We start from the raw sequence: 144,179 nt of genomic DNA on the forward strand, positions 1-144,179 counted from the left end.
GCTGAAAATAGCCCTTCCATGAAAGAGCAGGAAAGGGCTGCTTTAAGTCTCCAGCAGCTTCATAAAGAAAGATAAGGTGGCAGTTTTTAAAATGGACCATTCTTGATAGCAGAATGGTTCCCAGCATCTTCCTGAGCAGGTGCTGAGAGCACAGCCACCCTGTTTTACAACTAAGCTGAACAATAAACTGCAGTTTTTCCTCTGTCTGAAATCAGGAACTTTTAATTCACACCAAAGTCAGGATTGCAAGGTTGTACCTGTGGGACATCAGTGTCCCCTGAGCAGACAAGAAGTGCAGTGCCATGGAGGGACCTGCTGCTCCAGAACCACAACTAAACTCTGCAGTTTGTGCTCAGATGGCACTTTTTAAGTTGGGAAAAGAGGAGAACGCTTCATTGTTTGCAGGGGACCACCCTGAAGGAGGCACAGAGACAAGGAGACAATCTGGATTTGGCAAAAACAAATCAAAAACACAAGAACAAAAAGAACAAATTTTTCCTTCCCATTTTAGGCTATCCTCATTTCACCTTCCGGGCTCTAGATCTGTTTTGCAGCCCCAGAAATGCTTTCCAAAGAGCCCCCCTTCCCAGGGGGGCCAGGGCAGAGCACTGAACCTGATCCACCTGAACTCTTTGCTGCTAGACTCCTTGGTGCTCCAGTGCCAAGCACTTTGGCAGGAGCTGCTCGGTGCCAAGCACTTGGAAATCCACTCTGCTAAAACCATCCCCAACAGCTCCAGCCATCATATTCACCAAGGCACCTCAGGCACTGACAACAGCTTATCCCAACCCTCAGCTCTTTGCCTTGGTGTGTAAACACATGTCCCAGCACAGGGCTTGTCATGGGAGGCAGGCAGCAGCTTAGGGATGGAGTGGGTGCTTGAGGAAGCAGCCAGAGAGGGGATGCTGCTGCTCATGGCATGAACCAGGGACCTAAACTCTGACTGAACTTCAGGGGAATGCAAGGAAAATGTACACTACCTGATGCATTTTCTACAGGTTCTATTGCTAGAAAATAAGTTGAAAAGCTGAATCTCCCCAGTGCCCCATTAGGGAGAGAAATTATTTCTAAAACAAGCATGGCAATCCATCAGAAATTAGTCACAGGCAAAGCTCTCTTGACATTGCAAGCCTCCACCATCCCACCATTCCTTTCTCCTGGGACTGTCCCACTCCCTCCAGTCCAGGTTCCTGCAAACCCATCTCCTGTGCTGAGCCTCTCCCCTCTCCTTGACAAAGCCACCCTCTGCTCCTTGCTGCCAAGCCACAGAGCCTGCAGGCACCCTCTCCATGGGGAAGGTGGGGACCCAGGACTAGGGCATCACTCTGTGTCCCTGCTGTCACACCGCTCTCCCAGAGCTCCCCACCCCACACAGGGAGTTTACCTGAAGGGTTATTCATGTTCCTTCTTGTCCCCTGGCCTCAGAGGGTGCTGTGGCTGGTTTGCTGCCTCTGCAGAGCAGGAGGTTGGTGCTCGGGTGCCCGGTGAGGGGACAAAGTCTCCTCCCTCAATCACCAGGGCAGAGCTCCAGCCCTGGGGAGAGGCTGCACGGGGAGGATGGCTCCGGGCTGGGGCTGCACCCTCCTGACCCACCCAGAGCACAGGCAGCAGGTGAGATCCAACAGCATCTGACATGAGAAAGGCACAACAAAAGAGCCGACTTTCAGTGCCTCTGCTTTACATAAGAGTAAGTTCACATCCTGACCTCGGGAAGCTGCTGGCTCTCAAGAAAGTAATTGGCAGTTTCATAACCTTCCAGTTACATATCACAGACATGCCCCGGCTAAACCACCAGGTATGGGGCCAAAAATGTCCCAGGACTCTGAACCCCAGATTGTCTACAAGTGGTCCTTAGCCACAAGGTCACCACAGTACAGCCACACGTTGGAGTAGCCCCTGCTCCGGGAGCCAGGTTTCTGCACAGGCTGGGGCTGGTACCAGTTGATCTGTGCCCCAAGAGAGGGTCCCAGGAGTGGACTGGCTGAGGGAGGCATCAGGAGCAAGCAGTGGGGACATCCCAGCTATCCAAAAGGCTGAGGTGGCCTGCAGCAGAGCTGGGCAGAAAGGGCTGGTGAGGAATTAAAGCAAAGTCCTTAAAGAGCGTGATGGAGCCGAGGTGGGCTGGCAATCCCCTCTTCATTCAGATGAAACACAACTGAAGGTAATGAGGAAATATGGACTGCCCCATAACCAAACCAGCACCTCTGGGGTGTATCACCCTGAGCTCATTCACTCAAGGACAGACTCAATGTACCTGCAAAGTGTGCTGAGAGAGCCCAGGGCTGGGCAGGGGAGGTGAACAGGCTGGGGGAGCTCACATTCCCCCTCACACTCTTGGCAGCCCCTCTGCAGGATGGAAGGTACGGAGACATGGCAGTCCTTGGTGCTGGCAAGCAGCTGGACTGTGGAAAGTTAATTTGTCAATTTCTCAAATGTAACAGAAGATATTTCAGTGTCCTCAGAATAGAATAGGGAAGTATAAATAGAAAATAAGTAAATACACACTATGAAAGAGTAAAAGAAAAGCAAATAAAAGAAGTCTCGAAGCTGACTGTATTGTTATTAATTAAAACAAATAAACAAGATTTAAAAACCAGACCGCCTGGCATACCTAAGATTGTTCTATTTTATGATTTAGTAAACAACAAACTGCATTAGAATTGCAGTTCCTGCAGAAAGCAATAAAAATTGTGTTTAGATTGGGAGTGAAAATTTCAGACGAGTATTTGGTAAACAGGCTACGAGCTTTAGTGTGACATCTAATTCACACACACTAGCTTTAAGGTGACTTTGGGAAAGTTGTTTCACTTCTGAGACTATTTTCTTCTTCTACAAAATGGGGTTAACAGCCTGTCCTCTTTAAAAAGCACTTTGCCATCTGGAGATAAAGCCAGCAGTGAGGACTGGAGTCAGGAGTTAGGCACTTCTTGGAGCAGGGCTACATGGCTTTGGAGACTTTTCTTGCAGCTCTCTCAATATTAATTTTGAGATAGATGAAGGTTCCAAAGTGAGTTTGGCTGCATTTAAGCCTTCAAAGCAATGACACAGTGTTGTCCAATGGGTTCTTTAAGACACATTTTTTCCCATCTCTGCTTTTATATCTGATTTTGGTTTTCTTGATCTTTGTTTCTGAACAAGGACAGCTTTCAGAAACACGGCTGAGAAGGTGGCAGAGACAGGTTTGTGCCTTCAGGCACTACTGGTGAAATCAAAGGAAGACCTTCCTGTGCTCAGCACACAGAGCTGAATGCCAAGGGAATACTTTGTGTGGCAACCTGAGCCTGGGGCCCTCCAAAAACCCCAGCTGGAAGATCACATGGAAAAGTGAATTGTGCATCCCCCAGTCACGTGGGGATCAAAACCCAGCTCATGCCCCAAACAGCCCTTCAGGAGAAAACGCTCTCTGATAATTTTTTTAAACCCACCATAAAAGCTAAAATATCTATTATATATATAGTTTTGTTCCTCAATTCAAGAAAATCCCAGGAATGTGAACTCAAAAGAGGTTTAACCAGCTGGTATTGATCCCCATGCTTCTGCTCCTGTCTCATCCCATAAGAGCAGCATAGAGCTGCAGCCAGATCAGAGGCTCTGCTCAGCAAAGGAGATTCCTGAATGATGTGAAGAATCACACAAACTGCCTTTCATAACTTTAAATTTGCTGTAGGGCATAATGTTGGAAGTAAATGTATGCACTTCTATTGTACATCTTAAGCATTATAAAACCAGCTGATTACACAACCCCATCCTGGTAGTCGCACGTGTCTTCAAACATTCCTGCCACCCCTAACATGCATCCCAGATTAGGTAATTCAGTTTTGTAATTAGTCTCTCACATGGAGACAAGACCTCCCCTCCTGATGCCTGGTCACCCTGCAGCCTTTAAAAAGCACCTCAAAGGCACCCAGTGATGGGAGATCTCTGGGTAGGGAGATTTCACCTTCTGGAAGCATGCTGGTGACAGAAGAGGCGTGTGCTGCAGCAGTCCCAGGAGCCACCATGCCCCAGGAGCCCCGGCAGACGGATTTCCAGCTGGTGAGAGTCAAGAGCACGTGGAGCCGCGTCAAGAAGGGAGAAGCCCTTTCCAACGACGAGGACGAGGTCACTCTCTCTGAGGCAACAATGTGAGTATAGGAAGGAGCCTGTGTTGCTCTGGCTGGCCAAACTGGGCTGTCTTCTTGGTGGGATGGAAAAACCATCTTGGGTGCCATGGCGGCTTCAACCCCCAATGACAGAATTACAGAATTACAGAATAGTTCAGGCTGGAAGGGATCTTTGAAGGTCATCTAATCCAAACCCCAGCGATGGGCAGGGACACCTTCCACTAGACCAGGGTGCTCCAAGCCCTATCCAGCCTGACCTATGTGTACAAACGTGTGAACATGTCTTGGGAACATGGGCAGTATGGCAGCACAGGCAGTTGCAGTGCTCCTTGACACAGCTCAGAGTTACAGAGGGAATTTTATCAACAGCCTCCATTTTTGTAGACAGGAATTTTCTTTTCTTTCTGAAAAGCTTACACAAGGACATCTGTGTGCTGCACTTGGGCTCATTTTCTCCAGTTCTGTGAAAAGTCAATCTGTGTGCGTGCAAAATCTCACGCCGAGGCATGGGAGACAGATGGGTTTATAGAGGTGATTGCAGACAAATGAAATGGGTAGGTGGGAAAAATAAACTGTCACTGACAGGAGCAAAACCCTTAACACATCCCTCAAACTGCAGAAGTCACCTAATGCTGCTTCAGATAGAGCAAAGACAAAACTTTCCCTCAGGGAAACACACAGCTCTTTGCTGATAGTACATCTCTCCAGCTAATTATCTTTTAATTACAGCATGCTCCTTTTCACAAGCACATGGAGCTCCATTCATGAGGCAGATCTTTTATATACGGCTCTCTTCTGCATGTCAGAAGCTTTCCAGCCTTTGTCATGCTCAGATTTTAATGGCACAAGTCTAACCCTTTTCTCAGCCAGGTCAGAGGGACCCTCACCAGCGCTGGCAGTGACCGCACACGAGCATCACCCAGGCAGAGCTGCAGCAGATAGAGCAGGACTTTGGCAGACCCAGAAACAACCTGCTGGACCTCAGTCAACAGAAGGATGAACCTAGGGCCCAAGAATACGCAGAAAAATCCTCAGCTGACATATGCTCCCACAAGGGCATGTTCAGCCCCAAATTCCCTATGATTTCATAGAGCAGAGGGGTTGCAATGAGTACTGATTGTACTATCCAGCACCCAAAGCTGATTCCTCCAAAAAATATTCCAAACCATCCTGTCTCTTAGAAGGGTCACACACCAGAGATGAATGCACATGGAGTTAAGTACAGCTATGAGATGGTGCATTGAAATCCACACAACAATGCTTTTTCTGATACCATATTTGAAAAGCCCAGAAGAAATTTTCTGGAAGGTGTAAATCCTCACTGGTTTTCTTTAACAGCTATGGAGTTTAAGGGCTTAGAGTCTTTAAGAGTTCAAGACTTAGAGACAATTTGGTAAACAAAGCAGACAAGCCTCTATTTTGACCTCTAAGTGAATGTTCAGGCATGTGAAAAGAAATTGGGCATGTAGAGAAATCTGATTATCCAATGAATATCACAGAAACTCATTTTACCAAAATGCAGCTCAAAAAACAGTCTTACATAAAATGCATTTTCCTATTTCCTTCTGCCTGTTTTCTTTTTTTTTATTCCCAACTTGTTTTTTCCCTACTTTGCCCATCCCACAGAAGGAAGGGGTTGTAGGGCTGTGTTTTTCATTAATTTAGATAGATAACTAATTTTGGCTTTTATTTACCCTTGAAAGCTCCAGTGTGGAAATGTTTCCCAACCCCCAAATCATTTTCTTTCTCTCTCCAGGAGCATTTCCTACTTCTATCACACCTATTTTGAGGTAGAGGTCTGCTAGCTCAACTAAGGCATTGTAGAAGCACTGGTCTGAATGGAGATGTGTGTCTGTGTATAGATAGACAGGAATAAATTAACTCCCACCACCCAGATACACAATCAGAGGATGCTCCTCCCATAAATGTGGAAAATTTTGGCAACCTCTTCTCCTCCCCACTCCCTTTCTGAAAGCTGAGATGATTGGGCTGGCTCATTCTTTATGGGGTTTCAACTTCTAGCATGAAAAACATGTCCCAGCCCTTTTTAATGCTGTGTAGGAATTCAGACATATAACTCTTCATCAAGACTTTGGAGAGCTTCTCCATGAATACAATTGCTGAGCCCTGACACCCAGGGAGTGTCCCACCCTCACATCCCCATGTTTCTGCAGTGCACAGGGCAGGAGACTCCACATTCTTCACCTCCCAGCTACATCCTTAAACTAGTTCAGACATGCAAAGGTCAAACTAGGAATACAGTGATTTCAAACCATGTTCCTTCTGTTCCTTGCCAGAGGTGAGTGCATCTCCGAAGGCGGCATTTCCTGGATTGTTGAAGCTCCCATCTATTTTTGCTACAAAGTGGTAGAAACATACAACATTCTGGAACCCTCTAACACCACTCTGCTCTGGGGCCACATCACTGATCCCCAGCAAACAGAGCTGGCCACAGCCAGCAAGGGGAAACTGCGGCGCTTCATTGTCATAGATGAAGTCGTCGACAAACTTTACGGCTCCAAAGTCAGAGAATACTTCGAGCAGAACAACGTCCAGCACAAAATCCTCGCCCTGCCGACCACTGAGGAAACAAAATCCATGGACTTGGTGTTGAACATCTTGCACGAGGTCCAGAGCTTCAGCCTGGACCGGCGGACGGAGCCCATCATCGCCATCGGCGGGGGCGTGTGCCTGGACATCGTCGGCCTCGCCGCGTCGCTCTACAGGAGACGCACCCCCTACATTCGGGTCCCCACCACCCTCCTCTCCTACGTGGATGCCAGCGTGGGGGCCAAGAACGGGGTGAACTTTCTGCAGTGTAAGAACAAGCTCGGGGGCTACACGCCCCCCGTGGCGAGTTTCCTGGACAGATCCTTCCTCCGGAGCATCCCTCGGCGACACATCTCCAACGGCCTCGGGGAAATTTTAAAGGTATGAACTTCTGCAGCTGCAGTTTTCAAAACTGAAAAGTCATGCAATGGTTTGGGTTGGAAGGGACCTTTTCAGGTCACCAAATCTGACCCCACCATGATGAGCAGGGATAACTTTCACTCACTCACGTTGCTCAAAGCCCCATCCAACGTGTTCTTGAGTGTTTCCAGGAATGGGGCATCTACCAGTCCCTGGAAAACTCATTCCGGGGTTTCATTACCCCCTTTGTAAAAAATTTCTTCCTCACAACTAGACTGAATCTATGTTCTTTCAGTTTAAACCATTATCCCTGTTCTAGCACAACAGGCCCTACTAGAAATTCTGTCCTCATCTTTCTTTCCCCTTTTAAGTATTGGAAAGTAAAATGTCCAGCAGCATGCATGGCATTGTATAAAAAACTTAGAGGAATCAAGGTGGGCCATTGAGGGTGCATGAGGACTTTTAACTGTCATTAAGTCTATATATAGATTTTTTACAGCTGATAAATTTGTTAGAACATCCTTTACACTCAGTGTCCAGTGCTAACCCTGCAGAGGAAACACCAAAACTCACAGCCAGAAACAGCAAAAAACTCACAGGAGACACAGCAAAACTATGGAAGAAAAGCCTCATCTTTCCATTGAGGCGGATCCATAGCACTCTGTAATGAACTCCTGGCAGAGAATCTGAGGCTCATTATGCTGGGGATTAATAATCTGCAAGATCACTTGCACCTACCTCAGTGGGTATGTCAAGTGTGGTCAATCAATCTCCTGCGAGGCAAATTCTACTCCTAAAATTACCTGGAAAGTGCATAATAAATGGCTTTATGTCTGGAGAGCTTTGGAAACTTTTGATAAAGCAGAGTTCAAGCTATTAAAATGTATTAGAGATGAGTTCATCAACAGCAATTTTCAGGGCTTGCACAGTGAGAAATCCCCAGGATATCTGGAGGTTTCTGGCAGGCACTGTAAAACCCTCAGGTCACCATTCCCCACTGCAGGGTGGGGCTAATGCCTGAGTCAGAGAGGGAAAAAATATGTACTTCTAACAAGACATCACTTCTAAGCCCTCATATTCTCTAAACTGCAGTGTTTTCCCTCCTTCCATTACCCAAAGAGTAGCTCCAAGGTGGTGGTCCCCACCACCCAGTCCCTGTCCTGGGAAGGGCCACCATCCAGTCCCAAGTTTCCTTCCAGGCACACAAATAACCAAAGCTGATTACAAACCACCTGCTGGGCTATGGCAGCACGTAGCAAACCCCCAGCATGGGCAGAGCTGCCCAGCAGCAGGGGAACTAGTGTATAACATATTATTGCAGTCCAATCTACTGAAACACTCAAGTTTCTACAGCACATACAAGGATCAGACAATTACCCTTAATTATCTCTTCTTTGTCCCAGATGGCCCTCATGAAACACAAAGGGTTGTTTGACCTGCTCAAGAACCATGGAAAATATCTGCTGGACACTAAGTTCCAGTCTTGCAACAGCTTTGCTCACCATGGGGATGCTGCACTGCAGACTACCAGGATTGCCATTGAAACAATGCTGGAAGAGCTGGCTCCCAACCTCTGGGAGGATGACCTGGACAGACTGGTTGATTTTGGCCACCTTATTAGCCCAGAACTGGAAATGGTGAGTGACACACTTTATATTGCAATATCCCCTTCAAAGACAACATAAAAAAAAAATCAATAGGTTTCATTAAGACCTTGTGAAAAGGAGTTGAAACTCCAGATTTGCACATACTAGGTCACCCAACACACCAGCCTGGTATCAAAGGGACTCCTCCTGCCCCATTTCCCCTACACCTTCACCCATTTTTAATTCAGACCTCAATCCAATTGTTGCTTCTTACTGGGCACTTACTGAAGCTCAAAGAAAACCAGATTGCAGTGAAGCCACTGGAAATCACCTGCACAAACTGTAACAGCACCAAGACATGGAGGCCATAGCCCGTATTGCTGGGGAGAAATTGCCATTGAGGAATGAGGGGGGACACCTACGTCTTATCCAATACCCAGAGCTCAACCCTCCATCTCATGGCACTCCATCAGTGATTTAGATGAGAGAATTAGATCCTAGATCCCTACGGGAGATTTTAGCTGCGATTAATCATGTGTAAAACGGATCATCCTAGCAACCCGTAAATCACAAGACGCCAACATCCAGCAACCGCAGTGAGTCAAATGTCGATTTGCAGGGACACTTTTAGCAATAAACCCCACTTGTTTCCTACTTGCCACCCCAAACCTGCTCTGCCACCCACCTTTGCTGTGCTGCAGAGGGTTCTGCCGTCGCTGATGCACGGGGAAGCTGTGAACGTCGACATGGCATTCATGACGTACGTGGCCCACGCGCGCGGGCTGCTGGACGCCGAGGAGAAGGAGCAGATCCTGCAGTGCATGCGGGGCCTGGAGCTGCCGGTCTGGCACGGCGGCTGCAGCTGGGCCCTCATCCAGAGAGCCCTGCGGGAGCGCCTCAAGCACAGCGGGGGACAGCTGCGGATGCCCCTGCCCACTGGCCTCGGCGTGGCAGGTACGGCCGGAGGGAGCCCGGGGAGTGACAGCCTGGGAAATGTGCTCTGCGGGTTGCAGCTGTGCATTTCTTGCATTTCTTGCGCTCTTTTTCGCATCTCGGTAAACCCATCGAGAGACAGGATCCCTCCTGTGTACCAGCCCCAGAACTCCGTTAAGGACTGAGGTCTAATTAATTGCATTATGATTAACCAATTCGTTTTGCAAAGGGAAATGCAGTGCTCTGGCAGCAAAGGGGAAAAGAGAAGAATAATTCCTCTGCTATACTTGAAAATATTTGTGAAGTATCCTTGGCAAAAGGAATTTAATTTTTTACTGTGCCTAGAAATAATATTTGCAAACTAAATAATATCTGTTCAATATCAGGGACGAAATACAAGATTTAAAAACAAAAGCTAACCAACCCCTAACACAGAAGCAGTGCATGGTACCAGGTTGTGATCTCTGCCATCTCTTTCATTTTCACACCATTTCCATGAAGCTCAGTCTCCACACACATGACAAAAGGCTCTCACAAACTGGAGTGACTCTGCCAAAGTCAGTGTTTGCAGGCAGGAAAAGCTCTTCTGGATTTCCTATTAACCATAACTCTTATTTTCCAGACATATTCAATGACACCAGTGAAGAGACCCTGGAAAGAGCATACAAGCTGTGGGTCAAGGACTGCAAGATGGGGCTGGAGGAAGAGCTTCAAGCCCAAGGTGATGGTCCTGCCCCAAGCATGAGCTGTGTGCCACTGTAAGGTAGTGGGCAGAACTGAATTTTGAACAAGATAAATCCAGAAGCACCTGTGACACTGCATACACTCCAGAGCCGCGTGGAACAAGCAGAATATTGGCACGTGACATGATTTTCCTCTTTCAATTGTTTTGTTTGAATGGGAATCTACTATTGCTGAAGGAGTGACCACTCACAAATGAAACCACAGAGTGCCAGTAGTGTAGTTCATAGCAAATGGTCTTCTTTCAGGAAGAGTGACCAGGATTATTCATTTATTTAGTTAATCCAAGCTGGTAACTGCCATGTCCCTTGCCGCTGGTGTCCCACCATTGCTTCTGCTTGGACCCCTGACACAAGCTGGTGTAGCTGGTCATAGACCGTGGTATGGCACCATGCAAAATTTCTATGCTACATAAAATATTTCAAGTAGGTTATCACCTTCACTGGTAATTCTTTTCTTCTTGGTGTTCTTCTTTTCTCTCATTCAAAAGAGCAAAACAAGGAAGATCATCTGCCAGCCTCTGCACCCACTATATAATCAGAATGACACACTCTGATTAGAGGCATCATCACAAGTCACAGATCAGTAAATATCCCTGCTGTGGAGCACCTGGGGGCTTTCTCCTGGCAGTAAGGCAGCCCTTTGTCTTGGGACTCTCAAATACTGAGGACTTGCTGGCAAGTCCCCCCTTGCTGCCCAAATGTTTGTGGTGGTTTCACTTTGGAACACCTGCGAGCCACTGGGGTGGCAAACAGGGCACAGTCTGCAGCACTGCTGCCTAAAAACAAAGTTGGGCTCCTGGCAATATTTCAGAACCCCCTGGTGCCCCCACATCTGCCACAGGGCTCCTCGTACCTGTCAGACCCTGGCTCCTTTCCCATCTCAGCCTCTTCTGGTTAGATAAGGCCAGCTGGGGAAACCAAGAGAAGTTAGAGGACTCCAAGCAAGTTCATCATCTTCAAGCTGCTTCAGTGTCATGTCTCAGGATCCTGGCAGACTCAGAGCAGATTATAAAATGGATGCTTGTGGTGAAAAATGTAGAAGTAATGCCATCCTTCTCCCTGGAGGTCCAATCAAAGGAATTGCAATCAACAAACAGCCTTTGAATTATTTACAACATTATTTGATTTTTCCCCTGGTGTTTTTGTCCCACACCAGTTTGTGCTGATGTGCTGGCTTCTGTTTTGCTGTAGTAATAAAAGCTACTAAAATGAAAAACTTTTGAAGTAATGATTGCATTGCTGCCCACAGTGCATGCCCGAGTACCTTTGCATGTGCTTGAAAGACAGACTGGAGAAGTGTGGCATAGAGCTGACATAATAAATCCCTTTTCCTCTTGAGCCTGGAGAAGAGGTGCTTAAAACTACACAGAAAGTCCTGCTCAGCCTACTCCAGAGCAGTGCATATCTCCAGTTTCAGGACAGGGTTTCACACAGATGGTACCATCTTACCAAGGAGCTTTAGAGCACATCCTCAGAGCCACAACTTCTTAAAAATAAACCCATAATTCCCAGAGTTAAATAAGCTGGGGCTGAGGATATTGGTGAACTTGTCTCCTTTTTCCAGAGCATCAAACACAGGCTCATTCAGTGGGTTTCTGACAGCAGCCAGTGTGTGGGGAGAGCATCAGTGCTTCTCTCAGGCACCCACCAGCTCTGCTAGAACAGGCAGGAGAGCAGGTGAGGGCCCATGAGTGTCTGAAGGAAGGAGATGGGGATGGACCAGGCTCTGCTCAGAGGTGCCCAGAAACAGGGCAAGAGGACACAGGCAGAAACTGATGCAGAGAAAGTCCCACCTGAACCTGAGGAAGAACTTTGTTGTGCAGTGACTGTGCACTGGAACAGACTGTCCAGAGAGGGTGTGGAGTCTCCCTCACTGGGGGTATTCCAGAACTGTCTGGGCACAATCCTGTGCTCTGGGATGACCCTGATCAAGCAGGGAGGGTGGGCCAGATGACCCACTCTGGTCTCTTCCAACCTGAAATATTCTGTGACCCCAACTTTTGGGGAGCATGAGAGAGCCTCAGGGACAGTGGTCTGAGGGGCAAAGGTGCTGAGAGCCATTTAATGTTGTGCTTACAGTGATCACCTGGGCACTCTCACAAATGGTCCTCCTCCTCTCCAGCAGCTCTGTGGGCCATTTTCCACACCAGATAACCTAGAAATGAATGATCAGGATTATCACCCACTCACTGCAGCACAGTGTCCAGCTCCATCTACCTCAGTGGAGGCACAATACAAACATCATCTGGAGTTGCTTATTTTAAATGTCCTTGGAGAGACTCTCAGGAGCCCAAAGGCATTTGGAACTCCATTTCCAGGGAAAGCCAAGGTGCAGCTTAGCAGGGTCGAGGTGAACTGAACTAAAAAGAGTCACAGAAGCACATTAAAAGCCCAGCATCCAGGACCAATGTGCTGTTGGTGACAGTGACCTAGCTGTGGGTCACCTGCCAGCCATTCCCCCATGCTGGCTTTGCCTCTGCCTTCAGAAGCCAGTGGTTGTGTCTGCGACAACACATCCAAGGAGCTGAAGCACAATTAGGACTGAAAAGTGAGCACATGATTATTATTATTTTTTACCCTCACTTCTGCTGTGGGTGACAGAACACAATCAGCCCCTGACGTGCTCGGTTGCTTGGTAGCAGACAGGCACAGTTTTAATTATATATTAAAATATGCTAAAGAACATAAAACGGCTGCGTGACTAATATGTGTGTATCAAGAAAGGCACATGACAGCAGCAAAATTGCTTCAGTGTCTGATAAAAAGTGCCTTTGCCAGGCTTGTCATCAAAAGATCAAGGGAAATGGGTGGAAAGTATTATTAATAAAACAGTGACTTTTTAAAATACCCCTCATTGTTTGAGGTGCATTTTTTTAATGTCTAGCATGAATTTAATTATTTTCCATTTATTCAGCATTGATTTAGTTCCCGCTTTTTCAAACAGAACTATTATATTAGACCTAAGATCTCTGCTTATTCTCTTATGATGCATTACTCCAAAGAGAAAAGCAGAAAGTCCCAGCTGGGTCCTTGCAGTGCAAGTTCTTCATGGATTTGTTTGAACAAAATTACTTTAGTGGTCAGAGAATCAAAAATTATTTTATTATTTACAAGCGCTGAAGTAATTTCTTTTGCAACAACCTGCTCTATAAACTGCTTTTCAGGAGGGAAAAAAGAAGAGGAATATTAATGAAGTCCCAACCCAAACCAGTGTATGATTCTGTGGTTCTGGAATGCATAAAGGAGTATCTAAGCAGCGATCACTCATGCCCAGTGAACAGCAGCATTCATTGTACTCAGTGTAAAATGAGGATCAGACCAAAGGTCTTGAAGACATTAAAAGATTTTGACGAAATGTATTTGAAGTGGCTGAAGGAACAGCGCTGAACGCAAGAGCAGCGCCCCGTTGCTCACACACCACCTGCTGCCCCGCTGCCTGCCCGCCCGGAGCCGATACCCTGGCGTGAATTACACGCTGCACTCACAGAAAACAATCTGCAAACGGCATCCGTAAATCACAGCTCGCCTTGGAGCAGGGGCTTTGCCGGGATGGGATGGGATGGGATGGAGCGCAGAATTCCGCGCCCGGTGGGGCTGTGCTGGGAAGGACACAGCCCCACAAGAGTGTGCTGTTCCTCTCTCTTCTAATCCAAGTCTAACTCCTGCGGCAGCCACAGGCACACGGGAGGAAAGCCAGAGGGAGCAGGGAGCTCTGGAGAGGCGCTGCTGAACAGCAAGAGAGCAGGCAAAGCGTTTGAGCAGGACCAGAGTCCACAGAGCCGTGTGCCCCAACCACCAAACCCTGCTTTGAGGCAGCATCCTCCACGTGGACATCAACCCCCTCGTGGTATCTATATATATATATTAAATAACAATTGATATTTACATACTTTGCACATAAATATTGCATATAAATATTTCTCTGCCCTGGCCCTTCCTGCTGACCATAGCAGCCTTCTCCTTTCCCTGCACAGCTCTTGGACAGCACTCACACAAAGGGGTCTGCCACAGGAACCATCACTTCCCTCTGTGATGCCAGAGCACAGCTCCTGTTAAGAGCATCAGTCCCAGAAACTGAGCTGGAAAAGGAGCAGTTTCAAGGAAGGGTGAAGCTCAGGTCACAGGCAAAGACAACGGTGTTGCTCAGTGCACACACATTTGCCTTGTGAGCCAGCATCCTGTCAAGCCTCATTGATTTTAATAACTCAGGAACACTTTTCCAAGCCATTCCCCCGCAATTTTAAACAAGTGTATTTCAAAGGAGCTGGAGCAACAGTGTAGGACAACTTTCAGTGCTGGGACCACCCCCAGATGTGAGAGCAGAGGGAGCAGCACGGCTGAAGCCACCGAGGCAGAGCCATCACCACCTCCCTCCTGCCCTCCTGGGCTCCCAGGTCTCCTGGAAAGGAAAGCACAACGTGAGGTGACACGGTGGCAGTGTCCTGCTGTGCCACCACACAGCTGAGCCCTGCAGCATCCTCCAGCCTGGACACTGAGATTCCCAGTGAAACAGACCACACCAGGCACAGCTGGACTCACTTTTAAAATCCACTTTCTTACCCTGTGCTGAATTTTTCAAGCTTGTCCAACACAACTGAAAAGGCTTCTAAGCAGTGCTGCCACCAACTCTTTACTGACATAGATCTACTGCCTACAGCCAATATCCCCATCATGGGTGTTCTTCCTGCTCCTCCTGGGTTTTCCAACCCAGCCAAAACCTTGAGGTGCTGCCACGCACAGCAAGAAATTCACCCCAAGCTGACCATAAAAAAGAAACAACTGACCATCAAAAGCAAATTCAAAATACATCCAAGAACTCAAAATAGCAACTACATCCTAAGCTGCTAATAAATAGATTTTCTAATGAAGTACTACCACATTCTAATGAAGTACTACCACATTCTAATACTATGAAATTACATTACAAAACCTGCTGGAAACACAAGCTTTTAGTCAAGTCTCTTCTATGAGGAAGGAGTGGGACTGTTCAGCTGCAGTTCTAGTAGTCAGGCATTTTTTGTTGGGTTGGTTTTTAAATTGAGCTAGTAATTTAATTCAACTGAACTAGGTATTTTCTACTCTAATAAGCATCAGACTTTCAAGACACTGGTCAAATTCAATTGTTTACACTCAGGGCTCAAACCCACTGAGACAACTCAGTAACTCAATGCTGCTGCATCAAGGTCCACAGAGAGCAGGAACTCAATGCTGTGAGCACAGGAAGCAAAAGGCTGTTGAAGAACAAGACCAGAAGGGATGAGAGCAACAGAGACAGGAGAAATAATGAAGATGGGAAGACACAACAAGACTGCAGCTGTTTCCTCACCAGCAGAAGCCAGGGGCAGCTGTTTGCATGCTGGCTGAGAGGAGATTTGGGAGGAGTGAGCAGAGAGGGGATGGATCCTGCCATGCACAGGTCAGCTGGAGAAGGGGTGAGGTGCTCCTGTGCAGGACTGCTGGGGACAGGTGACCTTGCAGGAGTGACAGCAAGGCAAAGGGGGGCAGGTACCCCGAGGCCTCACAGAGCCCATGGCCTCACACTGATGAGCTCCAAGGGACAGAGAGGGAGGAAGGCAAATGACAAGAGCCCATGGGAGGAGGTGTTAAATAAAACCCACCTGTTTTATTCCTTACTCTGGACCATAAGCTCTGGGTCTTTCCATTTTGGCACGTACTTGCAAAGCTCAGGTATGGTCTGGTCTGCAGCTTCATTCCCCTCTGTGATTGCCACAAACACAACTGGACAGCTCTGGTGGAACCAAGGATGCCAACCAACACCAGATCAGGGACATGGACATATCCATGGCCAAGTCACAGACACAGAAGCACTGCAGGGACTTCAAATGCACAGGAAAACAAGATCCACTCACATGGAAAACGAGTGACTAACACAGATGTATGTGAAAAACCAAATGCTTTAATCCATCTATCAAGAACAACAGTTCAAATTATTTCATTGGATACATTAATATTGATCCATAATTTACAGTGCTATGGACCATACACAAATTATTGCTGCAGTCAACAGCAGATGAATATCAACATTACAGTACCAAGCATCATAGCAAGAGGCAGTAATTAATGTCACTTTTTTCAAGAAATATAGGTATTTATACTATTATCAACATCAGCTTCCCCCCCCCAGTGCATTTTATGTCAAACAACATAAATGTAAGTGCATTATTTTGTGCTTTGTGCTTTCCTTATGTACCTTCTTTTTGCTTTTACAGGTTGTAAGAGTTAAATATTGCTTTATAGGCCAAAAGCAGTAAGGAAGAACTTCACGGTACTCTGCACGCCCCTGCCTGTTGCACGGCTTTGGCCAAAGTGAGAATTGGTCTTTTCCCCACCCACCTGCTCAGGGAAGCCACCGCTGCCCAGCGTCACCAGAGCGGGCAACAACTTCTGTCCATCTCACTGCAGCCAGCCCATGCCCAACCGTGCCTGTGACTGCTGTGAGTGCTGCCTCTGTCCCCTGCCACCAACCCCTGCAGTGTCACACCCTCCACCACGCTCAAGCAGGCAAAGGAACCTCCTGTTAGCACCCACTGGGCGTCTGTGTCTCCTGGAGGTGTCCCCACTGCAGTGTCACCATTCCGAGGGTGGGGAGCCTCAGAGGAGGGCTGTAACCTAAGGAAACACGGGGGGAAGAGTGAGCAGGGCACGGCCAAGTTGTGTTACCCCAGAAAACACCAGGTATAGGAGCACACAACACAGCTGCTGCAGCCACAGAGACTTCTGCCAAGGAATCCAGCTCTTGATGGAATGGTTGGCCTTGAATCCTAACTCACCTCCACACAACCAAAAATCAGAAGTCACAGCTGTCAGCGAGTACCAGTGGTTTCACATAAGCTCGAAAAATATTCATTTACCACAGTCTGGACTTGAATTTCTGAATGCCCAGGGCAGGCACCAAACCAAAAGCTTCATTCAATACATTCAGTGGTTCTCAGTTACTACACTCTAGCATGCACACCCTGATTTGTTGTACCAATGCTGCAGAGCTGCCCCTCTGGCAGCTGGGGAAGAGCAACACAGCCCTGTGCTACAGCTATAACCCATTTTTCACAGATTTTCCTACCTGTCACCCCAGCCAAACAGCAGCACCAGAAGCCTGTACCCCACACTTGACTCAGAGCTATGGCACAGCTGCCTGGCAGGGACTGGGGGCATTTCCTGCCCCAGGACCATGGTGACCCCCAGCACATTCTGCAGCCTCCTGGTCCTGCCTGGGCCAGAGCTTCTCTACCCTAGGAAAGACATATTCCCAAAAGCTGCCTGGGCTGAGGGGGACATCATTACAACCCAACTCCAGCTCCTCCTTCAAGAACTATAAAAGAAAAAAAGCCACAACCCCGTGGTTGCATCAAGGCTAACACATCGCTGGCGGCTCAAGCGGGAAGGGAGGGCTGGACACAGCCACGGGAAGAGTGACAGGAACACAGACCCCGAGTTCCACAGCCCTGCAGAGCCCTGTGCTGGGAGCACAGGCGCCAGGCAGGGGACACCAGGAGCCCTTGCCACCCACACCAGGAGCAGCAGTGCCAGGCAGGGGACACCAGGAACCCTTGGCCCCTATGCCACAGCAGCAGTGCCAGGCAGGGAGCCCTTCTGAAGAGATGTCTGGGAGAGGGCTCAGCGCTGTGGGAACTCCCATCACTACCCCCAGCCACCCCGTCCTACCCAGTTCACATTTGGTTTCTGAACACCACCTGCTGAGCCCAAGGTTTTCTTGGAAAGCCGGCCAAACTGGCACTCAGGTTACTCACCGTTGCACTCATCCTATGTAATTTCCAGTGTAGCACAAAGGAGAAAGGGAAGCTCTGGTTTTCTATCCGTAGGCACCATGCTACACCTCAAGGCCCTACACACCACCACCCTAAAGCTCTGTCTACGCCACACTTCAGTCAGTGCTAGTCGAGGAAGACTACAACTAGAGTTTAAGGCACTTCATTCTGAACGAGCTACGCCTGCCAGTCAGCTGTAGGCTGCCGTGGAGAATTCCATTCCCTCTGTCTAGCTCGGAACACCACCTGTCACCTCCGTGGAACACCTAGGCTGGATATAATACAAGGAAAACTACCATTATTGCATAGGACTACACTTGAGTAGATAATGCACCAAACTACTTTTACAACATGGTTGCATGTTAAAAATTAATAACATTGTTATCAAGTAACAGTTATTTGCAGATACAGTAATTTACTCTTTTTTTTTTTTGTTATTTTTTTTTTTTCTCTTATGTCAGCCCCGGTGCTGAAATAGAACACGAATTGCTCTAACGGGTATATTAACTACATAGTTATGTTTCCAAGCATATTACTACTTTTTTTCTGTATCACTAAAAATAAATATGTAAGTTCAGTTTCTCTACAGAGTTGTTTTATTACCTAATCTAAATTTTTACTCTACCTTAAATGCGTTTAAAAACATTTTCAAAGTGAGACTGTAATATACAAAATATTCTCAAAATCTCTCTTAAAACACAGAACCCTGCATAAAAGCTTCCTTTCAAGTGTTTACAAAGAACGCAGAAAACTTCCAATGAGTTTTAAAAATGTCAAAAAATCGCTGCAATATTAAGAGGCAAAAATCTTACAAATGAAATACAAATAAATTTAAAACAAAATGTTGAGGATAACTAAGGAATCCATGCAAATCAAAAGAAACTGTACAATGCAATTTAAAAAAAAAATAAAGCCAATTAGATATGTACAACATAATGTGCCCAGCTGATAATATGCATAATTTTCTTTTGTCCAAAGAGTGTATCCCAACTTACAGTGCTCCTGCTTGGTTTGCCATTGGCAAAGCCACCCACGTCTGTCACAAAACAAAATAAAAATTGAAGAGGAAAAACTTGATCCATGATCAAAAGGAAAACCCAAATCAGCTCAGAGTAAAATTAAACAACACTCTGAGACACTCACATCTCCCTGCAGTTTCAGCAACAGCATTTTATACCACAATCAACACAATCAGGATGTCTTAACACTTGGGTTTAGTTTGTTTTCTGAGTGAAGTCAGGTGGGTATTTTCCCTAAACACTTGTCATATAAGACCAACATTTGAGGGACACTGTATCTTTAAGGCAGCACTATTCAATTAATACAATTACAAATTGGACTTTTTTGTCATTGTTGTTGTTTCTTTACATTCTTAAACTTTACATTTTGTTTCCAAGTAAATAGGTTGCATTTACAATCCTGCAATTGCCCCCTCCCCCCCCCAGTAGAAACAGACTCTTCATCTGTAATTCTATTGCTTTGAGTAGATTTGACCAGTTCAAAGTTCTTGGCGAATCCAGTTCACAGATTCTGTACATATGCTGTACAATATTTTGGAGGCATTGGTAGTTTTAAAATAGAATATACAAGTTTCTTCACAAAAATTCTAAAAAAAATTCTATATATATAATATGTACACACACGCACACACACTGATGAAGCACAAGGGGGGGAAAAAAATCAAAAAAATTCTACAAAAGGTAAATTATTTCATCTACTGATCAAAGAACCAAAGCAGTTTATGAAGGGTGTGCCAACAGATGCTAACAAGCATGGTCAGTGTCCTCCATGCTCACGCTGCTCCGCCTGCTACTCGTCTTTGATGCCCCAGGAGACACGGAGGAGAGCAGTGGGTCAGTCACTCCCACGGGGGACAGGGTATCGTCCATCAGGATGTCTTCCAGTTTGGATCCCATTTTGGCAGGAACTCCGTAGGTGCCAGCTGGCTCAGTCACGTTTCCCAGGTTGTCGCTGAAGGTGATGGTGCCGTCGGTGAGGTCCAGGGTGGTGGTGCAGGACAGGTCTGTGTGGTGTGGCATCATCTCCTGGCTGCAGTTGTCCAGCACAGGCTCCTGTTTGATGACCCTGTTGACCATGTCAGGGGAGCAAAGGCCTGTGGATGGGACAAGGGACAGTCCGTGTGCCCGGGCTTGCATCTCAAGTTCCTGTGAAGGAGAATTAGGGGCAAATTAAATCTGGAAGTAAAATTTGTCTTATGCTCGTCTCGCAGCTTCCAGTTTCCTTCTCTTGTACACATTTCCTCCCTTTCCCATAGTGACAAGTGCCTGTACCTTGCACACTCCAGCCCTGCAGATTTTCACCTGAACAGCAGAGTCTTGAAGAGGTGGGTGAACACCATCCCACACAGGCCCTTCACACTCCTCCTCAGCACCTACACCAGAGCCAAAACCCAGCACTCTGCAGCACAGACATGTTCCCCTCAGGCTTCTTCTCAAACCAGTGCCAGGATAGGCAGGTTTGGCCTCAGGTAGGGTGAGGAAAACATTTAAAAATAGGAAAAAAAAAAAAGAACTAGCAGAACCATGTGTTTTTAGTAATTTTTAAAAAGTCATCTGTGAAGGCACAGCATGTCTATGTGATCCTTATCAATCCCTGCTGAGACTCTGGAGGGGACATTTCTCGCTCTACAAGTCTGGCAGAGCTGGAAGAGGTCAATCAAAACTGAGCAACAACACTATTCCTGTGTAAAAAAAATCACAAGGAAGTCACAGGAAGGTTTCAGACTTCACACAGAGCCAGGATTCTTCAAATTTCCATGAAAAGTTTAAATCTCACCTTCACATTTAATAATACAGAAATGCTCTCTCACAAATACATCCGTAAAAGAGACATTTTGCTTCTACTTCTGTATTATACCAGGCAATCACAATCTCTGTTGTGATTGTGCTGTTTCTGGATATCCCTGTCACTGAGGATGATTATTACCCTTTCCCATCATCTCCAGGCTAAAACAAGCTTGTAATGGCACACTGCAAGATAAGAAGGTGGAATGAGCAAGCACTTCTTCCATCAGCTAACATGCCAGAACCAGGAGTTCCTTACTTCATGATTAATCAACACAAAAAGGGAAAATACACACTTGAGGTTATTTGCTGCCAGATGTATTGCCTGTTATTCAAGGGTCTGGGTTTTATGGTATTTTGATTGAAGAAGTCAGAGCAGATGGGTAATACAAAGCAAGATGAAAGATGTTTAAGAAGTGATCTCACTTAGCTTTGAAACACCACTGCTTGATGCTGCTCTGCAGAAGATTTGTGTTTTTATCATCTCACTCTAGCAGCAGATTGCTCAACCAAGTACAAAACTGTGCTGAGGCTCAACTTGACCCGTTCTATTTTAAAGCTGTTTACTTCCACACTTGACTGTCAGGTATTTGCAGCTTCATTATCTCCCCAGTGGATTAGCTGGGCTGTTAAGGGGTCTCTTGGCAGGCTGCAGCTGCATGCAGAGCTCAGCTGTTCGTGCTGCAGGGGAGCAGCAACACGAGGATATCTGGGATATCACTGTCTCCATGTTAGGTGTTCTTACACCCACTTCTGGTACACTTCTTTAATTACCCTTCTATGGAGAGGGATGGCTATCCAGAAAAAAACCCTATGTTGGCATCAAGGTTAAGGTTTCCTATCCAGCTTGAGGTGAAGACAAAGGAATTAGTTAGAGAAATGGAGTTTTCACCCTTAAATTTCTGTGTAGCTCAGAACACTGGGAACCTGGGTGAATCTAACAAGGCAACAACCCACAGAGAAAACATATTCATGCCACCTACTGCTTTTCAGTGCTGAGGAGAACTGTTGTACAGTCCTACAGACTGCAAGCAGCAGGGAGGACTCACAAAGAGCTGAACTTAATTTCGTGACTATCAACAACTATATGACACATGAAGTCCCAATGCCTTAGGCCTGGCAAACAGAAGAATATATTACCATATAAATCTTTTTGATGGTATGGTTTGGAACTAGCATTAGCCATGGTAGAATAAAAACAGACCACTCATAAGTGCTTTTACTAGGCACTTATGTGTGTTAGGATTCTTTTTTCTTTTTTTTTAACTAAAATATCTTTGGCTTTTTCTGGAAAAATCTCTGCAGACATCTCCGCACTGCCCACCGTTAATTTAAACGCTGGTTCCTTCTAACCCACACCCCACAAGCCACCACTATTTGCAATCACACGCTGCAACACCAAAAGCACTTGCAGCTCATTTCTCAGCAAACCTGTATTCTGAGGAGCAGGTGCCTGTTGGCATGTTCCAGCTTCTTCTGCCTGTTCTCCAGCTCCTTGGTGCGCTGCTGTTCCCTCTGCAGCTTGCGGATGTAATCCACTGACGCCTTCAGGATCGTTCCCTTGTTCCAGCGCATGTCACTTTGGAATGACACAAAAGGACAAGGTAAGGCTCTGCTTCACAGAGCTGTTCCCTCCATACCTGTACCTGTGACTGCACCTTATGCACACATAACACCCAGCTGCTATTTATTGCGAGTTTGTGGATGCAGAAGGCGTTTGCAGTGCACTAGAGGGGGCTGGAGCACAGCCCTTGGGAAGCACGTCTGCTTCGGAGAGAGAGAGAGGCTGCTGCACCTCCTCACATCATCTCACTTTCTCTAAATGGGCAAAAAACATCTTACTGCAGCCTGTCAGTGCAAAGATCCACCTGCCCTGGACATTGGTGCTGAGACATATTGTCTTGCTGGCCTTTGAGGAGGCTGCAGAGCCTCTCTGCAGAGTAGCTGTGAAGTTGCTCCATGAGCAAGTGCCTCAAAATACTGGAAAATGTCCCCAAAATCATCACGGGGTGTTGATTTAAGTGGACTCTCAAACTCCAGAGGAAGAAAGGTTCCTCGCTACTGAATCAGCATTGAGAAAGTGTAAATACAAGCTAAAAGCAGCAAAATCATTGTAGAATTATCACGAAGTACATCTGGGAAATTACAGCAAACACTGACAAATTAACAGTGAACAAGCACAGAGTTATGCTCTTTATTTTCCTTGTTTTTTTTCCCTTGGAGGGAAGGGGAATGGATGGCTTCCCAGATAAACTGCCCTCCATTTTCACTGAAACAGGGACCAGTTCGGTCTTGTCAAGTTGTAACATCTAATTAATTAAAAGAATCATTTAACAAGACATGCAACCATCTCAGCAGCCAGACCAGCATAAGGTTTCCCCTCCTCACAACTCTGGTAAGGCAGTCAGTCACCCCCAGCACCAAGCCCAGCTTTGAGACAAAAAGCATCTAATTAATACAAACACAAGCAGGTTCCAAAAGGGGAAAAATTAATCCCTCAAAAAAATCTTCAAAAAATATAATGGAACCTTTCAAGCACTTCTGCTGTCACAGAGTGCTGAGAGCAAGTAGAAAACAGGAGTTTTGGGGGTTTTTGTAACTTCTTGATCTCCCCTAGGATTTTTTTTACCTTCTCCCTCCCACAGTCTCCCTGGGCATGTTGTACTTACGGGTCATTTGACTTGGGTATCAAGGTGCCCAGTTCTTTTATACGATCATTAATATTAAATCTTCTTCTTCTTTCAACTTTAGGAAAAACAGCACAAATGTTGCAATTAATATTCACACTTAATCACAACTTATCAAGTGTTTTATCAAAGATTTCTTTAAGCACCACTGAAATGTTTGCCTGAAGCTTAAAATCCAGGGATAATTTATTCTGCTCTCCTACACATGGACACACTAAGACAGAAGTTCTGTCTATACTGTAAATTTTGGGACTGCAGAGTTTAACTGAGACTAAAAACCAGAATGACTGAGAAACAAGCATTTTCTGGGATAGGGATCACAGACAAATTCAGAGACAAATATTTAGATACTCAAGGAAACCCCAAGACAGAAATAGGGACAAAAGGCACAGTCTCTTTTTTCAAGCAGTCTTCCATGTGCAACACTCGGAGGATCCAAAAGTCAAATTTAAATACCAAATTTCCTGCATTACCTTTTCATGCTATGGAAAAGGCTTCTGAGTGGCTCAAGGCATGAAACAGTTCCTTTTTTCTACTACTATAAAGTATAAAAAGAAAAGTTATGGATCCTTTATTAAGTCATAAGATGCTCATTATTTTAAGACTTTTTTTTTCCAATTTGTAAATATGAGCTCCTTTCAAAGCTGAAATTTATAAAATTGCCATACTGAGGACCCATTTGTTGTTTAAAGCCACAAATTGACCAGACATCTAATTTTTTTTAAAAAATTAAAAAAGCAGAATTGTGCAAGGTGGATTTGTTAAAAGCAATTGGGTCACATGTTGAACCCAGCAATTCCACTGATAACAATCACTCGTTCACTTGGTTTATTGAAAATAAGTAAAAATAGAGTTACAATTTAGTAGTAGATTTAAGGACACATTTCACAAGAAATTGAGATATTTGATCTATGGGCATAACACAGTGATCTAGTGATTTATACTACGTGCAGTACCTCATCCAGATTTAAAACATTAGTATTTGAACATTTCATACCCAAAATCATTCCAAGAATTGGTGCAAAATGTGAGGAACCAAAACTTACTCAAGTTGTGATTGTCTTTCTTTTGCCTCTCCTTAGCCAATGCTCTCGCTTCCGACTCTGTAGGAAAAATACATGCTGTGCATGTGAATGAGGTAATTAGAATTAAAATAATTCAATCACAGCCTTCCAGCCTGTGAAATGCCTGCACAGGAAGCCTGATGGATATTTGTCACACCAATCATTACCCCCATTCCAAGGAGCAAGAAGGGCTTGAGGATGCCAAAACACAAGGCTGGTACTGAGCTTCACCTCTGCACCTGTGGAGCATCTCTTCCCACACTTCCCAGAGTGACTCCCTCGATGGGAATGTTTCCCACGGAGGCCCTGACTCAGCAAGGGATTTGAGGACAACAAGGTGCTGAAATCCAGCATACCTTCCACGTGTGCACACGTATCCCACGGGAGCTGAGCCAGAGGAACAGCATGCTCGGGGCACTGCTGCCTGCTCAGGATGTGACACAGGCAGGACTCACAGGCTCTGCTCACCCAAATTAAGGCTACATCCTTCTGTGGCACGTGCACACACACCACCACAGCACTCAAGGGATACCTTAAGTGACTTGTTAAGAATAGTGTATTTTCCAGCTATGCTAACTGTTTCTGTTAGATGAAGAAAAAAAAAAAAAGGTGAAAAATTCAACACCTTTCTTAGCAATAAAGCTGGAAAACAATGGTTCTTGATTTGGGAAAAGCAAAAAGGAAAGTCATGGCAGTCATGCTGCACAGAACTTGTCTCCTCAACTCAGACATGGCCTTCACCTTGCTCTACACACTTATTACCTATTTCTTATTATTCTATTATTATTGATATTATATTCTATAATAATAATTATTAACTTCAGCATACAATAGTTCAGGCAACGGCACAACTAAATTTCTTCTTTTCAGTTCTCATTTGGTCCTAAGCTTGTCAAGCAATTTCAAATATTTTATCTTTGCTCTACCCCTTTTCATTTTTTTAAAAGGATTAATTCATTAATCCTTGCCCCACTGCATTTGAATCCCCAAACCAGCAATCACTTTGCAGTTCCACAGTAAGTCAGTGAGGAGCAATGAGTGCATCACCTTTTATCACACGTTCCATTGTTAAAGAATCCCTCACTGTAGCCAGTAAGTTTCTTTCCTGTATTACTTTGTTTTGATCAGAAAAAGACCCACCTAAATGAATTCTGTGTACAGGTAAGTTTAGCATATAGACATTAAACTAATTTCAGTTCTGATTTGATATATTTGAGGTACTGAGGACTTCCATAAGACAACTTCACTCACAATTTTCCCTCTCTTTCTGCCTTCTTGGCCTGAAGCCTGACACAAAAGAAAAAGCCTGCAGAAAAATCCACCAGTCTGCACATCTAAGCTGGGCTGAGTTTGCAGCCTACAGCCCCTGGGACTTTCTATACTTGGGACAACAAAACTGCCTGTAATGCAGGACTTTGAGCAGCTCTCCTCCCTTCCCACCCTCCTCTTGCACAGTTCCATCTCTGTACAAGCTTTGCTTTTTTCCAGCAGCCACAAATCATTGTGTGCTCTGTGTGTCTTTTTTTTGGTGCTGAGTTCAAATTCTGTGCTGTCCTATAAATGCAAATATCTGCTGGCTCAGAGAGGTGGCATTTCCTCCTGGCCTATTAAAACTGCTCTGCTTAAACTAATTCCTGTCCAGAACCTGCTTTGCAACTGAGTCAGCCTGTGAGTTTTCACAACAGAAACCCAGAAAGATGACAGACAAAAAAGAAAGCAGGCCCCTACCCTACTGCATGGTCAGTGACTCTCTGCTGGGCTTAAGAACAGGCATTTCTGGGCATTAATATGATTTTGCCATCAGTTCTAGAGTGGAACTCCATTTGACAGCCTACAGACAACCATGCTTTGCATATGCACTCTATGTGTGGTTATATCCTTCCAAGTGAGCAGAAATAAAACATGCCTGTGAATATGAAACTTATTATTTGCTTCAAACTATCTTGCTCCTGTACACATGTGCTTGAGAAAAAGAGTTTTTTAGTGTCCCACTTCCCTGCCCCTGCCTCCCACAGCTTGTTCAGAGCACTGCTGCAGGAATTGGCATAAAACTTTAAAGAACACTTCATTTTCATCTTAATTTAGTGATACATATTCATGGATGATAGAATGGCTTGGGTAGGAAGGGACCTTAAAGATCATCAAATTCCAATCCCCCAAGTGCCTAATTTTACATTTTAAAGGATCTACATGTCCAGACTTCACATCATAACAGGCTATTTGTTCATTACTGCCCTCCCCTACTGAAGTAAAGCCCCAATGTGTATCATTCCTCGACATGAAACCCACAGAGACTCCAGATGTGAAGTTGTTAAAGTTTGGTGTTGATAGAGCAAACAGTAAGCCCAAACTAGTAAACAGCTCTGGAAAAGATGCATGGAAGCTTCCTGGAACACAAGACAGTGCAGGTGTGACTGTAACAATTAAGGACTTCATATGGACTTGTGACAGTGAACACACACGCACCCACCCATGAACACGGGCTGAAAGTAACTGCTCACCCATATATTCTTTCTCAGAACAGAAATTATGTCCAGTATCACCTGAATTCACATGATACTATTACTCTAAGGTGGTATTTTAGATGTATTTACCTGTGAGCTCCCTTTTTATATTAGGAAGATTAGCTGGACATGAGTTGCTGATGTTTAGTCCTGGAGGAGGCATGCTCTGGTTGCCATAAAGGTCAATCAAATTGCCAGACACAGGCAACTGGAAAAGATAAACAAGGAAAAGGATCATTTGGTTTGCCTTTATGAATGCCTTGGTACAGAAGAACAGAGTCAGGATGTGCTAAGTAATCTGTGTTCTTTTCCATGTGCAAACAGAGCCTGCAAGAAGGTCAGCAAAATCCACAGATATTCACAGGCATGAGGGATAAAATATCTACACTGGGAAAATTCTGCTCTCTCTCCTCAAAAGTATGCAGATTTAAAATATTAAGAGGTAATAGAAGAGGTAAATGCTGATGATATTGCTGCACTGTTGCTCCTTATTTTTCTCTAATACTATTACATCAATATCCCTTAAACTTCTCTCATATCTGAAAGAGCCTACAGAACTCTCCCAGAGAAACCCCCCACTTTTTCCAGGGATACGTGAGTGGAAGCACTTTGCAAGTTGTCACATGCTGGAAGAAGAACACTGTATTAATTAATCACATTTTTCATGTGATTTGAAAGCTACCTACACAGAAAACATTTCAGTTTACTTTGTTTTTCGCCTTACATAACAAAAATGCACACCAGTAGGAGGAAGATTATTTTTACAGTAAGTTTCCTCAATTACTTGTTCACTGTGCTGAATTTATTTAGGTATTTAAACAAGTAGATTTATACAGAAATAGGACAGTATTTCAACAAGTTCCATCAAAGCTATCCCTTTATATTGAAACATATTTAAAGAAGTTTGCAATTAACCTGAGTGGATTATTTTACCCATCTCTCATTTGGTTTTGAAAAGACAGGTATAAAACACTCAGGTATCTTATCTGAGTGGTAACACTAATCATCACTGCTGCAAAGAAAACCAATCCCTCCAAGACACTGATCCTGCAGAGATTAGAGTAGGTATTAACTTTACACCCATGTAAATAATGCTGGAGAATACAATGCAGTGAGTCACAGCCAGGACTATTAAACTCCTACTGATAGGCCTTGCCAGACTGGGACCTAAGAAAATTTCTCTGCCATATGGAAGCAGATTAAACAGGAGTGGATATGTAAAGTACCACCAGCTAGAAGCCATGCTGATGGTTGTTGAGAACAGATAATGGCCAACAACAAAACCAAAGTCCCCTGACTAGAACTTGAAGAGACAGAGGAATAAATGTAGCTGAATTCTCACTATGAGCTCAGCCTTACTTAAAAAGAAAAAAGAAAAAAAAAAAGGAATATCTAATAGTGCTGCTCAGGTCACAGCTGTGCTGGTTGTGACCTGCCCACATTAGTGCCAGGATGACCACTCAGTCTCACTGCTCTACAAGGCTGACCCTTGTGCCTTTGGGTCCCCCAAACACATCCCTGACACTGACACAGCAAGAGCGTCACACACCCTTCTGACTTGGATGTGCTTGAACTATTCATGCTCCTAAGCATGGGGAGAGCACAAAGACCTTGTTTGTAGCCCAAGGACTTGAAGTTCATAACCAGACATGTGAAATCTAATTAGGAACTTCAGGGAATTTAGAAATAAAAAAGAAGATTTTTTTGTTAGAAATCTCGAAAGTGGCATCTCAAAGCTTGGGTAAAGCAGCCAGGTTGTAATGAAATGTGGAGAACACCGAGCTGCTTTCCTTACTGCAACATGGACCCTGATTGTTACAACGGTTTGTGATTGGTTTTTTTTCCCCAAAGGAGTCAAACACTGAGCCAGATTTCCATGTCAATAAACAGGACCAGTGTGAGCAATGATCACAAAAGGGGACAGAGAAGACAGGCAGCAACTGCTGAACATGTGCATGGCTGCTAAAGCTGTCGACAGGAATGCTTTTCAGAGAAATTCACATTAGGGGGAGGGATATGTCAACAATCTCCACTTAAATCAGTGATCCATGAGCAAAGAGACTGATCAGTTCCTTTCTTTGACCACTTTCCCCAGCATCCAAACTCCACAGGCAAAAGCTTCAGTTTTAACATTTTCTTACACATGGTCCATGCTCAGTATGAGTCCCTGAGAGGCTTTTTCTCCAGGATGGCTGCAGGTCACATCTCTGGTCACATTTCACACATAACTTACACTACTAATTCCTTTCCAAAAACATAAAGCGCATGCAACACTCTGGGCCATTTCACACAAAATACCTGCAGCTAAAGATAAGTGAAAATTGAGGCACATCCTCAGTTCACAATTTTATAACAGCTGCCAGAGGAATAAAATCAGTTGACAAAGGTAAACACAATAATCATTAGTGCAGGGTTTAGGGAACTGGGAAAGGGCAGAGGACCCCTGTGCTGAGGGCATTGGCTTGAGATGCACAAGACAGCAGTGTGGTGAACACACAAAAGCAGCCACCAGACTTAAATGGGACAAAAAAAGCCCCAAAGAAGTTTATTATGAGCCCATTGCAGTGACACCTGAGTATTTATTTCAATTGTTTCTCATTTGAAGAAACTGGAAAAAAAATACACATTGTTGGCAAACATTTTGGCTCTAAGACAGTTGAGCCTTTCACCACCATCCTCAAGTACAAGAAAGGAAAATGTCAAAACTTCCACAGCCATTTCATAGGGAAGCTGGAATCTCAAACTTGAGAAAGACATGGAATTTTCTGGAGCTAAGGAAGCTCCTTCCCTGTCTTCTTCAAATTCTAGCATGTTTCCAACCTAAATATGGTTTTCCTTAGAGCTTTCTTAGCTATTTCTGGCTGAGAAGGAATTTAAATACAGCACCAGCCAGATCATCCACCTTTACTCTTCCAAAAAGTAAGTGAAGGAAGGGTGGCTTATGCCAGGTTTAGCATGTTATCTTCATTGAAACAGCATGGTTGAAAATGCTTCCACTAGGGAGATTTCATATTTCAAGGTCTTGGCATCACAAACTGCACAAACACCAAGTAAAACAAATTAAAATCTTCCTATCACTTTGCATCTGCTTCTTTTTTTTTTTTTCCCTAATAATGGCTTTTATATAACAGAAATTTGAAATATGGTAATTATGACTGCAGATTCATCATAGTGTACATTCATGGGAGTCTGAGGCTTTCATTTCTCCTCCACTACTCCAACAAAACAAGCACCCACATTCTGTCTAAAATCACTGAGACATCAGCTGTGTGACCAACAAGGCTGTTTCTAAGGTACCAGCACACACTGGATGGGTTCTGCACCCCAGCTTGTGCAGCCCACAATGTATTGTGATGTTCCCTGACCTACAAGCACAAGCTCAGCAGCAGCCCCTGTAAAAAAAACTCCTCTACTGTGGAGTTTAAATTCCAGAAGAAAGCCACATTTAGAAGCGGAGCTGTACCTATTCACAAAGCTTTCCACGCCAGGCTCTGGCTGGAGTTGATTAGCTGGATGAATTAATTGTTATCTCCACAAGAGCACTTTACACAGTACTCAGTAATTTAATTAGCAGGTGACATCTAGGCAGAAAACCTCTATAAACTAGTTACCATTTTGTGATACTTTCCACCACAGGTATTATTCCACTCTCACAAGCAGTTGACTGCAATGGGCCATTTTCAATTCAAGGTACTTGGAAACTCCCTTAGTTTGCCCTGCACAGAAATCTCTGATTTTGCTTATCAATTAAGTACTGTTACCAACTGTAACAAACTGGTCCTTTTGTTCTTTGTTGGTTATGGAACAACAACTGCCTTTGTCACAGACTCAGCACAGCTATTTATAGCTTGTGTCTCTTTAGAGACCATTTCCTCTCTTGATTTCTCCTACCTCGACTTAGCTCAGTCTGTAGGCATTAATTCTTTATTAACAAAATGTTGCATGTTTTAAGAGCTAAGTCCTGTCCCAAAAGAAAAGTGTCTGGCTTGGTTTTTTTCCCTAAACCAATTGTTGAGAAACATGGTTCAATTTCCATCTCTTCAGGACTGGTACTAGGCTGATTCAGAGACTGAAATATGCTTTTTTCCTCCAGTTATTTAAACTTATCAGTACAGAAGTCTTAATTTCACTGTTTCATATCCTTATTTTTCAGATTTCACCATACAGAGTGGGAAAATTCTGAAATTCCACAGTAAATGTGGATCAGGCAGTCTTTACAATGCCATGCAGTATGCACAGCAAAGCACAGGAGGGATGCAGACTACCCTAAATACTGACTACAGGGGTTCCTTGCACCAAAAGAGTGCAGAGTATCCTTCTATACCTGTCTGGAAGCAAAGAGCCACTCTGGGGTCCCTGTGAAATGAGAAAAGAAGAAAAGCATGAAGATAACCCTACTGAATTAATGTGTCCCAATCCAATGGAACTTCAGAGAAAAGACTCCAGAAGAACCTCATCCCTCAATGAAAAAAAAAAAAGATAAATTGAAAAAAAAATATTAACTGTTTGAAAGCTATCTTTTGTCAGCTTCTTGAGGTTTCCTCTCAAATTCCAGGACAGCTGCACTTTGCATGTCATCTTAGATTAAAGGAAAATTTATTCTCTGCAGCAGGACCGTGCAGCTCTTTGCCTGTGTGCTCAAAGGGCACCATTTAGAAAGGGAAGCTGGTGGGCCGCTTCCTGCGTCATCCACCACGTCTCTGAGAGGGCTGTGGGAATCTGTGGGAGCACAGGACCAGGTTAACATGACATCAGACAACTACTGTCAGCAAATGCAAACCTATGCCACAAAATCAATGCTCTGTGGTAAGCTGTAAATTTTGGCACCAGATGAAACAGAAACAGACGCCAGCACTGGCAGACGTCTACTCAGCCAGATCTAACAGCACGTAAGCCTAAGGCAAAAAATTCACTGGAGCTACCCTCCACAGAAGATCAAAATCAGATTATGCCAGAAGTATGATTATATTAATTCTCAAAGCAATGTGAACCAAACCAAAAGAGCCACTTGGAGGACACCTGTGCTTTCCCTCAGCGCTTTCTGCACCTCTGTGTTCTTGGCTTTTATCACAGGCTTCCCACGTCCCCTGCCTTGTTCAGTTTTCAAGCTTCTTTCTTCCTTCCCTTTTGTTTGTTTGGAAGATTGCTTTTTGAAATTTTTTTTTTTCCTCCTGCTAAATTCTGTAACATCTTTGCTGACGTCTAGCTGGGGACTTCTCCCCACCTGAAATCAGGCAGAGATAAAGCTGTGATGTTAGAGATAACAGAAAGTGTCTCTGGATAGGGATGCTAACACATGGCAGACCATTTCTTACTTGAATATGACAACATTCAGGAACCTGGGATGCCAGAGGTTCCTCCTTTTCTGAACTAAAGTATAAAGTCTATGACAATCTTCAATATCAGTGGGAATGAGCTACTCCTGGTAGCACAGTTTACTCCTCTGTTGCAATCCTCTCGCCACTAACTTGGAAATAAGAAAAGCAAAATTGCCCTTTGTATTTTCTTGACCTGACTCCAGCTTGTATTTTTAAATTCACATTTTTCATTGCAACTGTATCACCTTAAACTCTTCAAAGGAAATCTAATCTAATCCCTGTAGAACAATGTAATAACTACTTAATTGCAAGGAAGAAAAGTCCTGCTGCAGTTTTGCTTCCTCTCAAGGAAAACCAGTTAGACTTAACAGAGAAACCAGAAGGAAAGGACCATTGTACCGTGTTTGCCATTTGCAGGGCTGGGTCCACCAAGCCGAGGATTTCTTCATTATAACTGGACTCCAAGCTAATGATGTCGTCAATCACATCATCCATCTGCAGCAGAGAAGTGGACAAAGAGAAACAGAACAGTTATCAGGATCACAGGGACACAGGAGCCTGACAAAGCACTTCAGCCACACAGCAGAGGTGCCTGCGCAGCTGGGCAATCCCTCAGCTGTGACTCCTGCTGTCCAGGCAGGATACTCAGGTCATGGCAGGGCTGAGGATTCATGGTCCAACCCCCTCCTCCCACCAGCACCTGCTGCCCACGGACACACTGCTCCTCCTGCAGCAGAGGAGGAAGCTGCCTGTGGAATAAGTGACTCTAAGGACACGACTCCCTCTCCCCACTGCAGCACTGCTGCCTCCCCTCCATGAAATGGGACCAAAACCTGGGCACAGGCAGGAACACCAAGCCCTGGATACCTGCAGGGAAGGAGAGGGAGCCAAGATTTGCTGCTGGCCCCTGACAGCAGAATCCATTGGATTTGTGTCCCTCACACACCCTCCCAGGGGCAGCTCAGAGCTGATTTTAGGTGGCACAAAACACCTTCTTTCAGGGGCTGGGCTGGAAGGTTTCCTCCAGGCAGGAGGAAACAGCCCTTTACAGCATCCACACACATGCCCCAAACTGTCCAGCAAGATTGACTATTTCAGAACAGGACTATTTCCTTTTTGCTCACTACAAAAACAGAGCTTAAATGACAGAGATCTATAAAATCAATGCATAATGGTGATGATAAAAGTAGCAGTACATGGGATTTTTTTATCAGCTCCAGAAAGTGTGATCACAACAAATTACACTGACTGGAAGTGAGGGCAAGAAAGGAACTAACAGTTACAGCCCATACCCAAAGTCTTGTTACTGATTCTGGTAAGAAATAAAAATCTCTTAGTTTTAAGAAAAAGAATGAAAATATAAAAGGGTGATTACTGAGGATGAATTACCACAGATGGATTAAAGCCTTTAAAGCCTTCTCATATAATTTTTTAAAGCACAAGTGTGATCTCCAAAGAAATGTGGACTTAGAGATTATTAGGGCAAACCCACATCCATGCAGTCTTGGAAAATACAGTTAGAAAAGACTTCCTGATGCAAGACCTTAAATGGTTGATGTGCTCTTCTGCTGTGCATTACTGTGCTAGAACAGCATAAGCCCTTTCCAGGTATCTTCACATGCTTTTGACACAATGCTAACAAACAACATGCTGAATTGTACCTTAAATATATCTTATATTCAACTTCTTAAAGACACTGTGGGGTAAGTTTATTTTTCAACATAACATGAAAGAAACATGCTCTTTAGAAAAGGGACCTGTGCTCCACCTCCTGTGTCATCCAGTACCTGCATGCATGATGCTCGTGAGTGTGTATTCAGAGCCGGGCACTCACTCTCAACCCTGCTTTGCTCTTCAAATTTATAAAATCCCTGCAGATATAAAAAGAAAAAAAAAGAAAAGAAAAGAAAAAAAAAAAAAAAAGAAGAAGAAAAAGCAAAGCATGGATCTGAGTTCATGGCACAGTCTCAGTCCCAAAAAGAGCACGAATGAAATAGTGTCATGCACACATGTCCCCGATGACACAGCAAAGTGAAGCTGAAAATATCCTCAAGAAAAAAGTGTTTGGGTACAGCTGGGACAATAGGATGGAAACATCTCATTTTCATTTCTTTCAAAACTATGGAGCACAAGTATTACCCTTGCACGTGCAAAATATGTCCTGTAATAACTGTTTCTCCAAGCTGTGTAACATTTTGCTCATGGAACGCGTCTGTACTGAAAATCTGGCACAAAAGCTTGAAGAGGGAATGAGGGGACAAGAGGAACTCTACAATTGCCTCCTGCTTTTCATGTTACAAAAATTCTGACATGAGTCTTATATTTGTCAATATCTTCCCAACCATTTTGCTTTGGAGCCTGAGCACACATAACATCTAACTCAGATATGCCAATAAAGATTAAGACAAGGTTGCAAAGGACTTCTAGACATAGGCTATTGAAGTCTTATATTTGCAGCACTGGAACAGCAATCAGTAACATTTTAGGGCATATTACTGGGATAATCTGGCCTTCCAGCTACACAGGAGACTTGCTCATATTTTACCATAAAAATACCTAAAATATCTCAAAATAGCTTTGTGTTTTTTCAGTTATTTTTGCTATGCTCTTTGCACTTTCTAGATGAACAAGCCATAAATAACATTATTCCAGAAAGCTACAGCTTACAATACTGCTTTGTATTCTCCAAAGGTCAATTATTCACTGTGTGCATCAAGCAACAGGGAGGGGAACAAGAAAAGTAGTTTCAATAAGTATAAACTAGCTAAAATAGTTCAAACAAGAGGAAGCTAGAGGGACATGGGCTTTTTGCCAAAAATATCTATTAATCAGGCAGACACAGAGATAGCAGCTACATTTTCACTACGAACAGAAAAAGACAAACAGAACACCTTAACAGTGAGCAAGTATGGTTTTAAAACAACTTAATTAAAGCAGATGACAGCTCTGTTTTAATGACAACACAAACAGGAGAGCTCTTACCTCTTTCTCACAGTTGGAGTTGAGGGTGAGCATAGCCATGGGGCTGTTGGGCGCGCTGCTCCCCGTCCCAGGTGGCATGACATGATCCCCAGGCTGGTTTGGACATGGCAAGCTCAGGGCTTGGTTGGCATGTTTATTTGCTAGAGTGGTAGAGAGGTACTGCTTTACCTGCTGCCGCTGGGCCTGCTGAATGTGGTACTTGGTTGGATTCTCAAGGTGAGTCTGCACCTGTACGACACAATTTGAAAAGGATAAAAGGGTTTTATTGTTTTACAATGTCACTGCAGGTGCTGTGGATCTGAGCTATAGATTTGTGACATAAGGACAAACCTGTACAGCTCCAAGGATGTCCACAGTGCTTCACTAACTCGCATTTGGGGCAAGAAATCAGTTTACAATTTGGTCTTTCAACAGCTGACCTACTATCAGTACACCAAGAAGTTCCAGCTATTTTTCTACAACATGAGATTTCTCACTTAAGACCAACGCTTGGGTTTTCAGTTGATACAGACACTCCAGAACAGTCAGTTCTGAGTTCAGACCTTCAGCTATGCGACACTTAGTTTTCACTAAAATATGGAGAAATGACTTGTACCACAGGACTCATTTTACTTGTTAGTAGCTAACAATTAAAATCAAGAAGTATGGATTTCTATCCTTAATCCAGTATCAAATAACAGAGATATAAAAGGTCTGTTATTGGTTGTTTAGGTTTTGAATGTTTGGGTTTTTTTTAAATTAATACCTTGGTTAAAATACAAAAGAAACAAAGGCACCTTTTTCTGCCTACAGATTACTTATACCTCAGATATACAGCCTAAATCATATACAAATAAGACAGGCTGTTTATAAACACATCATGCAAATAAGATGCAAGAAAAGAAGTGTTTCAGTTCAGATCAATCACTGTCGTCAGCAGCAGCTATTTTTGTATTTGAGATAAGCTTCTCCGTACTTAGGATTTTTTTACATACAAAATATGAAAATCCTCATACTGAACAACTGCTGCACACTCTAAATAAGCAAGAGAAGAAAGGCCATTTTTTTTCCCATGAAAATTTTCCGACATATCTTGGAAACTCTTTGTCACCTTTCATTGATCATTAACGTTATTATCGAAAGCTAGAAATCAACCCAAAATATGGCAACAATCTGAAAAGTTATTTTGCTTTAAAATAATTACATTAAAGTGACTTTTGCTGTTATAAGTGACCATGCATGCCCCCCACTTCTTGGAATGAAAGAAATTAAATAAAGCACCCAAGACACCAGAGGAAAAGAGTTTCCTGTACACTGTACACCTTCATAGGAACAGGTTTTAAAATAAGTCTCCAATAACAACTCACCTGATAATGGTTATACTCAAGCATTTCCAGCATGCTACCTAGAGGTTGCAAGAGAAGCAACTGCAGTATCCTTTGTCTATGCTACTCCAGTTTGAGGGATCCACATATGGAAGCACAACAAACCCCAGAAGAGCAGAAGAAACTTCATGGCCACTGCTCAGACTTTTAGTAACCTATGCTAATTAGCCATGCAAGTGGACAAACAAACAGTTCACACAAGGCCTCTTCTTGGAAGTTATGCAAGTTTAAGTTAAGCTCTAAGTATTGGTATTTTTTTTCCCCTGGCTTTGATGTCATGCTTTTTCATAAACATAAAAGGACCTTTTAAGTGATGGGCTATCAAAGTCAGATTGACAGTTCGCTCAAGGCTAATTCGCTATTCAGCTTTCGTTCCAGTCGTACTAACACACAATGGTAGTTTTCTTTAGCAGTAAGGTTAAAAGTTTTTAAGTACAGAGTAAGAAATAACTGAATAAATGCCCTATGAGCCTAACACATATTCCCTGGCAGTGGGTGCCCTGGATAAACCCACAGGGTTCTGCAGTCCGGTCCTCAGCCTCCCAGCGCAACCCAGGACCTGCAGCGGAACGTGAAGCACTTGAAAAAGCTCTACCTCATCCTCAGCTTCCCTGGTGCTTCAAAGCCATTGATCCTGTCTCTATGTATAACTGCAAGACGTTTTCCTATTCAGGAATGGCTGACAAAGGGCTAATGCATGCTCCAACTGCACTTATCTGCATTTGGGCACACCTTCCAGAACTTGTTTTTTCTTTCTATCCAGCTCCTTGAAAAAGTCTGTACTCAAACACATAAAAACTGCCCAACTGGCATTATTTTCTGAAGTCTGAGCTTACAGGGAAGCACAATAAGATAGCATTTCTAAAAGTTTAATCTGCTTTATTGCACTGTATCAACAAACAACACTGTGCTGTGATAAGCACAGCACTTTGTCAGTTCCAAACTGCATTATCAATTTTCCTATCATCAGTGCTAGGAGCTACACTATCCAGGTAAGTCTATTTTTCACTAAATTTTCATCTTCCAAGAAGATGAAGTTGTCAGTAAACAAGTGGTTTTTGTAACCCTTCTCTTTGAATATGTTATTTTGAAACCAATCCCTAACTGCCTGACAGAATCTGCACATTCCTTTTCCTCCGCAGGCATCAGGTACCTCTGCTGCTCTCCATCCCAGAATGGAGCAAAGTCTCTCCTCTGTGCCCACTGCCTGTCCACCCTTCACACTCCCAGGAGAGAGACCAGCAAAGTTCCAAGATCTACATCTCAACCCTGTATCATCAAATACTACATTATTTATAATATATACCAACACATTTAACTGAATCTACTACACGTCACGTTTTGAAACACACACTGCCTAACTGACAGGGTTTTTGTTGGTGAAGCACAGACTTATTTCACAAGAACATACCCTCCCTGTGATTCTGTTGTGCTAGTCTACATTAAAATATTTTATTTTGCTACTCAGTTATTAATATTTTTTTAATGGACTGCGCTGCCCTCAGCATGCCAGGGAAGACAAATTCTGAGTTCATGTGTCACAAGCTCACACAAGTTTAGTAATGAACCAAAGAACACAGAGAACTGCCTTTTCTGTCACTAACCTGCTCCAAAATGACACAAAGAAGACTTTGATTCTCTGTTTTGTCACTGGCTGCTCTCTTGAGTTTCGTTAGGAGTTCCATCATGGATATCTGGTGGGGACTATCCTGCTGTTTGTTCAGAATTTGTCTTTGGCCTAGAGCATCCTATTCTGCAGATTCTACATCAAAGACAACCATCTTGGGCAAACTTCCCAAGATGCCTCAGAGTCACTACATAGATAAGTCATAAAGCACTCTTCCTTTCTGACAAAATATCTCATGAGCAAAGAGCTGCAAAAAAACCCCCATAAACCCTACAATGAAATTCCACTACCCTGAACTTGAAACCGTGAATAAAAGCTTTGACTTAAGATCTAATTTTGGTTCTCGGCCCCTTCTAGCACTTTGGGTGAAGAATAGTTCCTGTTGTTCATCCAAATTCATGAGACACAAAGTGCAAGATGACAAATTATTGGTTTGGATACACTTCCTAAGAAATGTGACTGAATAAGGACATGAAAGGAAAAATAAATCCATTTGAAACCAAATCCTGTGGCTCTCCAACCCTCTATCTCCAGCAATCTCAACCAAAGTTTTGCTGTACTGTTACTCAATTGAGTAGAACATTGGGTTTTGGGCATTTTGGTATTGACAAATAAGAAGTAATGTAAGAATTATTATCATCTGCAGAGCTACAGAAATGAGCTAAGACAAGATGGCAAAAAAGATAAATTTATCACAGCATAGTAACACAAGAATTTGGCTGCAAGAGCAAAACACTGTGCCTTAGAAGTAGAGCCCCAAAACTGGTTCAGTTCCAGAAGAGTCTTCAATGCCAGCTCAGCAGCATCTCCACTTCTCCATGGGCTGGCCCCAGCATCAGGCACTCCTGCACTGAGTCTCTCTGTCAGCCACTCAAGCTCCATCTGCTCTTGCCATGCTGACATTGAGGAGGATCTCTTTTCTTCAGATGAAGCAAAGAGAAAGGCAGCAGAAAGAAAACTTGACTGCAGCCATGTTCCTACAAGGCTGAGCTGGGCTAGAAAAGTGTTGCATGGAGCCACCCTGATTACTCAGCACTCATCCCTCACACTTTGAAATACCCTGGAGAACAACATTATCTGAAGCAGGGGAAAGGCTTTCTCATACCTTCACTCATCTTGAAATCTGACTGCTAATTCCAGTGCATACATCTAGTTCAAGTATCTGAATAGCTGCTTATTTTCTTCCACATCATGGAAAGAACAGTAATAATCCATATAAATAGAGCAGATTTCTCAGCCCTTGGGTCTGGTTATCAATCAAACAAACATTTAATCAATGACTTTCACTAGCTTTAAGCACACACACCATATCAGTGGGAATTTTAGGTGAATGTCAGATGACATTCTGCAAAATCCACATTATATTACACATAAATGACAGAACCTCTGAGTAGACCCACACACTTCCTTCAGTTTCCAAAAGTAAAAATATTTCCTGTTAAGTGATCAAGGACTCAGGAATTTAAACACAAAGCATAGCTGTGTGCTTAAGCACAAAGCACATGGCTCAAGTGGTTCCTCTGCATGAAGCCAACACAAACAACTGAAACAATACTGCTGATACTTGCTCCTTCTGTCGAGTCTTGCTGGGAATCACTCAGATTTAATTTACTAATGACTTGCTAATGATGGCAAGAACTTGGAACAGCACTGCAGTAACCAAATTCCTTCTGGAGAGGCACCCAGGAGAGCTCACTCTTGGGCAGGCACAGGCCAGGGCAGCCTAATGGCTTGGCAAATGTGTTTTGCACAGAGTAATCCAGAAATTAAATGGCTAACAGTAAAAACTAACGGGGACGTACACCAGAATAAAAATATTTAATGAACTGTGGCATTACTACCACTCGTCCTCTAGGAAAGCTTCAAGGTCATAGAATCATAGAAATATTTAGTTGGAAAAGATCTTCAAAACTGTCAAGTTCAACCACAGCTGGGAGTCAATTAATTTCTGTAGGCTCAAGATTTGAGTCTCTGGTAGATCTGGATGAAGGTAACCAGGCTCAGGTAATTGGTCTGGGTTACTTATACTCTTCTGAATTTGTCCTTGCACAGCTTTGATTTCTTTGCAATGGGTAAATTCTGTAAGCAAGCACAAACCCAGAAGGTCTTGTGCTGAATATTTCTTGAAGGTGGAACACCAAGAATTGCTTTTCCCATTGCAGTTACTACTTCAGATCACATCATCTACTTGTCTCATCTCCAAGTACTGCTGCTTCCAAAGCAAAGCTGAAGATGCCCCAAAATCATCTGTTGGTGCAATACAAGTGACCAAAGGCCATTACAATGCCAGCAGCTCCAGGCTGCCCCACTGTTCTGGCCACCACGAGCTGGGAAGGAGCATATTCCTGTTCCCAAAACCACACAGAAGTTTTTTCTCACCAAAAACATCCCTTAAGCTTCCTGTGACAGTAAAGCTGAAGCACTCAATGCTTTATTTAAGCAGGGACATACCAGAGATGTTCAGAGGACAGTGAACCAAGGGGAAGGAAGACTCTTCTCCCCACCCCACTCCCCTCCCCCCCCTTTTTTTTCCCCTTTTTTAATTAAAAAGACCATTTGTTTCAAGCAAATTGCCTTAGGACTTACAGTTTACAATTACAAGTAAAATACTTTTAGGTCAGTTTTCTCAGTTCAATAGAACTTTTTGTTGCCTAGACAGATAAATGTCATGGGATTTTTAAGAAAGGTTAAAATTCTGTGTCATTTAACAATTAATGGTACCCAAAGAAAAACGATACAAAACCACATCCACTGATGTGTTCTGCAGGGGCTCCAGGCTTCAGCTCTGTCCACTGCACAACCACGCCTGTTAACCATGCTAGTCCTGGGCTTCAAAGCTGCTTCAACCCATCATTTCCAAGTATAAAGACCCAACAACAGCAGGAACAAGCTATTTTCTAGGACTTTGAATAAAAACAGAGAGCTGTATAAATAAGTGTCTGTTCTTTGCTGCTAGGGAAAAAAAAATGAGGAGAATGATATCTGAGAAAGATAATCAATTAGTGCCACTCAAAGTAAGAGTGATTTATCGTCCTTAAGTTTTGCAGTACAGGTTCAAGATTCTGTTAATCTGTAAAATCATGTTCACCATAGGTTGGTCACTAAGTCTGACAATCTTCAAGACCATAACACCCCTTCAATTAACTTCATTAATTATTGATCATGGGACTGCAATGCCAGGAAGGACCCTCCTACCATGAAACGTGGAGCAATCCAAATAGCCAGACAATGGTTTAACTCATCCTCAAAGACATCGTCTCACATGCTGCATTCAAACATTAAAAAACAACATCACATTTCCCCCCCTACAGACGTCAGTGGCCTGAAGTAGCTCCACATGAGAAGTTCAGTCCTCTTGCTTGCTGAGACCTCCCCAGTCCTCCAAGATGGAACAGTCACCTCATTTTACAATGTCATCAAAATTAAGTTGATTGGGTTGTGATTCCCCATAGGGTCAACTGTGAATTTAGTAATAGATAAATCTTTTCAGTAACTTCTCCAGCTGCCATTCTCCCCTTAATGCCAAATTTTCTAAAGGACATTTGCACCCCTTTCCTTTAGCTCATTACCCAGGAAAAATGGCCAGAACAACACCGACCAAAAAGCACAAGAGCAAGAAAAAGATGAAAAGTAACTTGTACTGACTGGGGAATGACAACCATGGTGAGCTGATTCCATCATTTCACCTTAGGACACAGCAAACACAAGGAAACAACATCAGTTAGCAAACAAAACTCTCTGGTTACCTAATTCACCCCAAACCCCTCTGAACTTGAAAACCAAAGCAGATAGTTATAACCAAAGTTATTTAAGATCTGGCATCATGATTGCAGTCTAAGTAAGTGAATCCAACACTCATCTTCAAGCACGAAGTTATGAAAAAGAAAGGGCACATTGTACAGAATTATCATCATTTACACAACCAGGGATTGTTTAGTCCATCACCAAAAATTCCTCTGCATAATGTGACTTTTCATCCAAGGGAAAGACACGAAGCAAACAAGAGTAAAATTTTTGTAGATTAATATTTAAAAACTGTGCTTTAGCTATAGAAGCACATGACAATGGTACCTAAGGAAATTAAAGAGAGTTTAGGCAAATGTACTCATGGAGATAGGAACTGATGTAATTTGCAAGTTAGTGGCCTGCTGGCTGCCATTCTACAAATGTGGCTTTCAGTCAGAATTAGGTCCTTTGAAGTCCTGCTACTTTTCTGTTAGGAAACCAACATTTCAGCTGTTTACTTCCCAACACACACGCCATAAATTTTTATTTTATACAGTTTCTGAGAAGATACCAAAAAACACTGCAAGATTTTAGGACAGACAAGCAACTGACTCCATAAAATGTCAGGCACAAATATTTTGCAATGATTTTACCTACCCCAGGTACTCCAGAGAGTAAATATTTTGACTTCACAGGCAACAACAGCAGCCACACAACTACACCTGACACACAAGTTTGAGTTATGGTACTACCACAGTGAAAAGCTTAATTCAAGCACCACATATTTAGGTCCACTTCTGCCACCCTTCTCTCTCAGAAGGAAGCTGAGCAGCACTTGCATCAGCACTAGAGGGTTTGAGACTACTCACAGTAGGACACTGATGACTCCTCCTCACAGGAGTTGTCAAAGATAGACATAAAGTTGCTTCCAAAATCTCTTGCAAGACTTGGCATGGAGACGTGAATTCAAGAGGGAGCACAGTCACAGGACTACAGATATTTCAGCTGCCTGAAAGCCCAGAACCAGTTCAGGCAGATGGTCTGAAGCCACCTATTCTGCCAGCTTCCCCTTGCAAAGCCTTCCACAGCCTGAGCACAATCCCCCACCCTTGCTACAGCCCAAGCAGCACCAACACAAGATTTACCAGAGCACTCTAACACAGATCACTACTGGCTTGAAAGAGTCACGTTAGAGGAGTAAAAGAATTTGTCCAACCTTATCTTCCTTCAGGGGCTGCCAAGCACGGCGTTGGCCAGGCCAGCTGAGTGGCAGTCACGTCCTGGCAGCCTGGACAGGTCAGTGACATTTCCCAGGGGTGACTGACCCTGGCACTGCTCCAGCCCACAGTAACCCCTGCTAGACCTGAGGGACAGAGCATGGGAGCTCCCAGGTCTCCAGTGCCTGTAAGACAGCTGCAAAAATGGGTGTTTTAATGACTTCACTGCATTTTCCATGGCAGGGAAGAGGTGTAGAACGCCCATCCTCTGCCCGGAAGGCCAGGTCAGAGTGCTGCTTAAATCATCTCAACCTTCACATGTGCATAGGATTTGGAGATTTTGGGTGTATTTCTCAAGCCCAAACCCAAGAAAGCATGCACTCTGCTATAAAAAAGGAGGATAATGAGTTTTCCCTCAGCTCCTGAGAAGCCCTGAGTATGCAGCTTCCACAAGGGAGAAGAGGCAGCCTTCTCCACACCTGGTTTTGCTCAGGTTGCTCATCCATCACTCATTTGTCAAATGTGAAGAACACAAATGGGGCTGGGTAAAAATAATGGCATCTTTTGTACAAAATGAATAATGGCGAAAATTGAAACCAGCTGTATAAAAGATGCTGCATAAAAAGTAACCAGACCTAACCTTAAAACAGCAGGAGAGACAGAACATGCTGACTTTTAAATAAAACTCCTTATTATCAACTTCCTAAAGATGCAGAGTTACCCATGTGCAGAATGGCACAGGTTGTTTGCTTGTCCAGGCTTTAAGAAATAAAATTCAAGTAGCTTCAAAATTTTAATGCAGTAAATCTACTTTGCCCTTGCATGATCTTCTCTTAATGTGCCATGCAATACAAAGGTGAAAATTAACTTAGAATTGGCTATTTTGCCCAAATCATGAATAAAAAGTGTAAGAGTGGGAAAAGCACCCAACCTGTTGCTTTCATAGATCTTAAAACCTGATACCCTCAAACCTGGTCTCATTTGTCACTATAAGGTTTGTGAAGGGCTGCTCAAATATATAGCACATGGACACACACCTGTGCCAAGATAACTTCCACTGTTGAGGAGTGTAATTGTTGGCATTTTGGGGCTAAGCAAGAAGAGAGTTTGATTTACAAGTCTTTCATATCCACAGCATTAGCCTGCGAGAATGAATTGGTGTTCAGAATATTGCCTGTGGGCTACTGAAGTATTTATTTACAAAACTTCAACATTCAGTACTGAAACACAAGAGACGTAAAGATGGCACCAGATCAAAATCTATCAAACACCCAAATGCCACACACAGAAACAGTTGTATCCTTCTCTTTTTTAAATAAAAGCCATTTGTAAACTCAAATGCAACTCTTGGGTTATCACAGAGAAAGATCTCCTCTTTTTGGGGGCACACTGTACATCAGCAGGACGTCACAGAATAGTTCGGGTTGGAGGGACCTTTAAAGGTCATCAAGCCCAACCTCCACATCTTGTCGCTTACTTGTCCAAAGACATCCACACTTCTGACCTACTTGTCTGGAAAAGATCAAGTGAAAGACTGCTCCATTCATTGTTCACATAATTCCACAGGACATGTTGGGTTGCTCTCAAGGTCGCTTACACAGCACATACCAAGAGCATGCCACCAATCATGACCCCAGTGTGAAAATACAAACACACCAAAACCCAAACAGTGCTTGCTGGAACAGCTTTCGACATCAACTGGAAAGTCTTCCTACCAAAACATGCAAAGAAGCATCCCAAAATATGACTGAAAATAATTCTGAAAGGACCATTTATTTTAACAAAGCACTTGGCAACACACTGGCTGAAAGCACAAAGGCCACTGCTCCTGGAACATACCTGTTTGGAAGGAATCTACTTTACAGCAAACACACAGAGACAGCAGAAAAAGCAAGAGAATGAAGATGGTGTTAATTCAAACCAGTTTTATACTGTAACATGCCCTGAGCTTCTACATGTTACAGCTAATAAAGAATCAGAAGGACTTAGCTGGGCTCTATACCACTTTGCCTACAGCTGATGATGTCTCATGTCAGCCCCAATATGGAAGGCTCAAATAAGCAGAAGAATAAAGCACTCCGGATACATTCATTTTATTCACACCACTAATATGATCATTAGACACAGCCTAAAATAATAATAAATCACTGACTTCACTTACATGAAGGAAATGCAAGCTGGCTTACCACTGAACTCCTTGATTTTTATCCTTCTGCTCAACGAGCTGTGCTGTTATTTATTACTGTATTAAAACCTACTGAGTTATAATAAAAGAGTTTCAGTCCCTCAGAGTGCTTGATCATCATGTTTGCTAAGGTAAGATAATCCAAGTCACCTTCATGCAAACCCAGCTGGCTTTGATCTGAAGTATTCTGCTAAATACCAAAAACAGGGATTTTTTTGAGGACTTTAGCAAGCCACAAAGGTGGGTCACCCCTTGTGTGGAGTAGCATGACACTGCTCTGGAGGAGAATTAACCCAGGGGGCCAAACTGACGCCCCACAGAGCATTCAAACTGAAAGCAACACTGTCAGGGTTGCTTTTGAATGATGGTGGCTCTTCCTTGAGATTGGAGTGCTTAAATCCAACACTTCCATTAAGCAACTTCATATCTTTTCTTTCCTGACATATCACTCACAAAGTAGATGCCAGAGCAGACATCACAGCGGCCACAAGACATTAAAAGTAACAAGAGTGAGAAATTAAGTATGCTGATTTCACTCTTAATTTTAAACCCAGAAACCACAATGGAATTTACTGTTATAGTTATCTCTTAGCTAAAGGCATGCCACCATAATAATTCTGTAACAGAAATACATATTTAGGACAAATAGGCATTAGGCTGCATGACCTGGCCTCTGCACTCATGATCTTATTCCCACAACAGTCAGACAGTAGCTATCGTCTGGCTCCCAAAAAAACCCAAGAGTAACATGGGCTCATTTATTAAACAAGGATGCCAACAATTCAGCCCTTTAAGATCTCAAGCTTTACACGCATGAAGCCATGACATCACAATCTATTTTATACCTACAAAAACAAGATACATCCCCTTGGCTGATTTTTTTAACCTTCCCCACACCTGCCCCTCCACGTCTTCCCGAGATGAGCTGTTGAAAATCCTCCTCCTCCTCGTGTTATTTCACATATGGCAGGCAAATAATTATTTACCCTGTGAAATGAGAAGCTGCTGTCCATATAAACGGCACTCAATGTAGCCAAAGGATGAGGCGCTGGCAGGACCATCAAATGAAGGAATGAAATCTTGGACAAAACCCCAGTCAGCTGTCAGGAGCCCAGTTTATACTGCAGTTGTAATAAAGAACTGCACTCAGGTTCATTACTTCAACAGATGTTGCACAAGAGTGTTCCTTATCACAAAAATTTTAGGACTGAAAAACAGGTTATATAAAGAGATGTCTGAAATTCTGCCATGGTGTTTTTCCAACATATGCACAAACCTGTCAGAGCAGCATTTGCAGCATGTGAGCAAATATAAAGCCTCCAGCTTGTAAGGGACTACAAGCTCTTGATTCTCCCCTCTGTGAAGTCCTGTCAAGGTAAGGGTTAGGGCTCTTTCTGCAAGACTGGAAACATATTTTATTACATGACATCAGAAAAATTCCATCTTTCCAAACATCTTACAGAAAACTCTTTTTAATGATTTTCATCTGAACTTCAAAAAGCACAAGCCATCGACTCACCAGGGGAGGCACATTCACAAAACACAAAGAGGAGTGTGTGTTATCATTCCAGTTCTCCAAAGGTTAGCTGCAAATATGAAGCACCAAGAAATTCAGAAGCAATAGTTTGTCAGAAGATCAAAATGTCTTTTGAGAAAGAAATTCAGGGCCTGGAGGCTTGGTCTCAGAAGAATCCTATTTTAAACCGCACTTGACCCTCACTAACGTAACCCTTGAAGTGCTATTGCAAGAACAGCTTGATGTTCACAAGGGGAAACAGGCAAAGTATCTTTCACTAAAATTGTATTTATGCAAAAAAAGTGCATCTCCTTTTAACACTGAAAAATACAAACATCATGACATGTACTTCACAACATACCTCGCATCACTAATTGACAACACACACAAGGTTGTAGCTACTCAAGAAACTGTACGGGAACATAACAGAATTCAAGGCAACCAGATGCTAGGGATGTAATTAGAGACTAGATGGAGATTAACTAGATCTTAAATCAGACTTCCCCACCTCTCTTGCCCTTTTTTAAACCTCAAATATAAGCCCATTTTAGCATAACACTACAGGATGGAACAAATTGTTTTTAATTTGCTTTAAAAATACAAATAAGCTCACACTGCAGAGTTTATTTTAACTGAAGTTTGAACAAGTGAAAAGTGAAAGTTTAGGATATTTTAACATCTGCTGGAGCCAAGGAGATGCCAGTACATCCATAATAGCCAACAACGTGGTCTGAGATGTGGCACCCACAGGTGAATGGTTCAGGACACTATGCTGTGTTTCAAGACACTGGTGTCAGACCAGCTCTAGTCTGCTCTCAGACTGAACTCCCAGGAGTGGCTGGATAACATGGGGTCTCGTGATTTAATTTCCTCTGACAAGAATCTAATTAATACTCATCAACAGCACTGAGCAAAAATAAGCTAATATGTAATATGTGGAGGCAATTGGGAATTCAAAATCGTGCTGCTGCTCCACATTAAAGGCAGAGTCAGCCCCAAAAGGTGCCAGGGCTGATGTCAAACTGCTTGTTCTTGCCTTGCCACAGCCATTCCCTGTGACACAGGTACAGATATATGCAGGATTACACCAACCCAAGCAATCAAAACCACTAAAGTGATGTTTAAAAAGTCACCTTTCTATGGCAGAGGGGCTGGACTAGATGATGCTTAAGGTTCTTTCCAACCCAAATTATTCCAGGATTTCATGACTGAATATCAGCCAAACCTGCTCCTGATTTACCCCATCAAGTTGCCCATTGACTGTGTACAGCTGGCAACAATAGCTATCTGGGCATGTCTTCTGGAATTGCAGCTATCAGAGAAGAAAACAGGAAGTTGAACTCTGTTCCTCTAACAGGTATCTGTCATTGTTCCCTGGCTCCAGCAGCAATCAGCACATTCCTCACTCTGCATCCAAGGAGGAACACCCAGACTGTGCTCAGATCATGCAGAGCCACTGAGACCCAACTCAGTCCTTGAAGCCTTTAACCAAAGCAGATAAATGGAATTAATACATTTCTTTGGGGAAGGTGCAAGTTCAGAGAGAAGGGTTTTCTAAGGATAATCCTGCAGAATCCCTGGCTGGAAGCTTTCTCCTCACGTCTCAGATCAAACAGTGCAGGGAAAGGCAAAAGGCAATTTGGAACAATGACCTACAGAGGAAGTGGCACTTTGCACAGAACGACCACTAACTGCATAAGCAGCACTCCAGAGCAGAAGGAATCACTCCTTCCCTCAAAAAGCCAGTGCACGAAAAGGATAAACTCTTTTGAAAAGCCAAAGTAGCATGATTAAATAGTATTCTTCCTTTTACACAGCAAACCATAGAGGGCAGAAGCCTTAAGGAATATATGAACTTTCATGTGAATGGAGCCCATTAAGTGCCCTGCAATGAATGGTGCCTGCGGTCCAGAATTCATTTCCTTTTGGAAAGCAAAGAGCACGGAAGGCTTACGATTGCTACACACAAGTGCTGACTCATTCAAGGTCGTTTTATTTTCTCCCTAAACAAACTGTTTCTTTGAGACACAGGTATTTCAGCAAAGTATGGTTTTGATGGCAGTCAGGAAGCAGAATTGTGTAATAGACAAATTAATACTACAGAAAAAATGCTTTCAGACAGCTCAATGGACAAGTTTTCCATCAGTAATTTTTGATAATATAAATGATTGCCATGATTTTTTAAACAGAAGTTTCACTTCTCAGAATTTTCAGTTTAACAAGACAAAAATTAACTTTAAAGCACTATTATAATTAATTTTTAAGCTGTTTCTGAAATGTTAATATTGCTCAATGGAACAGCTCGACTTCACATGAGGCTGTAGCAGAACTAACAGCAGGACATTCTAACTTTACAAAACCAAGTTTTATGACTTGGGTGCTATCAGGACAGAGATGCTGGTTAAGGGCAAAGGCACTCTGGATCACTGATATTGGTAAACTGGAATAAGTTTTTTCTGACAATACTGCTCCCAGAGCTGCCCAAATCCACCAAAAAAAAAAAGAAATCCACACACCTCCAGAAAAAAAATCACAAGCAGACAAGTCACAGCCTGAGGAAGTTAGAAGCAGTCTTAAAGTTTAGTGTGTTGCCTGCAAGTCCTTGGCACAAGCTTTATGAAGACCTGAGAGAGGCAGACAGGCTGTTTGCTACACCTCAGCCTTCAAGTATCTTCAAAGAAGGGACTAATTTCCAAGAAGAGAACTGTTATTTTCCTCTGCCAGAACAGAAAGATTTAATTCACAGCCAACCATTATGTCCACCAATAAAATTTAGTTTTGGTTTCAACCAGGAACTTCTGGGCAACTTTTAGGAAGGCAGCCTGAAATACAAGCTTTGATTCACCTTGCTTAACTTCCAAGCTTCCTCTGAGATTAAAGGAGTGGTTTGGGTTGTAGGTCAGGATAACTCCAGGTGCCTGGCTGCTGCTGGTGCCCCAAGCTGACAGCGCTGCCAGATATTCCGGATCCATGGCACAGGCGTGGCCTGGGATGCTCCCTGGTGAGCAGATCTGCCCCTCTTTGCACTCAGAAGGAGAGGATGGACACGCAGACAGATACAAGGAGCACATTGTTCCAAGAAAGAAAACCAGCTCTTTGAAACTTTGGTTTCTTTAGACACGAAAGACACGCTCCTGCTGATGTCAGGGTGTCCACTGCGGGACAGGACATGGATTCCAGCCAGGTCAGGGACAAAAACATTGTCAGAAGCCAGGGATGCAAGAGGAGGGGTGCCCAAAAACAGCTGATGCCTTCTGTGCTCTGCAAGCCACATTTATTTAGAAACACTGATATTTGTTACTGTTTCCACAATGGCATCAAATTCTGCTCCAAATGATTTTTCTTCCACTAGCTGACATTTTGTACAAAATCCAGGATTTGCAGCACAAAGCAGGAAGGGGGGCAGAATTGAACAGAGAACAGTTGTGTCTTACGTAGCTTTGAGGACTGGGAATGTTCAATAGAAAAACATTGTCTTTTAACCTTTTTTAATGCTCTATTCTCACCTGCTGAAAAAGTTTATCACTTCTGCTGGACACCAGTAGCAGTTTTACTTAAAAGCAGGCAGCCTGCCTTAGTTTTTGAATGCAACAACTATCACATACAGCTTTTTACCTGGTTAATGGCTTAAAGGCACATCTGGGAAAATAAAATACAACAACACAACCAAACAACATGATTAATATAATGTGTCAAAACAGGCTTAACAGCCGAGTATTAGCCCTCATTATTGAAGGGAATAGTTTAGAATGATGCATTCCCTGACAACTGAGCGCTTTCCCAAGGAATACACAGTCTTGGAAAATGTAATGCCATCTGCTGAGAAATTATGGAAGTGCAGCACTATGAATTACTGTTTTAATTACTGTAACACTGCTGTGGAAGTGCCTGCTGCTGGGAATCAACTCAAAAACAATCTGTTTGCACTATATAACTTACACAACAAATTTCAAACAACTGACTGAAACTTCAACTACTGATATTCAGTAAGTCTAGGACACAAAGCCACAGAGGTCCATAATAAATATTGTTCCAGTATGTTATAACAGTATGATATGTGAAACCCAAACTATTCATTTGGCATGGACATTCTAACTTTACAAAAACTGGTATTAGAGTTTTGTTTGTTGGGGGTTATTTTGGTTAAAAAATAACTCTATTTTCTGTTCCACATCGTTACAAGCTGAAAAAAGCAAACATAGTTTAAAATCAATTTAAACTATCAGAGTTTATTAACAGGTCTCAAAATAATAAATAAGTAGGTAACTGGCATCCAGTGGCAGAACTTCCAGTGCCAACCTGCAGGGTTGAGCTGTTACCCCAACACCCCAGAGGCCTCTCTGCAATTGCTTGCAGGAATAAGTTATTTTTACCATTGGTGACAAAAGAATCACTGGCAGAGTTATAGTTCTACAGAGGCCATCACATTTAATTTCTTTTTTTATTTATTAATCTGCCAAGCATATAAAAGCAGACAGCTAGTTTTGCTGGGTCACAAAAGCACTTATGGAACACAAGATTCCAAGAAAAAGCACTACCCCAGGGGATGGGAAAGAGATGCATGGAAGATGAGCAGGAGGATGTTCTTTCTTATCTGCACTGAAACATTACATCCAATTCTGCTCCAAATGATACTGAGCAGTTCCACGTTCAGAAAGTCTCACAGAGGATTCCATCAGCAGAAGGCCAGCACTGCCAGCTTTTCCTCTAGCCCACAACAGTTTCAAAGGTGTTGCAACCTAAGACTGACATTAATTATTAAAGGAAGATTTACAGTAAGTTCATTTTTTAATTCAGGCAGACTGACCCAACCAGATCCCATGGCTGTAACCAGCCCAGACCCAACCAGATCCACTGTTGCTGTAGCAAACTCCAAGTGGGCACTGAGATACTCTCCCAGACACTGCAGAGGCAACAGTGCTGATCCAGTGTCAGCCTGATCCTCCCATTTAACTTCCAAGTAATGCTATTCCCATCTACAAAGAAAAAGAGAGACTGGTGCACGGCTTCCCAAGCAAATACAAACTAGATGAGTTCTGTCCTCAGCTCGGGGAAAATTTCCACTACAAGCACTAAAGACATGGGTTAATAAAATGGATCGTTTTGCTCAAAGAACAAGGAACTTAGCTGGAACTCAATTCTGAGAGATAAAGGGTTAAAACAGTTGCCCATTTCCTCAACTGGACAACTACTACTATTGTAAAGTCCTTATTCAGCTGAATTCCATCAGGCCATGCTTTCTTAACACAATCTGACATGTACCTTTTCAAGATCTTGGATTTTTTCCCCTCTTCTCTGCCTCTCAGCAGTAGACACCAGGAATAAATACACCCAAAAAGCCAAATGCTAATCCAAACAAAGTAATATTTAATTATCAAGCTGGGGAGACTGATGACCAGACAGAGCAATTTTTTTTTTATAAAAAACAAAACAAAACAAAACACACTTGCCAGGTCCTTTGCAGACAACACAATACTGGGTTTTGTTTCAAGTTCATAACTTGGCTCTTAAAGTAGTTGATAATGAACCAGCAGGCATTATTTTAAATCAACCAGTTTTATTAAATGAGCCAGAAAGGAAAGAGGCAGGGCTAATTACCAACATTCCTTGATGAATTACCTAGCGGTGTGTGGTAAATCTCCAGGCGTCTTTGTCTTTATCCCCAAATTTATCCCTTACTTATTTCTCAAGAGGTTAAAGGACATGGGGCTAATTAAGGAACCAATCCAATGACAGACAGAATCATTCAAGGTAAGGCTGGTTTTCACTCTTTCAAGCTTTTGCATCTCTGCCTGGTACTTCTTAATCTAATTTAAAAAAAAAAAATTACTGCTGGGGAGGGGGAAGAAAAGTACTAATCTTGTCACGGTCAGGCAGGTTGAAATTGCCATGCAGTGCTGGGCAAAATGCTACATATTTGTAATTTAGCCAATAAGAAATTCCTTAAGCCTCTCTTGAATGGCAGGAATGCCTCCAGCTTGTCACTTTGAATTCATTCACTACACAGGTTCAGCATCTTGGAGAATAATGCTGCCAACCCAGCTGAAGAACTGAAATATTTGTGAGTATACCTAATACCCAACGATTACTTTAAGCAGATCTAAGTTTTCACATTTAAAATTTAACGCCTATCAAAGGTGTCAGCAGAGGTCCCCCTGGATCTCCCCCCAGCCCCCACATTTGCCAGCACTGTGTGTGGCTCTGGGCATTATTTTCTGCTAAATTAAGCCGTGGCTTCAGCAAACACAACTGCAGTGACCAGCACTCACCCTCTTCTTACAGCCTTGGCTCCAGGAGTAAGGTGGTTATTAAATTCATGTTGCCTGACAAAGGACTTGGTAACAAGTTTTGTTAGCTGGGGGCTGTGGAGCCTCATCAATGCTCTTAATACCCACAACTATGGGCACCTACAAATCTTCATCTGCACAAGATTAACTCATCTTCTGCAGGTCCAAAACAGCCACTGACACGTGGTGAACCACCATTTTCCCAAGGTCTGGTAACTCAGCCAGCAGATAATATGTCTAGACCATAAAAAAAAAGAGTGCTTTGAAGCTGTAACAGACCGAACTTAGCAAGTTCTTAATTTTGTGGATGTTCCCCTGCCAGCAGGAAGACAGCAAATCCTCAAGACCACCAACCAGGATATAAACCAGCAAGAATTTCCAAGGAGCAATCAGAGCTTGGACCTCCAGTTATCTGCATCATTTTGTCTGAGTATATCCTGATTTCCTCTGTGGCAAATGAGTTATTTCAAACTTCCAGGTAACTACAGTGAACTTGCAAGGCAATAGCTCTGTGATGAGCAGCAGTTTCTCACCTATTTTGCCACTCTGCTCACATCATTTTCCCAAGAAATCCTCTCACCCCCAGCAGCAAGCACAGTTTGTCTCACAACTTTGGGAGCTGCATTTTTGTGCCACAGTGACCACAGCTGAAGAAACAAGATGGAAAGATCAGACACCTTCATCAGCAACAACCATTTCTCTCCATAGCCAAGCATCACACGTGTTTGCATGCACAGGAAAAGGGCATTTGGGACGAAGGGTGAGAGCAGGGTTTTGCACTAGCAGTCAACCATCAGATACTTGCACACAGGAGTATGCTGCCCCCTCGAATTCCATGCATTTTTAATGTCTAATACCCTGGGTGTTAAGCAAGAGTTTACATTTTACCTCTATTACTGATGCAGACCTCAAGCACCAGTGCTTGTTTTAAAATAGCTTTCAACACAATGAGCAAGCAAAAGATTTAAGGCTTGAGAGATACTTTTACTTACATGAAGGCTGAAGAGGCAAGACAGACTTCAGTGGTTCTCTAGTTAAATGCAAGTTCTTCTTTATGAAGAATTTGCTGATGACTTAAGGTATGTCACCAAGAGTAAGTAACTTTAGTTTAAATGTTTTATCTGCAGCTCACCAAGACTCAGTCTGGCAAATCACTTGTCTAAGTTCTTGATTGCAAATACACACCAGGCTTACCTAACACACCAGCACACACTACTATCCACCATTGTCAGGTGAGATTAAATTAACTTTCAATCAGATAAGCAGGTCCACAAACACACATTTTCTGGGGCAGGCACTACCACACATTTATCTTGCCATCCCATTGTTCTGTTCTTCAGAACTGTGAGATAAGTCCTCCACACAACGAAGTCTTATGGTAATTATTACACCAAGAGCACTACTGCCAGCTGCTGAGCCTTCCCTGTCAGGCAGAGCTTCCAAAAGTCACTCTCTGGAATAAACACACTGGAAAAAGAATGGGAGGAGGCATTTTTTTTTTATATATATGTCCAGTAGTCATTAACATCAAATGGAAGAAATGCTTGGCATTTCAAAAATGAAGAAATACAGGGTTTCTGATGCAGAGATTATTGTGGTAGCATATTTAAAGACTGAATGAGTAATGACATGAGGGTGAAGGAGAGAGGCAAGGCTGGCTGCCTGCACTCTTGTCCACTCAGAAAAAGTGGGAACAGGAAAAGATGAGCACAAAGTGCAGCAATGGGACGGCACTGAGCAGAAGACAACCACACCCACTCTGGTATCAGCAGTGATCAGCCCACAGTACTGCCATGAGGTGGGCAAAGATGTTGGAATAATAAAGAGAGGGAATCCAGTACACAGATAAGGCTCTAGGCTTTGAAAAGGTTTCACCTTGCTTAGGACATGAAAGAAAGGCCACGATGAAATTCTGGCACCAAAAGATGAATTAACATCTACAATGAAAACACAAACCCAGGCAATTGAGCAGGGGGAATCAGAAGTGAGGGCTTTAGTGGCAAACAAATTTTTGAATATTTAGCACACTATAAGCATTGTTATATGGAGACAGACTATTAAAATGGTTTAAGGACAAACATTAAAAATTAGTTTGTGGCCTATGCTTCCATATATATGTTTTAGATACAATATATATAAAATACACGTGTATATTTTGGGATGAATTGCCATATTAGCAAGGGCTGGCAGTATAGGCACAAGTAGAGATTTTTATCCAGAAAGCAGAGACCTCAACATTTAGATCCCCAAGGCAGGACCACGTTCTCCAGATTCCCTGGAGCAAGGGAACTGTTTTCTTTTTCTCCAGAAACAAGCTAAAAGGGGATTAAATGGACCTGCTACATCATCTGCTGGTGAGAAGACCTGCTTTTTCCTTCCTACCTGCAAAGCATTTATGCAGCTCTCCAAAGATATCTGTACCACTGCAGGCTCTCACTGCAGCCCTGGAGGCTGTTCTTGGCAGTAGTATCAAGCATCTCCCATCTGTGCCAAAGGAAAGTTACATTCTTCAAACCCCAAAGGCAGACAAACAAGGAGGAAGAGGTATGAGAAGTCCAGCAGATTTCTGTCATGCTATGTATTTGGTGTGACAACACTCAGGACGAAGGGGATGTGCAGCAACCTCATCCCTGGGAGCATTTGCATCCAGCAGCAGGGACAGGGACCCAGAGCACATCCAGTTTAGGTTCCATCAACCCGTGACCTGGTGCATCACATCAGAAACATGACAGCAAGTGTCACATCCACGCACCGAGAAATGCCAACAAGTAACTTGGAGGGCCAGAGGGAAGAAATGTTCACCCTTCGTTTTCCACCTTCCATCTGCTTAGTGAGACATGCAGAGGGCTGGGTGTCAGCTGCCCACCAGAAATGTTTTCAATCCTGCAAGAACTGGTAATATTTTCAGTGGAACTGATTTGCAATTCTGTGGGCCGGTGCTGGCCCTGAGCCTCGTGTGCTGCTGCTCCCACAGAGGACACAGACCAGCCACAGTTCCTGCAGTGCCACATTGGCTTTTGGGCAGGCAGGTTCAAAGGATTCAGGGGATTGTGTCATACTTCTTCTATACAATAAGCTTGATCCAGAAATCAAGTAAAGCAATACAGGTAAAGTCACACAGCACAGCAGCAATTCAGTTTTAACATGAGCTCTTTGCAAAGATGCTAATCCTTTTAAATATAAATAAATAAAAACATAAGGACTGTGTCTTTATGGGACCCATGGGTCCTTATGGATCCCATCCTTAATGGGATTTACTGGGGCTTAAAACTACTCCAATAAAAATTTTTTTATGTTATATTCCTTTTTCCAAGGCAGAGAAAGAAAGTAAATTGCAGCAGAAGCAAAGAATTCCTGGTGACATCTCTCTGTAGTGTTGGAGATGGATGAGAAGGTGCTCAAAGACAAACCAGCCCATGAAGCCAATCCCAGCTCTGCAGAAGGATAACCACAAGCTGTAACAAATCTTCTTTTTGCTATCAGACTTGAAGGGATATTGTTCCAAAAGCATCAAACCTATCCCTGTCCATCTCTTAATTAGGCAGCACAAAGCAATGCAAAATTTGAATTCCAGCAGGTCATCTCCTACCTTGCCAAGCTACATTACTTGGCAGAGGAGTGATGCAATGAGAAGTCATTATTCAAGAAAATGATATCCAATTTATTCACATGGCCTTGAGCATAAAACGTTATGCAATTTGGAGATGCCTACGCAACGTGACATAGATTAGTACATATTTCTCTTTCTGTATTGTTTCTAAATGGACATCTTGAAAACAAATATAAAATCCAAGCTCATTAACACCTCTGGCTTCTTTTTAAACCAGTCATTCTGAATTACCATCCTGAGATATGCAAGTATTATTCTCCTTCTCACACTGTGAGATATGGGTGAAAGGGCAAGTCACACAACATAATTAAAACCACTAAACACTGACAAATTCAACAGGCTTAGAGTGGGATTTTTTGATGCAAAGTACCAAAACAAACAAACAAACACAACAACAAAACCAGCGGCTGGATTTGGTGTTGTTTGTGAAGTAACATTGAAAAAGATCACTTTTAAACAAAGTTGCCTTGCAGGTTAACATTCCTGAAAGTGTAAAAAATCCTCTTTTTGTCTACCTCATTCTTTAAGGTCACTAAAGCCAGACCATATGCATAGTAAAGTTAGCAACTTAGCTCCCTATTTATCTATTAAAACTTCTGTACAGCTCATATGGAAAATTTGTCTACAGCTAAAAAACAACTGAAGTGTAAAAAGCAGCTGCAGGGAAATGATGTCACTGCAGCCAGAGCTGGCTGTCAGCACACTGGCACCAGGAAGATCCTGAGTTATTGTTAATCTCAGCTTTTGAGCCAAATATCCTATTTGGAAAAACGAAAAACAAAAAAACCCCAAGACAATCCCCCCCAAAATCACAAAGAAACTATATGGATCCGTTGCCAAATCTTACTCTCACTGAAGCCTCAGTGGTAATTTTCAGGAAGGTTATGATTCAAACCTTGCATTTTGTACTAATTTTTTTGTACAGAACTGGTCCACTGTTATGAGTAAGGATAAAAAGGTGAATCTTTCACTGCTTTCCTCCATCAAAAACACAAGCAGCAAAACCATGCAAAGCAGTTTTGCTGTTTTCCTCAGTTTGCAGTTTTTTTCTCCTCTCACAGGCAGAGCCCAAGAGGACTGGGTTTTGCTAATTTTGACTGTTACTTATGGAAATGTAGGTGATTAGAAAACAGACATCATTTTAGTCCAGCAGGTTGCTCATATTTCCACAACTATCACCTTCAAAATGGAATTCCATCGCCAAAAGGTACCTGTTGCCAGTAACTATTTTTATTTTACAAGCTGCTTAAGGACACATTCTCCAAATTTTTTATTCTACGGGGTCATGCACTCTTCTTTGGGCTAAAGACAAGTGGAGGAGAGGTGTCCTACCTCTTTCCAGGAAATCCTTCTCAATCAGAGGGAAATGGGTGACAAATATCTTTTTTGGAATCCTAAGGGACAAGGGGTCAGGTTCAAGTCCTGTGGGTGAAGTTTCCTAGCAGTGCTCTGGCAGGTTATAGCTTTGCACACAGATCCTGTGACAAGCCAGGTCCCAGGAACCCCATTTGCATCACCTTTTGGCTGCAGAGATTTCTGAAGTTTGTCCCTCAGAAATCAAGGGCTGCCCTCCCTCCTCTCCTATCCAAAGAGGCATTTGCAAAATGAACAATAATGACAACTGCTAATGGTCCTTCAAGATGCTCTTTCCTTATCAGTAAATATCATCAAAAAGTAAACACTTTCCTACAAGTTTTCACAAGTATTTTAAAATACCTACAAGTATTTTAAAAATACCCTAAAATCCATATTGTAACAGATTAGGATGAAAAGATGTAAAAACGTAATATATGCTTATTTAGCTAGGTGCATAAAAAAAAAAATTCATAGCACCTACACATCTGCTGGATCTGAATTATAACTACAGCCATAACCTGGAAACAAGCTGAAGAAATTGTTACACACAAACATTGTGAGTAATACACAAACATTAGACAAAACAATTCTTCCCAGACAATTTCAGACTCCTTACTATAGATATATGCACACATGCTCAAAGAATATTACATTTCATTTTTAATGGAAATGTGTGCGTATGGAGAAAGAGAATTCAAAATTCAACTGCTGCCTTTTTGCTCCTAGATCACATACTGGACTATGACTCTACTATCTCAAATCAAGTGCTAGTTTTAGTGCTGACAACACAACACCATAATGCAGATTCAATAAATATAATTATCCCATATTTTCCCCATAAACCTGTCACACAGAACACCTCAAAATTTTGAGCCAGCAAGTCTATTTTAAAACTGAATTTCTGACTGCATATAATTGTTATACAACAGCAACAAGCACAACATGAACGGTTTGTCACTGAGCTCAGCTAACTTATGTGGTAAGAATATGCTCACTGACTAAACAACAAACTGTAATAAAAAGATCCAGCAATAATGCGAAGCAAACTCTACAAAACTGGTGAAAATCATATTTTCATGAAATATGTCAGCAAACTTCTCCAAAACATTTGACATTGTTTTACTCACACATTTCACGGTGCTACAGCCTACTTGAATTTAAGCAGTGCGTGAAATTATCTCCTTTCTTATAGCTGTGCACGTTCTTCCCTGAGTAATTAGCAAGCTACATCCCCTTTGACAGAGGGACACTAACAAGCTCCTATAGTTTCCAGTGGGACAAGGAATCCAAAGCTACTAATAGCAAACAAGTCATTTAAACAAAAAAAGGATTACAAAGACTTGTTGCAAGTAGCTGGAAACTCACCCATATTTCAGATTAAGGCTTTCTGAGGAGCTCTTTTGTAAAGAGTTTTGACTCCATCTTACAAAACTATTTCATTGTTTTCCTTTAAAAACCAAAACATTGATTTGTTATCTGCTAATAATTTCTTCATATTGAAAGTAATTAAGCACTAGAAAGATGAAGAAGCGTTTTCCAAAGGGAAAATGACGGAAAACTTAGCTTTGTTACAAAACCTCCCTCCGGAGATCTCAAAGTTGAAAGAAAACAAAAGTAACACAAACTTTTTAAAAAAGTTCTTCCATTCTTCACTACCAGGCCAACAAAACAAGCTGCAAACTAAGCCAGGGCACAGCTTATTTGCAAAACTTTGTTGCCAAAAATGCCTAGAACCACATCCCTGTTAAATAAAGCGGGTTTTGAGGAGTTCCTGAGCGGAAAGGTGCGTACCTTGAGGACCTCCATGGGCACCTGGGTGGCGGGGGGCAGGCTGGTGGGGACGCTGACGTTGATGGCAGGTGTCTGGCTGACGGGCACTCGCTGCTGCATGAACTGGGCTGCCTGCTGCTTCTGCTGCTGCTCCCGACGCTCCTGCTCCTGCATCTGCTCACGCATGAGCTGCTGTCGGAGCAGGATTCGTGAGGTCATGCTGGAGGAGCTTAAGGGAGGCTTGGAAGCGCCAGGATGCTCGGAATTGCTGTGGGAAGACCAGAGAAAGACAGCTCAGCTTCCACCAAGCGGGATGGCAGCTCCGGAGGCCAGAGCTGGTGGAGTTACAGGGGAACGTGGGGCGCGGTGGGTGAGGATCCGCGGCACCGCGAGAGGGGAACTCGGAGCCGAACAACTTCAGGTACTTAGTGGCCACCTTAGATTGCCTCAACCTGACTGCAGCCAAACCATTCCCCCAACGCCAACATCCAGCTGTAAAGAGCCATTTGCTCTTTCAAATTTTAAAGCAACTGCCCACGAGAAAAACAAACGCTTTTATAGACAGTAGTAGGCACGTTTATTCCTTTTTCCTTAAGAATAAAGAGCTGAAGCAAGTCTAATGATTGGTATGGATAATCCTCCAGTCCAATGATCTACCTCAAAGTAAAGTAAATTTACCTCTCCCATGAAAAAACGACAAAATATAGTTCACTTATTTCCTGCATAATACCACCTTAGGGTTGGGCTTGCTGGCAGTGACTTTTCAGAGTTAGAAAACAGACCTCTACAAAAAACCCAGCTCCCACCCCAGGCCCACCAGCATCTTCTGAGCAGTGTCAGATACAAAAAACAGGCAAAATAAACAAAAGTAACAGCTTTATTCCAGTCATCCTTTACAAAGAGCAACAGGCTGGCTCAAGCCAACACAACACAGTTTCTTCACCTAAGAGATATATCTAAGCCATTGGCAAGCAGAGCATAGGACAGACCATAGGACTTCACCACGGACTGCAGGGACACTTTCTAGAGCAACTCATCATTTCTTAGGCCACAGAACCAAAATCCATGGGCCGTGCCTTGGCAAGCCAGCAGTCATCCTCCTGGCTCCAGGAGGAAGCTGCTCTTGAAACCCCCACCTCCGACTCCAGTGTTGATACCTGTGGGATGCTGGCAGGACACACAAGTCTGGGAGCCAGCAACCCTTCCAGGTCTTGCTCAAAGCACTGCTTGTGCTGCCACAGCCAGAGCCAGCACTGCTGGAAGTTTTCTGGCTTTGTTTAGGACTGTACCCAAATGCTGCATTCAGGGAAGGATTCATTCTTCTCATGTTGGAAAAAGGCCAATTTTGTACCACACTTGTCAGCATTCTCATTTGTGTGCTACTGGCAATTTTTACAGATACCTAATGTTGCAAAATTGGTAACCCAGCAGTTCCTCCCACCTTCTTTCATTTTGAACTGTTTCTCCGCCTACCAAAGCCAAGTGTGCTGGAAACCATCTCAGAAGATCTTTCCTATATACAAAAGTGTTGGTGAAAGAGAGGGAGCAGGAGGGAGAAATTATTTCCACAGCATTTCAAACAGCTCCTGCCAGGAACCTCATCTTGCTCATGCAACTATTTTACCTACTTGCACCAAGTGTCCTTCCAGCTTCCACAGGTGATCCAGGGCTCTACTGTTGATCAAAAATTGTAAGCAAAAGCTTCAAGTATTGTGTCTTTTAATGAGATAACAGCCTCAGAAAATGCTGTTCTGCCAAATTCTTCCCCAAAGGGCAAAGATGCTCCCAGGCTTTATTTCCTCTGCAATTCTGCTCAGTATTTCACATGGCAAAGAGGCAGACGAGCCCTGAACACAGAGTGTGGACAGCCACATGCTGCCAGACTGCAGCTACTGCCACAGAATCATGGAATTGTTTAGGTTGGAAGAGACCTCCAGAATCATCAGGTCCAACCATTAACCCAGCACTGCCAAACCCTCTCGAGGATCAACAGGTCCAACCATTAACCCAGCACTGCCAAACCCACCACTAAACCATGTCCCCAAGTGCTACATCTATGTGTCTTTTAAATACCTCCAGCGATGGTGACTCAACCATCTCCCTGACAGGCTGTTCCAGTGCTTGACAACTCTTTCAGTGAAGAAACTCTTTGTAATGTTCAATCTAAACTTCCTCTGGCACAGCTTGGGGCCATCTCTTATCCTACCCTTAACTTACTGGGAAAGGAAGATGGGCACCTAACCATCACACCATCAGTGCAGGTGAGCTCAAATAATGCTTATTCTGGGATAAAAGCTGCTGCACAGTACCTGCCTGCCTAACCAGATGCTTCTGTCACAAGCACTGGGAGGAAACATGGACAGATTTCCTGTTATTTATTCCCAGCTGTCTGCAAAGCTCCTCCTGTGTGCACGTGTTTCTTAGACAAATTAGACAAAGACTCTCCAAAGCCACTTGTTCTGGGCAGGATGGACTACCCTGCTCTTAATTGAGAAATGGCACATATGAGGGAGGCTGCTGCTCTCTTCCCTCTATCCATACCAACTGTTAATGGGTTAGTCCACTGAGAAATCAGCCAAGAAAAGCAGATTTAGGACCTCAAGAAACGCACTGAGTTGCACCAGATCTCAGAGGAAAGAAATAACACCAGATTTAAACATTTTTGTTTATGTCTTACCCTTATCTCATTCATAATTATTCATAGAGAAAATAAAGGCATCCACATTTGACTTGTGAAGTTGGCAACCTCTCATCTCCTTGCTTTAAAGATTGTTCTATGCTATAATGGTGGCTATTTAAATACTTGACCTCCAGAAGACATTTTCACAGGAGACCACCACACAGCTCCCAACACCACTCGTAGAAAATCACTAGAGCTTCTCCAAAATTCAAGTTGATTTGCACAAATTCTGTTTTCAGTCTCTCTTCCAAGCAGTAAAATCTCAAGAAACTTTTTGTTCCCTGTACTGTATATGTGGCTCAAGCAACAATGCCTGTAGTAGCTTCTGACCAGCTGGCCAGCAATGCTGCTTGCCTCAGAAAGAAGTGACAGAAAAGTGAAGAATAGCAAAAGAAAAAAATAAATGCAAGGAGAAGCCAGATGGCACGCACCACCACCACTCCAAAAAAAAAAAGTCTAATACAAAACACAAAAAGTCCACAAACAATAAAAAAAAACCCTACACAATCCCTCTTCCCCTTCAGCCAAGGTAAGGGATTCCAACTACTACAGCATTTTCCCTGGAGCACTTTGTACTTCATTCCTAACATTTAATAATTGATTGTGGGTTACAGCGACGCTGCGCTCACCGCCAACTGCCTGGCGCTGCTTGAAGTATCAATGCAAAAAAAACAAGCCCAAGATTTGGCACCCTCCTACGTCCTGACTTGCCAAGGACAAAGCAGTTACAAAAACGGTGTGGAGACCTTTATCAGCCTTTATAATAAAGCCAGGACAATGTTTCAGGCTCCTACATGAAAGGTTTCCGCATTTGAAGGTTGCATGTTTAAAGAAATAGGCTGCCTGCCCCTGGTCCATCATCAAAATAAATGTTTTCTATGCCTCCTAAATGCTTTTGTATCCTGACCTGCACTGCTTGCCCTGCACCATGGGCTGAACACCAGAACAGAACACAGCCCATAAGGCACCCACCTATCTGCCTGAATGCACTGAGTGCCCCTGGCTGGGGAGGGAAGGCAAAACCCTGCAGTATCCATCCACCATGCACACCTACTATACCAAGGAGATAAGGGTTGAATTTCAAATCAAATTATTTCAATGGACCAACCCACTTTGAAAAAAAAATTTTAAAAATCCCCCCCCACACACACACAAAACCCCTCCAACAAAACCCAACCCCACAAACAAAAATATTCAATCCTCAGCTAAGAAATTTTGAGTTGTTGTACACCATGTAGTAGTTTTCCATTTTTCTTCCTGTCTTTAAAACACACCTTCACAAGTGGCTGAACATAATGCTTTCTGAACTTAATGAAAACCTCTCTCATGACCCAGGAGCACTCAGTAAATAATTATTAAGCTCTGGAGGTGGCTTTTGCATGAGTGTTGACTTAATAAAATGCCGTAAGTTGATCTGCTTGAATGCCCATTTACTTGGGGACACAGCTTGCAGTATAGCCTGGAAAGCTTGATCTTGTCCAGATTAAGGAACAAGGTAAAATTAAGAGGTTTGATCCAGAAGCTGCAAAGGTCACATTTTACAATCCTCTACTACTATTGCTGATAAAAGCGAGATGAAAAATTGCAAACCTAAAGCATCCTCAAAGATTTCCATATTATAACAGTGATAATATACCGAGTCTTTTTACACAGAAACTGAACCTCTGTGAGCCCAAATCTGCGGTTTGCCATCAAGTTTCAGAACAAGAGACATACATATATATATATATTTACACATAAGAGTCTTCCCCTCCTGAAAGTCATCATCAGTAGCTGAGCTGATCAGCCCAGCTGCTGTGGCTCTGCAGAGGACAGTGGCCAGTCCCAAGCACAGCAATCCTCAATTCCCAGAGCACAACCTCCACCACGCCAAACCAACCCCGCACTCATCCACTCTGGCAAAGCATCACTCACAGACACAGGCTGTCAAAGGAGCAGGGCATGAACATCTGAACAGCTTCCATCTTTCCCCAAAAATTTGGTGTCCAAGGGCTTGTGCTGAGCACCCCCAGGTGAAAGCCGAGCAGCGTCCGGGCCGGCTGTGTCTCCAGGGGAGGCTCCAGATAAGGACCTGGCAACTCCAATCCCCAGGGAGCAGCGGCTCCCGGCACTGCAGACCTGTGCAATCCAGCACCTACCGAGGAGAAAACAACGGGAGGGAGGCAGCACGGCCAGGGAGTACCACGAAAAAACTCCAAAACAGCCCAGGAGTTTGGAGCCAGCATCCTGCCGCATCCTGTCTCACCTGCATGGGAGCGCCGCGCAGCCTCCTGATGGGCACCTGGATCCGCGGGATTTGGGGTAAATTCCCGGCACTGCCGTGGGCTGAGCGGGTCCCAGGGGCTGCAACACCCTCACCGCCCCGCAAGGAATGGGAGAAACCGAAGACACGGGCTGGCACTGAAAGCACTTCTCCCATTCATTAATTAAAAGGGGTGTGATCAGGCCATTAACACCATCAGTGGATAAGGGCTGTCTGTAACAGCACCGTTTTCTCACGATCTTTATCACCAAAAAGATGAAGGGAAAGGGTGGGTGCAAGACAAATTTGTTTTCTGGGATGTAACTTTTTCGCGTTCAAGGTTCACCTAGGCGAACCTCCACCTAGGAACCAGTGGACATGCATCCCTCAAGAGCTTGAACTACATCTGCAATGGTACAGAGCCGATGTGACAGTGCACACACCATTTCCCCAGCTCCACCTCTGCTCAAACAGGCTGGAAAAGAACACGCAGCTACACAAATACCTCAAGCTCCCAAAAATGCCCCATGAAGGGCTAAAGGAATTTTAAATGTAGCTGACTGCATTACCTGATATTGGTTTGATGCTTTTCCTCCAACTTTTGAAGTTTCCATCACAAACTTAGAGAAAATGTTGCCAAAAAATAAAAGAGGAAAAAAAGGCATGACGCAGATTTGCCTTTCACTTAAAAGTCTGACCTTGTTAAAGGCTTTTTGAACCATTTTTCAGACACCACATCTATGGGCACTTCCCTCTCTAAAGGGCTCGACACAAATTTGCAAAACAAAAAGCCAGATTGCTAAAACAACCAAAAGGTGATAAAAGAAAAAGCGAGGAGATAAGGCTCCACTAGCAATCTCTGTAGTTTTTGATTTTGTAATGCAGAATTTACCTTTTTTAATCTGGGTAAACAGCAATGATAACACTGTTGCTGACAGGGAAGATGACGTATGACCACCACACTTTTTGATACTTTACAACTACACAGTGCCCAGCTCTGGCTTCACAGCACCTTTCCATCGTATCTTGGTTTAGAAATTATCACTTCCACAGCTGGATAGCAAGTTTATTCACAGAGGCAGTTTTCAGCACAAGATAAGGCTCAACCATGTAATGCCCACAGCCTGTATCCATAATTCACATGCCCAGACTCCTTCCCAGCTAAAAAGCCATGGTGTCCCTCAAGGCTTACCAGGACCAGCAATCCCCAGCCTAAACCCTTCCATTCATCCAAGGTTTTCTGCTTATTGACTGCACTGTTACAGCACTATTCAAGGCTTTCCAAAGAGGATGAGGCAGCTGGAAGCCTCATCTCCTGCAGATGACATCCTCGCTCTGGCATGCTGAGCAAACAGGATCTTGAGGAGCAAAAGGGAAAGTGTTTATAGAAGATTTGCTTTAAATGATTAAGAATCCCAAACAGTCATGATGAGAACCACACAGTGAATTCTGTGCTCGGTATGTTGGCATTGTCAGCACGTAGGACTTGCTCACAACACTAAAAACAACATGCAAGGGAACAAACAACCCATCACTGCAATAATTGTAACATTAAACCAGTCTTGGGCAGATATTATGCAAACTCTCATTTCAGTCTCTAGCCACTGCACTAGCTGTTCATTACTGGACCTGATCAGATCAGTAAATGTCTTTAGCAACTCTTCTTTCTAACAAAGCAACTCCCCAGGCTGCATAAACCAATTCCTCAGCAGCCCCATGCTCAGAACAAACTTCAATTTTAGAGTCCCTTAAGCATTGCTCATGTTTCTTCTACCTTTTTATCTATTTGTGGAAAAGTTATTGGGGCAAAGAGGATTGTGGAAGCTGAACTACTTGGGGTGGGGGTAAAAAAGCCCTTATTCAGCAGCAAGTTACTTTACCAACCGTTTGGATATTTACACTGCAATTGCAGGACAGATGTGCCAGACTTGCTGCCTTGGGTTTTCACAGCACAGACAGGAAGGTGGGATAAGCTCCAGCTGTCCATGTAAGGAAGCATTAGTGATGTTTACAAACTTGCTAATTGAGGCAAAGCAAAACAGAGGAATTGCCCAACTGCAAACAACTGAAGACAGGCGGCCTTCAATTCCCTTGCTTAGGCCACTCAGTGCCCCCACAACATCCCTGATGTGGGAGAATCCCAAACCAAGGCTCCTGCAGGAAGAAAACCTCCTCAGTTCATCAGGCATCATTGCTATGCTGTCAGCAGCATCCTCGGTACAGGCACACCCAGTAAAGTGCCCTTCTGTCACCAGGCACCTCTCCCAAATCCCAACTTTGGGGATTCTCAAAGTTGGGTACAGATTCTAAGTGCTTACAACCTCAGAGTGTGCACTGTGAGGCAGGATGGCTGGGGCAGGACAGTGCAAATATTATTTGAAGGGACCTTTTCACCTGCCACCCAACAGTTGTAAATTCTGTTTTAAATTTGCCACATTTGCAGGAACTGCAGTCTTTCACAGAAATATTTGGCATTGATTTAAAGCCTTCAGCACTGGGGAACTGCATCTCCAAGGACTATTATGGTAATTCCTCCTCTTCCCTCAACAAAATAATTCTGCATCTTCTTTGAAGCCAGAAACTGTTCACAAACATCAGAAAGGAAATGAGGAAAATAATTACTTAAACATGGGGTCACATGTAAATAAAAGAAATACCAAATGAAAACCATGGTACAGAATGAAGTCTTGTTCAAAATAAAAACATGCAAGCAACATTTATACTTGCTGATTTCACAAAGTCAAAAATATATACAAAAAGATCCACCCTAACCTATTTATAGGTCTTTTAACACCTCAAATATGACCCTGCTAATACACAGCCTTAATTTAATTTTGCAATCACCCTTCTGCTCTGCATGTCTTACGTTGCATCTAAAATGCACAAGCACATCTCAAAGAGGAGACAGGAAAAATCTTCAGAAATAACTTCATGCTACCAAATACAATCTCAAAGATTAACACGGATGTTGAGTTTCTAGAAAACGGGATTTTCTCAAGTAAAACTGTTCAGCACAGCCCATGTTCTGCACAGTTCAGTGACAACTAAGCCATGTTGTCCGTGCCACTTGTAGCAGGAACACCACTTCTTACTTTTCAAAATACATTACAGCCCTTGATTTACTTTTGAAAAAAGAGCAGCCAACTCAAAACTATTTACAAGCCTTTCTGTCAGACCCTCCTAATCTGTTCTGCACTGCCAGAAGCACAACACTTGAATGGCTATTTCTGTTCAAAGCTATATTTGTTGTGGAACTACTGCAAACTCCTGAATCATGTAAACAGAGGCAAGAGCCAAAAAAATGTTTCACTGGACTTGAAGTTCACATCTGCCTTAGTTACTAGGACAAAAAAAAAAAAAAAGGCAGGGCTTAGCTTATAACCAATAAATCCTGCAAAGACTACAGTTAATCATGCATTCCTGCAACAGGGTTTTGTTTAATCTGGTTTACTTAGCATTTATGACCTTGGCAAAGTACCTGCTGGAGCACCCACCATTGTTGTGGAGCAGCATTTCACACCTTCTGTTATTTTAGGCTTCAGCAGGCGACTGTACAGCGCTACATTAGTGAGCCAGGTTCATAAACATGCAGCAAAGTCACCTGGAAATGATGTGCAGCTCCAGACTTGCTGGAGCCCAGCAGTCAACTGTACTGCTGTCCCTAAAAAGCAGTATTGTAGCAGCTCTCAGTCAGGACCTGCAGCTGCACCTATGGGGGAAACGCGCTGCTGGAGCAAAGTGACCCTGCCACTTCTTCATCCTCTTGGCTCAGAAAAGTCAGTGCTACAAACCCTGCTTTCACCTCAGCCTACCAGTGTGGAAGAAAACTTCACCTTCTCTGCACTCACCACCTTCTACTCCTCATGATCCTCCTCCAGCAGGAACAATCCCCAATAATCCCAACAAGCTGGAAACAAAAGGCAGGTCAATATTCCCAACAAGCTGGAAACAATGAAAACCCCCAAAACAATGAAAACCCACAGAGATGCTTGATCCCAAATTCCCACAGATTACATTGATCTACCACTTTGGGAAGGGACCAATTGCTCCCAGTGGTCTTTGGCACTGGTACTGCAGGCAGGAGGACAAGCAGGCATGTGCTTGGATAAGAATGGAACATCACAGGTGGATTAAGGAAAATAAAAAAATGTTTCCTTCATAACCCACATAAATCAGGATTAACCTGTAGTCAGGTTTTTTTTTTCATACAACCATTACTGAATTCAGAAATTTAGTGGCTGCTTGACGCTTAGTTGCCAATATATACCTAATACATTGAAAATATTTTTGCCTTCCACATTCAGGAACTGCAACTGGCTTTGCAAGTATTTAGGGGGGGGAAAAAAGGCTTTTTTCTACAAACTCCAGAACAAACAAGATTCTTTTCTATTCTTTCTTGTTTCTAAAAGCACATAATGCAAGTATAAATGGATAACAGCTTTTATCATCTATCTTACTATAGTTTATTTTTGTACAAATCTTGAACTTCATCTTGAACTAAGATATTCTACCTTTAAAGTGTTATACTTCTGTGCCACTTCCCTTCACACAGCTACAACCTGGCCATAGAACTCCTAATCTTAATAGAAGGATATATATTTAAATTTGCCTTGAATTGACACTACAGACTACTTCAAGTTGCATTAAAGCCAGTATTATCCTGCACACACTTCCAGAGTACCAAAAATGAACATCAGCTGTCAATGCCAGAGTTATTCAATTAAGACCTGCACAGCCAAAGCACTTTGCAATCCTATACACAAACTGCCAAAACAAACCCCAAAACAAAAACAGCCAAAAAAACAAGCCCCATGCCTGGACTAGGGAAAGGCAGCTTCTGTAGGATTTCTCATTTGGCCAGCTCCCAGACATCTCCCTTTCCACACTAGATGGAGCTTTGTCCCCTCTTCCCCAGCCGTCTGGCAGAGCCCTGAGCTGGGATAAAAAGGGTAAAGAGGCAAAGGGTGAAACAGCAGCGTCACCCCAAATAAACATCCTGCAGCAGTGGCTTCAGGAACAGCAAGACACCAGCGAGGACCTGGGCTCTCACCCTGCCCTCCTGGCTCTTTGATTCTAACACAGCCTTGTTTTGCTATGTTTGAAGAATTTCAACAATTCCAAGTCTCAATCCATGCTGAACTCCTGCCAGCCTTTACCATGGCTGCAAGGTACAGTTACACTTCTTTTCCTCTCCACATAAAGGGACAGCAATTAAATTTATTACCAGATTACACACCTGAATTGCACACTGGCTTTCCTGTATCCCTCTTCATATTCCCAGTTATTTTCTTTCAAAATAAGCTCTTCAATCTCTTCTCTATCAACCTGAAACATCTGTTCCAAATGCCTCTGTTCAGGCTCCAGCCTTGGATCCACTGACATTTCGAGGAAGCAACTCATGGATAAAATTCCCCTTGACTTGTATCTGTTGGATTTGGTCTGTATTGTTTCAGACCACAGGTCAAGAGAAACAGCTCATCCTTCTGGTGAGCTGCCACAACTCCATTAGGATCTTTCAAAGCACAACAGGATATGGTACATCATCTGTATTTCCCTGATGAATTTAAACTCAATGGGACTGAGAGGAGCCCAGGGGAATGAGTCACTCCCGATGTCACAAGTGGCCAAGCACTGCAAAGCACAAAAAGCAGCAGCCTCAGGCTGTATCAGACAAGGCAACGCCAGAGAGGATGGAGAAGCAGTGTGTCCCAAGTGCAAAACCTGTGTGTGCCTTGTGGGCAAGGGCTCCTGCTGGGGCAACGTGCTCAAGAACATGGAGCTAAAATTGAGGGGACAAGGGAAACAAGCCCATGTTATAGTGGGAAGCTAAAGAAAAGTTTGGAGGTTGACAGGAGTGAATGTTGCTGTCTATAAATACAGCAGAGAAACAAACACCCAGGAGAGAACAACCCTGGCACGTCACCAAGCGATATAAACCAGCCATGAACAAGATTAAATTGGTATCAACAGTCTCATTCTGAGAAGTTCAGACCTGAAACCATTTCCAGCTGGAGGACTGGCGAAGGAACAACGTGCTCCTTTGCAAATAAAGACTGGTTGCCTAATCAAAGTAGGTCACTGTGGAATAAAGCAACCAGCAATGAATAGCAAGACACAGAATCACAGAATCAATAAGGTTGGAGAAGACCTTTAGATCATCAAGTCCAACCTTTGACCAGCCACCACTTTGTGAACCAGAACAGAGCACTGAGTGCCATGTCCTGCCATATCCTCAACACAGAAGATGCCCTGCAGCCAGAGGCTCCAAAAGGACGGATGCAGAGCAAACTCTAGCAGAGCAGATGGATCTGAAGTAGTGCTAGAATACTGCACACAACAGGAGCTCTTCCTTTCACATACACTGTGCTGGATTAAAGCAGTAAATAATACCTCAAAATGCAACCCCCTCTTTCTAAATTAAAGATTAGAGGTTCCCCCAAAACAAACAAACTCAAGAAACAGCTACTACAAAAAGAGACATCCTAAAGCAGACAGAAGGCATGCATGGCAGGAGGTTTCATTCAGAGCAGATTTAAGAGGGATACCTTTTGAAGAGAAGACAGCAGCTGGAGGGTCCAACAGCCACCATCACCCATAATGACTTCCAACACAAGGCTTTAGAGCAGAGCCCCTTGGGGACACACAGCCTGGGCACTACAGACAGAAGGGGAAATCACACCTCTAAACCCCAGAATGCTCCATCCTCTGTAGCCAACAGCCATGTCCTGTTATCCTACTCAGCACTCACAAGCAACACAGAACTGAAGCTGAAGCTGCCAGGCTCTTACAACACCTGCTCAGAGACTTAGCAAAGAAGAACCTTTCAGTTTGTTACAGCAGCATGAAAACCCAAACTTTTGACAGCCTCTGACAGTTCAACATCCTGAACATGCCATCCAAAATTTCCCCTGAAGTTCAAGAGTGGAGCATAATGAAAACACCTTCACTGACCATGTTATTTCCAGCCTGGGAACAAAGAACTCCAGCCTCCGGTGCGCTTTTAATACAGGCTAATTTATTCTGAAAGAAGTAATAATTAAGTACACAAAACCAAAGTATGGAACCTGAAAAACACCTTCCTGTCTGGCAGAGCAAGTGCTTTCTAAGGACACTTACACTAGCTCCTGCTGCTAAAATAATTTATTAAAAGTAACTCAGGAAAAGCAAAGATGAGCTCAAAAATAGACAGCAATGCTAAGCTGAAAAAGCTACACTAAAAAAACCCAAAGCAGATCAAATGCATTAATATATTCTTGTGATTAAGTCCATATCCAAGTTGCTGAAACTGTAGTCTTTAATATTTGAGTGATTATGTATGTTTGTAAAAATCTTACAAGTGTTAAGTACTACTGAAAAACCAGCACATTAAATCTTTACAGCCTGGGATTGAGAAATTCCCTGAAACAAGAGGAAAAAAGCCCTAGGCAAAAAACCATAATAATCAATTTTCTCCACCCATCCCACCACATGCCTCTGCAGAACCAGCACCAGGTAAATTGGGAATTGCAGAGTCAGCCAGAATAAAGCAGTTCCCAGGCCAAAGGGCTTTCAACCAGGTCCAAGACCTTGGTACTGTGGTGGCCCAGGACAAAAAATGCAGATCAAGCATTAGCAAGTGCCAGAAGGGAGATGCTGACACCAAAACCAGCCTGACAGTTACTTCTTCAGGTAAACTGTACCACTCCTTAGTTAAGAAAAACCTCAATATACTACCATTAAAAATAAAAAGGCAATAAAAGGCTACTGTGATTCCAGTGAATGTTTGAGAGGGTGAAAAAAAAAGCCCTTTCCATGTCCACATGCAAGTAACAGCTGGAGATGGCAGGGATGGGCTGAATAGCCTTAGCCTGGTGAAAAAACAGGTTTTAAGCACAAAAACTCCAAGAATTATAATTTTCTCATCACATTATTCAACAGCAGCATCATTTTATCAACCTCTCAAATACTACCCTGCAAGAAGCTATACAAAAGGGGTTTTCTATAAGGTTTTCCATAATCACTACAGCACAAAAGAAAAAAAAAATATGTTGGCAGAAAACTGATAGGTTTTCTACAGTAAAGCCCCTCTTTATAATTCTTCATTTGAGATTAAATGTAATAAAGTTCCTTAGGACTAAAAAAACAAATATGTAAATCTAAGGTGGATCCCAACCTGCAGGCATTTTTTATCAGTTAACATTTCACATGCAAAAAAATGTAAACAGTGAAGTTCAAGCCAGAACAAAGTTCTTCCCTCATTTCAATTAAAAACATGAATATAACTATTTATCCCAAAATAGTTTGAGCGATCTGGTCTAGTAGAAGGTGTCCCTGCCCATGGCAGGGGGGTTGGAACTGGATGATCTTTAAGGTCCCTTCCAACTCAAACCAATCTATTATTCCAGGATTCCCAGTGGTGTTGGGAAGCTATGGATGCATGGGAAGAAGGAAATGAAAAGCAAAATAAAGTGCCTACAGAAAACAGATTTAAACTGTATTTCCGCATGGCAACAAAGAAACATGCTGCTTGGAAACACCCATTTCTGTTTAACATAATGGTGGTGGGAATTCCGGCCAAAGTAAACTTCAAAAATTTGTTTGCCATGGAGGAAAACCGAGCAAGCTGGAGTTCTGTGTGCAGAATCCTGTTTCAAGAGTGTGAAGGTTTCTTTGTTCCCTCTAGTGCCAGGTCACTTCAAACTTTTGTGCCTACATACTTTATTATGCTTGCAAAACCTTCAAAACGATAAAAGGAAAGAAAACTAGAAGATGAAAAATTTTAATAACCCACTCCTAAAAACCAAAAAGGCCTTCCAACATGCCACATGTAAAAATATCACCAAGTTTGACATCTTTCTTATTCCATCAGTCTACTCCCAAAAGTCTGGCATCTTTGAAAGCAAAATATTATTCACACAGTGCAGAGAGAAGGTTTGTTTTTTTAAAAAATGTTTGCATGAAATCCAGGGAAAAAAAATTATGTATTTACAACGATGGTGCAAATTACATAATCTGTCCTCTTAGATGTCAGTTTTTGGCCATTAGCAACCGTAGCTACAGATAAGACCTTTTATTCAATTATCATGCTAAATTTCACATTTCTGTAAGCAGCACGATAAAGCAGCTCAGTGACTCCTCCCCTGCTTATCTGTTATCCCAGTATCATTTCAGACACTAGAAAAATAATTGCAACTTTCTAGGTTGTGGCTCAGTTGCCCCAACAGATCTCTGTGCACTAACAAGAGTTACAAGAGTTTTCCTTCTGCATCTCTCCTTTCCAGTTAGGTCTTCTAACCTAATTCTAATTCCATGGTTTTAAGTTTGTATCTTCAGCATGCAGACATGTGGGCAAACAGCAATTCCTGAAATTTGTTTCTTATTCAAGTTATTTCTCATGGTATTTGTCATACCAACCTCAGGATATTTGAGTTTTCAAATTGCAAATCAGACTTTTAACTGCTGCAGGATTGGGGAGAAAAAGAGGCTGGTTGAGATTATTACACAGCAACTCTCACAGAGCACTTAATTCCAGCATTAAATTCAGGCACAGATTCAGCACATCACAACCAAACTTAGGGGGGACATGGTCCCAAACCCAAGGAAATCAACAGCAGTATTTCATTCTGACTTCCCATAGAATCTTTGGGCACAGCACAGCATTTTGAGCCAAAAACCTGCTTGCCTTTGCTGCACCTGAGGAAACTGCCCTCGCAGGCAGCGTGGATCCCTCCATGTACAGAGCCAGCTCTGCAGTCCACAGCATCTGCCACAGAGCAAACCCTGACCCAGCTGGCTGCACATGAAAGCACACGCAAAAGGTCTTGTGCACGCTTGTTCAGCTGGTTTGAAAAAGAAAAAGAAATGAGCAAGAAAATATTGGAGTTTTTGTGGTTCCAAGTCAGGTAATTTCTCTATTTTATTCCTACCTGGGCCAGGAGGAGAGAGGGAAAACTAAAACAAAATGATCATATACCACTGCTTCTCCTCCATCTCTGCCAGCCAGCTGCAGGAGCTGACGTGCAGGCACAACCCCAGGCTGGCACCAGGAGGGACAACTGCTCTGTGGAGCTCTGCTGCAGCTCAGAGAAGAAAAAGGGCCAAGGACTTACCCAGGGGATTCATCCTTCCACGTTTCAATCCAAGGCCAGGCAAGAGCTCCCTGGGACCTGAGCTCCTGCTGGCCACAGAACCAAGACTAAACAGAAAGGTCTCAGTAAGCACTGGCTTCCAGAAACTGCACTTCCACTCCTACCATCCACCTCCTAACCCTGCTGCTGCATTTGTGGCTGCCTTTGTTAGAACACTTCTGCAAATGAAAACAGATGAGTAACTATTGCTGCTTTAGCAAACTCCCAAGCCCATGGTCACTAATAATAGCTTTGTTCCTTTTATTACTAAACAAAACCAAAAAAAAAAAAAAAACTTTAAATGCTTGTATAAAATGCACATTGCTGAATGTTTTCTTTCATTGATCCAGGGCCGTTTCCCCATATGAGCTTAGGCCCAGGACTCTGGAACAATTTCTGTGATCAACATGATGTGGAGCGATCTCAGGCTGTTCTAAGGGGTTTCCCTCAAAAAAAAATTTTAAAATCACATTTTGTGCTCCTTCATTTGAGACACTGGGTGTTCAATTAAAAAATAAATCTGAACAGAGACATTCTTGCTCACACTGGAAGGCAGAGGCAGGTCTGAGCTCCCTGGCAGGAGAGCTGATGGATTCAGGGAGGCAGAGGAGCTCTGGCAGCTCCCGGCTCCTGCCCAGCCCAACTGTGCCAGGAGCAAACAGGCGGCACACAGGGAAAGGGCAGCATGTGGGGAAGAGAAAGTGGAGAAGGGCAAGAAGAGAGGAAGAAAACAGAGAGGGGATGAAGCCATTGCTGTGAAGTAACAGTGGGAGAATGACCGCAGGAAAGCCTTCCCTTGTGTGAGAAAAAGAAACAAGAAAAGCCACAATAACTACAGTCAGTACAAAATTCTGCTTTTGCTCTGTGCAATCAAATCAGTACAGGAACTTCTGAAAGCAATAAAAATAACAGACCCCAAGTCTGCCACGCTTTATTTGATGAAGCCTCCCACCACACACCCCCTTCGGCCTGGGGTCTGCTGTAGCCTCCTGCTCCTCCCATGCTCATGCCCCTGGCCAAGCAAAGGCCATGTCCCTCTCCTTCCTTTTTTTTGGGGTGCAGATTTTATACCAATCATGGATTGAAATGTAGCACAATCAAGCCCAAGGCCTCCATTATCCTACAAATGGTGCTGGAGCCACTCAGCTTTGGCTGCCTATGCTGGAAGGTGAGTAGACATCAAGAAAAAAAAAGATGCTGAATATGCAAAAGTCAAGCCACAGCATTTTTCCATCCTAAAGCCTCTAGGGGTTTTTAGCTTATTAATTTCTGATATTGGGCTGACTGCTCCTGAATGATCCCAAGCATTGCTCGGCAAATGTTTTTTTTTTTTCACAGGAAGTAACCAAGCCAAAAGCAGCGAAAGCATCCTCTTGTTCTTGTGTGAGCCCTTTTCTATTATTTTTTTCCTTAGTTTATTTGAACAATAGCACCATGAAACAGCCTACAATAATGACTGTTACAAAATAGGAAGCTGAATTATTAGGCAAGCTCTGTCTGCGTAACTCAATCAGCCCAGGGAGGATATGACAGGCACGACCAAGACAAAGGACTGGGCTCTGTGACCCCAGGCATTCTTCAGGATTCTCTTTCTGAGTTATTAAAAGCTGAAGTATGCTTTTGCTCCTTGATTAGAGGCACCATTCATATAAGTGCAGCAGCAAAGCACTGGCATTTCCCAAGAAAGTGGATCACCAAGTGTGCACACAGAAAACAAACACTTTGGAGAGGCTGGGATGAGAACTCTACCTGAAAATAAGGTTCAAAATGGAAATTCCAAGTTTAGTATTTAACCTTTGAGCACAGAGGGGATACACACAGCAGGAGAGGTAAATCATGAGGTAGTTTTTAAGCAAACACCCAACACCAGTTTTTGCAAACTAACAAAAAATAACTGGTAAAAGTGGTCTTCAAGCAGTTGAAAAGGTTCAACAGCACAGAAGTTCTTCAATCCTGCCAAGAGCATCATCAGGACCAGCTCTGGAGGGGTATATTTTGGACAAGACAACCAGTAACCAAGGGCAGCCACCCACCACCCTGTCATTACAACAACCCCACAGAAACTATGAAAATCAGGTCTAAGTGCTCGGCTGAGCAACACTTTGGAGCCAACAGCAACACCAGTGACTGAGCAAGAGCAATACAGGAACCTGCAAGTGAATCATTAACGAGCAATGATTTCTCCATTACTCACTGTGGATATAGAGTTACTGTGGGTAAGATTTGTTTCTAAAAAAAGGGAACAGCCACCAACATGAGCACTAACACATTCATCAAAGGCCAGCACAACGTGGGAAGGAAAGAGGAAGGCACAGCTATCGGGCAGGCTTTGTCCAGGAGAGCTGCTCATTGAGGAGGGCTCTGTGGAGCAGAGCAGAAGTGCTGGGAGCAGCATCTCACACCATCCCCTTCCACAGGGTCACACTCAGGGGCTCGGGTCAATTGGGTGTTGATTTTGCATCACACCAAGAAATTATTAACTCATTCTACAAAAGCTATACAGCTGTCAGGCTGCTGATAGAGATCAATAACCAACTACTAAAACGTCAACAGTTTGACCTCTAGGCAAGTGTTTCCATACCCCTTCACCCACGTTCTACAGAAAACGCTCCCAGTACATTTTCCCCAAGCATTTGCAGTCTGTGCTACTGAGAATAAGCAACAGGAGAACTGAGCTGACATTCTCAGCCAATCTTTAGGCAAGATTAGCAAGCAATTAAAGCTGTTGTATGAGGAATTTTAAGTGCTCTACAACTTCATGCCAAACAAGAGCTAGTCAAGCACTGGAATTTATTTTTTGCAATTCTGTTCTACACAGAAACAGAGACAAATTTAAAGAAAAGACTTTCTGAAGCGAGGATTCAACCAATTACTAAAACATCTATTACAGTTTAAATACTAATGTATCTGAAAGAAAATCTGCATCAAAAGGGGACGTGCAAGGCTTTACAATTGCTTGCTACCAGAACATTTCAATTTCAACCAAACTGGGGCATTTCAATTACTTTTTGTCCTTTTGTTGGTAAAACATAATTAATGGTAATGCTAATTGCACCCCAGCCACTTTGGGTGCAGCACATCCAGGGAACACTTTTGAAGGCCAGAACTGAATCTCAACCCCAAAAACAAACGAGAGCTTTGCCATCCCTTACCTAACACCAGATCCACCAGGACAGATAGCAGAGAATACAGCTTTTGTCCCAAGAGTTGATCATTTATTCCCAGCTAAAATATCTTCATTAAGTTGCCAGGAAAACAGGATGGAGTAACAGAGAAAGCCACACATTTCATCAGGGTAAGAGTTACAAGATGCTCAAGAGGAAAAGCTTGGTTTTAAGCACAACAGAAAATAAGGCAGATTTGGGGAACTGTCACCCCCAGTAACAATTGCACAGCTGGCATGGGTCTGACAATAAGGGTTGAAAATAATGATTTTCATAAACACACTCAGTGGAGCAGAAAAAGATGTTACAATGAACAAAGCAAGTAAGCAAAGTTAAATAAGGTAGGTAAAGCCTGAGGTACAGTTTCAGACTGATCTGCTGTTCACATAAAGAATGCTCTAGTTAAAGATTAGGGGTGAGAAATAAGAAGTCATTAGCTCTTCTTCAAGGTTCATGATTCAAATCTGACAAAACACACACTTCAGTGTTTCCAAGCTTAAAGAAAATTCCAGCAGGGTCACAGAAGTCGCTATTTTTAGCTGGCTTAATCTCTATGCACTCAAACACAGCTTTTGTACATGCACATATTTTGTTAGCACTTAAAGAAAAAAAAAACCTCTGCTACCAAAAAATTAATCATCCACAAGTTCTGAAAATGCAAATGAGCTTTCCTCTTAATATTAGCTGCTTTTGAGTGAACAGCACTGAGAAACAGCCTATAGCTTTTCCAGCCAAAACTGCTACTGGAAAAAAAACCCAGGTCCTGGAAAATATTCAGTGACAAAACCAAGAAAGAAGAATGTGGGAAGTTACCAGCAATTAATTTCTTCAATAAGAAACAAACTCTTCCCACCCACCATGTACCTATCAGCACAGCTGAGAATGTTCTGAAACCTGGAACATCCAGGCTGTGAAGTGCATTGCGAAGTGCCCAGCACTGGCACTGGGAAGGAAAAGCAGCAGCCCACGGCCCTGGCATTGCTGAGCCCTCTGACAAAAAGGAAATATCTTAGAAATCAGTGGGCCTGTCCTGGTTCCTTGGCTGGCTGCTCACTGCCAAGATGGTTTACAGCTGGGGCTGTTAGAAGGGCAAAGCAAAACGGTCAGACAAGGAGGTTGGTCCAGAAGACCTTTGGGGGTCCCTTCCAACCTAAATCATTTCTGGTCCAGAAATTGTGACATTCAATCCCTGTCTCTTAATTTACTTATCATATACTTAAAAATATTTCGTTCATCCACATTAGAAAGGTTTCAGCCACAGGATCAAGAATGATGTGGCCCAGGCACTGCATCACCCACTGGAAAGATTAATAAGAACATTTATAGTTGCAACAAGCCTCTTGATACTCTTCAGTAACTCCTCTGTGCAAGTATTGCTGCACAGGCTCTACACAAGTCATTTACTCTCTGGGCCCTTGTTGTTAAATTCTTTATTAATCCTTCTAAGTTTGTCTGTTGACTTGCTGTAATTTTAAGAGATCCAGAGATTGAATGCTCATACCAGCCAAACTCTTTTAATAGAATTAACTAGAGATATCATGTAAGCTTTTAATAATGTTGACAACTACTAAATTCAGTTAGCTGAGCCAACAAGAAACCACTGAAACCTTACACATGTTCTCCTCTCCTCATCAAGCACAGAACTTCATGTGGAGGCAGCAAATTTCCTGGCTGCCTCCTTAAACACTAATGGATCAAATCTGACTGCACTGAGTGGCTGAATTCCCCTGTTTCCTCTGAAACAAGAGTCAACCTTCAGCAGTGCTCCTGCTCAAACCCAATACGTGCACACACAGGTTTTCCCGCTGTTCCACAGCAGTGCCAGTGTCTCAGACACTTTTTATCACCTTTAAGCAAGTTTAGGAAAAGATTATGGCTTGGAGAAGCACCTTCTTTACTGAACATCAGTTTTAGTGACAAATCCACAATATTGAGTTAATAGTTATTCAGAACTGAAAACAGGAAGTACTAGAGCAGTGTATATGCATTGGAAAAAATTAATCAGAATCAGTCAAAATCTCTCCTTGTTAGTTTTCTGTAAGTGGCAGAAATCTTCTAGCAGTCATAATTCATAACCAGCCATCACTTCTCTTAAGGTACGCCCCAAGGAAACTTGATGTACATCCAAACTTCTGCAAGCTTGCTCCTTTCTGTTGGATGCATCTTTCATTCTCCCTAAGAGCGCAAATCATGTTCTGGAAAGGCTACAGCATGCCAGGGATTCTTAAAATAGAAAGGCTGTAGCTGGTGATACTGCAAATATAAATACAGCTATTGCTATAGCAGTGGGAGTAACAGCAGTGACATGGACCCAAAGCAGCCCAGTGGCCAAACTCTGCTGGCAAGCAGCCCGTGGCTTCCCAAAACACAAGCAGGAGAAAGGGAACTGCCATTGAACTGTCTGAATGGGCATAATGCACACCAAATGAGTTGTGGCAAATTCACAGCACAATCTAACCCTTGGGCTTCAACGTTTCTAAATTTAGGTGTTTCAGTGCAGGAAGGGAGGTAGGAGAGCTACAAAAAATGCCTTAGTAAGGTAGCAGAGCAAGCTGATTGCAGGTCTGTGTAATTTTGACCTTGCTGTACCAAAAAAAAGCATTTGCAGCTGACAGCTGGGGCATCATGTCCAAGTGCCACTTTGGTATAAGCAGGGAAAAGCACAACCCTAGCTTTCTGTAATTGCAGCCTTAAGAGAAGGATACAAACACCAAAACAAGAACATCAAAGAAAGAAACTGACTGTGAAAGGCTTATCCACCAAACTAGCAAAGCCTGTGAACCCTAAAGTCTGCTTAAAAATATTAGATGTCAAAGTTATCAGAGCTCACCACTAGTCAGAACTGTGGCCAAGTCTAATATAATAATGTCATGTTTATTTTTGTCCCTGACTCCAGACTAGGTGCTCCAGCTATATTTGTGCTTCTTGTAGCACTTTTAAGGAAACACACACACTGACTGAGCAGAGCAGTAGAGGGTGCCTTAGATGATCTATTCCAGACAGCAGCCTTGCTGCATCACCAAGTTATTAAGCAATTTCAGTCAACAGAAATACCAGAGCATATCTTGGGAAACACTTTCTCCAAACACTTTAAAATTATTGTTTCTATTGGACTAAGGACAAACAATATTCCATAGGTTTTGGAATAATTTAGTAAGCCTTGCTCGATAAACTAAAATAAAAATATTTCAAAAAACATCATCTAATAGGTGACTCAGCCTTCAGACATGTGAAGATGTGGCCAGTGGTCAGAGCCACTCGAGCAGAGTCCATCTGGCAGTGTCATTCAAGCCACCAGACACTGCAGCACAGACATCTTTGCACAGCAAGTCTTCCCAAAACTCCTGAAGGAAATACTCAAGATCTCTCCAGTTTCTGCACAGCAAGAGCACAGGTGGGGAGAGGGGAGACCCCAATGCCCCAGCACATGCCTCTGATTCCAGCTGCACTGTCACTGACTAGAGCACAAGTATTAATTTCTATGTAGAAAACAGACAAACCAGCAAATTCTACAGAAGCCCCCACTTCTCACATCTCCTCCCTAAGTCACGCTTTTAGCTTCAAGACAGAAAGTTGCCTGCCTGTCTGTACCCTCTTTTCCTCCTTCCAGCTTGGTGTTTCTTACCCCACACTCAGGATGACAGGCTGCAGATCCCATGAGCTGGACTCAGGCACCCACACAGCAAAGTCATTGTTTAAAGATCCTGGGCCAGAACTCCAAGACTCAAAGGAGATGGCCCAGACCACCCTGGGTCAATCCTGACAGTATTCAGTACAGCTCCTTTGCCTTGCCTAAATATAAAGAAAACCAGGACAGATGTCTGCAGGATGCAGATCCACAAAGCACTTGTTAAGAGCAGCTGATGAACAAACATGTTCTGCTGAGACATCAAAAGTTACATTTTTATAATAACAAAAAGCCATGTGCTGGAAGCCACGACACTCACAGGGCATGAACAATTCCAGAGTTTGCAAGGAGACTGCTTCTTTAGATCAACAGCAACACTTGGAGGGGAAAGCACAAGCTTTTAGCAGACAAATTGTTCATTAGGCTTCCTGGTGCTCACAGTACTCACAGCACCACCAGGCTCCAAAACACACTTTTTGGTTTTGGTATTTCTCACACAACACAGAAGGAGGGCACAGGACAAAGTTATTTCTCTTCTGTGAGCTCTGCATGGTTATATTCCAGTTCCAGCATCTACAATGTCACAAGATTAAAGAAAACTACCAAACTATCAGAAAACACTTTGATTGATGGCTGACCAAATCTAAAATACCATGAAGTGCATTGCTGTTTCAATAGCATGTCAACATGTGGATCATCTTTAGCAACACAGAGTTTTTTCACATGCTACTGGTTGCATAAACCAAGAAAAATGCTGCTATTGTGGAAGAACTGAGATGTTTCTATGGTAAAGTTCTTAAGGCATTAATTGATTCATTTCCACTGCATTTTTCAGGAGCCCAGTTCTTAGATGCAAAGCTGACTGCTTAAATTCTATTAGTCTTGGGGAGGGAAGGGGTGGGTGGACAGGAAATAACAGTTCATGAACAGAATAGAAAAATGTAATCAAGCCTCAGCTTCCAATTCAGTTTTTCTTGGCTGTATGATGGGAACATGTGAATTCAAGGCTGAATTCCTCCTCTTCGATGACAGAAGCACAGCAAGGCTTTAACATCACTGGCACCATGCAGCACAGCCCTCATGCTAGATCCTGGTTACCCCACTTCTAGCCACAGAAGCAAACAGTTCTGAGCAAACAGGCAGAAATAAATCACAGTGAGATGACAGCTACAAAGCACACACTATGGTTAGTTTGGGTCATGGATATAGGGATTAATGGATAACAAACAGAGGATAAAAGAAAAAAAGTGACAGAGAGGTCAGAATCCCTTGTCACCCTACCCTGAACACAAAACAAACTCATGTCCTGCCACAAGTGCTTGCTCTCCACCCTAGCCTGGTCTCAAAAGTGGACAGTTAGCAAAATCCTTACAATTTCCACTTTTGAACAAAAATTTCTTAATACAGAGAGCAGCCTCTCCTTGTCCTGCAAGCTGAATTTCTAACTACTACTACCATTCTTTGTTTCTGTATTATTTTCCTATTCTTTGCTCCCCAAATTAAGTAAATTCACAAAACAAGAGCTGTAGGGATCACCCTTGGGTTTGGGCTGTGCAATACACTATACAGCAAAGAGGTATAGCTGGGATTCCTTTATAGTGTGAAAACACAAAGAACCAAGATCTGGCTATTGGGCACGAAGCTACAGAAATTTCATTTCTTCAATAGTAAAAAGAGAGGGCAGAGAATCAAGTGAGGAGAAGAAAATATAACACAAAAGGAAGACTGCAGCACAAGAAGCCTTCCCCTTCAGGAGAAAAGGTCACAGGAAAATGCAAGAAAAAAAGAGATGCAAAGAAGAAGCTGTCAGGACAGAGTCAGTGTCAGATTGTGAGGAACAATCCCAAGGGATGTGGCACAGGTGAAGTCTGAAGCATCAGCTGCATGAGAAAGGTAGGAGATAGGGCAGCTGAGGAAAGAGGCAAAAAAAAGACAGGGCCAGGAAAGTGTGGAGAGCACAACTGAGTATCACTGTAGTAAAGATGGAAGAGTAGCTGTTAGGGTGTATGTAGAGATAGACAGATGGGACAGGAGATAAGTATTTACAGGCGCAGGAAGAACTTAACCATCAGATCGTGAAAAGGGGAAGTAATGTAGAAAAAAAAACAACATTGGAGAATTGAGAAAATAAGGACAAGAAGCCCCAAAGGCTTTTGGTTTTGTTCTGTTTAAGGACAGGACAAGTGTTGTGTAACAAAATCTAAGGAGCAGCTTCACTAAGTGAGCAAGTCAGAGTTCACTCTCCATGCATGGGACCACAAGAAGAGCACTTCCCAGCCCCAGCCAGGAGCACGAAGTACAGAAACTTCCCTTCTCAGGAACCTGAAGGATGAGAAGCAGCCTGCTGTTGCTGTTATTGTCTGCCAGGCCTCTCTAACTCAGAGCTCCAGCACTGACTATTGAGCTCTCAATATCCCTACCCGTCAAAGAATATCACTGCCAGTAGCTTAAGGCCATGATTACCAGTAATTGCAACTAATCCAGCTCTGGCTGCATGGAGGGAAAGGTTGTTCATGTTCTGAAATACTTTGCAATAAACTCTTATTTTACAAGCTCACAGGAGAGTTTTACTTGATGGTACTAACATCAGATGAAATAACTACAGGACTTGGCAAAGACAAGGATCCTGTTCCTCACTGCTGCTTATCTCCATCACCTGAGGGTAAGCTGTTCCCCTCTCTCTTTATTTCCCCATTTGCAAAGCAGGGATGATGATAAAGGCCCCTTCTATAAGGCATTTTTTGAATTAGAAAACACAGCCACTGTTGTCCAAGCGCAAACAATGGTCCCTGTTCTAAAGGAAATGGAGAGGGGCCAAATGCTTGGATGTATAATCCAAACAGAGCTGCACCAAGGGAGTGCAGTCTGGCAGAAGGTGCATGGCAGCCCAGAGATGCTCAGCAGCACTGGCATTAAGGGGAGGAAACACTCCCCCCTCCCTGACTGCTCTCCCCTTCCTCCCTGCACCACCCAGAACAACACTCCACGCACATACCACTGCACTGCTCAAGCAGCTCAGCTCTGAGCGTTTAAGCTCCAGACACATATATAAAAATAATTACAAAAAAATGCTGGGATGCTGGAAAATTTGCTTTCATATTCACAGCATGTTCCTTTTGCCTCTGCAGTTTCTTCTGATGCCTCTGCCCAGATGCGAACCGAAACTGGTTAAGTAACAGTGCAGTTCACCCTTGATGATGCAGAGTTTCTAATGAGGGACTTCCCAAGAAAATAATACCCAGACTTTGAGTAATAATTATTCATACATGTTATAAATAAACACAGCTCCTAATACTTTTAATTAGATGGTTTCCACCGACAAGTTATGTTCCCTTTAAATATTTACATTGTGAAAAGAAACCATACAGCATTTATCCAGTAATCTAGGAGTTGAAGAGTGGACTTATATCAAAATGGACTTACTGGAGACCCTATTACAGCTTTCTCTTTCTGACTGGTAAAAAAGTGATGAGGACCAAAAGCATTAATACACTCTATTACAGACATTCGAACAAAATAAATTGCTTAAATGGGTAAAGGTTTGTCCATCTGCATTAAAAGTTACAGTAACATTTGAAAGCATTAAACAATGCAGCTGCTGAATGACTCGTGTCTGCAATTCCTGAGAGCTTTCAGTACTCAAAGGCTTCTATTTTGCCACATTCCTTTGAGCACACTGGGTATTTTACCTACTACCTGAAAACAGTTTATTTATCAAAGTCACAAAACCTAAAGCTCTGTATTTCCCCCTCCATATTAGCATATCAGGGGGGTTACGCACATCCACTCATACATACACCAAATCTCTATCTGCTACTTAATTACTTGTTTGCACTGCCACAGAGCACAGGAGCAGTCAACATCAATCAGCATCTTGTACAAACAGCACCACACAAATAGCAAACATGACCACTCATGTCCTAAAAAACTTTAATTATAGAAGACAGACAACATAAGAAACATGAGGGGAGACAGAAGAGTGCCAGGAGACAGCAGCAGTCCTTACAACAGATGCTAGCCAAAGGGTTTGTTTGTCTTTATTAATAATGACAAAAAAGCCTGAACCACTTCATACTGTGGATCTCTTCTTGCCTTTGAAGGAAGGAGAAATATCTTTTCCATATGAAATGGTCAACACATTTTGATGCAACAAACCCAACACAAAGTTTTACTTGAAACAGCATTGTAGCTGGGAGTCCTCCCTCTGCTTCCTCCCCAAGTGCTGCTCTGCTGACCCTTCCCCTTCCCTTTCTTTGGATGAAGCTGCCATAGAAGTGTTGGAGCAGAAAGTAAATTATCTCAATGATCATCTTTACCTGCCAATTTATCTCCTGCACTGCAAGCTGAAGATCACAAGGGAAAAAAATGGAAGACAGATGGCAAAAAATAAACTAATAAGTCTCTTTCTATTAAGAGCACCTTGTTAAACAACAACTCAAAGAAACTGGAGAGATGGGGCGAAAAAAGACCATGAGGAAAGAAAGGCAGGTAAGCAGATTCAGCCAGACACCTGCTGCAAAAGCTCTGTGAGATGACTCACCCCGTGTTCTGCTCCCCTCTCCAGCTTAGCTCAACACTGGATCAGAGGGATGTGCTACACATCAGGAAAGAAAGGGTGGAGTTGACAGAACATTTCCTGGGCAATCACAGGAGCAATAAGCAGCCTGTTTGTCCACCCAGTGCAATTACAGGAACAGCAACACTGCTCAAACACACTCAGCACGCCAGAGAGCCCTGAGAACTGCTCCATCAGCCCCAGCTGCCCGAGTGCAAGAGGCTGGACAGAATCTGTGCCTGGGATAGCAAGCTCTAGAGTACACAGCACCCACTGGGAACAGTGTAGAGGCTCCTGTGTGCCACCAAGAGCTGTAAAAACACGACACCCACTCTCTGCCATCTCTCAACTTACAGCACAGTTCCCTAATAAAATTATTTTAAATGGCTTACAAAGATAACAATCATGGAACACGATCTGTTGGACACAGCAAAAGCTTTGGGAAGGGGAAGCAGATGTGCTGTAACACAAGACAAATCTGGAATAGTGACTTCTAAGATGAGAAGGAAGAAGGTGAAGAACATGTGGGAAATTATGGCAGCCAGCTCCATATACTAACAACAAAACCACCTCCATGCTGAAAGAGCAAGTACGAGAAGAAAGGGATGGGGAGCATCCTGGGGACAGAAGATGGACATGGAAGGATAAGGAAAGTTCTCACAGCTGAAGATATATTTGACATACTTAATTTCAAGCTAAAAGAGAAGAATGGGCAAGAGACAGATTCTAAAGGCTTTGAGTTCCTCTTTGTGCTGCATAAAAGAGCTAAGGATCTTGTAGAGATGCAGTCCCACTTATTCCATCAGAAGGGCCAAAGGCACATAGACAACAAAGAGAGGGACTGAAGCCAGAGAGAGGAGATGAAGCAGAAACTCACCTTGACATCAGCTCCCAGCCAGGCTGCTGACACCTGCCCTAGAAACCCTCCTGAAAAAGCTCCCTCTGGGCCGGAATGTCTCACACTGGCCTGCTGTCTTGTTCCCTTCTCCTGCTGTCTTGTTCCCCGTGGAACAAAACTCCCAATACCCCATCACCTCCCCTCACACATCCAGCCAATACCTGCACATCCTGTGCTATTCATCTTTCTCATCTTCTCTTCATCCTCATAGCAGAGCTATTACCTACAACACTCCTAATCACAGTTAATTGGGTGTCTGCTATATGGAAGAGATCCATAATCTTCAAAGCATCTCCCAAACAAACTAGAGCAGGAGAGATTTCCCCCTCTGCTCATGGCATTTGGCAAGAGCACAGCAGCAGACATTACACCAAGTAGCCTTTTTGTTTCCACTCCCTGAGTCACAGCCCTATGCATCAAAGATTGATTTCACACCTATCTGGGATGAATGAGCCTTCCTAAACGTTTATGACATGCTTAAGAAAAAAAAAAGGCAGCAAGGGGAAGGTATGACTCACCAAGTATTTGCTAATCTATAGCTGATCTGCAGAAGTTGTTACATTTGTATCGTGTTTCAGAAATGCAGATTTCAACACTAATCTCAGACCTGCAGCACAGCACTTCAGAGTTACGGGCTACCACAGCTGCTGGATGGACAAACCACACAGCAGCCTCCTCCAGGAGACATGAAAATACCAAGGTACACAGGTCAGTCAGAAATAAAAGGCTTCCTTAATATTACATACTCATAGATTCAAGGCTTTTTGCTTGAACTCTGCTGTAATCCCTACTCTCTTCTCTTAGGTGTAAATGGTAGCACAAACTCAGCAGATTCAAGTTCATTTTATTTCTTTTTAACCACCAAAATTCTTCTCAGGTTTCCAGAAGGACCATGTTGTCTCTTCCCATCCTCAAAGGTATTTGGCACAAGAAGAGGCAACACCTGTACCAGAGCTGAACAGATAAACTGTCTCCCTTGGCTGGCTGAATCACTGTCTTAAATTAAGCACAAGAATATGGAAAATCCCAAGCTTTCCTTTGCCTCCCCAGATTCCTACTCCCTGTTTCAAGGGGAGGTCCTACACAACTGCAGGAATCGGTTTTGCCCCCAGGTGCAGACAAGTGAAGTACATGACAGCAGGCTCCAGATGCCTTGGCCCAGCTATGTTTTCTTCTCCCAACAGCAGCCCCTGAAGTTACTTTTAGGAGATGAATCCACGCAGAATCCAACTACACAGGTGGTCTTTATGCAAGGAAAGGGACAGCAACACTCAGAGCCAGACTTGGAGGAGTAGTAAATTCCTTGTTTAGAGAATCCTGAAAATACCCCAGCACACATTTTTTTGCACCACAAATGTTGAAGCCTGCAAAAGCTGAGCAGAAAGAAATGGCACCTATGGAAAAAGTTTTAAATTGCTGAAAAATCCATTTTTCATTAAAACCATCAGGGTGGGACAACTAGGGAGGATGGACCTACCACAGCCAGTGGTGCCAAAAAACTGAACTCCGAATTAGGAAGATGAGAATTGACACTACAGACCACACCACCAATCCCAGCAACATTCACAACAGCTATTATCAATTTCAATAAAATAAAATAAAAAACCCAGTTATTAGCAAAGTTTATCCCTTGCTATTCCCAAAGCACAGAGCTGTGTCCACTCTAGCAGATGCTCACTTGCCTCAGTTATCCAAGCACATCCAACCCTGCCAATCCCCCAGAAACAACCCAACAGCAGTGATGTTCACAGGACACAAGCAAAGAGGTCCCTCTTCCAAGCAAAGCCACACACATCACTCCACACACTTTCATAGAAACTCTTTTATTTTCCTTAATCAGCCAAAGATTTAGGACTGTGCCGACCCACATAAAAGAAACAATGCAATCTTAACAACAAAACCTAAAACATGCACAAAAATAGAGACGTAAAGCCTCAACACCAATGTTTCTCTAAAATTATATCCATTGTTAAGTTACTGGACATCAAAGCAGAACAGAAGACAAGTAATTCTGTGGTGCTCACACCTGATGCAGAACCTCCTTGTTCCACTGCCACCTGTCAGATGTGATGGGACAGAAAGTACACCATGGTTATATCAAGTACATCATGGTTATACCAAGTATATCATGGTTATACCAAGTTATGTCCCTCAACTTCCACCAAAACAAGGTGGGGTTTCTGTCTGGTTAGGGTTTTTCTTATTTCTTTTGGTTAGTTCGTTTTAGGGTTTTTTGATACTTTCCCCCATTTTTTTCTCCTTTTACTTCAGCAAACCCAAAGCCTTTTTGCTAGTTTTGATGCTTTCTTTTCCCCTGCCCTATTTTTACTGTGTGTGGGCACTTGAATTCTCTTTGATTACAAAAGAATTAAGCACTCAACAACCTTAAAAGCCGTGTTTCTTTTCAGTATGTTGTTCCTATTGTATTTCTTTTATGTTCCACTTCAATGGCTACTAACATACCAAGCCCAGGACTTTGTTTTTTTTTTAAATGAAGCAGATCTCCTGACAGCACTGGCAACAGAGGCACTGCTTGAACAGAGGAACCAACAGTTACTCTTAACAGTGCATGGTAATGAATGAGACAATCCCCATTAGCCCTGGCTAATAACCACAATTTCACACCCTACAAAAGTCCTGCTGCTTGGCAAAAGAGGAACAGGCAACCTTCAATTAACTCCTTCTTTCTTGTTTAAATATAGTTTCCTGCGCTTACTGGTGACCAAATCCCGTTTGCCTAACTCATGAGAGCATTTTATTTTGGTGGGAAAACTCCAAGAATTCGGCTTTCATTCAAATAAAACCTGAAACTGACTTTAGGTTCTCTTGTGGGCTTAATGTCACTAAGGAGGAGTCTGATCGTTTGCCAAGACATTAAATCTTCCTCTCTACCAGGTAAATTCTCACTGGGTAACAGCTGGAAAAGAGCTGGATGACTGACACACATGAATCCAACAACTGAAAATAAGCAGATTGATCTGTTATTCCCATTCTTGCCAGCAAGTGTTGCTGTTTACCAAGGGAAAGCAAGAATGGGGGGGGAAAACACAGGAGAAAAAAGTATTGCTAAATTTTCTTATTGTGTTTGTACCCAAATCTTTCCATGCAGGATTCTGATTCATCAGTTGAAACCCAATGTGGCTTCAGAAGAACGTGCTTTCAATAGCTTCTGAAAGCAGAAAGCTTGCAGACTTCGGGAAAAAAAAAAAAAAAAAAAGAACATGCATATGATCTTCTGCAGTGTTGATAAGCACATAGCAAATGCCCAGGGAGAAATTTGTGTGGGGAGATAACTGCAGAAACTATACTTAGTAACAGAGTTCTGCATCTGCTAAACTAACTCTGTTGGCACTGCGCTGAAAATTTATATTCACGAACACGTGTTCCAAATGTTGTGAAAAAGATACTATTTTAAATCCTGGTTTATGTAACCTGAAACATCTCTGAGAGCTCATGGAGGTATTTTCACTGCGTACCAAGCAGGAGCAGAGCCTGGTGGTCCCCAGCACAGCGGGGACTCAAACAAGAGCCAGTGGTGTGAGGGCAGCAGAAGCTCTCAAGTTAAAATCACAGCAAAAAGCAGAGCAAAGCCCCAGCACCCACAGATTATACAATCACAGGCCTAAACATGGATGAAAACTAAGGCTTTAAAACTGGGGTTTTGCTGTTTAAACCGCTGCCACTCAGCACAGGGAACTGATCTTTAGCAAAACATTTAAGCAATTCCTCAATGTTCAGCATACCATGACATTTCATTTTGTGATTGTGCAGCAACATAGGATTCCCAGGCAAGCCATAAAGCCCTTAAGAGGCCTGTAGATGAAAATAATATAGTGCAAACCTCGTGTGTGACAGTGAATAAGATAGGAACTTCATCTGAAGACAATGAAGCATTAGATCCTCAGTTTTCTAGACAATTACATTGATCAAGATTCCAATACTTGTTTTAGCCATCTTATTTCACCCTGCAAACTACTTTTGGTAGGGCATAAGTTCATTACAGACTATTTATTCCCTTCTATCATCAGCCACTTTTTTAAGTCCTCCCATTTGATTTTTGGACACTCTCAGAAGCTGGGTAGAAGGTTCCTCTCTCCCCAACACACTGACAGTGCCTCCAAAGGTAGACCAAGCAGAAACCATGGCAAACTACCCCTTTTTCCTAACTCCTTTATGGTTATGCCTCTAAGTGCCAAACAGAACTGGACCCCTGGATACAGCTGTAAATATTTGCTGTCAAATGGAATAAGACCATTCACCTCTAAACCCATAGCTGAAATCTCATCAAACAGCTGAGAATGGTCTCTGTGCTTGACAGCACCTGAAGACCACTGTGACACCTTCCTGCAATTATAACTGAACACATGAGAGACTCAAAGTTTGAAACATTTTGGAGAAAGAAAGAGGAAGGAAAAAAAAAAAGCCTAAAAGTTGCAGGGACTCCAGAAAAACTGGTTTTTACTTGGTTAAACAGCCAAAAGCAGTATTAGATTGTACCACCCACACCAGCTTTTCTCAGAACCCCTTCCCCCTGGCTCTCAGGGGCCATACCTTGGTACCAATTTTGAAAAGCAGCCTCCCCCTTTAACCACCATCCATTAAAATACTTTTTCTTAAAGCTGATGGTACAGACAAGCCCTACAGTAGTTGCAGAGAAGGTATTTTTTCTTGCTAAGCCATCCTCATGGCAACAGCCAGAAATACCCTTCAGTAACCCCTACGTGTCAACAAGCTCCATTCCAGCCCAGGCTGTTTGGTATAGCAGTTCTTTCACAAGTCTCTGGTGGGACTGTAAATTCTGGCAGTGTCAAATACATTTCCTTTTATTACAAAACCATTTTGAAGCCATCAGAAAGACTTCTCATTTGTAAACTAGCACTTCTATATTTAGGATGTTACTTGGATTACAGATTTATTTTTTCTTCCTGACACTGCAGAAATGGAGGAAAATAAAAGGCAGGAACACTAGCAGAGGCAAGCAGACAACTTTTCAAATACTGGAAAAGGGTTTAAGCTCTTGAAGAAGGGGACTATTCCTCTGGTTTTGAAGGAAAGGCCCAATTCCCAACTTCCAGATGAAACACTGTCCCTAATTTCACCCCTCTGTAAAATGGAAACTCTTCCTCTGGCCAGGCTCACCTGCAATGTGACTTGTGGTTTGCTTCAGAAAGCAAAGGGTCAAAGTGGTACCGGCATGTGGGGTGAAAACCCAAAGATTCATTGAGTACCCAGTCAGGAGAGGACCATACACTTCCATAACTCCCTATTTCCTTGCTGCAAGCACAAACACAACCTACTGACCCCACAGCCAAGCCAAGGGAAGCAGGTCCCCTCAGAAGGCATCGGCTCCCCAGACAGAGGAGCCTTTTACAAACACTGGACTAAGTTGTTTTAATGCATATGCTGAAGTACATCATGATACGGACTTTGTGAGTCAAATAAAATATGACAAATAGTTGATGGAAGTACAGATGTCAATTTTTCAACTAAACTAAGAACACTAGGAGAACAAACAAGTCTACTGTACATGCAAAGATGAACAGAGAACACAGCTTGGCGTGAGAGACTGCTACATGAATTCTAAATCAAACTAACAAACATTACTGACAGGATAATGACTAATACCCCATGTAAAGCAAAACACTTATGGACTTGGGAGATTTTGGTGTCTTGGACTGGATTCTCCCAACTCAGATGAGTTTGTTTTCACCAATTCTGGAATAACTCACTCAATTACCTTCTCAGAGTAAACTATATCCAAGATTTTGATTCCTTGACTAGAACCTGCTCTGCTGCTAAAACTAACACCAAGGCCTACCCAAATGGCTCGGTACAAATAAACTGGGGGAGGGTTGCATACATTACTTCCCAGATCTCTGGATAGACTTTTTTGGGGGAGGAGGGCACTGTTCCAATAGTTTCTTAAAATTACGGCAGCAGAACAGAGTGTGAAGCTGGGTGGCAAGGAGCTGCCAACACATCAAGCACTTGCAATGATTCATTAGTCCACACTTTAACGAGTTGTTCCTGGGTTGGAAACAAGGAGAGAAAGAAGGAACGAGACATCCAACCTGCCAGAGCTTGGCTGAGTGGTGCCCAGACCCCAGGTGCTGGGCAAGGGCATGGCAGAGGCAGAGTCACTCTGTCCTGGTCAGCACCCTGTCTCCAGTGGGAAAGGGCACAAACCCAGCTGCTCTCTGTGCTCTGCTCCCCTCCAGTACCCACAGTCACCAACTGAGGGATAGAGCAACCCCAGTTCAGCTGCTCTCTGTCTGGTTTGTCCATTAAACTGCCCAATCTTTTTGAGCCTCCCAGTACAATCTACCTCCACAGCTTCCCAAACAACCAAATCCATGTGTTAACTACCTGCTTAAGATTATAACTTTCCCTACAAGCCTGTATTATTTAATTTAATGTGTTTACTTTTATTTTAATCCAGGTAGGTATCTCGTGAAATGATAGAAAAGTGGTTTGCATCTTGAAGTCATATACATCAGCTGGTAGAAGAAAGAATAAACCAGGAGAACAGCCACTGGCAAGGGACCACTTTGATGGTTCAACATTTGTATTCAATCATCATCTAATATCTCTGCCTGTGCATTTTCTCTGAATGAAAACATTACCATAATTTCCTATTTATTGAACCCTAATCTCTGTCTGTTTTTCCTACTGAAGTTTTTTCCAGGCTTCCATCCTTCCCTTTCCCCTGAGAAAGGGTCTTTGAAAAGTTTTTATCAAATGTAATGTGTAATTTAGCCTGCTCCAGCTATTTCCAGATGGCCTCCAGAGTTGAAGTTATGCACTCACAATTTTACAATGGAGAAGAAATAAATGGAAGCAAGACAGAATTTCCAAAGCAAGAACCTTGCACGTACCTCAGGAATTACAATACTTCATTTCTTCTAATAAAATCACATGGAATTGGATCCAATTTAGAGATATCAAACTCCCAATGACCTCACCCTTGTCTCCAACCCAAACAGCTTTTTCATGGAAAGAGGGCCACAGCACATGCAGGTATTCAGACTGCTGGCACACCTTACTGGAATGTCTTGCCTGAAAATCCAGCCATTAACATATGGAAGAACTGGAGCAAGTGCTTCTATTTTTATCATACACCATCTCTTCTGAGATATAATGTTCTCTGCATTAAAGGTATTTGGCAAAAGACGAAAAAGAAAGAAAATTGTGAATTAGGATCAAGAATTACAGCACAGAGCTTAGTCTGGCCATCAGCATGATGGTACTGATTTCTGTATAGAATCCTCATTCAAGTCTTGTGCTGCACAGTACAAATATTCCCACAAGAGGAGCTCCTGAATAGCATTATCAGGCAGCTATTACAGGAGGACAGCCTGGAAAATGAGGAGACAAATATGTCTCCATGTTCCTCCAGATCTAAAACCAGAAGCATCAGTAAAAGAAATAGTCTGCTTTCATTACAACAGGTTTTGTCACTTCACCACAGGCATTACTTCCTCAGGATGTCACATCTTACCTGAGACCCTACACCTGTCCAAGGCCCTGCTGCCATCAATCTCTGGGCTGTAATAAACCACCACAATTACCCAAGGGGACAGAGCTGGGATCCAGAGCCTCAGGTTCCTGATTCTCAAGAAGGAAAGCTGAAAGCTGGTGACCAACAACACCACATTTCTCCAACAACACCTGCTCAGTGCTTTATCCCACTTACAAAGGAGGATCCTCAGAGGTACCTCCACGTGTACCTGCCCTGACCAAGCCCATCAAGAGCTCTCTCCAGGGCAGGACACGGAGCAGGGTTCTGCCAACAGCAAGGCAGTGGGTGTGCTAGGACTCCATCCCATCACGCTGACAGCTCTGCCTCATTGTTTCCCCCTGCAGCCATCTGCTTCTTGTGTCTTATTCTGAGATGGCAGAGCTGCTGTGAAGCAGCCCACCACCTCCCCTCATGCTCACACAGCACCTACCAGCAGCACGGGATGCTGCGTCCCGAGCAGGGACCCGAAGTGTTACAGTAGAATAAGTCACAACACATGGAACTAAAGCTGTTTACAGAACATGGTGTTGTTGGAGCTTCCCAGATATACTGCTGACAAAATAATATCACATTTCATCACAATTTCCCTGATGTGTGTCAACAGCAGAGGAGCCCTCTTCAACCAGTGCAGCTGAAAGCAACATGTATCAAAGCTGTAGGTCTATATTCAAAGTTGCTGAGGAGAAACAAGGTTTATATTCTGATTAATTGTTCAGGATGAAAATATGGGCTCTGACATAATGTAATAGCTATTTTGGCACAACTTTTGAGGAGCATGAGTAAGCAGCCTCTCCTAATTGATGTGCAGATCCTGGAGTGGGTAGTAACTGCATAATAGCTTCATGTTGTCTTCTGAAAGTTAACACAGATGTGAACCCTGTCAAACTAGTCCACAGTCACCAGCAGCAGCTACTCACAGGAAGAATTTAACCCCATTTCATCCTTGATCTACACTTTCTGTCTTCCATGGAAAATGGATTAACACAGGACAACTTGGCCATCACAGCCTCAGTCAACACAAATGGTTCCAGGCCTCCATGGTGGCAGGAGGACTCCAGCAGTCTATTAAAATCCCTAGGCTAAACAAGTTACCATCCAGCACCAGAGCACAGAGCAGCCAAGTGTGTGGTTAGAGCACAGCCAGCATGTTTTAAGACAGTTCAGCTTAGTCTGTAGTCAGAGGGGTTAGTGTTAACCTGCATTACGTGGTATTTGCTGTGAACCAGGACTTTGCACACAGATAACTCCTGCTGTAGAGCTGACAGCAGTAAATTATTACACAGAATTAACTCAACTATGCTTGAGCTGTAAGATGATTAGCTCGGTGAGCCTGTATTTTTGGGTCATGGTTCCTCTGGAGTAAGCATAAAGCTCAAGAAGAGAGCTCTGGCAGGTTAACAGACCACTGGCATATGCTTCTTGTTCATTTCAGAAATTCAATATGTCAAGAATCAGACACAAAGTCCTCAAACTGGACTCATTGCCACTGGTTCTAAGTGTGGTACGTGTCACACTTTTACTGGAATGCTGGTCTTAAGACAGCAAAATTCAACGGAATACAAAGAAACAACTACAGGCCAGCAACCATGCAACTTACACATGACTTTTACCATGTTTTTATAAGGTCAGCAACATGATTTTAAGTTCCATCCAACCCAGCATAACTGCAGGCTGCCACAGCAGGAGGAGTCTGGCCCACAGTCTGGTTCTCAATCCTCTCTTGGGTTGGGTCTTGTAACTGTGTGGCTATAGCACAAGTCAGTTCTGTCAGCAGATAGAAAACCTTTTCTTTTTGAACATGTGTGGTCCCTTCCCACTGAATCACTCAACCAACTCTCCTTACAGTCATTCAGCAGCCCAGATCCTTCTCAGGACTGGGCACAGACATACCTTTCAGAGATCAGGTGTAGCACAAAACCACACCCACGTAGTGCAGAGTCCTTCTGACACGCGTGAGGTGAACTTTTACCCCACATTACTGCCTTGGAAATCAAGCAGCTAAGTAAGTGATAAGAAGCTATTTTTTACCTTAAATCACTCAAATGATAGTGAAGACAAAGCCTCTGATTTCACATACCTAAGTTAGAGAGGAGATGGTTGGAAAACACTGAGGCTTCTGCATCTTCGCCACCAACATTTTCTGAAGCAGACAATGACAAAGAATTGGTAAAAATGCACTTTCATGTGAGAATGCATATTACAGGGCAAAAGCATGATAGACAGCACTGCTCTGCAAATGTTCATGTTCTGAACTGGATCTGTTACACAGTCTCTGGCTCCCAGACCAAAAAGAGATGTGTAATCAGCATTTTGTGCATGCAGTGTCCAGTATAAAAGGGGAAACCTGTGTTTTATCATTGCAGTCACCCAAAACTCTTGGGCAGCAGAAACTGGTGCAGTTTTTCAGGCTGTTTGAGGGCCTGTACCCTATAACCAAAGGCAAGTCAGCCTGTATGAACTGGTGTGATGCCAGCAGTCCAGCCCTGAAAAGCACAGGACGAACCAGCTGGCACATACTCCACACATCACAATAAACTGACACTTTCTGAGGAAAATTAAACACACCTGTACTCAGTGCTGGGAGTAGTTAAATAGTTCCCTTGTCAAAGGAGGTGGGGACTTTTCTTTATAACACTAATGGCTGTGGTAGGATGTAAAATACAGGCACAGCAGTGTGAAAAGCTCTACCAACTACATCACAAAGACCAGGCCAATTTCTGTAGAGCAACTCGGCTGCCTACAGGTGTAATTCTCCTTCATGTACCACCTTCTGCACCTCTCTCCAACAATAAACTCTGCAGAATATGCTGGAGCTGGGGTTCAGACTTCCATTAGAACAGAAAATGGGATCTTAATCTTTATACACCTCTCCAGCCCCTGCAAATACCTCACACCTTTTAGTAGTTGTACAGTCACAGCCATCCCATATCCAGATTTCAGAAAAAGCTGTGCAATAAAACCTCAGTGCAACAAAAACTCTGTGTTCAACATAACAAATACCAGCTCCACTACTAACTCCCAATTTAGTTCAGAACATCTCTTAACCTTGCAAGTGCAGAGGCAAGACTGTGCCTTTAACACACTTCTCATTAAGAACTCAGCTCCCTGTAAACTGCATATAATCAAATTTCTGCACTACCCTGTTTCGGTTTCTCATTACTGCATATCTTTAATGTTTTAATTCACATGACATTAGATTTGCTGCACTAAATGAGCACCTTCTGAACTCCAGAATAAAATGGAGGTTAATTACTAAACCAGATTTTTAAGTGAGAGTAAAACTCTATTAATGCCTAAAGCAATGCTAAACTTGACAACTTAATTGAAGTTAAGCATTGCAGAGTTGAACTGCCCCAACAGCTTTACTCAAGCTGCAGCTCACACATTAAGACCTCCCAGGATCCCACATTTTACACAGATGACAGGGGACAGGACTCCTGACCCCGAATCTTGTATTTCCAGTGAGCCACTCAAGTGGCATTTTGTGATGGCCTTGTAAGCAGATGTCCAGACCTCTCCCCCACCTGCTTCTCACCTGCCTCGCCCACACCACTGAGCCTTGGGATAAACATGGGGAGACAATGAAAAGCAGTGGGTAAAAAGAGCTCTCACTTCATGAATTACAGGTAGATGCAAGAACTGCTATCAAGATCTGCCAACATTGCCAACATTCAATTCTGTCACCAAAGCACTGAACAGCTAACCATGCCATAAGTATCCTGACTTATGCAGATATTGCTGCTCACTGTTAACCATCCACAGACACTCTAATCAACACAAGAAAAGCCCAAAAGGATTGCATAAATGCTAATACCATCTTCATCTAAAATCGTGAAGTAAGAAAGACCACTGAATCCACAGGGTCCCAGTTGCTTTGGAGCTTCTAGATGGCATTAAGAAATCTTACCTCTTCCCCAAAAAATGCTGCTTTGGGAAATCACCTGTAGCTTTCTGCTTATTTCTCAACAGTTACTGGAAATGCAAAAGGAACCAAGTCTGGAACAGTAAACATGGCTTATTTTCTATATGTGATGTTTTGTTGTTGCCAGTCAACTGCAATTATCCAAACATGTCAGAGCTGGAGAATACACAGAAATGAAGGCAGCCTCAGAAAACTGGAGTCTGAACATGGCCACCTTGATGGCTGACACCAAGTAAATCAAGTGAGATTGCTATGGCACTGTACTCTTGCTTGTTATTCACAGTGTCATTGAAGATTTTTATTTAATTGCTACACTGAATTTTATCATGGAAGACATCTCTGAAATAAACTTTTCCAGTAATTCCAATAAAATTTTCTTTATGCTAAAGAACATATTCTTTAAAATCTCCAATTTATTGGCCCTTGAAGCTGCCAAAAATAATCTGCATGAAACTGAAGCATAGTCCTACAGAGTCAAGAAAAGATCAGTCCCAGCTAAAGATCAGATGCTCAATTCCATGTGATATGTATTCAATGTAGCTTGGCCAAAGTGCATTGTATGCTGTCCTGATGAACAGAAACAGCTACAGGTTACAGAAAGCCACTTTGTGCACGGCTCACCAAGGAACCGATTCTAGAAATATCCCAGAGCAAGAAATGGCCAAAGTTCATGTTTACTATTTTGGAAGTCATTTCAACTTCAGCGTATGAATTCATAGCAGACAAGTTAGTGCTGGTGCATCAAAGAACAGCAACATTTTAGTCAACAGCCTAGTGGAATTATTATACATGTTAAAGAGTCCAGATAACATCACAAGTGATGAGCATCTGTCAAGTGCTCTGCACAAACAACACCAAGGCACAGCTCTGCAGCACTGGACACAACCTCTGCTCTGAGGCTGAACTGCTCATTAAATGCAAGGTTATGTTGTATGTGCTTTGCATCGATCCACAATGGGCAATGGCAGAGCTAAAAACTAAACTACGTCAAACAGGGCTGAATCAAGATGAGGAAGAAAACTTGCCAGCCCTTGAGCCACGACTGAAAGATGTAGAAGTTTTGCCCATCAGGTCTTAAGCTTGACCTGCACAATCCATTGTTTTTGGGGCAAAATCCAATAGTTTAGATAAGAAATGCAGCCCCTTGTTTTACTTCAAAGAGCAAAGCTGAGGGAGTGCAGCTTGGGGAGGAGATGTGCAGCCTCCTCCACAGTCCATCTTGTGTGCACTGCGACAAAGAAGTCAGGAAACAGGTTATGTAGAACTCAAAAAACAACCCAAAACACAAAAAAAAAAGCTCCACACCTTTTTTCACTGTGAGAGTCATCAGTACTGGAAGAAGTCATCCAGAGAAGTTGTGAAGTCTCTGTCTTTGGAGATACTCAAAACCCAGCATGACATGGGTCTGGGCAAGATGATCTGCAGAGGTGGCACCTCAGTGACTGTGAGTCTGTCTAGCCACTGGGAAAAGCTTCAGACTGCTGGAAATAACTGTATTCCAAACTTTCAGATGCTGTCCCTGCGACACCCAGCATCAGATATGACAACTTTGTGGCTGGCTTTGAGAACAACCCAGTTTTGGATCCAGAAAGCTGTGGTCATTTCAAGCTCCTTTTCCAGAGATGCCACACGAGCACTCCCTGTCACAGCAGGCAAACACACATGTGGGGGCTGAAGGAACTGTTTTGTGATATAAGCATGTGCAGATCTAAATACTCATCTCAAACATTATCATCAAGACATCAGAAACTAAATAGGCAGTTAAGTCATTCGGGGAAAAAAAGAGGACAGAAAATAAAAACCAGCTGATAGTGCTCATCCTCTGCTCAACAGACTATATACCAAAATTCAGTTAATTCTGCATCTCATGTTGAAAAGATTCTGAATTTATCTTTTTCTAGTGGGATTTTTCACTTTTCTAAGTAGTATTTCAGTGCAAGTGGAACATATTAAAATCACAGTGTCAGGCTGGAAAGTACATCAGATTTAGGATCTTGCCATATGCTGAACACTGTTCTCCCAGTCCAACAACATAGATCTGAGCTCAAACCATGAGCTGAAACTGAAGCACAAACAGTTCTGAGCAGCACAGCTCACATGCTTCAGGCTTGGTGCATCCCTCCTGTGTTTGTTATAGGCCTGGGGCTGCAACAAGATGAAACCTACCAGTACAGAACCAATTGAATTATTTAGGATTCTGAAATAAAGACTACACAGAAGTGTTGTGTTGAACAAAAGTCTGATTGAGGCAGATCTTTAAACATATGCTTAACTTCAGCTGGCATTTAAGTCTGATCTCTTTCAAAGAAGCCTCATCCTGAACACTGGATGCTTTCTTAGCTCGCAGCTCCCACTACACCAAGGATTTAAAGAACATTTAGGGAGGAGGACAGTCTATGCAGGCATTTGCTCAGGAGACACTATACATCATTTTAATATTTCAAATGCTTCTGCAACCTCAAACAAGCCCAAATTGTTTCTAAAATTCCAGCACGTCAGATACCTCTCTGAAGTTTAACTCAAATTCTCATCTTTTTCTAACAAGATGCCAGGAAACAGAAAAGAGCCTGTTCCCAAAAATTTCGATAAAATTCAGTTAAATTATCCAGATGGTTTTCATTCCACAGAAAATACTAAACCAGCAGTCTGCAAAGCATAGCGCTTTCTAAATACACAAAATAAAGAGAAAACAATGCACAAGTGGAAAGTGCAAATGCTGAGCCCATTATATTTTTGTTCCAGCAGAAATGCAGCACAATCAATACAATCTTGCAGTTCTAAAGGACCCAGCTTTCTGCTGCCAGGGGTGCTCTGCAGCTGTAAGCACCACCAAATAAACTGCACGCAGTTCAACCACTTCATTTTTCCTGTGCTACATGCAGAAAGGAGGAACTGCATTCCCACCCACTTAACCTCCAAAACTCAGCATTCCCTACAGCACAAGAAGCCAAAGAGCACCTGCTGAACAACCTATGTACTTTGAATGACTCTGCAAGCAGCCAAATTTAGCAAATTTGCTATTTTCTCCAAAGCACAGCCTGATTCTGCAGCTCTTAAATACAGGGAAAACTGTCTTAGATTAAATAGTGATTACAGATTTAGAATTTCAAGAGCTGTGAAAGTCCTTGCCACAGAAAATAAACCTACTGAGAAAAGATGAGGATAGATACTGCAATTTTCTGTGCTGTGCTATTTAATAAATATCAATGCAAAGGAATTAAATTACAGATAGAGAAACAAGCATCTATATAATTACACAACACCTGAAATCATTCAAATCCACCACCAGCAGAAACAAAAAACTGATCAGCATGACATGAGCCATGAAAAAAATCTCTCTGCAGTCAGAGATGGATATTCATCCCTTTTACACGGCATCTAACTAAAATGTTTCATAGCAACAGGGCAGGAGTTATCCCACAGCAGGAGATGGGACTGGTTATCACACAAACCAGCACCATCCTGCTGAGTACACCCCAAAAATGAGAGGAGAAAACAGGCCAGTGAGCAAACTCAGTACTTAAACTGAGTTTCTCAAACAGGAAGAAATCCCTGAAGTGTTTCTTCTTTAGATCACTAGCATGTTTTCTCAGGCAGGGCTGCTGGCTGGCCTCACCCCCAGCCCTGCTGAGCGCCGCAGCACAGCGACAGCGCAGCGATGCTCTCGCAGTCCTTGGGGAGAGTAGGACCCCGTGCCTTCCTAAAACAGCTCTTCAGGCTGCCAGGAAAAGCTCTGAGGATGGAAATGGTGGGTTCAGCAGCTGATAAAGCCACAATCAGGTGCCCCTGGTTGAAACTCACTGCAAGAGCCACCTTTTCTCAGCAGCTTCCTCTCACAGAGCTGGTGCCCAGCGTGCCTCTCAGCACAGCAGAGCAGCCTTCAGGAACACAAGATCACTGGACCTGTTCCTCTGCAGGTCTGTTTATAGACTTAAGAGTGCTGCAAGGTGAAAAAGCCAAATGATCCCCCAGTTTCAAAGAGCAAGTGCCTGTAGATCCCACCTGAAAACCAAAAACACACGCCCCAGACTGGGGCAAGCGACCACTGCAGGCACAGACAGGGAAACTTTGCCTTATGGACATCTTTGCACCCCAGCACAACTCTTACAAGTGCCTTCATTAGAAAGGCTAAGTGAGGGATAATTATGGCTCCTCCACAAAGGAGGACTGCTTTGGAAAGACAGCAATTACTGCCTGCTAGGAGGGATCTCTCCCAGAAAGCAGGAGGCTGCTGTAAGGTAGCGCAGCCAATTCCTTGGGAAATACCAAAAAAGCTGCAAGGAAGACCCCCTCCCCAGCTCTGAAAATGTCCAGCAGCAGCATCAGGCCCCTTCCAGACAACCCTGGTTTTGTTGTAGAGGCAGCTCCAGCACCTTTGAGAGCCTCATAACAGGCAGACCCATTTCACATTTTTCTACATTACTTGACACACTTGAAAAACACTGTCTTTGCTGGCCCACAGCATTTCCAGGGTTAACAGCCCCTACAGCACAGCTTTGTACAGTATCAAAAGTTGCATTAGCTGGGAACCAAATTATCACTTGCACAGTAGTTTTGCAATTAGATTGAAACTGTAAATTACGCAACCAGCTAAATTAAAAAACAAGTTTGTGATACAGACATAATCTTAATTCAGCTCCTGCCTTACTAACCTTACTCCCTTGTAACTTGTTTCTACACAGATTCAAGCTTCTTTTGCTGTACCACAAATGACTTCACATTCCTAAAAAATTAAGCACTCCTAAGAACTAACGTATGTTTGTCGTCACTCTTAATACCCACCTTTGCCTGAAGCTGCTTCACCAACACACAGCACTCCGAGAGGCCTTCTGGGCACCAGAGCCCACACCACCCTTCATCTTCCTTGCCTTCCTGCACCATTTCAGGGCTCCTTCCCTTCATCCAACTCCCTCTGCCCCAAAAATATCACCATTCTTACTTTGAGCAGGTCCCCATATGTCATGCTGTGACCTCAACTACAGAAATTTGAACTACTGCCTTTTAGATGGAGCAGAAAACCATCTAATTTCTGAGCACATCTTACTTGCTTCCTGGTAGAGTTGTTCCACTTTGTACCAGTGACTATTTTCTGGAGCAAAGTCAGAACATCCATTGCAAATATTCTCTCCCTTGTGTTACACCAAGCCACTCCTGCCCCTACCAGGCTCAAACAACACTACAACGCAAAATGGAGTAGCTTCTGCAAAAAAAAGATGCCTCACAAAGTCCATGGTTTATGTTTGGGCACTCACAATACTGTGTCTTGAGTCACAGTCAGGACTGGAACTCAAAACTTCTATGTGCTGAGTGGACAAAGCTAGGGCAGGGGGACGTCACACTACCTGCTCTTCCTCATTTCTGTCAGAGCACACCTGCCCTGGGCACGTCACTCCAAGGAGGGTTTAGCAACAGCTCCCCTGGACCTGACACCCAGCTCAGCTCAGCTCAGCAGCCTCTCACAGCTTGCTCTGGCCAACTGAGCCATTCCCCAGCTCCAGGCCAGTGCTCACCAGCCTACTTTGAAGCCACCCCGAGTTCTTTAAGGAACCCAGACACCCACCTTGTGGGTTTTTTTTTAAATTCCACTAGGCAAGAGAACACATAAAAATGAGATGATGCAAGGCTAACCCGAAGCTCCCCTAATGAACACAGCCCCAAGTGTCCAACAGGATGTGACAGGTGGAGGGGCAGGCGAGCCCAGCCGAGATGAGGTCACGAAATGAGCACTTTGCACAGCACACTACTAATCTTAAATTCCAAACTCATTATGCACAAGCCTAACAAACAAAGGAGCAGCTTAGCAGATTTACAATGTACCTTCTCCAAGGGTGGAATAATTATTTATCTGATAGCAACCTTCGTGATACAACAGCAATAAATAAATAAATGATCCCAGTAACTCTTGTGAACTGTGCCTGTGGCTTCACTAGACAGACTGACAGCTGGAATGTGCATTTAGCTGGCTGAGCTTGGGCAGAGTTGTAAATATTTGCTACAAATAAAATAAAGCTTGCTAGACTGAGCAGAAACCCAAACAGTAGTTAATGGCATCCAGGGGACACACTTCAAGAGACCCACAGGCCCCTGAACTCCTTCCAGCCCCTAGGTTTTTTTTTCCCTTTGCTTTTCTCTAAGACCATTCCCTCCTGCATGTGTACACACATCAATACCATTCTGATTTCACTCTCTCAGGTTGCAACTTTTATCCAGACCGAAGTTTACACACATTATGGAAAGGGTTTGTATTCCTAATTTGGCTTTACAGCTGCATACTACCATGCAGTGACACATCCAGAAAAAGCATTTCCAAAGTCATGCTTTATACAAGTTTTCTCCTTTACTTAGATAAAAACCCAAAGAATCCTGAAAGGAAGTAGTACATGTGCACAAAACATGCTCAGCTAGGCTCTCCCACTCAGATCTCTCATATCCTTTTTCACTTCTATGGCATTATTCCGACCTCCCAGTTTGAAGCCCCAGAACCACATGTTCCCCTTGCCCATATTCCCAATTTCTCACCATCTGACAGATTCCTAAGTCTGCTCCCATCTTCTCACCCTGAAACAGTACCTCCAGCCCAAGTTTTCTAGCTGGCTGCTTCTCTTCCAGGAAGGATCACAGCAGTTCCTGTTTTATGTGTTTATATGTTACAACATGACAGCTGGCAGTAAGATTAGTAACAATCATTGATTGCTCCAGTCTCCATCCTGCAAAGCATCCTTCAGTTGGGACATTCTGGTTGTTCCCACTTACTGTTACTTTTCTCCCACCTCCAGACCCCAATTCCCCAGCCCTACTTGTTTCCCCCATTCCTCCAGCAGTTTGTGCTGTCACATATTTGCAAAGAAAAGAGACAGCATCTCAGCACTTGGGTTACAGGCAAGCTTTAACAATATACTGTTATCATCACATTAAAACTGGCAAGATTCCAGCACCTAAATATCTCACAGATTATCATCATCTTTCCAGGAACCCAAAATACCAATATTCACCCGGATTTTCTCAGAATTCACCCCAAATAAATTCTTTAATGTAACAGTAGGCCAAACCAGGCACATAATCCTTGCACACAGAGATTGCTTTTGTAGGTTTAAACAGACACAGACATCCTTCCAACTCTCCAAAACTTGCGCTCTCTTCAGAAGCAGCCTCACAGGGTGGTCTGAGAAGACCAGCCCCCCAACATGTTCTCCCCAGCCACACCAGCCCAAACAGCAGGTTCAGGAGGGTTCATACCCATTTTGTGCCAGAAGAGCAGCACAAAGGAAGGTGCAACGTACCTGTGAATCTAGATCAGTGTTTTTTGGGGAGCAGTTGAGGAGGATGAATCCAGGTCTTCCCAGAGGTGGCAGCTGCAGCATTGTCCCCAATGCAACTGTTTCCCTGAGCTGTAATATCCCTATGAAATACCAACTGCAGGACTGGGCTCCAGCCACCTGACACTGCACCTGAGGTGCTCTAGAGTAAGAGAAGAAGGGTCTGAAAAAAAGGCACTTGTTTGTTCTTGATGCTCATTTCGGCATGGAACACAGAATTCACAAACCCCACATCTGCAAATGTATGTCTGCCTGCATTGTAAAGGAATAATCTTCATGGGAACTGATTTAAAAAAAAAACTTGTTTACGGTTAGAGGCTGCTAATTACAACATTAAAATACTAGCCCGAACCCCACATTACACTTGCATTCTGTTTTACATAGCAGTACACGTAACAATCATCACAGCAAGCTGCTCTGTTGGCTCATGCTGGAAGAAGTAATTATATATCACAGCAACACAACTTTGCCCTTCAACCTGCCAGTCCAGTCCATGCAGCAGCTGCGAGCAGCAGGTCAGGGTGGGGGGAGCCTACAGAGTGTTTCTACATAATCACTTACCACTGAAGGAAAAAAAGCTAAAAACCACCAGCCCCTGGCTTGCATGCTTGGCAGAAAGCTGCTAACACAAACATTACAGCAGGCCTTGCAGCAGGGATGTTACCAGAAAAAGTGAGCTCGATCCAAGGGGACTATCAGAGTTGAAGTATTAGCTGAGAGTTGTAGTGCAAGCCCTCCTTAGCAATTGTCACCTTTTTTGTGCCTGTACCAATGATACCCACCCTATCCTGTCTCACTTGGGACACTACTGTGGCCTCTCTGAAACACCTATTCTCAGGTGAAGCCCACAGGCAGCAGTGACTAAGGCCTGTGCAAGTCACAAGCTGAATTTCTGGGTAAAGACACTGAGACAGAGCCTTTCAAAAGGCACCCAAAACTGTTAGTGCTCACCCACAGCAAGCAGAGCCTTGGGGTGCCTAACACTGAAAACTGCACTTAACTTCTGCTCCAGATGGACTGGAGAACAGGATGACCTCTTCCAAGACTTTGGCTCCAGTGAACCTGAATATTTCAATCTTGACACTCAAAGCAGCATCAGGTTTTTCACAGCTGTTGCAGATAAAGGAGTGGCATAGTTATATTGTGAATATGCAATAAAATTCATTTTCCTTTGATGGGTTTTTTTTTCACCAGTATGAAATGAAGTGTATAACTACACACAAACCATTAGTTGTACTGTTACTGTTTAACTAGAGATTATAAAAAAATAAATCATCACAGTTCTTGTATAATATGATAGTGATGCAACAGTTAACTGTCCAGCAAAATCTGCCATGCCAGGCTGCTTAATCATGTTGTCTTTGTTCCAGCAAAAAATTATATTAAAAGACAGTTAATTTTTCCAAGCAAAAACGTTACAGCCTGTGTATTTCAAAAACTTTTTGAATCCAAAATAGAACGAGACAGACAATAATGGCCAAGAGCCTGACCAGCTTAATGGAAGTTGGACTCTCATTTTGTTCCCAACACTGAAACAGCAGATTGTTCACAGAACACAATTAACAGCCAACACACAATTTCAACTTTTTTTAGCAGAAAAGTAAACAGAAAATTACTCCTTCTGTTTCATTTTCTAAGTCTTAAAGCATGTTGTTTTTAAAAGCAAACACAGAAACAGGACAGTATCGTTAAGTGTCAGAACAGGTTTCTCCTGTGCCCTCATTTTTAAGCAGCTGTACTGATTTTTTCCCAATCAACTTTTAATCAAGAGAACATGTTTAAGAGGCTGAATTTGCTTGCAAAATAGTGCATCTGCAAGTCTCTTCTGCTCTCAGTTTTCTCCTAGATCCTGACCAGGCTGTACAGCAGGAATTAGTCATGCTGCCCACCACCGTGCTGGGAAGGACCTCTGATACATTGCCCTAAGTGCCAAATAAAAACATACACAGTGCACAAGAGGCTCTGCAATTACTTGTTAATGACAGTGGACAGATTCACAGCAGCGCCACAAATTCTATACCAGAAGCTTGTGAAATGACCTCCACTCTACGTGGGGAAATGAGCAGTACCAGGGGCAGCCCAGCTCTCCATCAGCAGGGCTGCACAGGCTTATCTTCAGCCTTTTAAGAGACAGAAATATATTGATTCAAATGATCACCTGGAATCTGCAAATCAACAGCAGCCAGCTAGGGAAGTTTCCTGCTTACCAGAAAAGTATGGATTTCTTTCAAGCAGAATGCATATGAACTTGTACACAACTAATGCAGCCAGCAGTCTGGTAAATAAAAAGCAAACACATGTGCTTGCTAAAAGATGCACAGTCAGTGCAGCCAGCTCAACCTCAAAATATCTGTGCCCTCTCTGATCAGCTTGGCAGCCACACAAAACCCTCCCGAGGAAAGCAGGCCAGGGAAGCAAAAAGGTGACGCTCAATAGTTCGTATCAAAGCAAATGCTGAACTGAATTTCATGGGCTATTTCTGTTTCCTTGCTAAATAGCAAAGGCCTACTGCAAATAACAGAGTGAGAGTTTTGCAGGAGAGAAAAGGTCACCCAGGATCTCTCACCATGGCAAATGCTGTGCTACAGACAGGGAGCAGCACCAGCTCCCTGCGTAAAGAAATATACGGAAATACCACTTATTGTCTCCACATGTTTATACAACAGGCACTCCAACAGCAGCCTTTCCTTTTAAGACTGTTTTCAAAAATAAAAAAGTACAAAAAGCTGTGGTGAGGGTTTCCTTCCCAGTGCAGTGAATTTGAGGTGCAGAATAAACATGGAATTATTGACTCAGTCACAAAAATGTTACCGGAGAGATTTCAGAGACATACTTCTGGCTTAGCTCTACTCCCACTGACGTTGGTTCAGACTTCTACCACTGATTTCAGGCAGTGCTGGCCTACGTAGCACTTCCAGCTCAGCTATTATTACCTTTTAGTTTAAAATATGTAATGTTCCTCTGTAACAGACGGAAAAATATTTCAGGAACTTTTTAAATCTGTTCCTCCGAGATACATTTTGATTTTTTTTTTAATCACACTGAGACACGGTTCCTGGATGCAAGAACATGTGACCTGTTCTAAATAAAGGATATTTTCCACTTCTTGCACAACTGGAACAGATATAAGCAGTAGCTTGAACAAACTGCATTGCAGAACCCAACCAGAATATAAAACACTTGAACAAGATCCATAAATAGCAGTAATATGAAAATACTACCTCCAATAAGGCACAAACTCAATGTTAAGCCTAATGTAATCAAGTTCAAATTCAATCACGCTGCAAAGTTCATTTACAAAATTAAATTTGATCATCTGCAGGCTAAGGCACTAGGGCACTTCAGAAGAGTCCTCTTTGGCTCCAGAGTAAGCACGCATTTCAAAAACGTGTGTCTATTGACAAAATTAATATTTCTTCAACAATCATTGTGTATTAAAAGGGAAGCTTTAACTACATCAAAACTTCAGCATTGAGCAGTAAGAGGAAAAAACCAAAAAGGAAAGCTTTACAGAGGATCCTAACTGGAAGGAGATGAGGCACCAGCTGATATGAGTAAAATATTGATGGTTTGCACAAAGGAAAAGGTTTTTGGACAGCAGGAATGAAGAGAATTTTATAAAGACATCGCTGCTTTAATAATGACAAACTCTACATCCCAATGTTATTGCTCATAAAACAAAAATAAGCCTCCTAAGAAACTATCATGCAAATTAAATGCATTTCCTAATATTTTCTTCCACTAAAAATGCTTCAGTAACTGCATCATTCAGGTGCTTTTTAACCAGTCTGAAAATATAGGCAACAGAAAAGGGCACAAATAGCAGTAATTTATCTGCAAGCTTTATTAAGAGCAGTAAATTACAACAGCTGACAATAATTTGCGGTGCTTGCCATGTCACACAGACCATCCAAATGGAAACACATTGCAGACAACAAAAAAATATTGAGAAAATCAACTTAATATAGAAAATTTTGCTGCATTTGCCACACCTGGGTTGGTTCAGAGTGCCCTGTGCAATGGCAGGCTGTACAGCCTTTACCTCCAATACCAGTTTGGCATCCAAAACATTGCCAAATGATTTAAAGTGTCCACACTGGAGATGTAACTCAATCCTCCAGTGCCCTGCTGACTGCGTGCAGACACGTCAGGACCTGTGTTTACTTTTGGTAATAAAACTCCATCGATTTCACTGCACACTGCTTGTACCAGGAAACAAATCTTATTTGCTTGCTCATTACATAAACACATGCATATTTAAGTGTATGTACTTGTAGATTAAGACTATTATACTTTGTGAATATGGTAGGAGAGGAATAAAATATGAATATGAGGGGGGAAAAATAGATCTCATTGTCTTACTGGGTAGCCTGAAAGCCCATTTTCCTCCCACAGAGAAAAATTACTCTGGAGAAACCAAATCAACTGGAACATCATCTCAGTTTTCAAAGACATTTGACCATGGCAAATTCCAGAGATCTCATGAATGTAGGTATGACTTTGCCCAAGGATCCAACTTCTTATGAGTTGGGAGGGTTTGGGAAGCATGGGTTTGACCGATCTATCTCAGCCCCATGTATCCTCTCCACCCCCTGTGATTAAAGCTTTTGCTGGGCTTACATTTTAACTTGGCCTCTAGCAGTCAATTGTGGCTTGGCCTAAGCTAGTACAGTATTTACTGCAAAAAGCTTTTATTATTGGACCCCTTGTGGCTTTGGATTGCAGACTTGAATTATGAAACAGGGATGGAGTAACTGTGAGGGCACGCTGGAGAGGAGAAATCTTCAGCTGGATGTGACATATTGGAAAACAAGAAATCTGTGAGCAAATAGGAGGGTTTCATGGAGAGAAGGACAGCAGTATCAGCAGGGCTGAGTTAAACTGGTCAACAAAACTGTTTCTTCTTGGTTCAGAGCACTGACATTCTTACCTATTTCTGAGCAGGATTGAATTTTCTCTGTACTCACAATTTCAGCTGCTATGAGTAAGCCAAGGATGCTTCTCAATTCTTATGGTTAAAAAGATCAGAGAAAGCCCTGAATGTTGCTAGGAAATCAGCAGTTCTCACCAGGGAAAAGAGCAGATTGCTGTTTAGACTCAGCTTCTCACATCAGCTCTGGTTTGCCTGCTCCCCAGGCACACTTCTGTGGAGAGGGTAAGAAAGCAATTCCCATGGCCACAGTCCCACAACTACACCACGCTGACCTGCTGCTACTCCGCTCACTGCTATGCAATTACTCCTGATTTACATCCACAGGAGAAAGCAGCAGGGTGCTGCTGATACCCTCGATAATCATCAGTCAGACTGGTTCCAGGCCTGAGCAAAGCTGAAGGACTACAGAAGTCCTCTGAGATATGATCATGAAACAAACAGGTTTGGGAGCAACTTCTGCCTCCTGTTATCGTCAAGTTTTATCAGCCTGGCTCCAGGGACAGGTTTATATGGACCTGGCAGGGCCCCTGGCTCCTTTGCATCTTCATCTCCCACAATAGCAGGAAGACAGCTGAGACTCTCTCTCGAGGTACGAGCTGTACGTGAGCTGGGCAGGCTCCACACTGAGGTTAACATGTCAGCTCACTATCTGCCAGAAAAACCATGGATTGCTATTCCACCCTCGGGGCTGCCTCTTCTCACACACATAGCTACATGTGGAGGGACACGAGGCAGACTGGGACGAGTTGGTCACTGCTCCAAAAAGCTGTCCTGGAAACATCAGGGCAGATGCTGGTCCTGGAGGCACCTCCAGGATGTCAGGATGACAGACCTCTTTAAACCCAAACAGTGGGCAGTGCTGTCTCTGCAGGAATATCAGGTAAGGATGAACTGGGGAAATTCACTCCAGGGAAGTTTGAAGTGATAACATTTAGAAGACAGTAAAATACTCCAGTGCTTCATTAGAGAGTTTATTCACTCTTCCCTGAGAGAGGTGAACAACGCAAGGCTGCATTTGGGTCCCAAAGCACCAAGTCACAGGAATCAAAAGCAGTTGCAGCATCTGTGCAATGTCAAATGCAGACCAGCCACCTAAGCTCCAGTGCAGACCTGCTATCCATGCTCACACCAGGCAAGCACAAACTGCTGACTACAGAGAGGACAGCCACAAAGGGACAACTCCTGCACACCAGTCAGGACACACAGCTGGTACAAACAGGGCTACTGGGCCACAGCACAGCAGCCACGACTGCTGCACTCCACTGGCAACACAAGCACTAAACCCGAAGCCCTGTGTGTCTCTCAGCTGCCTCCATCACAGCTGGAACCCATCAGTGCTGGTGAACCCCATCTGCTCTGCACATTAGCCTGGCTCTCAGATAATTACCTGGGTAATGGCAATTTCCCTGCATAACCCTAGGGAGCAAAGGACTTCTGCCAACTTCAGTTTGGTTGGATGGCCTGTCTGCACATCACCATTTCTGAGCCAGACCAGGGGCAGGGTGTGAGGCAGGGCTGCTGTGAAGACAGGCCGCAGGAGGTGGCCCCACTTCTGTCAGCCCTTGTGACAGCAACAGAATTTTTAACACCTCTTAGTACAAATCTTCAGTGTTTCTGAAACATTGTGAAAATGATCAAAAAAGTCATTTATTTACTTTGAAGTTTGTCTGACAGGCTGTACAATTCAAACTCATTCTAGCACCTTATTTTTTTTTAACATTTACATTCTTATTTATTTTTCCACTACACACAGATGTACGAAGAGCAGTGTTCAAAACTAAAATGTGAATACAGAGACAGGCTAGCAACAGACCTGATTACAAACGCGGCACACTCACAGCAATGACCTTATATTCAGCAGAGTGCTGCCAAGGGGAGTGTTGAGGTGAAATGGAGGGTTTCTTGAGTGAAAAAACAGAGGGAGAAACGTGCCATAGCTGGCAATGAGGATGCTCAAGGCGCGGGAGAGCACTTTCTTTTTCCAGCACCAGGACGGACAACGGGTCGCCAACAGCCCTCAAGGGAGGGAAACACACACAGACCGCCTTATTTCCCTCTACAGAGCGTATCTACGCGATGCAGCCGCTCCAGATAAGCAAGCATAGTCTATTTCAGGGAAGAACCACTCTAGGAAGAAAGTGACCTACCTAGCAAAAGTTTTCAGTCCCCAAGCAAGTAACAAACCCGCTCTGAGGCTCAAAAAAAAAACATACACACAAAAGAAACAAACAAACAACCAAAAGCCAAACAATCACGAACAACCTCAGATGCTACAAGACCTTGCAGCTACCAGACCCTCCGCAGCTCCGCGCTCGGAGCGGCTCTCGGCCGCGGCGCTCACCGGGGCAGGCGCGGCCTCGGCCTCGCCCCCGCTCCCGGCGGGGCTGCCCCGGGTGACAGCCGGGCCCGCACGGCCAACAATGCCCTTTACATAACGCGGGCCCGGCCCGCCCTCCGCCAACAACGCCGCTATTATGGCACGGGGCGCTCGGCGGCCGCCCCGCTGCGCAGCGCCGGCCGCGGGGATGCTCCGCGCCCGGCCGCGACCCGCGCCCCACCTGCTCTTGAGGGGCTGGCTCTTCAGCTCGTAGTACGTCTTGGGCTCCTCGTGGAACTCCTCGCCCACCTCGAAGTCCGGCACGATCCCCGACTCCGCCTGCATCGTCGCCGCGGCCGCTGCGAGAGGGAGAGACGGGAGGTTACGGCTGCGGCGCCGAGCGAGCCCCGCCGCGCCGCCCGCCCCGCTCCGCTCCGCTCCGCGCCGCTGGCTCGGCTCGCACACAGCGCCGCCCGCCCCGCCTGGGACTTGTAGTCCGCCCCGGGGCCGGCCCGGCCGCCTCCGCCCGCCGCGCACTACAAGTCCCGCCGCGCCGCGCCGGGAGGGCAGGGCCGGGCCGGGCCGGCGCTGTCAGCCGGGGAGCGGGGCCGCCCGCCCCGTCCATCCCGCCCCATTGCCAGCCCATTCCCGGCCCGGCCCGGCCGTGCGCGCCACCTGCCGCCCCCTCCCTGCGCCGCCCCGCCCGCGCCGTGACGTCACGCGGCTCTGACGGCACAGGTGCCGCGCGTGACGTCACGCTGCCCGCAGCCCCTCAGCAGCGGCGGCCGGGCCTGCGGCCTCCGCAAAGCGCTGCGGGTGTCCCTAAAACCGCAGAATCGGGGGGTGGTTTGGGCTGGAGGGGACCTCAAAGCACATCCCTGCCGTGGCAGGGACACCTCCCACTGTCCCAGGCTGCTCCAAGCCCCGTTCAGGCTGGCCTGGGACAGTGTCAGGGACGTGGCAGCCACAGCTTGTCTGTGCCAGCGCCTCCCCGCCCTCACAGGGAACAGTGTCCTCCTCATATACAATCTAAACCTGCTCTCTCTCCGTTTGGATCCATTCTCCCTCGTCCTGTCACTACAGGCTCTTGTAAGAAGTCCCTCTGTGTCTTTCTGTGGGCTCCCTTCAGGTACTGGAAGGGACCAGCACAAAGGGCTCTCCATCCCCCCTTGGGAACATCAGCACAGGCAGCAGCTGTCCCGCTGCAAACAACATCCCTGCACTGCTGCAGAGCCAGGAATCAGCCCTGCCAGGGACTCGGGTTCAGTCAGAACCCAGGAGTTCAAAGCCAGTGATGGGCTTGAATGCCCACGGCAGAGATCAAGTGGTGACAGAGCGTGGGACATTTATTGTAACTTACTTTGACGGGTACAAAAGCAATGAGCATTTGCATGCCAGGACTTTGCACTTCTCCAATTAAGTTCCCAGCACAAGAATTGACAGCTCTAAGTGGCTTCCTTTGAACTTTATCTGTTTTTATAAAGAGTCCAAAGCTCATCAACATGGCAAAGAAAGGTTCATTAAAATGGAATATTCAAAGCCAGCTGGTTTCAGTTATTTCCAGCAGAAATGTTTTAATGCCATCTCATCTTCCAGTTTGGCTCCTGGCACGTTTGGGACACTAAAAGCAGATAATCTCAGAATATGGAGGCGGGAAGAGGCTCTGCCACCCACCATCATCCCCACACAGGTGCCAGTCCCAGGGGGAGACAAGGAGGGAGGGCTGGGTGGGAGGGTGGCAAGGAGGTCTCAGCATGGGAGGATTTGAGTGGTGTCAGGGATCAGAGATGTCCTGTGCCTGCTCAGCCCCTGTGGGTGATGGTGTTGGTCCTTCCTGGGGTTCAAAGACCCTGGAGGTGGAGGGTCCCATTCAGAACTTGTTAACTGATCCTGTTTGGCCTTCGCTGTTTTCCTCAGTTTGGGGGTTGGTGCTGCAGGAAGATGGATTTCAGGAATGGGGCTCTGTCCCTGTGCTCACGGGGGGCCTTCTACCAGCACTGACTGACTCAGGACACCTCTAATCTCCCCTTACAACACAGAGGGCAAGAAACCTTGCCCAGCTCTGTCCTGTCCCCTTACCTGCTTGACATTAGGATGGCAGGGAACCCCCTCAGCACAGAAATTCCATAGAGAATTTCATTCACGGCATTTTCCCCGAGTTTTGACCTCACTTAATGAAGTCATAGCACAACTCAGAGGCCTGGGACATTTGAGGATGCTGTTGATAACTGATGCCTAATAATTCTGGTGCCATCATATCACAGCTAAAATCACACCACTCGTGTTGTGCCAGTGGAACACCAGTGACTCTAACACACCAGATAAAACAGAAAAAGTGTCTTTTCCACACATCCTTTTCCTCCATCACAACTGCCAAAGCTGCTCAGTGCTGCACCATGGACTGCTCACACCTGGCAGCCAGGACTCCTGCTCATTTCAGGCAATGTGAGGATTTGATAAAATAAACCCAAGAATTTTAGCTTGCTTCAGAAATTTAAGTCTCAGATTATTATGCAGCTGCCAAACTCCAAGCAATGACTTAATAGCAAGTGTAATTACTTTAATGAATCAGATACAACAAATTGGATAATGCCCTGAAGAATGTTCTTTTGAGCCCACATTGGCAGATGGCTGGGATGGCTCGACAGAGGAGTAGGCTTGCTAACAGTGCTTTGGGGATAAAAAAAAAAAAGACAACCAACAAACAATTAAAAACAACTTAGAATAAACCCACTGCTAAGCTACATTTACAGCCTGAGCCTCTGTGGGTTAGGGGGTGTTGCTGAGGAGCTGTTTTCACAAGTGAGGAATCACTCTATGATTTGATGAAGGCAGTAAACAGCAGGACTCATCTCTTTGCAATGATTTTGCTTCTATTTTTCCAGGTGTAAAAATGAGATAGTCTCTTCTGCTGTTCAAAATGTACAGCTTATGAGCCTTCAACTCTGCTTTAATTATAGCACTAGTTCTAAAGAGCAAAGATCTCTTATGCAAATACATATCCCAGGCAATGCTGCTTCACTTGAGTTACCACAGCTTCAGCAGGAGCAGTGCGTGCAGCTCCCAGGGAGAAAGGAATCTGGTTTACTTCTCATCAGACCATGAATCTTTTGTTTCTGTCTTGCAACCTCTGTGCAATGTAAGGTTTTATCTGGTGTTCAGATCAAGGCAATTTCTCATTGCACCTGGGCTAGCTGGGACCTTGACACTGCTTTGCTGAGTCATACAAAGTGTTCTATTCATAATAGATGTCATCCGTGTTTATAATATCATTTTAGAGTTCATCTTTCAGGGTGAAAGAACAATACTTCCACTGTGCCTAAGCAGGATACTAATTCATAAGCATGCCCCAAAACAAAAATGGTGCTTTAAAAATGAACTTTATTATGCCAATATTGCAGTTAAATTGCTATAAAGAAAATTAAATTAACCCCAAAATACATATCAGGTAAAATTTAAGATGAAGGGACTATTGTGTTGCTGCAAGGTTCAGATTTCTGTAGTTACTCTCTATAGCTGGAATTCTGTACGGCTCTGTCAATTGTGTTCCAGTTATGAATGTCAGACTGCTTTAGGGAGGTGAGCAAGAACAATTATTCAGTTTAGCAGAGTGAAAAACAAAACACGGAAGGGTCGTTTGTCAAACATCAAATCAGTGGCAGAAAATGAACTTCAGTGTAGTGTTCACATCATGGGCATAACCCTACTAAGACTCTTACTAGGAAGTATTTCTGTACAATTGTCACTCCAAAAAGGACAATGGCCTAGAAGCAAGTCCCAAACACTCTCTAGGAGGTAAAGTCAGGTTTCAAAAGGGATACCCTTGTATTCAGATTTAGGGCTCACAGGGAATGCTCAGCTTGGTTTTTCTATTGCTTGAAAGCAAGTCCTTTCCAGAGCTGGGAATTAATCCAGCAATAAAGGCAGTCTCAGTGTTTATGTGACACTTCTGTCTCATTTTTCACCCAAACTGACACAACCCACTCAAAAGCCATGAGCACTTGTGTCTGGGCTCCCCAGTGCCATGTAGACACTGGGTCAGCATTGTTCAGTTATTTTTCAAATGATGGGTCTGATTTTGCTAAAGCCATTAAAATCTGTTCAGCTTATTGGGCAAATTCTCCTTTTCAGAGTGGATTCTCTGAGAAAGCAGCACAAAGGTTCAGAAGACTGAAGGACTTTGGTTGTGCAGCTCCTGAGAAAGATTTATCAGGAGACACAGCTCTTCCTCATTCTGAGCCAATATTTCCTGTGATTTCAGCAATGCTTTTCAGATACCATGGGGTACAACATTTAATGTGCAGCAAGCACATTGAGCAGAGCTGCTGCTTTTCCTCCCATTACTCTTTACAATTCCCTTATTTGTAATAGTCTCACTTGTAATTCTCATCATTTATATTTTTCTTCTTCTTCTGGCCTACAAGTACCATTTAAAATGATTCTCCCATCAGTAATGTTACTCCAGTCACAGTCTGGGGATCTCTAGTTGACAGCAGGGAGCAACAACATAGATTGATATCTCTATAAGTAGGCAAAAAATTGACACACAACTCAGCAGAGTTCCCAGTTTGCAAGAATTCCCCCGCACCAACTATTTGTGCATTCATGTGAAGAGGAAAGGAAGCAGTCAATGCTGCTATTCAAAATAAAAAATAAGCAGACATGTGATTTAATTTTGAAGAAAGTTCCCAGACTTTTGCATTCATACTCTGCATTGTACACTGTGAAATTCATGAAGAGAATGCAATTTACCCCTGCAGACTAAAAGACAAGAAGTGGTTATCGTTCTTTATCTCCCTACAAGGCAGAAGACTTGGTAAAAGCTTTCAGTATTGAGTATGAAAGAAAGGGAGCATTTAAGTGAGAGCTTCCAGTAGCCATGGAGAGATTCTGTAGAGTCTCACAGGAACATCCCTGTCCCATTTCTTTGCTCCACCAAGCACATATAATGCCAGTCAAAATCTCCCATCTCCAATCTCTTTTTTCTTGTCCCAGTTCCTTTTTCTCCAGCCACACTGGGGACCCCCAGCCTGTCACCCATCTCTTTCCTTCCCCAGCTGCCATCCCATCTCTTTGCCCAGGCAAGATACATTTTCCCTCTTTTGGACTTCAGCTCCCTCCACCTCCCAGCGGTACCCACACACTTTTATTTAATCACAGTTTCTGCCCACCCTGAGTGCTGTTTGAGATTTTTCTCCATTAAGGTGCAGTTTTCACTCTTTGTGCTTTCAAATCAAGGGTTTCCTTTTCCTCACTCAGGGAAAGAAACCAAACAATCTCCTCTCAGCTCCCTACAGACAGGACCTCAGAAATGTAACAGACAGGAAATCCTGCTTCCATTTAGGGTGGAAAATGCCTGAGAGGGATGAAACTCATGGACATTTAACTGCTGCTTTGCTGTGCATATACCAGGTAGAGTTTTACAAAGAATTATCCTTTAGCCTGACTGTCACAAGAGCGGGACATGACATATCTCTGACATAAGTGAAAACCAGCAGACAGCGAGATAATTTTTCCAAGTTTTGTAAGTTTTCAGGCAGGGCTTTGCTAGACAGCCAGAAACAACCAGATGTTTTGAGAAGGAATCCAAAAAATCATTTTATGAGGGAGAACAACAGGGCAGCTACCCCACATCTCAGCAGGACAGCCTTGCTCTCCACAGCCTGCCCCACACAAGATGCTATTGCCAGGTCTAATAATTCCCCTGCAAAGTTTGCATTTGCTTCTCTTAGAAAAAAGTTTGGAGCTCTCACATTGAAAATGGGCCCCCTTGTTACATGAATACACCAGAAGAAATAAGTAGAGTTCATATTTTAAAATATAGTTTCTAAGAATGTGTCATCATTTTGGAACAAAGTCTGAAACCCTGTCAGTCCCAGGGTGGTTTTATCAGCAGAACTGAAGGAGATTAATTTTGCAGCTGGGGCTCCCGAATGAATTATGTTACTCTAATGAATCATTCACTAATTCCTAGTCCTCCCTTTCTTCATCTCTGCCATATTTGGATAGGTAACAGAAGAATTCAAGGGGGAATTGGACAATCTCTCTTGTTCAATATCCTTGTTTTGATTTTCACATGTTCCTCTTTCCAGATGCTAACTCATGACACTGGTTAGCAACAGCAGTGGTGGCACAAACAGAAGCTGGAAGAGCAATGTCATTCTGACTTGGCTTTAGGGGGAAAAAAAACCAAAAAACACCCTAGACTGGGATTAAGTAATTCCCTTTGGTTCTTCATCAAAAGAATTGCCTTCATGATTTCCACGCCAGAGACTGAGCCTGGTGCTCGAGGCAGATGTTCCTGGGTTCAAACAGAGGGTGTGGGGGGGTCACAGCTGCCTCTGCAGGGACAAATGGTCAGCCCTGCATGGTTTGGGGAGGTATTCAGGGACAGGACTTGCAGGATGGAGAGGACAGTCTGGGGACTCCTGCCTTCAGTCCCTGACCTGGAGAGCAGGATCTGACAGGCTCTGAACTGGGCTTCCAGCCAGTAACACCCAGTCAGCTCGGAAGTGGTGACAGTGCTTTTGCAAGGGGAGAAGCAGGGAGTTGGCCTTTTCTTTGAGTGAAAGCTGAGGTTCTCCTGAGCTAGAACAGCTGTAGAGCTACTGCCTAGAGAATGACAAATCCAAGGCCAAGAACAGGGTCAGAAGAGCTGGCAGGCTGTGTGTCATCAGCTACTCCTGGGGACCAGAGAGTTTTTTTCTCCAGTGGGAAATCATTTGGGTCTTGCTTCTCAAGGCTGAGCTCTTGTGGGCAGGGAAGGCAGGGGCAGAAGCAGCCAGAGCTGGACCCCAGCAAGTATCACAGACTGGCACTTGGACACAGCCATGGACAGGCTGGCAACAAGGGCTGGAAACTCAGTAAACCTCTGGGGAATAAAGTTTGTGAGGCCAAACCTCATCTGGCCAACAGGCATTGCAAATCCAGTTAATTAAACTGGTGCAAAGGCCAGAGCAGACGTAGATAAACCAGGTTAAACTCTCACTTATGCTGATTTAATGTAATTCAGTACAGCATCAGTGGTAGTTAAACTGATTAGAGAGTTAACTGGTTTAAATACATTTGCCCTAAGTACTGGCACTGGTTTAACTGGACTGCTTTAAAGTGAAAAGCAAACTGTAGACCTCTGCCAATTTTCCCTGTTGTATTTAAACCAGTACAACCTGTAGAGACATGTGAGAAACTGCTTTTAACCAGGAGCAAAGAGCACTGAGAGCAGGGGACTTGGCCTAGCAGCCCTGGTCTTTGGGGCCTTATTCTCCTCAGCTTTCCTGAGAAATGGAGCCATCTTCACATCAACAACACTCAGGTCTAAATTTGCTTCCCAAAAATCCTATTATAAAAAGGTGGGACTAAAATCACAGCCTGTTTTTAAAATACACAATCTCATCAATTTAGAGGGAAGGTGTTTGTTTCCTTTGCCACTCTCTAATAATAGTTTTGAATGGGAAAAGTAAAGATTTTTCAGTGAAAACTTTCTCAGGCTTTCTGTTTCTATACAATCCCAAGAATGATTCCTACGCTTTATGAGTCTTTTGAGATATTTCATTACAAGCACTATCTGAAGAGAACAAGACTTTTTTAACATTAGAAATATGAATATTAGTAGTCACAATGAGTTCAAATACCAAGACTTTCATCTTTCTGCTTTCCAACAGGCCTTTACAAACACATCATGAAACATAAACCCTCCTCAAATGTCTCCAATTACTCGCTCACCTGAAATCAGAATATCAAATATTATTATAATAAATACTAAAATACTCTCCACCTGAAGTCAGAATCCCGTTTTTTTTCCCTCATCTACTGTATTTTTACATTTCTATTTCACCACCTAAAGAGTTTGTCTTCAAACAAAAATTAAGCAGTGAGTGAATCACAAATCCAAAGCAAAATAAAAAAAGTCTTTAGTACATAAAGCCTGCTGAGACTTGTGGGGTTTTTGAAGCAGAGGATTTAAAGGATAAAGGCCAATTTGCTGAATTTTTTTGTGCTACTTTTCACACTCCTGGATGTACAAAAAGGATGCCTTCAGCTAGCAAGACAGTGTGGCAAGTATTTTAAATCCATATTATACAGAGGTAATTGGCAGCATCAAGGGCCAAAACTATATATAGTCAAGATCAAAACTGCTCATATAAAAAAAAAAAAAGCTTCCCAAAACTCTTCTTGAGTGATCATAAAATGCTTTGCTCAGAATGTGTGCCTACTTCAGATCCCCACAGGGATGTAATACTTTTTTTTCCCCTTATTGTCTCAGCAGGCTGCCATTTGATCTGAACAGGCTTTGTAAGACCATGCCATTGCCTCCATCCACCTGGAAAGGATAATTTGCCAGAGGATTCTTTTTTCTTTAACAAGGCTTCATTAAGAAAAGCGCAGTTAAAGGCCTATTAGCCCAACCCAACACGGTGAATGTGAATCCACTGGGCCCACGTCCTGCTTGTGAAAAAAGACCACTCAGCCATTAAAAAGGCATGTCCCTTCCCTTAGTGCAAATCCAGGGAGGAGTTTAAATGTTTACTTCAAATATGTGTGTACAAGAAGCAAAAAAAGAGGCAGCTTGCCCAGCAAGATGCCTTTGTGGTTTTGCCCCTTTGTTTGCATCCCTCCATCAACTGTTCCCCCACACTTCCCTTAGTTCTGTGTTCATCCAGCACTCGTTCCCATCAGTGCCAACCCAGTCCTTTGGGAAGCACCAATGCTCCTTTCTGTATGGGGAGAGCTGATGTAGAATAGCACAGCCTGGACCAAACTGTACAGAGCTCAGTAACTCCATGAGCAAACACATGGCTTAGCTTTCCACACCCTGCCCAGTGATGCAGTGCATGAGAACTGGGTACTCAAACTGCTTCAGATTATTATTAATAAACTCAATTATCGGGCAGAGCAGCTTTCATGGATATGGCTGAAGTGAGCTGACTCCTCTCCAAGGACCTCATCAGTCAGAAAGCCAGACCTGGAGCTCATGTTGTCTGCTTTCCCAGCAGTTAGTGCCACTGATGGGGTAAAATGAAGGAAAAAGTACACTCTGTACATCTTTGGGGGAATGGAGGAAACTCTCTAGTGATATCCATAGAAAGTCATTGTACAGCAGGCCTTGAGGTGAAGTTATTCCAGCACAAAGGCTTACTCAGCAGCCAGTCAAGCCTCCTTGGAAGGGTTGAGTCTAGAGTAGCCAAAGTTAGATGAAATCCACCTTCCCGTGCTCACCTGGGCTGCCCTTGCTACAGACCTGGTTGCCTGTGGCGTCCAAGCAGTGCAGAGCAGCCTTGAGTATCCAGGAACCTCACTCCCCTGTCTGCATCCAGCTAATTAGTCTGATTGTTGTTAGAACCTCTGGAAATCTTTTACATTTCAATAAAGGCAAAGAGGAGGCTCCAAGTTATGGCTCGAAGATGATCTGATACACACCAGTGGGAGTTCCTGTATCAGTTAGGCCTGATCCCTATCAGGGGAGAGGTATTTCTGAAGTAGATTGTTCTGTCTGGAGCTGATAAAGCCTATCTCAATTTTCCCCAGCAGTGGCTGGATTTACTGGATATGGGGTGCACTGGGGGCTACAAGCACAGAAGGATCAGAGCTCAGGATGAGTGTAAAGCCTGGAGAAGGTGCTGCCCAAGCCCAGGAACTCCAGGCCTGCTTCTTATAAAGAGCTAAATTTTGCCCTGTTCATGCCAGGTGATTACAAGGCACCTCAATACCTGTCTGTCCTTTCATGGAAAATCAACTTCCTCCCCATGAAGAAGGGTTTTTAACCAGCTGTATTCCCATCCACTGCAAGTGCAAAAAGCACTACTCGAGCCACTGTGATGTCCTTGCTGAGGACAACCTTGATGGACCTTGCTGAGATAGAATCAAAAACGTAGCTGAGACCAGCTCTCATAATCCCCTTCAAGAGCAATGCACCCGAGGTCAGATATCACCTCTGGAATAAGGGTTTCATTGGGAAAGAAATTCATGCCTCTTTCTGTTTGAGACATGAAAGCCTCAGGTCTCTGCTATCAGAAATTGACTCTTGCCAAACCATGGAGCAAGAAACACAGTCCCCTGTCCCTGCCCTGGTGTGAGCATCAGAGAAGTCAGAGCTGCTGAATGCTGTTCTAAAAGGCCAAGGAAGGGCCACCCATTGGTGACACTAACTTGTCTCAGGCAGAAAATAAAAATACATTATTTATAATTTCTACACATTATTAGCAGAAGTAGCACAAGGTGCAGTCACTGGCACTTTCCTGTATCCTAAGTGTTCATCAACCTTTCCTTGATGTTAGCAAGTCTATTAATAAAGTGTTGCAAGCAATCAGAACTGCTCCACCAGCCTGGGAGGGGGAGTGTTGGTGACACCGTGTTCCAGCTGAAAGTCATGTAAAATCCTCTATACCTTTTACTGAAAGACACAGTCATCATCAGCAAATGTAAATGTGCAATCACAGCACCTTGTAATTAATGGGAAGTCACAGGCCCCGTTAGCACTGCAGCTCCTCTTCCACTGCTGGTGAGTGAACAAGATTCTTGCCCAGCTTGGGCATCACCAGTAAAATTCACCACATCCAAATGTAAGGAAAAAAGATGTCACCATGCACTGACCTTCCCAGGTCTGCTGTGTCCCCTTCCCAGGTTTGCTGTGTGGCTGAGCTGAAGCCACCGTGTCCCTCAGCTCCCTGGGTGATGGAGAGGGCTCTGCCCTGGACCTCAGCAGCAGGGAGATGTCTTTGCTGACTGCAGACACATCTGAAACCCCACGTCAGCACTCTGGGGAGATGCTCTCTGAGCTCATTGCAGTGTTAATACTGGAAAGATCATGTAGGCCTCATTAAGAAATAGTTTTGTTCTTGAGTCTGTCTTATTTTTTAAAGCACCCAGGAGACAACAGAACCACCACATTTCCTCTTACACTCAATTTTCTGATCGGGGGCCTGAAGTACTTAGTGCCAGATGTTGCCCTGTTCTCATACAATGCATGTGACACAGGCATCAATGCCAGCAGCTAGCTTTGCCTGTGATGTCAGTGCACACAGCAGCCAGGAGAATGTTCTGGGGCAGCTAACAGGGGCATACATACAAGGTCATACATTTTAGATACAGTGTTTTGGTCCTAAACATGCCTTGCCTAAACCACCAAACATCAAGCTGCCTCTGCTCAGCATCACACCACCCCCATGTTTATTCTTTGTCATCATTATTGCCCATGCATCATGCTGTTGGTGACACCTAGGTGTATTATTTTAAGTGAAAAACTAAGTGTGGGAAAAACAAATATCTATTTCACTTATCCAAATTCTGGCCTGGATTCCTATGAGATTTTCTAGAAAATTGCATTATTGTTGTGAAGAGACAAGTGTGTTAATGCTGTGCTATTGCATATATTTACAGTCTCTCCTACTCTCAGCATGAAGAAATAATTCACCACAAGTAATGACATTCTGTTCCCATTCCAGTTTTGCCCACATCCTCAGATCTCCATGCAGCTGCAGCAGAAGAGATCAGAAACAAGAGACATCCAGACCAGAGGAGGGCAAGGAGTGCCTGCTGACAGGTCTGGGTGTGCACCCACAGCTTCCCATGCTCCTGACTCGTTGTCCCTTCCTTTGCTGTGTCAATAAATCCAAGGAAAAACCCACCTGAAAAACACTTCAGTAGCACAACCAGCCGCTGACAGGTTTTAGACCCATCAAAACTTGCAGGGAGCCTTCCAGTACCAAACCAGAACAGACCAGCTAAAAAATTATGAGGAGTCTTCAAAGACTCTCATCTGGAAGACAAAAGGATCTCCTGGTGTGATGTCAATGGATTGAAGATGCTAAGCAAGGAGCTGGTCCTGGGACCTCACTGTGCTCCCTTGGTTAGAGAAAACCCTGTATCTTTTCTCTGCTAGAAAGAGGACATGAAAAATGAGAAGGAAGCAGAGGGGAATTCCAGAGAACTGAGTCGGGGAGCAGAGAAAAAACTGTTGCATGTCTGGCATGCACCTGACTGACATTTCACTCTTAAAAATACTCCCAGTAGATAAATTCAGATAAAGGGGCAGAAGTCTTATGATTCAAACACGTGTTGAATAAGAAACCACATAAATGAAAATATCAAGGATTCACTGACTGATGAAGCAATGGGCTCTATTCTGTAAACATATTTTCAAAGGAAAATCATGTGCCTTGTGTAAAAAAAGTTACTTTCTTTTGGCAAAGCTCTATGAAAGTTCAGTGAGCCACATCCAGTTACTCTCAGTGGGATCTGAAGCTTGCTTTAGGCTGCTTTTATATCTTAAGGACCTATTTATTCTAGCAACATTGTCACATCCTGTGCATGGAGTGTCACCTTGTGACACAGCAGGACATCAGGGGCTGCCGGGCAGAACCCTGGTGTGCCACCAGGGAAGCTCTGAACCTGGGTCCTGCTCCTGCTGGCTCCGAGCTGCAGTCGGAAAGTCAGGCAGGAAAGTCCTTCCAAACAGTTGCTCATTCACCAAAATTAGGTCACTAAGGGGGAAGAAATGTCCCTGAAGACTGTAACAGTGAGAAACTTCCTACGTGAATTACGTGGGACTGGCAGCCTCTACGAATGCCACTCAAAGCACCCTCCCACCTCCAGGAGTCTATGGAGAGGGCACAGGCAATGGGATTTTTCCATCCTCTAAACAAAGTTTTTCCTTTCACCCATTCCCAGCTCCTGTGAAACACTTCAGAGTGGGATTTATTGAAACACCTGTGGACTGAGTGCCAGAGGAGCTCAAAATGTCTGGTGTTGGGGTGTGCCTGAAGTTGAGAGCTGCCATACTTGGCTGGCCAACATCTCTGCCATGGAGGTGCGTGGACCAATCTGCACAATGGGTCCAAGATGTCAAGCAGCTCTTTTGTGATGGCTTTTTACACAGTCAACACTGGAAGCTACAAATACACTCCTTAGAATCATTCATAAAGTGGCAAAACTAAGCATTGCAATGTGCAACTTTTGCAGTCCTCAAGCTGGTTGCCATGCTCTGAGCTGCCAGTATGGGCACTTCCAAGCAAGAATTCAGGAACCATGAGGTCTATAAACCCTGGTTTTTACACACATTGCTTCTCCTAGCTTCTAAGCTCAGTCAACAGAACCCAGAAAAAGACAGGAAGGAAATCGGTTCAGAAAAGAGGAGAAACTTTCCTAACTAAAATCACTGAAATTTGTTTTTTGGCTCTTCAGAAATGCCAGCACAACCTTGAGGGCATTTATCTGGAATTTGGCATTAGTGTGCATGCATTTCTGGACTTGCAAAGCAGAGGCCTCTGAAGAGCTGTGTACACCCCACCACACACGTACAGCTGTTTACTCATGTTGAGTATTGGTGCCTGCCATGAGTAGTCCTGTTGTAACCAGTGACTGCTTCCTCAGAGAGGTGCTGCTCAGCATGAGTAAGAGCAACATGGCTTGAGAGAGGGTGAAGGTGTGCAATGAAGTCTGGTTGACATCACTGACAACCAACTTGCTCTCAGTGTGGGTCTAATTAGGATGTCCCAGTCACTCTCAGAATGCCATTTTATTCTTTTTCAAGGACACCACTCTCCTTGAAGGGTCTTAAAACCCATGGAAGGCTTCCTGCAGCAAGGACCATCACTCCATAATCTGCATCCACAGACATTTTAAGCCTCTTTTCCCTACAGGTGTAATCCCAAACAGTCCAAAACACAGAGGCACTGGAGCACATCAGCTGACTAAAATCAAAAGTGCTGTATCTCAACCATCTGTTAAAAAATGTGGGACCATTGACTCATTAGTTTCATCTAACTCTACCAGCACAATAAAAAACCACACGCCTTCTGGAGAACAATATCAACATGTGTGGGAGGATATCATCTCTGCAACACAGGGTGGGATGTTGTAGTTAAGAACAACTCTCTGAACTCTGTCAGGTCAGAGCTGCAGTAGATTGGCAGCATTGCCATGGCTTTTTTCGGGTCTGGATCGGTCTCTTCCCTGGAAATGGGATTTGGGTCCTCTCTTTGACTGGGGATCTGGTGGTACAAAGCCAGTGGAAGTTTGTCTGCTTTTACCACTCTATTTTAGAGCAGTTTTTAAGCAATTCATTTTGGAGCTGAAATTACTCAAAACTAGCAAAAAGAAGATGTAAGCAGCAACCTCTCCCACCCCCCTGTTGGGCTGTCCCTGTCTCATCTGGCAAGTCCCGATTATCTGGGATTGCAGTAATTCTGGAGGATTACTCACAGGCCGACCACAGCCACTTGCAACAACTTTTCCAGACAAGGAGGAGTGAAAGCTGGTGAATATGAGTTTAGCAGAGTGTGCCTCAGTTCAGGGGAGCTGCTGAAGAAAACATAAATAACAAGGGAAATCAGCCCTGGGCCGAGTTCAGCCTCTGAAAGTTGAAGTCTCCTGCTCATGAGCTCACCATGCTCTGTTGAGCAAGTGGAAGGGAAATATTTTCTCTCTCCAGCGTGACTTGAAGAAAGGAAGTTGTGTGGGCAGAGGCACCGAGGTGACTCTAAATACAGTGATGTCTCCTTCCCAGGCACTCAGCCTTGGGAGCAATTGCTTTCTTCCAGTTGGGGAAATTTCAGTGGCAAGATGTATATGGAGGGAAATATTCAATACCTCCTGCTGTGGAGACATTTATTTCTACAGCCAGTTATGACTCCAGCCATGAAGTTTTTATTGCTACCTCTCATGCAGATTATTTATTGTAACTTCCTTTTTTGAGTAGGCTGTTTATTTTTAAGCAAGTGCTGTTACATTTTTCACTAGATTACTAATAGCCACGTGCTCTGGCTGCTGAAGCTGAATAAGCTGATGTAACTGTAGGTCAGGATCTTAGATCCTTCCTTAGCCTGTCCCCAAAATAAATATAGAGGATGAAGTTGGGGCTTTCTCTAAGAGGTCTGTGTACCTTCCACTTGGAGGATAAGGTAGAGCCCTGCTTCCAGCACAGCCATCAGGGGTGGGATGTGATGGGTGGGACTGAGATTTAAGTAAAACTTCTACCTACCATCAACGGAGCTTTGCACAGTGCAGGGTTAAGGCAGAACTTTGCATTTAAAATTACTTTTGTGATAGCCCATTATTTATGATGCAGCTCTTTAAGCTAACAGTAATTTAGGAAATTCTCATCCCAGCTTTGGATTCTGCTTTCCAAAGCCCCAACAGAAGGTTTACTGCACTCTCTGGCTCAGGTAGTGGCATGATATTGTAGTGGGCATCCAAGCACTCTCCTGGTACTGGGGTGCTTTGGGGGTTCCTTGGCCCATGTTACACAGGCAAGGGCCTGCTGGTCCACCTCAAAGCCCCTCCTCACCAATGTCCTCCACCCACCAGATTTTTTTATCCTGCTGGGAGTTTCTGACAGCATTTTTCGGTTTTGCTGGGGGTTTTTTTGTTTGTGTGTCTAGAAATGAGGAAATACAATTGCTCTGGGTTTCCTGAACATGCCTTCCTCTCATGAGAGGAGCTTACTGGAAACACACATTCCTGGATAGGCCAAACAGCCCTGGGCTGCCCTTGCTGGGTGCAGAACAAGCCTTGTTGGAAAACAGATGCAACAGCCAGGCTGTTTGGGGTGTCTCCTTACACTCCTCTGTGCTTTGCTCTTGGGCATTGAGCAAGATGGAGCAGGGCCAAGGGCTCCAGAGCATCCCCAGCTTCAGAGTCATATATCCTGCCATGCCCAGGGGACCTCCCTCAAAATCCCTCATCTGCTCATCAGTCTGCCAAGGACCTGGTATTGGGCACCTCCACTCCTCCCAGAGAAAATATTTCAAGGACACAATATAGACCTACAAACAGTTTTTAGGTTATTCATGTTTATACGTCCCTGAGGTAAAATGCCCCTGTTCAACATCATTTCCACAGTATTTCCATTTGCTGAGATCAGTTCAAGATGTGGCACCCACATTTTCAGGTGATTGGTACATCGGTCTGGCATCTCCTATATGTTTGTTGAAAAACAAATTTGTTCTCTACTGTTCCAAGTGAAGATTTACTGGGATGAGCACACTCTGAATTCCCCTGAAGCTGAAGTTTTGGGATGGGCTTCGAAACCAATATGCTTTGGATCAAGCCTTCAGGACATTGCTCAATTTTCCATTCTTTGCAGGAAAACAGTTTACCAATTACAGGGTGGAAAAGGGCAGCAGAGAGGTTTCCAAACAGCTCTCACAGCAGTGTCAGTCCTCTCATGTAATGACCTCACCAAGTGCCACCACTGTCCCAAAACTGCTGTGTCCTATAGCTCTCAGACACAGAGGTCACAGCTGAACTTCCTCCTTTTCTGGGATTAAATCAGAGGTTTTGACCAACTTCTATAATTAGGGAAGACTTACTTCTCTTGACTCCTTTCCATCTGAAATGCCTCAAAGGCTCTGTGCAAACTTGACATTTCTTATTTTAGCAAGGCAGATTTACATCGGAGTTTGTGTTTTTCTTGGAGCACCAGCTGAGCCCATTGCTGTACACTGAGCAACTTCAGCCTAATGTTTGTGTGATTTACAGCGCGGTCTGCAGTCGGCATCTAAGCCCTGAAATCCACATTTAATTCCCAGTCCTGCCGTTCTGGGCCGTCTGCAGCAGATGGTGCTGCTGACTCGCCGGGAGCCAGCATCGCTTCCACCCTGCCCGGAGATGCAGGCACCCACCGGGAGCCAGCCGTGCTGGGGAAAGGGCCCAGAGCACACCCTGCCCACCCTTCTCTGTGCTTGTCACCCTCCAAAGATAGTCCAGCACTTGCTACACCCTTATCAGTCTCCAATTAGAAAGCAGGCTGAGCCCAGGTAGGTTTTAGGGTAAGTCAATGAAAATATGAGCAACTTTTTATTTGCTGATGTGTATGATCTGGTTTGGGAGTGAAAAATAAAAATCTTACATAGATATAAGTACACCTAGGACCCTAAATAAAAGAATTACTTTTGTCCTAACTCCAATTCCCAGTCAGAGGTTTTGCCCAAAATTCATCAGGGCACCCCCTTTCTCCCCAGTGAAAGCAGGGATTGAGGTCTTTCAGGAATGCTACAAGAGCAGTTCATTTTCTGTCTGACACTACCTGAGCTGAATCCCTGCCCCTTGGGAGGGTCTGGGCTGGGTATCCATAATGTCCTGGTTTTGGCTGGGATAGAGTTAATGCTCTTCCAAGTAGTTGGTACAGTGCTGTGTGTTGGATTTAGGATGAGAACATTGGTAACACACTGGTGGTTTAGTTGTTGCTGGGCAGGGCTGACACAGAGTCAGGGACTTTTCAGCTTCCCATGCTTTTCCAGGGAGCAGGAACACAAAGAGCAGGGACAGCTGACCCAAAGAGGCCAAAGGGATGTTCCAAACCAGAGAATGTCACACTCAGGACACAAACTGGGAGCCACTGATCACTGCTCAGCAATGGGCTGGTTATTGGCCAGTGGGTGGTGAGCAATTGTAGTTTGAGTGATTGAATTTTATTCCTCTCTCTCCTTTTCATTACTATTATTAGTATTATAAATATTATTAATATTATTGGCCTGCTCCATCACCCTGAGATCAGACCATGTCCTGGGGCAGTTGCAGCCTCCACACAGTTGACAGTAGCTTCTTTTTCCAAGCTCAAATAGAAATACCCAAAGTGGCTCTATGATTTTTCAGCAAATCAATATCTGAGAGCACAAATTCCTCACCACATAAAGCAACATATCAGCTCTAAATAATAAATGAGGTAGAAGTGTACAGCTGGTTTAGAAAGACCAAAGAGACCAAGCATTACATCATTTCCTGTCTGTTGCTAAATTCATAAAAAGCCTCACCTTACAACCAATCAGCAAATCCCCCTTTTCTGTGGTGTAACTCCAAACTCAGGATGGTTGTCTCATGTCCTCAGAGATCTGCAGCAAATATGTGAAATAGGTTCTTTTAAATTAGCCAGCTTCAGTGCTCCAGCAACCAAGTCTCACCCCAGGCTGGTCCCCTCCACCAAACTGTCTGGGGAAGGTTAATTTGGGCAATGTAATTATATGTGTATATATAATGTGTATTCACCATCACATATGGCATCATCTGGTGACACAACACAGCTTAGCTGAGGTGTCTCTGCCACCCCACTGCATCTTCCAGTTCTAGGATGAACGGATGGCTTAAGGGTGGCTTTGGGGAATATTTCCCTCCCCCCAGCTGCCAGGACAGCATCTTGGGGCCATTGAATTATTTCACCCTCAAGTTTTCCCAGCAGGCTGCTGGGAAGCCCTACAGATCTATCAGCTGGCCCAGGCTCAGCATTTCACTGCCCTTCCCCTGCTCTTTTGGGGCAGCATGCCCTAGGCAGAGAGGCAGGATCTCAGAAATAAGGTTCCTAAGTTGTCTAGATTTCCAGGGAGCAGATAGAGCCTGTAACATGCAGTTTGAAGCTCCCAGAGAGCGAAAGCACATTATGGAGCAGTGATTGAATATGCCTCCTGCAGCTTACTGTTTTCAAGAAGATGATTTCTGCATCACTTTCTGGATGGCTTTAAAGCTGTCAGGTGCACTGGCAATGGTTTTCAGTCTTATAAGCCCCTTTCCCTACCATGGACTCCAAAACAGACCAGTCTGCATATCCAGAACAATGACAGAATACACAGAGCATGAAAATTCTCATTTGGGGTGATCTGCTGGATTTCTTTCCAGCCCACCAAATCCATCTGTGTACTGATCCATGTTCTGATCTGAATAAGGGTCTCTCACTGAAGTGCAGTGAGAACTTTGCCTGTGCAAAGCACCTTCAGCACAGCAGATTCAGTCAGCACTGACTGATGAACAGGTAGTTACTCTGGCATAGCAGGATTTAGGAAGAATATTTTCCATGCCTGGTATTGTTTTGATCTAAGTTGCTAAAATCACATTCCCCTCTTACCCTCACTGATCAGATGACAAACCCCAGCAAGACAGCAAGGGGCACAAAAGCAGAAGACTTGGTCCTGCTGCTCATGCTTGTAAAATTTCTTTTGCAGTAAGTGATCTGGATTTTCTACTTCATCAATATATGGCCACAGAATGGGTTTGGGTTTGAAAGGACCTTGAAGGTCATCTTTTTCTACCCCTCTTGCCATGGGCAGGGACACCTTCCACTGTCCCAGGTTACTCCAAGCCCCATCCAGCCTGGCCTTGGACACTTCCAGGGATGGGACAGCCACAGCTTCTCTGGGCACCCTGTGCCAGGGCCCCAGCACCCTCACAGCAAAGAATTTCTTCTCAGTATCCCATCTAACCCTTCTCTCTGCCAGTTTAAAGCCATTCCCCCTTGCCCTATCATTCCCCTCTACAGCTCTCTTGGTGGGCTGTGTTCTCCTGCAGGATTCCTTGTGGCTTGGCAGGGTAGGGATGAGTGATTATCCCCATCTTCCACTTCTCTGTCATTGATCACCCCATTTTAGCACAGTCCTTATCTGGAAGCAGGCAGGTCTGAGCTCCCATCTTGTACCAGGTTGTTGGATTTGGGGTCTGGGGAGACAAAACCAGCACCAGGTGCCTCAGCTGTGCCAGCCTGGCAGGGACAGCCAAGCATGGCAGGGCTGAAATACAGAGGAGCCACATGCAGGAAAAGTAAATGTGAGCCCTCTGTGAGTGTTATTTGAGAGCAGTGACTTCAATATTTAAAGCATCCCTGGCTGCAGGTGCAGCACACTGCAGTTATCAACATTTCCCATGTTAGAAGAGAGCTGGTGCTGACCCCAAGGCTTAAATTAGTAACAAGATTACTCAGAGAAAAGTAATGTTCTGAAAACCTTTATGGGACAAGGAGATATGCCAAAAGTAAGCTTGGCCAGTGTACTTAATAGATAGAAACCCATTTGTTTCTTTTTGAGAACTTAATTAAATTTCCCATGAATTCATTTGTAATAACAGTAATAAGCACCATATATGGAAATCTTCAATGAGCCCTTAGCAAGGTAATTTCCTGAATTTAGCTTATATCTTTGTAATGTTCAAAGCCAGCTAGGCTCTAAAGTACAGCTGGTGTGCATTATTCCATCCTGAGTAGGAGGGTGTGGATGGAATGGGTAAAATAAATTACTTTGGTGCTTTGACACCAAGTTTTATTGCCTATAGAATGATGCTGGACCATGTTCAGAGAAGCATCACGCAGAGAGCTAACATGATTTCTTCTGTTTAGAAAAGAAGCTTTGGGGAGGGCAGTGCACATGCCTTACACACTCCAACACTCTCCTTCCATGCTCCCTGGGCCTCAGTCAGTAACCAGGAGGGGACCAAGCCACCTGAAATCAAACAGGACAAGCTGGAAGCTCTCCTGTGCTCTGCAGCCTTCCTGGTAAGTCACAAGAGAAGGAAGTCAAAAGGGGAAGAGCTTCCTTCCCATCAAGGGATTTACACACCCAATTTACAACCCCACCTGCTTCTTGGGCGTTTTTCTGTGCCTACATGCACAAACATGGTAAAAAATCATAAGCTAAGTGTCAGAGGAGAAATGGTCATTGCTGACCAAGGCTGAGAGCAAGTCTCCTTCCTTTATACTGAGGTAGAAGGAGCTTTCACCAGCTCCAAGTGTGTGCACTTGGAGCCCAAGTGCTAATTACAGCAGCTGTCATTAAAACTTAGCCAAGATTTCTAAAACCTTAACCTCCCTACCATTGATTTTGGAATATTTGGTAAATATTCCAGTCCTAAGAGGGGCAGGGTAAGTCACAGTACAGACACCAGGGGGTATCTTGGGACACAAAGCTGAGATCAAGAGGGTGACAACAGCCATGGCACACCAGGTATGCAATTGCTCTTTGGAAGTACCACAGGAATGCTGGGGAGGAGCAAGAGGAGAGCCCAGAGAAGAAAATGCCAGGATGGACATGTGCTGGGGAAGGTGCTGGTGTTCCCCCTCACAGCCCAGGCAGGGCAGTGCAGCTAACACAGAAACAGAGCTCCTGCTCAGAGCCCACAGCAGCCCCAGGATAAATTAAAACACATTTAAGTCATTGGACTCATGCTCCCAGTGAGCTCCAAGTGGAAAGGGTGTCAAGAAATCCTTCCAGGGACTAATTCTGTGCTCAACAATGCCAGCTACCAGAGCTCCCACACCTCAGAAGAAAGTGATGTTACATTTTCCATCATTAATATATAATAACAAACCCTCTGCTCGCTGGGAAGCTTCCTAAGCTCCCACAGTGACTCGGCTCAAAAACTAAAGGCCTGGCAGCACAGGCACTTCATCCATAATCTCCTTTTCACAGTTAAGCCAGCACTCCTCATGTGGTAACACAGCTGTCTCAGGGGTTGGCTTACAGGTCAATACCTCCTTAGAAGGGGGGATCTCAGCTGGAGCTTCTCTCTTCTTCCTGACTCATCTGCTCCTCCTGGGGAGCAATGCAGGATGCTGAGACTTCCAGGGGTGTTTATGCTACAGGAAACTGCAGCTCTGCAGTGAACCCTTCCCAAGCACTGTCAGACAGCCCAGGGAGAGCTCTGCTTCCCCATCCTGCCTGCCTAAATACCCTGCCCTCAGCACCAGCCAGGGAGAACACACAGCTTCTTCTCATTAACTTTACAATCATTCCAATAGATTTGATATGTCCCAGCTTTCCAGAGATATCATGGCCTTGATTATCCCACCTGCTCCAGCAGAATTCTTCTGCCCTGAGAAGCCCAGGGAGAGCCCTGTGATGATGGGTGTGGATCTGCTACACCCCAACATCCTCCTCACTTCACTGGCAGTTTTGCTCTTAGCGTGAGTTTTGTTATAGTTTTACAAGTTTTATTGCTGCCCTACTCTTTCATGGACATTTACTCAAGAGTCTTTAAAGTTTCCTTTACCTAAAGGCAATGTGCCCACCGTGATCACCCCTGGTTTTACTGTGACACCTGTACTGAGGTCAGAGCAACCAAGAATCTCACCAGTGACAGGTTCAAAGCAGAGTGAGACCCCGGGATTCACTGAGGTCCATCACCACATGTAAAAGACTGGCAAACTTGGTGTCAAGAATTCCCTGATGGAGCAAGACCCTCGAGTCTGCCCTTGTTGTCAGAGAAAAGCCCTGTTGGTCCTTGCTCCATCCTCCTCATCCTCCACAGCTCCCTGCCTGTCCCTGTCCTGCTGGGAGTGGATGTCCTGTGTCTCCTCTGGGTGATCTCCTGACTTTCAGTGGTCAGGGGGAGCTGAGCTGGTGCAGGACCACTGCCAGTCTCGAATTCCTCTCATTCATCCAAGCCCCACACCCATCAGACCCCAGACACCTTTGGCAAGCCCTTCTCAAACACAAACCTCACCTCAAGGCCCCCTTGCTGAAGCATTGCCATCTATCTCTTGTTTCCTAGATCATCTAGGTGAAGCTGGGGGAGATCTTCCACACTGGGAAGCTCTGCTCTGGACTGCTTTCTTTCATCCATCCCTCCAGGCTGCCCTCCCTGCACATTCCCAAGGAGTGGCAGCTGAAAAGAGCCAGCCTTGAGAGAGCTGCCCTTGCTCCAGGGACAATATTCTGTTACACTGAGCACATCCAGGCTCTGAAGAGAAATAATTCATGGATTATTGCTTTGCTTTTATAAGCAAGAAAGAACCAATAAACGCATGGCATTTAATGGTCAAGAAAATGACCTAAACAAAATTGCTGTTGGAAACTGGGGAAGCCCAACCTCCTCCTGCCCATTTGTTCTTAGAAAGCAGCACACTGAACTGAACAGCCACAAAATGAGCAGGAGCTTAGCAAAGAGTTTGTGCAAAAGGGACCCTTTGCATTTGACATGCTCTGTCAGATTGAATTTTAATTACAGCTCCCCTCTGGAGCTGGCACGGGAGGGGAATGCTAATGATGGGGGAGAGGGAAGGGAGCAGCCATGGCAAACACCAGCCCTGCACTTCATAGAGTGCCTGATGGCAAGGAGAGGTAACCTGCATGTAGACAAGTATAAATCTTGATGGTTTGGTTTCCCATTTAGGTCCTACCATTTTAGCCCAAGTGTGGGCTACTGGTTGGAATAAAACACATTTAAGTGGATTTAATGTATTAAACCATTGCAGGCTGCAGCATGTTTGTGACAAGATTGAAGGAAATCAGGTTAGATAAACAAATATGACCTCAGATCATGCTCCCAATGATCAGCAAGCCATCACTTATGGATTATTATAATCTAGTGACACTACTTGCTGAGTGCTGTGTCTCTCAGGATCCTGGTTTTTGAGTTTTATAAAAATGCCTTTGGCAAATATCACTTGAAAAACATGTCACCATGGTGGGCCCAGTAATTCTGGCCATGGTCACGTGCAGGCTCCTTGCATGGAATAAGCATTATACACACACTCAATGCTCTAAAACAACCACAGGCAGCATCAGCAACATCCCTCCTGTTCTCTGCCTGGAGAGAAGAAAACATCTCAATCAGATGGTGAGCACTGAATGTGTGACAAGTATTAGTGCAGACAATATTTGGGATGCTGATACATATCTCAGCAAAACCTAATCAGGACATGGCGTCCATGGAAAGATTCAACTAAGGACAGAGTGGATTTGCAGCATAAAACCCACTACCAAAACTTGTATATAGATATTTAGAGGCTACTCAGGATATGACACCTCCTTGAGGTCTAGCTGCAGTCAGTCAGGGACACAGTATCCAGCTGGGCATTTCAGACGTCTTCTTGCTTCTTCTTTCAAAAAAAAAAAAAAAAAAAAATATTTCTCAAAATGGTCAAAGCACCATTTTATTTTTTACAATTTCATTTCATTTTATTTTACTTTTTTTTTTTTTTTCTGCTATTCAAACAGCAACCAGCTATCACAGAAATGCAAAGTCTGCTTCTCAGAGTGAATGGCTGATCTACACAGATTGTGTGACAATCATAAAATCCTTAGGGATCAGAACAAAGGCTTTCACAAGCTTTTGTTGTAAGAGCTCGATCTATTCCTACGGGGAAATTCTGTGTTCTGTTGCTGTCTGCTTGCACAATAGAAAGATGTTTTCCCTGAATTATTTGGGTTAGTAATGCAATGTTTGCTATTCCATTGCTGGATGCTCCTGCCAAAAGAATTTGTATTACCTCTCATGCTACTGATAACGTGGAGTTGCTTGGGAAAAACTGTTTCACCCAGAGGAATAAATCAGGCAGGAATTCCATGAAATTAAAATACAATTTAAAGCTGTAAATTACCTGTGACCTGCAACATGTGTTGCTGTGCTCTGGTCTTAGTTTCTATAGTTTATTTTCTATAGCTTTTATAATTTATTCTCACCTTATTTTTCTGTCTTTCCATTACCCTATTCTGTATCAATTAATTCATTTTAAATTTCCCAGTGGATAAAAGTGGCTGGTTTATGCCATCTAGCAGTGATACAAGATAAGGTAGGATCTGAACCCTCTACATTGCAGCAACACTTTTAACCACAGCCAGAGCTTCCTTCACTTTGGCATCAAAGGTACAAAATCATTTTCTTCAGTAACATTTCTTTCTGCCTTTTGCCAGAACAAGATGATCCCAACAAAGCAGCAACAGAAGAATGAGCAGCCTTATTCCTGAAGCATCTAGGAATTCAGGGTGGACAACTAAATTACTTATTCACCCTAAAATGTTATAATTTCTACATTTCTTTCATTAAAATGCTCAGTCATAATGTATTGCAAGATTAGGGGGTTATGGTTTGCCTGAGAAAGTCTAATACAATCTGAGAGGTTGATACAGTCCTTAAACACATTAGCAGACAGGTTTCACAGAACAAGAAGAAGCTATTTTTTTTTTTTTTTAAGTAATAAATCATTTATTTCTCCTTCACTTACATTTTGGAGGATGGTTTTCAATACTCTGATACAAAAGTAGAAGAGCTCTTGGTGTAGTTCAAAGTGTGCCTGCATTGGTGTAAAGGCCTTTGGGCCAGCTGGGAATGTCTCTGCATCACAGAAGTAATTTTCAAAGAGATTTTAAGCAAAGATACTCATCCTTCTAGATAATATATATATGTATATGCCATATTAATGTCTATTTACTTTCCCCAAGCTGCACATTCAGCAGTGTGGCCCCAGGCCAGCCCGTGGCTCCAGGCAGGCTGAGACACTCTGGCTCACACCAGGCTTTCAGTGAACTCTGCTCCTCCCAGGTGACCCAGGGAGGGAGGAAGCCCCAGTGGATGGAGCCACTTCCCCTCAAAATGGCAAAGTCACAAAAGTGGAACTCTCCAGCTGGGTTGGATGCTATTTTCTCCTCCTGTATTTCAAGTATACCTGAGCAGGATGGGGGCTGAGCATCCACCAGCCATCAGTGGAAGAGGGAAAATCAGCCTTTAAGTAAGCACAATTCCCATCAGGCAAACTCCTAATTCTCCCCTAATTGAGCCTGGCAGCTGAAGCTGGATGAAAACCATGTTGTGTTCCATCCAGCCTTTCAAGGGGTCTCTGCTAAATCAGAGAGAAGTACTTTAATCTGTGCTAGGAGAGATTTTAAGCACAAAACTGTGTCTGGAAAGTCAAATGCTTTATGCATCCCTCAGGCACATGAAAAGATCTCCCCCAGCAGAGCAGGGGAGAGCTGAAATCTCCTATAGCAACTGGCCACTAGCAACAGGAACAAACAGTCCCTTGTCCCATTATTTCAACTTTCTGCATTATTCTGTGAGAGGCAGAGATGGTGGGAGGCTGATGGTGCACGAGGTTCACATTCTGCACCCTGATTCAAGTCAGAGGCAGAATTATGGATTTGGTACCTTTGTGCCTCAGTTTCCCTTACCCCAAAGAGGAACAGTTTTGTTTCCTTTCTCACTCCCACATGGGATGCCAAATCCAGGCAAGTGGATAAGCCAGAGGGCCCCACATGAGTCAAAATTGTTGCTTGTACATATTTGTGCTGCATTTGCAAGAAATCCTCTTGGCTTAAGTAGGAATAAAAAGTTGGATGGATATTTCCTGGCATCTTGAGCAAACGGACTTAATATTCCAGTTGTTTTTTATGTTTCGAAATTTAAAAAAAAAAAAACAAAAAAAAAGGTTGTTTCCACTAAAATGGGCTGACAAAGCCAGGCAGCTTCCCAATATGAGGATTTTTTGAGCATTATGGTAGAGATAACAGAGGTCCTGCTGTACTGGAGCACCCGCTGGTGCTGGAGACCTGTGGGAACACAAAGCAGGTGAGCATCTCTGCAGCCAGGAATGGCCAATTCCTCCAGTCCACACCTTTCTGAGGATTTCCAGTGAGGAGAATTATCATTTAAAGTTCACATATTAAAGCCAAAACCTCCTGCCACCTCAAACCCTTCCCCATTTACTGCATTTTTCCTCCTATTTGGATTCTCTGCTTGGTTTTTTCCCCCTGGTGCTGCTTAGAGCAGAGAGGATCCATGTCCTCGTGCTCCCACCCTCCCTCTGGCCAAGGAGGAGGCTTAAAAATCCTCACAAAGTGCTCAAAAAAATTTATTGCTTTTGTGCAATAAAAAGATTACAGTAGGAGCAGATAACCTTTCTCTTTGGTGCACATCACATACCACCTCTGGCAACATCATGAGCTGCTGCTTGCAGTGCAGGTTTCCTCTACAAAAAATAATGGAATTCTGCCACTCAGATGCCTGGAGGGGAATGGACTGTCCTCCTTAATAGAAATTAGATCTGTGCAGCCCTTGAAACACCTGGCTTGGTCTGCACTCAAATGCCACCAAAATATTCACAATTAATTGGGTAACTGTCAACACAACTGTCAAAATGGCTTACTATGAGAAACAAGGGCAATTTACTTAAAAATTAACTACTCAATTGGTTTTCATTTAAAAAGCAATGCTCTGACTCCAGTGACAAGCTTGCTCATTTTTCATCAGTGTTTTATGCAGGATCCCACCACATGTTCCCATTTTCTCTCCCCACAGCAAAGCTCAGTGAACAAAAAAATGCTCTTCTATGGCAGCCTTTTGTAAGTCAGACTTGTGCAAAACACAGAAAGCCAGAATAATGCAGATGTGATAAATAATGCATGGCCAGAGTGGTCATCCATAATCTGTGGGGTTGGGAGCAGTGCAGCTCTTCATTGTGCCCCTTTCAGTTTTGCTGGTTTCCTCTGACAAGGTTAAAAATAATCTTGTAGTCCCAAAATATACATCTTCTTCCCATCAATTCCCCTTCCTGTGCTCTGAGTGGGTGCTGAGGGTTTGCTGTGAGTGTGGATCCATTCTCTGCTCTCAGGAGAAAAGCAGGATGCTTTTGGCATTGGCATTTGCTGCTCCCTCAAGGCCATGTGATGGCTTTGACATTGCACCCAACACACTCAGCCACCTTCATGCAGCTCGTGGTCTGACCCCAGGATGGGCCCTGCATGCCAGAGAATAAAACATCCTATAAAACCATCCTTCTGGGGCTGAAGGGTGAGGGATGCAATGTTTGGGTATCTGGATAAGGGTATCCTAGTGTCAGGAAAGGGCAAGCATGGGGAAGGAGCCCACAGGCTTTCCTTGGCGGAAGCTGAGGGAGTGGGAAATAGTATTTTGAAATGAAAACTGAAAATTATTTCAACTAAAACAATTCAATTTGAAAATCCAGCTGCAGGAAGCCTAGTGAAAATCCCAGTTCACAGGAGAGTGAAGCCAGTTGGTGTTCAGGCTATGTCAGGCTTATCACAGCGTTTTAGAATCAAACACTTTGATTTTTTTTGCATACATATTGTGGAGAAATGTCTGTGGGGTTTTTTTCTGTGCCACCTGGTGCAGCCCAAGAGGATTGTTTGTGGTGAAGGAGCTGAAGACAACAGGCTAACACACACCTTTTTCCTGCAGTGCTGTCAAAAGCAGAGCCCCAAACACACCAAGCCCCTTGCCCCAGCAGCCTTGTTGTTCTCAAAAAACAATTTAAGCACATTATATCCACATCAGTGCCTTCTGAGCTAGGCCCCATCTTTCCCTATGTAATATATCAGAGCAGAAAACAATTATAATATATAATTTAACACATGCTGTCACAGCTGGAGGCCAACCTGTGCCTCACACGCGAGGGCTATTGCTAAGCTTTCTTAGGATGCATAACTTGATATGTAAGAAAACATGTAACATATTGAGGGGAAAGAAAAAAAAAAAGTCAGCGCTCTTCCTCGAGGATGAAAAGAAAAAATGCACAGAGTGCAGAAAAAAATTACTTCAGGCAAGTGACCTGATCTCAGAAGAATTCAGGTACTTGTGTCCTGCACCACCTTTGAAAACACAGGAGGAAATCTGATCAAAAGAAGAATGGGATTATTGTAATTTGATGGTAACTTGAAGGCTGGCCCCAGCCCATCTCTCTTTGAAGCCAGTGCAGTTTCATTAAGCCAGTGACAGTTCCATGAAGCTCCAGTGAAGGCTGATACCCACGGCTGGGCTGGAGCTGAGAGCAGGCTCAGGTCTGAGCCTGGAAGGTGTTCCTGGGACAGGCACAGGGGCACCACAGCCCTGCCTGCACCAGCTGCTTTTCTGCCTGTTTATCACCACTCCTCACTGATCAGAACAGGCTCTCACGCCCTGGGATGGGGGGCATGGGATGAAGGAGCCAAGCTCCCAGCCAGGACTGCTGTGGGAAGGAGGGGACCTTCCCAGCCACGGAATTCTTGTCACTGCTGTTCAGCTCAACAGGAAAATTGGACCAGGCTTGCTTTACCACAAATCCAATTCAAGGTTAAATGCTGCACTGACTGCAATTACGTGTGCATCTTCCCATATTTTCATCTGGAGGGGTGCTGGACCGAGGCACCTGCCAGTGCAAGCCCCTCAGTGCAGGCTGAGACTGGCTCTTCTCCATCCCTCTGTGAAGTTGCTCTCAGTGGCTTCTCAGCACAGCTACAAGGAGATCACACCAGGACAACACACTGTTCTGTCAGAAAAGAGAATAATGAATACATGAAATAAAAAGACCCTTTATTTCATCACAAAAACCTATTTATTTATTTCATTAAAATACGCATAAATAAATATTTTAAAATAAATAAAATTCATAAATAAATATTAATTTATTTCATCACGAATAACTATTTCCCACAACTGATTACATTCGTTTTGACCCTTACATAAACAGGGCTCCTAACCTGCAGTGTGTTTAAAAGAAAGAGATAGGCAAGAAAAAAAGGTGAAGAAGACACCAAAACCAATATTTTGACTATGATGAAATCAGGTTTTGAGAAAATATCCCTGAAGAGTGCTGGGAGAAAAGCAAGATATTATTTTGATCCAAAGGAAAAAGGATTTTGGAGTCCAGGACCATTTATAACTTAGTGCTGGAACTTAGACATGTTTTAATGACACCTTTTTCAAAGCAGACCATTGATTTATGATTTTGAATAAGCTAAGAGCTAAGACCTGAATTTCAGGTAAGATTTTACAGTCTTAAATCAGCACAACCAATAAAGCAGTGACCAGACCATTCTCCCTGCTCTGATTACCTGCTCTGAGACGTATCTGTAGCACTTAACTGGACTGCAGTGATGCCTTCAGAATTAATGTGTGGAAAGGACTTGAAGGATTATTTGCAGTTCAGTGTTATGTACAAACTGAGGCCAGGAAATGCAGCTAAATCATAGAGAAAACAATGAGGTTCCTTCAGGAGTGTTTCTATCACTCATTCTTTGATTTAATTTGCCTGATTCCAGAACACAACCCAGAAACCCCTTGTGATGTAAGCCGCTCCCTAAGCAGCAGGATTTGTGCATGATTTTGATGTATTGATTAAACTGCCACTGAATGATTTGAGATGAAGATTGAATACACTGAAGGTAATAAGATATGATTGAAGCTGAGCCCTTCCATGGATTGGAATGGACAGCTTTTTCTGCCACACTGCTCTCGTTTATCAGAACACCAATAATGTTTATTACTTTAAGAGTTACAGCTCGCTGGTTAGATTTAGACAAAACTGAAGCTGCATGGGCTCAGCAAACCCCTTTACTCTGAGACATTTAAAGCTGCTGGGCAAGGCAAAGTGCATGAAAAATGCAAGAAAGAAAATCAGCTACTGAGATAACTCTGAAACTGCAGACACCAGGGCAGAGACAGCAGGTCCTTTCTGGACCAGATAATCCCAAACTGGGGTGCATGTCCTTCAGACTCACCTGCCACCTTTCACCCATGCACAGGGAGCATCTTCACAGCATGGCACAGGGAAGTCCCAGTTCCCTCAAAACTTGTATTTCCTATAGAGGGCCAGAGGGAGATGGAGGTTTGTGTCTCTAAAGCATCTGACAGCTAAAATTCACAGAAAGAGTCATGAGCTGCAAGCAAGGTTCTTTTTTTTTCCTGAAAATGTGAGGGGAGTTATCTGAAAATATGCTGGATTTAAATTTCCTGCGCTTTTTCTTCCTCCTGTGAAGTCTTCCTGACAACCTTCCCTCTCTGATTTCAGAAGATCCCCACAATCCCAATTCTGAGCACTCTTTCAACTAATTACACAGCTCCTCTCTCAATAATGTAATCTCCGTTAATAATTTATGAAATATGTTTGAATCATCAGACCAAAGAGGTCATACAAAGATAGTGACTGTGAAATGGAAAATGTGTTCCTCAGTTGCTTAATGAATTGCAGATGCATGCTCATAACTTGGAAAAACTGAAGTACATCACATTTTGGGGGACAATAGAGCCTTGAAGTGGATTATGGATTTATGACCACAAGCAAAGCTACAGCATAAAAAAATATTGTCATTACCTAAATATGCAAATATTCCAAGTATTCAGCATGCAAGAGGAAATGTCTGCTCTTACACGCTATTTGCAAACTAATGAAAATGAACTTTTCTGCATTATATGATCATGGAGCATGTAAAGAGCAATTTGTACTTCAATGGGGATATTGTGATTTCTGATTTCAGGGTCTGTTTTATCAGCCCTGCTGGCTGTGCCAGGGCTCAGCAGCCCTGTGTGATTTGCAGAGTGCATGTTTAGTCCCACCCCGAGCTGTGCTGCCCCTGGC

At 43.7% G+C, this 144,179-nt stretch overlaps 2 protein-coding genes and 1 long non-coding RNA gene across 12 annotated transcripts; 2 read left to right on the plus strand and 1 right to left on the minus strand.

The window, feature by feature from the left end:
- The first annotated feature begins 3,951 nt into the window (after nt 1-3,951).
- On the plus strand, nt 3,952-10,294 carry LOC121350577 (2-epi-5-epi-valiolone synthase-like). The gene is made up of 5 exons (XM_041462008.1): nt 3,952-4,124; nt 6,401-7,034; nt 8,417-8,650; nt 9,301-9,553; nt 10,155-10,294. Exons 1-5 carry the CDS (start codon nt 3,952-3,954, stop codon nt 10,292-10,294), a joined length of 1,434 nt encoding a protein of 477 aa, XP_041317942.1.
- Nucleotides 10,295-16,172: 5,878 nt separating this feature from the next.
- Nucleotides 16,173-113,902, minus strand: MITF (melanocyte inducing transcription factor). Of its 10 annotated transcripts, none has more exons than XM_041466042.1 (10): nt 113,601-113,902; nt 60,101-60,347; nt 35,422-35,649; nt 34,227-34,310; nt 32,839-32,934; nt 27,212-27,329; nt 24,600-24,674; nt 23,536-23,611; nt 22,298-22,445; nt 16,173-20,227 (listed from the first exon to the last, which is right to left on the minus strand). In XM_041466042.1, the coding sequence occupies exons 1-10, from the start codon at nt 113,702-113,704 to the stop codon at nt 19,826-19,828; spliced, it is 1,578 nt and encodes a 525-aa protein (XP_041321976.1). In that variant the 5' UTR covers nt 113,705-113,902; the 3' UTR covers nt 16,173-19,825. The 10 variants fall into 10 exon arrangements, with proteins under 10 accessions (XP_041321976.1, XP_041321983.1, XP_041322026.1 ...); XM_041466049.1 differs by having other exon boundaries at nt 24,600-24,656; nt 113,601-113,901; XM_041466092.1 differs by lacking the exon at nt 113,601-113,902 and adding an exon at nt 113,322-113,495.
- On the plus strand, nt 64,919-65,665 carry LOC121352836. The gene is made up of 2 exons (XR_005955003.1): nt 64,919-65,060; nt 65,342-65,665. It is a non-coding gene; the product is annotated as an uncharacterized LOC121352836 (long non-coding RNA).
- Nucleotides 113,903-144,179: the final 30,277 nt, after the last annotated feature.

Source organism: Pyrgilauda ruficollis, unplaced genomic scaffold (assembly GCF_017590135.1).
Source record: "Pyrgilauda ruficollis isolate IOZ18807 unplaced genomic scaffold, ASM1759013v1 scaffold10, whole genome shotgun sequence".
NCBI classification, from domain to species: Eukaryota; Metazoa; Chordata; class Aves; order Passeriformes; family Passeridae; genus Pyrgilauda; species Pyrgilauda ruficollis.

Bases quoted from the DNA above. Each gene is read 5' to 3' on its own strand.
- LOC121350577 (XM_041462008.1), top strand. From the start codon at position 3,952: ATGCTGGTGACAGAAGAGGCGTGTGCTGCAGCAGTCCCAGGAGCCACC. The intron at 4,125-6,400 runs GTGAGTATAGGA...GTTCCTTGCCAG, and splicing joins ACTCTCTCTGAGGCAACAAT to AGGTGAGTGCATCTCCGAAG. The intron at 9,554-10,154 runs GTACGGCCGGAG...CTTATTTTCCAG, and splicing joins CACTGGCCTCGGCGTGGCAG to ACATATTCAATGACACCAGT.
- MITF (XM_041466025.1), bottom strand. From the start codon at position 70,401: ATGAGTTGCTTCCTCGAAATGTCAGTGGATCCAAGGCTGGAGCCTGAA. The intron at 35,650-60,100 runs GTACGCACCTTT...TGTGTCGTACAG, and splicing joins TGCCCATGGAGGTCCTCAAG to GTGCAGACTCACCTTGAGAA. The intron at 24,675-27,211 runs GTAAATACATCT...TCACATGCACAG, and splicing joins TATAAAAAGGGAGCTCACAG to CATGTATTTTTCCTACAGAG.